The following is a 144,179-nucleotide window of genomic DNA, read 5'->3' on the forward strand; positions in this document are numbered from 1 at the left end:
GTGTTGAGGGCAGTTAGCAGTGCGTGAGGTTGAGAATTCCCAATAAAAAGTGGAGAGAGAGAGAGAGGCAAGGGGTTTTACTTGTGTTGTTGAGGGCAGTTAGCAGATCAGAGAGCTCCAGGTTAAAGATAAGTCCACATGCTTATTAGTGTTTCAACCAAAATGTTAGAACCATTTCTGAGCAAATTTCAACCTAAAAAAGATACCAAACAACTATTTTTGGGTTCAAAACAGTTTATCGGCTGAAAATAGATGGATCCGGCTCCTCTCCTACGAGCCCAGCGCCCAGGGAGTGCCCAGTGAGGCATTCAACGGCTGGGCTGCTGGGCATGCGCCGGGATGCATGGCAGGCCCAATCAGGCACACATCCCCGCACACACTCAAAAGCCCAGATGCTCACTGGGCGCTAACTTTGGGGGGGGGGGGGTCACTGACTCACTGGAGAGGAACCCAATCCAAAATAGAAACTTAAAATGTATGCCAAAGACAGTCTAATTTCCAAGTCTTGAAGCCTTTTATCTCCACATGGAGCACTCCAATTGGCTTGAGAATTACTAGACTGATAGATGATGACATGGACAATAAATCAACCAAATTTGAGCACATAAAGAAATGCTACACAGCAAACTTTGAGGTCCTAAGAGGCTTCTCATGAGATCTCCATGTGAAGTTTGCAAAATGACTGATCAATGCCGCTCACATGATTTATATCTTATTAAGAAAAATTAGTGAATGTCACTGGATTAGGTTTAGTTGATTTAGGAGCATAAATCTAAAGGAAAGGCGAGGCTAGAACATAAAATTATTTCTCATAAGCCCTGAATAAGAAGCCCTCGACTACTCTTACAACAAACAATCACAAAAAATATTATCTGAAACATTCCAAATTGAAAGGTTAACTGTTCTCCAACATTTCCTCATAAGAATCAAACTAAAATATCATCCATCCATGTGGTGGTCCATTAGAAGCTAATCCATCAGCTACATCCTATTCTAAGGAAAGGGCCGATCAGAGAAAAGACACTCTTCACAACCCCTACCTGCCATCACATATACATATGCATATACTAATATACATAGTATATACAAAGAAAAAAAAACCAATAAAAATTTACCTTCTGACTTGCAACCACCAATTTGTCATAAAAAGGACACTTTGGTACCAAATTTGCAGGGCCAGGGACCCTACTAGGTCCTCTGCTGGAAATCCTGTTGGGGCTGTCCCCTTAGAGTCGGGCCATTGGGAGATGACTGAGTGCGAAGCTGCTGCTGCTGCTGCTGTGTTTGATGGTTGCCAAAATGGTTCAAAGTCTGGGATGGAGTGAAGAATGGGGGTGGCAATCCTCGAGTGAAGGAGTTGCCATTGACAACAGGGCCTTGGCCAGTAGCTATCCGGAGCCGTTGTACTTCTTCCCTCAAGGTTTCATTCAGAGCTAAAACACAGCAAACAAATATGTTTCAGTTTCAACCCTCAGCATTACAGCCAGTACATTTATTTGCTATAAAGAAAACATAGACGAACTGGAAAGAGTCCTGGACAAAAAAAGAACCTCAGCAAATAAAAGAGCACATTGTTCTTCACCATACATACCATCTCTTAGCTGCGCTTGTTGCTCCATAGCCTGCAACCTCAGTTTGAGTTCTTTGTTCTCAGAAGTCAATCCAGTGGTGTCTCTCTGCATTAAACGAATGCAAGTTCAGATTCTCCCCAGAGTAACCCATGGACCCGAAGTTTCATATAAAGCACTATTAAGTACCTCGATCATGATGTGTGTTTTTCTGTTTACTATTTTATAAAGGGCGTACCCAGTGCACGAGGCTCCCGCCACTGCAGGGTCTGGGGAGGGTCATAATGTACGCAGCCTTACCCCTGCTTCGCAGAGAGGCTGTTTCCCGACTCAAACAGTCAAACCCGTGACCACTAGGTTGCAATGGAGCCCACAGTGGTGACCACTAAGTCATAATGTATGCAGCCTTACTATTTTATGAATAACAATTCTAGTACAACAAAAACAACAAGAGAAAGGCCATATGCCAACAACCTGAACAGACAGTTAGAGAATGGAATAATTTTTCAAATACAGATATCTAGCCAGTGCCCACTCCCACCTTAGCTAATTCATAAGCCAAAGCATTTACTGACTTTATCCTCTGATTAAATGAGAAAGCCTCAGCCTGTGTGTGCTAGACTTCACATTGTTAAATTGTGACAGGTAAATAGGTGAACTAATAAAAGAGTGGACCAAAAAGAATCAGATTTATGTGCTTGCCGAGTCATAAATCATACAAGAACTTAATTGTTCATGCTGAGCAGCAACCTGTCAAGGGTTGTATTGTCGACATGGAAATGGAGACAAGCTCATTAAAAGACACTAGCTAGCTGCACTATCACTGCCATGTTCTCTTCTTCAGTTTCCTTGTCCACCACTGCCTTCAACCAGGTTGGACTTGTTTCTGTAGTTACTTTTTAGACCAACCCCACCGAAGGAAACTAAGAAATGGCTAATTTTATTTGAAACTATGGTAGGATTCTATCATTTCAACTATGAAAGGTGACCAATCATCACACAAGGTAGTCCTTCCTTGGGTCACCAAGGAAGTGAGGAACATACAAAGGTCTGAAAACCACATTCCGAATGACAGTCCACAATTCATATGGGAAGTGGGAACATCTCATCAATTATACTCTATTTTCTGTTTCTTGATACTAAAAATCAGTCCAATAACTGAACCAATTAAGGTCCATATTCTAATCCAAAATATATACATTTTTTTTTTATATTATTGGACTTGTGATGAAGTGTTAACCTCCTCTATAATAGGCAACAACAGAACTACATTAAAAAGCAAGGACTCAGAAGAAAACATAACTGCAGTAAAAAATAAACACAGGAACACTCCTCAACCCTCCATCAAACACCTGAAGCTAACTCTAACCATGTCAGGATTCAAACAACAGACATCTAGTGTCCCCTTACATCTTCCCTCATTAAAAAAAAAAAAGGGGGGAGGAAGAAGCAATGAAAAGAAAAGAAAAAACTTCATAGTGAAGTATTTAGTCATTAGGTCTCATTTGAATCTTCGAATATAGAAGCCATTGACAACATTCTGTTTCTTGATTTTGACTCTACATTTTGGAATGTGTACTCTTTAAGACAGAAAAACAAGCCTAATTACCCACCCTTGATATTAGTTGGGTCCATTACCTGCTGGGTTTGATATTGTTCAGAACCAATGGTTGTGTCCTCACCAAGATTATCATTTACACCACCTCTGATGGCACATTTGGAAATAACCAACCAAAAAGAGGATATCATATGTCATCAATCTCAAACTTATGACAGTAAAAATATTCACTCAATCATGTCCAGTTCCGACTCCTTAGCAACTCTTTCAGATTGGTCCCAACTTCCAATTTGTCTAATTCACAACCACCTGCCATTTTAGACGTCCGGTGCCCCATGAGTTTTAGCAACGTATGTATTAATACTCTTGCATTTCTAGGACTAAGCTTTATGTTTCCCAGCTAAAACTTCATACACTCTCAATGAACAGTCTTTGCGCATACAGTCCCCCTCTCTACTCCCTCCCCCCTTCCCCGAAATCCTTTAGATACCTAATCATCATGACCTCAAATCAACCATGAATCTTTGATTCTGTAAGTTACTTCCTTGGTCCACCGAAGATCACACAATTTACATGGAAGAGATCAAGGTTCCCTAGTTAAACAGTTCAATGAGAATATTTAAAAAAAAAATTCCCCTAAAATTTGTGCACAGAAAATTCCAATGAAAGAATTCACCGTGTCAAACCACAAGAAAACAAATGCACACTTTACACATCCGGTATGCTAACTTCATCATGTAAAATATCTAATCTGATGATTGAGCATGGAAATATATAAAATTGATAAAATGATGAATGTTCAATCAGATGGCTTGAAATGAGGATGGTCCTTCATATGGGTGAAGCAACACAGTAGCATTCTCTGGTAGAGAGGGTGCTGATGCCATTGCCTATAAATACAATATCATCAACTATGGCCATTCCATCAGACTGCTCAAAGTGTCTATTCTGTTTGATAATTGGTCCATTCTGTTATAATAATTGGACAATGTGATATTCAAGATGTGACCCACTGGAAACAATGCAGTGGAAGAATTGGTAATGGCAATGTCATGCATCTGCCATTAGGTTATTTATATGCGTACCTCTTTGATACATGTCCGAATTAACACAGTGTCAAAGGTAAACACATACCTCTTTGATAAATGGCTGAATTGACACACTGTCAAAGGGTGTTTACATCATTTCACAATGGAGGTTGGTAAGGAGAGGATAGCAACTGGCTTATTAATTCTCATGTTTGACAAAATGAATTTGGTTAATTGATTCTTAGAGACAAAGTCTTTCAGGTTTCATCTCTATTTCATATTTTTGGATGTCTTCAGTGTACCATTTATACTTTTATCTCATGGAATTGTTGTGCATTTACTTTTAATAGTACTTTTTTTTGGCCATATTCACTTGGCTTCACATATAACCAAAACAGAGCCTAAAATAAAAACCCAATGGTCACCTTGATTCTGAATAAAGATCAGTTCAAGGGTCCCAGGGTGGTGCCAAAAGATCAGGGTTGTCTCCTTGGCATTTCTTAAAGAAAAATTTCTAGATAACCTCCCTAATAACTCCTAAAAATGATCCAAACTATAACTATTCTAAACCCATTACTAAAATTTAAAATATTTACCTAAACAAATTGTTAAACTATGATCATGGAGACATGGGCTTGAAATTTGGCAAGCCAACATAATATTATAAATTGTATTATATCATGGAAACCCCAAGTCAGACAACACTAGATTTAGGTAGCAAAGTTCATCTTGCCTCCTCCTCCCAGCCTCCACAAATTATACACAAAATGTACCATTATATCGATATTACAAATCTAAAAGCTAGATTGATTTCACAACTTCTTTAATAAAATAGTTAGCAGCCGGAAAGTAAACTGCTTAAAACATAAATCCTTGCCTTATAACTGTACACTTGCTAAAGGGAAGAAATCAGCGTTTTCCAAACCTGATACTAATGCGATGACTTGGGTTAACTTGATGACATCATGAGAGAAAGAGAGAGAGAGATGGACACTTTTCTTCCTTGCTTTCTATCTTTATTTTCCCCCCTTTCCCCCACCCTTTTGGTACAACAACTGATTTGCTATATTTCATCATGATAATTACTTACCACTTACATGTCATTAACTGCAGATTTACTTTCCTTGAAAAGAGGTTGCATTGGTGGAATATCAAAATTAGTAAAAAATTATAATCCATTTAAGCAAGGTAAGTTTTTGAAACTTTGAAAATGTTTTCAATACGGGATAAACTCAAAATTTTCAATACAGGAATTTCCATCTATTTTTAAATAAGACAAGATTGAGGCCCCAAAATTTTGCAACTATTCAAGAGGATATTAAGCTAAGTAGTACTTCTCTCATCTTCTCAGGTGTTCAGAATCCAAGAAATAATTTCCTTTCTGTTCAGTGGACTCTCCAAGTCTCATGGTTACTCAAGTCCCAAAAGGATTGTTCTTGGACTTTTCCTCCGGAGGGAACTGTTGCTCTTCCTTGTGACAGTTCTCTTGTCCATGATAGAGCTTCTTATGGGGGGTTGGTCCATGATGAGATTGGTGCTCCAATCTTTGCTTATGTTGGAGTTGGGACCGAGTCTTCTGTGCTATATATGGAGATGATGGCCATTTATAGAGGGCTGATCTTGTGTGTGGAGAAGAATATACAGAGGATTGCTATTAGATCTGATTCCAAGTAAGCTATTGACATTTTAAGGAGAAGAGTGCAAGGCCCTTGGGGCAGTGTAGCATCTGAAAAGTGTAATTTTACATTTGGTGGACAGATTGTCATGGAGTCAGCATGTTTGACAAGAGACGAATCAACTGGCTGACTTCATAGCTTCTATGGATTTGAGACTGGATGAAACTGTTTTTTATTCTTCAGAGTCCCCAGAGGAACTGTGTGCTATTGTAAAAAAGGATGCTGATCAGTGTATTTTCTACAGATTGTAATTTACCTTTTTCTTTAATAATTTTTTTTTTAACTATCAAAAAATAATAATTATCAATACAGGGACTAATTAGTGGCCCATGAATCAATGAACAAGAAATACAATCCTTTATTATGAAACATTCCAAATCATATATTTAAATAATTATCATGATCTAACCATGACTGAACAGTTCTAACATTTGATTTGATTGGTCCAACCAAAAAACTCTATTGCTTGGACGGTTCTGTCCAGTTCTTGATACACATCGGGTCAACAGGCAGTCAAGCAAGGCAACTTCTGAGAACGACGGATTGATAGTCTGCTGGTCCAGCCCCATCTGCATTTAGTACACTGGAATTGCTAGCGATTGATGCTGGTTTATCATCTAAATCATATTTCCCCACCTTTCAACCTGTTCCTCAATGGGATCATTTCCATTAGTTCTCATGGAGTTCCATTCAATGGGAAGGGGGGATTTGAAGAGCCCTGTGACTGCTAGTAACAATCTAAAAACCTGCGATATGCCATGTAGGGTCCCTAGAAATGTGCTCTACCAGTGGAGAATTGATCAGCCACATCTTCCATTGCCAAATTGCAAATGCAATGGAAATGTTGAGCTGTTTTGAGGCTCTTTCATTTGCTTTGGTTTCCCTTAAAGACAGCATCAACAGGATGAGATGTTGGAAATTTAGATTTTAATGGAAAAAGAGGTGAGCTCATATCGACATGGATAGTTGAATTACGGATCATTAAGGAGAGTAAAAAGGATAGGATATTCATTAATAAAAGATAATTCACCTAGCACATTATCATAGACTAGATCCATGATCTTGGCTTCTCATTCCACAATGGTTCTAGAGCATGAGGTCCTTCAAAACTTCATTTCCCTCAGATTGCACAACAATAATTCCCCCTTGGACCTCGCCCCTATGAGGGATACCATTAAACTCAAATTTAATCACTACTCCTTGAGCGCCTCCCGGAAATGCATGGATGCCTTTTATAGATATTTTTAGGCCTATGGTGCAAGAAATCTCTTTCTTTCATCCTGTGGAGAGTGATTATGATAGCATTATTGGATGGATATTTCCTAGTTAAGGAAGACTGATGGCAAATGTCTGTTGGGTTGGCCCAGCCTCTAGCATCTTTACTAGAGAGGTCAATTTCCTAGCAGATGAGCTCGCCAAACAGGGGCAGCTAAGAATTTGCGATCTTAGGACCTTTATTTTTCAGGATGACCCTCCAACTCGTCTATTCATAATTTTAGAGTTTTCTCACATCTTAATTTGCTCTTCAAGCCATCTAAGGAAACCAGTCCTATCAGTGATGGACACTCAAAAATTCAAGTCCAAGATAAAGAAAATGACACTAACCTCAACAGAAACCAATTCAACCACATACAAGACAACCATTATATGATAAACCACAAGAATATCACCAATAACAACTAACCAAAGGGGTCAATTTAAACCTAGGCATTCACTGATTGTCACAAATTTCAGGCAATATACCAGGGAGCATATATCCAATTTTTAGAACATACTATTTATGCTTTTATCTTTCTTTCTTTCTCTTTATAATATAATGGTAAAAGAGTAAACCCAGGCAGTAGACAGGTGATACCTGCAGCATCGTGACCTGTGCTGATAGGGTGGTTGCTTCAGTCTGAAGTGTCTGCACCTTTCTCTCCAGTTCGCTAGTATATCGAATCTTCCTCTCTTTCGACCTCGCTGCAGATTGTCGATTTGCAAGAATCCTACAGAGGACATAACGGCAAAACAATTCAGACAAAGAAACTTCAAAATTTTTACAAAACTATCTCCTCACCACTCAGTTCAATCTGAATTTAACAAAATCCGAGGCTCTGGGAAAAAATAAGGCTTCCATCTAAGAATACTTGGTCAACATCTCTATCTAACTAACACAAACGGAACATCAATAACGGATTAGAACTATAAATTGAAAAAGAATACATAAAACCAAGTACAGAGCTCTAACAGAGTACTCACAAACAGTCATTCAATCAAAGATTTTCTTTACATTTTACAGACGCAAAAGTAATTTTGAACATCTTTTACGAAGCAACCAATGGAAAAGAACAAAAAATTTCAGTAAGCCAATATCCAAGTCTCCAAATTCGATCAAACTTCAAACAAGTTTATAAGGGGAAAAGCCAAACCTCTTGGCTCTCTTGGGATCAATCAAAGCCAACTCCGCAAGCTTATCGGGTCCCAAAGCTTTCTTAGTACTATCAAGCGTCTCCACCTCGAAAGAAGACGATGACCCATCCATGGAACTGCTATGCCTATGCATCCTCTTCTCGGAGACTCCATTTCTCCCACCAAACTTATCAGCTTCGCCCCCACCATCACCACCGACAGGGGACGGTTGAAACCCTAAGCCGTCAAAGAAATCGGAGTCGACGGACAAGCTCCTGAAATGGGTCCCAACTGCCAGCCTCCCCTTACCCTTGTCTCCGGTGGTGGAATCAACGGTCATGGGGACACCAACGTCGTTGTTGTCGTTAGTGGTAGTAGTGGTGGTGGTGTTGTCTTCGGAGAGAGAAGGAAGGTCTAGGGCAGAGAGGTTGAAGTCGACATCAGGGTCGAAGAGGATGTCGTCGGTGAAACGGAAGAAGATCTCTGACTGAGCCCGGCGATGGTGGGATCCACGATGTGGGGTCTCCGGCATCTGATCTATGTCTAATCGGCCGGGGAAGGAAGCTCCGGTGGCTCTACCGGTGAACTGAGCTTCCATGCTTTAGCTTTTTGGGTTGAGAACTGAGAATCCTCCTCGCGAGTTGTTGGGTTTGTTCTGAGGGGGGAGTTGTTGGCCTTGTTAATCAACGACGGCATTGAAAGCTTGAGATACAGAGAGAGACGTTGAATTTCTTTCCTTAATTTTTCCTTTCTTTCTCTTTTTTCTCACTGCTCTGTAGGAAATAACGGTAAAATGGGAAGGTCAGTTAAGTTAAGTTAAGTGAGTGGGTGACTCATGGGTCATGAGTCATGACCAGGTGAGGTTGTGGGACCCACTGACACAACTTCCAAGAAAGTCAAAACCCCATTTATGTGACATATATATTTATGGGTTTGGATTTTGGAAGGCCCAAAGATGGGATGAGTGTCTCTGATTGACACGTTTTGCTTTGACGAAAGGATATGAAAGGGGGTGGGTCCCACAGATTCTCCGTATATAGGCCTATATAGACTCTATAGATGATCTCCCATGTGACCACGTGCGTATGTTCCGCAGGGCAGTTAAGACTTGGAGAGGACACAGTGACGTAAGGATCTCTCTATCGTAGAAAGAGAAAGATAGGTGGCAGGTAGACCATTGAATCACTGACCTTCTTTGGGTTCGTTCTCACTAGTCCAGTACTAGTCCGAATCCGGGTCGGACCCGGGTCGAACTTTCTATTTCTTCTCGATTCCTTTTTAAGGGTGTTAATTGGTTAGATATAAACAATTTAATAGTTCAGTTCGATTTATATTGTCATTGACAAAATTCAAAACCAAACCAATTATTAATTAATATTTCTCAAATCAAAACCAATTACTAATTGGTTTCGGTTTAACGTTTTTTAAAAGGTTGATTCAATTTCGATAAATGGTTTCGATTAATTCCTTTCTTCTTTTCTTTAGAGTTTAGACTCTTAGGTTGTATTTATTGTGCATTTTTGGAGAAGATTTTAAGTCTAGAATACATTCTGAAAATTATTTTTTATTTTTTATTTTACAATACATTTTAGACATACAATCTATTTTAAGAATCCAAATAAATCCGAATCCAGACTCCAGAATCCCAGCTCCCTAACCTCGGGGCATGCAAAGATCCCATTACCCCTACTTGAACGTCTTGCCCGAATCAGGGTAAGATGGTCTTTACGCGTGTTTAGAGCGCATATGGAAGTAGGCCAAGCGAAAATAGAGGATGATTCCTTCCACTTTTCCTTGATTCTTTCCTTGTGACTTCAAAAAACAGCACGACTCGGCCTTTGCAAAGTATTACAAAGTCTTCTTCCCAATGTATTTCACGGTTTTCCAGATGACCTCCCCTAACCACATTTCATTTCATGATTTCAAGGCTGTGTATTTTCTCATTCCGTGACGCAACCATATGGAATTACATTAGAAACAGAGACTTTCCCTTTCGAATCGGAGACTCTCTACTTAGGAACCCGGCCTATTATCACTAGTACCCAATAGTGCTTGGGTGGTCCCCAACTTCCAAGCATACTAGTTTGGCAGTTTCTCTGATCTTTTCCATCCCCAGTGTTGTGTAAACACAAAATGATTCGTCTCTAGCTAATAAGTAAATTTGTTAAACATAAAGATTAAACAGTCGGTTTCGTTCAATTTTGATCTGTTTCATTCAATTTAATGCATGTTTTAATTCAAATCGAAACCAAACCAGTCAGATGATAATCGGTTTCAGAGTTTTTAACATAGTAATACCTGTTTTCTTGCTCAATCTCAGTCTATATAATGTTAGCAATGCTTATTAGTTGTGCTTACTCTGGCAATTGTGTAGACTAAGAAACAGACAAGATCATTAAAGGAAAATTCAACAATTGTGAAGGATTCTTCGTGAAACGTTTTTTATCCGTAAATGTCTAAATCGAAACATACATTATTATTCATGTCTTGTTCAATAATTTAGCATATTGATCCTGTGAATTATTTCTATCACTGTCTACTTTTGTTTTATTTTTAACAAGGAAAGGGGACTTTTTAGTATTGACCTCTTGCTTCTTGGGTTCCATTTGAGGTAAAATATGAGTTCTGATCTGCTACCCATATGGGGACGGGTGGAGACAGATCTGAACCCTCCATAAGGGTGTGGGATCCGTCTTTAAGATATGGAACCCACACCCCATGGAGGTGTCAGATCTGTCCCCACCCGTCCCCATGTGGATAGTTGATCCAGATTCGTAAAATATTTTATAGCTTTAGTTGTTGATTTTTTCCTTCAAACTTTATTCAAAATAAAAAGGACAATAGGAAGCAGCCACCAAATCAACAAGAATCACCTGGCTTATGGTCATTAATCAGCAAAATTTTCTCTTGAAACGACTCAAACCTAATAAAGTAATAATTGCATGCACTAATCAATTTTCATCTTTAATTTTCAGGTAATTGACAATTTAATCGTCAAAACCCAGTGTCCCCATTTTTTTCTTTTATGTTAAAACGTTAACATCTCTCAACTTTAGAGAGAGGAAGAAATTAGATGCAATGTCATTCTCAAACACCAAAAAGTTTTGAGCAAATTCTGGTGGATTAAAGTTCTTTTATCACCATTGTCTCTCACAAATGTTGACGTGAAAGAGCGAGAAAAGACTCCTATTATGTATCTTATTGACCCTAAATTTAGGTGTATTAACATTATTTGCCCTCAAAATGTTTCTAATCTTTTGTGGAACTACACAAAAACCCAATGTATATTACGTATACCATGACTATGATAGTCATATGGTTGTTTTCTACATCAAACTATTGATTGATCATGGCTATATATAGTGTTTATCACAAGGCCATGGACAAAAAACTTAATTTCTTCACTTGGCTTTCTTCCAAACTTTGTGGATATATTATATATGTGGCAATAAGAATACATGCTTTTTTTTTCCTGTTGTTTGATCATATATTTTGGTAGTTTAAAGAATATTAATTATGGGAGAGGGCTCTCTGAGCAAGCGACATAGAGTAGCGCACCAATGAGATGCAGCACAACGGGATATATCATACATTAAGGGCAGTTTGTTGTAGAGTCATTTCACATGAGGAGGAAAGAGATAGACACAGTGGTGCTAGTGTAACCTAGCGCAGCAGCTCAAAAACCTTTTCCTTAATTTAATATAACCATTCTACCAAAAATAAATAAATTTTTAATATAACCATTTCCCCTTCTCTCTTATACTAGTTCACTTATTGTTGCTTAATCACCAATCTCTCTCTCCCCCTTTTGGTGATATTTTTTGTTTTAATACCTTTTTTTTTTTTTTTTTTTTGTGTGGAAAAGACCTCTTTTTTAGTGAATGATAAATTTATTTAGGATAATTACAGTTACTTGGTTGCATTGAGCCCATAATCGTATTCGAATTTCCCTCCTTCGTACATTAGGGAGTGGTATTTTTGTCTTGTACGGAAGGTAGAAATGGTATTATAAATCTAGTTAAAATGTTCCGTATAATAAATGTCTTTTGTTTTATTTGGTCCATGTTAGATGGTAAAATTTTAATTTCAATGTAGCCATGCATGGTTACACTAAGAACATCTAAGCATGAAAACGGGAGAATGCACATCAAGAAGTCACAACGTGGAATTCGGCCAAATAGTCTTACCCTCTATAGACACGGCAGTGGAAAACAATACAAACGGGCTCCAATTCACTCAACTTTTGGGAGATTGGACTAATGGAAATGGGTCATTGTCCCTCTTTAGTATAAGACCATCATAATGAAAGGCCATGAAATCTGATCCCTCTTCGAAACTAACATGCACAATCTTAAACTTAAAAGGTTTAATAGCATTGACAAGGCGAGAAATTAGGAAGGATTCATGATTCACCAACCTATGAATGAAGGAATCTGGCTTTGTCAAGAATCAAATCCTTTCTTAGTGAGTTACCCATTTGGTAAGTAGAGTACTAATCCCACAAAAGGGTTATAATTAAACCCATTATCGGATTTGATCAGTGGGTATTGGGAAGGAGTGGCTGAGACAGCACGGAAAAACTTGGGTTGGAATTAGATAGTTTGAGGTGGTGGAATTTTTGTGGAATCCACACTCCTCCCATCTAACAAACACTTTCTATCGTTTTCTCATTCACCTTCAAGTGCTCTCCCATTAGGCAATCCATCTTCCATAGTTATTCAATTGGTTCAATTAATAATCTATAATTAAAAATAGTAGACCCCATCCATGGATTAAGTTTTCCTTCACCAACGGGGAAGAGAGTCTCTTCTTCAGTGGTGATTTGACCTTGTGATTGAACTTTGTAAACCCCTTATTCTATGAGAAAACAACTTTTCTTGTCTAGTCTTAGGGTTAGATCCAAGATTATTAAACTCAAAATCAGGATCTAGACGAGGCCATCCTGTGGAATTCAAGGGGCTTGATCAATTCTGATCTGAATGGGTTGATTCAATCAATTCGATTCTAATTCTTGAAACCTTTATCAGATCCCATAATTCTTACATCCTTGATACGCTAGGGCTTCTTTTTTCTTTTGGGTGGAAAGATAATCTTACGTTAGGGTTTATGACTTGGAACTAGAAAAATATAAATAAATAAAGGACAATTACCTAGATCGATCCATTAGAGAAAAAGTAATACAAAACAAGTAGGTTTGATTTTATTTTATATTTACTTTTCTTGTAAACCTACTTATTTTGTAAGAATTTTTCTTATCTAATAGATCAAGGAAATTGTCCCAAACATAAAACCTAAACACTACTGGTAATTCAAAAAAATAGAAAAGGCCCTCCTGCTTAATCATTTTACGTTATACTTTATTTTTTCAGTTGTTATATTTTTAGAGATTCTAAAATTAGGTCATGCTTTGGTGGTGAAGCGTCCAACTGCCTTATAGCATCTCTACTTTTTCGTATTCCATCTAATCTTTTTCCTCACTCTAATAAGATCGAGAATCAGAAATATTTACCAGAATACTCTTAACAACGAAGAATCTCGTGTTAAGAAATTTCTCATTCTTCAAAATAAGAGCCTCTTCTTATATCGGTTGAGGGGTAATAATTAAGAATCATTTTGTGGCTTTAGGGTAAAGAGGTTTTCCTTTCTTTCTTTCTTTTTGGTTTAACCCAAAGAAATTTGATGAGATCATCCCTAGCTAGTAAAGGAACAAAACACGCATAACATAATAGGGCCAACTAGAGGGTGGGTTAGATATGTTTCAAAGGAACAAAATGAAATAAGAGCTAGAATCCTTTTTTGTTTGGGTGCCAAGTGGGCTCACCACTATGGTGGTTTGGAGAGGGAGTGGGCGCCTAGTGGGCCTGAGGGGTAGGGATAACTAGATAGTAAAGCATGGCAAGCACCAGTGCACTTGTGAGGATTTGATCAATTAAGTGACCAAACCTTGGGCATGCCTTCAACCAGGCAATAACAAACCGCTAGGTCAAACATATGAAATAAAAGAATCACTAGTTATATGATATGTTTTAGGAGCAAGAGATCTCTACTTGGTCGCATGGTCTCTACACAAACATCTGGGCCAATGGGTGAACATACTTGGGTATCTACCCAAGGACAGAGACGTTATCTCACGGTGCCTTGTGAAAGGGAGTAGGAATCACCACCAAGCAGAGATCTTTTTCCCATATTTTATTTTGCCCCATTTGATTCGATCCATAGGTTCGATTTTAAAAGTTACAAATGAGATAAAGCCATGCAGATAACTGAGACACACACCCGACCATATTGCGGTATTGCACGCAAGAATACATCCGAGTCATTCTTGAAAATCATCCACTATCCAATTTGTGCGGTTCACTGTTATTACACTTGCAAGCTCAAAAAAAAATCCACTATAAATACCCAGTTCAGGGCGTGTGCCCTCCACAAGCCTTCATCTCTCTTCTTCATCAACTCTCTTTGTTTCCTTCGCTCCATGGCACACGCCCAACCTGCAACTCTCTCTGAGGCTAAAGTTCTAGCAATCTCCATAAACCATGTTCATGAGAGACAGATGAGGGAAGAGCCCAAGGAGGATTTCGATTTCTCACAAAGGGCACAATGGCTCCGTGCTGCTATCCTTGGAGCCAATGATGGGTTAGTCTCCACTGCATCATTGATGATGGGAGTAGGAGCTGTTAGACAAGACGTAAGGGCCATGATCATCACTGGATTCGCAGGGCTTGTCGCCGGTGCCTGTAGTATGGCGATCGGAGAGTTCGTATCTGTTTACTCTCAGCTTGACATTGAGATGGCTCAAGTCAAGAGGGAGAGGCAAAGGGTAAGTGCAGGAGATCACAGCATTAGTACTAATGAAGTAGAGAGTGGAAAAGAGAATGAAGAGAATCTTCCAAACCCAATCCAGGCAGCTATAGCATCTGCACTTGCGTTCTCCATTGGAGCCATGATGCCTCTTCTATCAGCTTCGTTTATAAGGGAGCATAAGGTGAGGTTGGGTATGGTAGCAGGAGTTTCAAGCTTTGCTTTGGTGGTGTTTGGAGGGTTAGGGGCTGTGTTGGGAAAGGCCCCTGTGGGTAAGTCTTGTGTGAGGGTATTGGTTGGTGGGTGGCTAGCCATGGCTATAACCTTTGGCCTCACCAAGTTGATTGGTTCAAGTGGATTGTAGGAATTTGAATATTGGAGAATATATATATATATATGCGTACGTGTTGTTGTAGTAGTTGTTGTTCGTCTCTTTTTTTTTTTATGTACTTTTAATTGTTACTTTGCTAGCTTTTGTGCACGTAGAACGCATACCATTACCATGTAATAAGAGGAAAGAGAAAAGCTCCATTCAGTAGAAACAGAAAGGCAAAACGTTGATGATTTGCTTGCGTTTGTGTGAAGATTTCAATCTTCTTTATCTTTATAAAAGGGTATATACAGACAAAAAACAGTAAGGGGGGAAAGTAACTGGATCACCAATATGACATGTATTCTTTTGCTTGTGTAATATTCTTCTATTATATATATGGGTAATTGTGGAAGCAAAAAGACACATGTCAACTAATTATATGTACGTGAATTGTACATGCACGGTAGGTGAATAGGGTTCAATGTGAATGGCGTTTGGTAGGTGTCATGGGTACCGATCTTCTTATTGAGCATGTCCTCTTCTTAACACATAGCATGATTCTATGGGAATGAGTTGGGTTTAGGAACGGATTGGATTTAAGGTGGGTAGGCACATAAATAACAAAACCCAAGCGAGAATGGATCATCTTGCAATACGTATAGGTGAATGTACATGTGCGAGGTAACCACTTGTTTTTTTTATTTTCAATAATACCCCTCTTCCCCTTATAAATAACAAAAATGAGATAGGTGGTTACTTCTCACACATACGTACGTGCAAAGGAACTAGACACAACCCAAGCAACCAACTCCATTGGTATTTTGTCAATCCTAACATGCTTCATCCTAAAGCTTGCAATTAAGTTTTGAGTAGCCAAAGGTAAAATATTCATGAGAGTTGTTCGATAACTGCTTGTAGACCAGTCCCTCTACGGTTGGATTGGATTGGATTCTCAAGTGTGGTGTGGTGCATGCACTGCACTTGAGAGTATAAAAATCCCACTAGATAGATAGTAATTTAAAAATCAATTCTCACTGTCTTCCCGGAAATCCTGTGGCACAATTACTTTTGCCATTCTTCATGAATCATGACAGCTTAGACTTGGACCTCATCATTTAAATAAAGGAGCAGGCCAGATTAAATTACTTGCACATTTTTGTTAAGAGTTGCCAGCTTAATGGTCATTGTGAAGGGAAAGGCTAGATTTTTTTATTTTTTATTTGGATAAATAAAGGCCTCGATCGATCGATCAGATCAATACGAGCATTTGCATCAGGGTGTTCCAACGGAGGCAACCGATTCAGTCAAACATGCAACAATTAAAAAAGTATGAAATTAAAAACAATTACCAAATCATTGGTACGTCAGGTTGTTCCTCACGGTGACAGTTAAACTAATATTTTAAATTTCGTTTTTCAAAATATCAATAAAATTTTTTCCAAATTTTATTCTCATCCAAATTAGCAGATGGGAATTTTCTTTTTCTTTTTATTTTTTTGATGAAAAAGAAAAATTTTCAATTTCTTCACATCGGCCTTTATGAAACAAAGTCATCTCCTTCTCGCTTCTACTTACTTTCAGCCCAAACAAAATGATGTGGCGAATATATAGACCTTGGGCAGGTAGGGTGTTGACATCTTTTTTTGGAGGGTGGGGGTGTTGAGTTTATTAACCATATCACATAGGGTACATTGGGATCGCAAGTTACATCAAATACATGGGGTAGGAAATTAAGGAATAAAGTTGACTTCGAATCATAGAGTTCAGACCTTGACAGCACAATGCCCTCAATAATATATAGTTTGCATTAGTAACTATAGAACCTTTAAAAAATGGTTCAAAACGTCAAAACTAGAAAGACTAGGCATACTCATATAATTATTATTATTATTATTTATTTTTAGAGGAGAGGGGTGAAGGAAGAGGATAAATAGAGTATGATAGAGTTGGACCACCAAATTTGACACTATCAAATGCGAAGTAACTTATTTCTCTTGTGGTTGGAATGACCAAATTAATTACCCACATGGAAAAGATAGATCATAATCTAGCCAAGCTTGATGACATGGACTACACATACAAGCCCAATATTTTTGCCAATGTAAGTATAACTGTAGCCATTCCTCATGCGCTAGTTTGGCTAGAACCATATGATAAATTTGGGATTTATCTAAACTGTATGGTCCATCATGTATTAGACTTCCAAATTTTCTTTTTGTTCGTTATTAACTTCACATGTTGCGCAAATAGAAGATAACCTTTTAAAAAATCAAATACTTAAGAGGATAAAAAGACTCCACCATCCATGTTTTTACGATTGAATTCTTAAATGTGGTAGAGTGGGCAGTGCACCACCCCCTACACCTATTTAATTGCACTACCAACCATAATTACTATGGAATGCAAGGGTAAGGAATTTTTTACTTTATAAGGAATTGGGGAGAACAAGAGTAGGCATTTCTTTTTCTTTTTTTTTGTCTATTTAAAGCAGAAGGATAAGGACGTCCAATACTCTGATCCTACCAATTTACCCATCTACCCTCTAGCTAAGGTTATATATGTCTGGCCCAACTTATTTCCAATAATAACCAGGCCCGGCCCATTGAAATGCGCATAGCCTGTAGCCTAATTAAGGTCCATAAATGAATCCCATATCCTGAAAGACCCAGTTAAAAATTTCCAATTTAAATCAGAAATTACAATTTGACCTTTGATATTTGTATCCTATAAGGGTTGAGACCTTCCATACGACTTAGAGGATTAAGGTCAAGGCAATGACCATTTGCCCATCTCCATTCTTGTTCATTAATTAGGCATGTTTAATTGAAATATCAAATTTCCACACTGCATGATTCACAAGACAATACATAGCCCCAATCTTTTATTTATTTATTATTATCCTTTTCATTGTTACTATTTAGATTTTGGGGATCATATACAAACAAAAGTTTTAGTTTGTCCAGAGTCGATCATCTTCAGACTATAATTAAGATAAATCTATACATGTTCGAACCCTTTCTTTTTGGCCTTCTGCAACTTCACCTGAAGTCATTTTCTGAAAGTATATGTATCCAAAAGTGCCAAAGTCTCCTCTGGAAAATCAAAAATACAAAATAATATACAACAACAAAAACAAGATAATAGGAGAGAGACGAAGAAGAAGAAGAAGAAGAAGAAGGAAAACATAGATTTAATTAGAGTCCAGCAAGGCCAATCAACCTGGATAATCCATAGGTAATAGCCATGGCCAACAAACCACCAATCAACACCCTCAAACAAGACCTCTTCACAGGTGCCTTCCCCAAGACTGCACCAACCCATCCAAAAACCACCAACGCCAAGCTCGACAATGCAATCAACACCCCTAACCGCACCCCATAAACCTGTATAAAGGATGCGGATAATAGCGGCACCGCCGCTCCGATCATGAACGAAAGCGCTGATACACCGGCCGCCTGAAGTGGGTTCGGCAATTTATCTTTGTTGCTCTCATCCTCATCAGATAAATCTCCATTTTTAATTCTATTTTCACTGTTTCTTTTCTTCTGAGACACCTCTATATCCCTCTGAGAATATACAGAAACAAACTCTCCAATTGCCATACTACAAGCTCCAGCAACCATCCCTGCAAACCCTGAAATGATCATGGATGTTACGTCTGTCCTCACGGCTCCCACTCCCATCATCAATGATGCAGTGGAGACCAACCCATCGCTGGCTCCAAGGACAGCTGCTCTAAGCCACTGTGCCCTTTGCAAGTAATCGATTTCCTCTTTGGGTTCTTGCCCTATTTGTCCCTCAACATCATTATGGTTATTTCTTGGGATCTGATCAGGATTGGTGTTTTCCTTCATTGAAGGTTGGTTGCCATACTCGGTTATTGATGCCATGATAGGGAAGAATTAAAAAAGAAGCTAAAGAAAGGCTAGCGAAAAAATGATAAAAGTGGAAATGAAAGCTTGTGGTAGCCACACGCCTCCTCCAAGGTGGTATTTATGGTGGCAGAATCCACTGTTTTCCTGATGGTGACTCATGAAGAATATCTCTCATTCTACATTGTGTATTATTACCTTCACCAAGTTTAGATCCCTTGGCCCAAGTTGTGGAGAAGATGCTGAGCCTTTTACATCTAAACTCTATTATAAAGAAGAGAATGCATGCAGATGCCCTATGGTTTACATCAGTAATGAGATAGAGAAGCTTGCCTTCTTTTTTTTTAATTAAAAAAAAAGATTAGGGTAAAGTTTTTCTGCACCCATAGAAGACGGTTCACTTACCATCTTAGGGTTCACAAATTCCTTTTAGGGTTTTAGTATGTTTCAAGATACCCTTTTGATATCCATTCCCGCCCTCTCCTGCCATCCCATTCACCATGGGTGGAGGGAAATTCGGTCCGAAAGATTATATCTATCTCTCTTGGTTAATTAGGCACATGGTTTTTTTGGGGGGCGGGGTGGGATTCTGGTGGCGGCTTAATTATATGGTTACTCCCAGTGGTTTAATGTAATCTACAGTGATACCATATTGATTCAAAGAATTTGAGTATTTTGAAGCCATGACCACTTCTGGATCTTTATCACTTCTAGTTTCTTGTCCGGTCTAGTTCCCCGTTTCTTTTAATAAGGGGGATTGGAATGACCATCCTACCCCTGCCCGAACTCTCTGCCCGATGGGATCCACCACCACGTACCCTATTAGAGGAACTGAGGAACTGAGCCAGACAGAGAACTGGAGGAGATAATTTTCCGACCATTTCTTGTCCATGGAGTTTCTTAGAGTACAAGCGAGCTATTTTCTGTAATTTGTATACAAATAACCATGATGATATTATATCGTGCAACTGCAAGAAAGAAAATACTGATTATGTAAGGGATGAAAGAGGATGGAGAATGGGAAGGAAAAGGGGCAGAGAAGGCATGGACTAGCGACAGTTTTCGAAGGGACGTTTTATGCCTCTTCAATCAAATATATTCTATGCATAAGGGTGTCAAATGGTTGGTTTGATCCGGTTTTAATTGGTTCGAATCAGTTTTTGGCATGGGATCCTAATGCTAAACCTTAAGGTTAGAATCGGATTTCGGTCAGTTGCAATTTCAATCCGGTTCGTATCTATATGGGCATGGGCTAGGGCTAATGCATGGCCATGACTACGCACATATAATTTTATGCTAAAGAGGTACTAAACGAACGGTGTGAGTGACTAGATTCCATATTGGTGTGAACGGAAAACAAATTAGCGTGATTCTATGTGCGTTGCTTTCTCAACTGTCTATTCCAACTTCCAAAAGAATGATCCACAAAATCCCACATCCATCAGGTCAGTACGTGCTGCCTCGCTTTTAATCGAACGAATCATGAGTGTTCATACCTACATCGAATCTCACATGCGTATACTATAAAGTGCCACAAATACGTTTTGGATTGAGATCCGTATGATTTTAAAACGCGTCAAATCAAGTAAAGAGGTAATAACACATATGTGCATTTCATCACACATCCCTAGCTAGGCGATGTGGAACTATTACGTGGTTCTACATATGATGATAAGGTTAAAGGAAACAAACATACCTTACGGTGTTTCTTACCTACAATACAATATAAAGTATACTTGTCTAGCAAGACAAGTGGAGACAGAATGATGCTAATAAAACTCCATGGTTTCTCATGTTTCAATGGCAAAAATTTTGAGTGTTTAGATATCTCTGGTTCCATAGTAGGAGAAGACTATTTGCATGAACGTTCTGTTTTTTATGACGACCATTGGTCTTGTTTACCCTCTTCTCTTTTCTCAACTGTAGAATTTTTCAGTCATGCATCTAGTGGGGTAATGCTAATAATATACAGATTGAGGGTAGGTACAAATCCTGCAAGAAAACAAATATTTCATTTCCCATTAAAAGATGTTAGAATCAAGTCCACACATATATAAAATATTCATATTAATTAAGATATGTCAAATAAAGCCCAAATCCCAATATATGAGCAAATTCCACTATTGGACTTTATTGACTTAATTCAAAAGTAATCAACATTGTACTAATCTGGTTTTATAAAAACAAATCAAGGACTATGCTACCCCACCAAAGAAAGGAAATCTTACAATTTACCATTCGGGCAGCATACATCATTAAATAAAAGTGATTTTCCAGATTAAACAAATAGAAATTGACAAAAAAACGAAAAGTGTTGAATGATGTATACACCTTAATTAAGCAAATGTCTTGGTCCAAATGTGACTACAAATACCCAACTGTGTGGATCTCCACATTTCAAATGATATAGGGTCAAACACGTCAAAGCTTAAGAGATTATCCCTCAACAGCTTTGGTTGTATAATATGAAAGTGTGGTATAGAAAATACATGTAATAGTGGTCAATATACCAATTTCCAAATTGGTTAAAGCTTAAAACAAAATAAGCCATGTGAGACAAGTATAAAAGGTCTCAACAACAATAGACGCCTTCCCAAACACACTTTCACCCAAAGAAACAAATTGGGACTGAATCAAAATGCCCCAAATCACTTGCAAAATCAAAAGAAGGTTCTACTATAGTAAACAAATGCTCTTGTTTTTGTGGTTTTGTTGAATATATTTGCTATTAACAAAAAAAAACACAAACATGTGTGTATTTTATTTTTAGTTAAAAGATCTTATTACCTCAATTATCAAAAGGAGGCAAATAACCAAATATGCACACATACTAAACAAATTAAATGACTATAACAAGAATGATGCATATTATTAATTAAAATTTTTTTGAAATAGATCACCAATTGAGGTATAGTTGTAACCCTATGCACTAGTTATTTGGCGCCTCTAATAGCTAGATGGGGGATGACTTGGATAGCCATATATTAATTTTGGGAGTTTTAGTCTTCCAATTTGTCTTTATGTTCATAACTAACTTCACTTATTGTTCAAAAAAATTGGTAGCAGGCACCAAGGATTTAAGAATCGAAATCATATCAACCGTTCCAAAACAGAATGAGTTGCGTCCGATCTTGATTCTGGTCAATCTAGAATAGTGTTAGGTTTTTTGTGGTAATTAGAATAGTGTTTGGTGGATTGGGTCTTCTCGGCCGATCCAATCTGAATTTGCTTATCTCGCCAAACATGCAACAGCATGATGGACACATGTCAATATCTTTTGATTTAATTAAAAAAAAAAAAAAAAAAAAAAAAAAAAAAGGGGAATCGGGGCAACTCAGAGAAGGAGGACAAATCATGTTAATATATATATTTAAGGTGTATCTTGTTGTCACCAAGTAGGTGAACTAAGAAATTGTAATTTTATTTTTTTACCACTTGTGTTAATCTCAGAAGTTATTTAATGCATAGGTAATTTTTTTCATTTCACATGCACATGGACAATGAGAGTTTTTTAAAATGACATAATGATGTCATTTCCAACTTGCCCTTTTTACTAAGGATTAAAATAATTTTTCAGAATAAGACAAAGGCTAAAAAAGTAAAATTATAATCTTATTATAACAAACTATGATTACAACAAGATTTTCCGATATATATAACGATTGATTCATATCCCGATCCCCGATCGATCCAAAATAAAATAGTTGATCCATGCTGATTCAAATTGATCCAAATTTCGTTGATTCTATTATTTAAACCCTGGTGGGCACCCATGTAATTAATTGCGCTACCAACCCTTACTTTGGAGGGTAGAAGCTAGGAATTTTCACCCAACAAGCAATTGGGGAGGGCAAGAATACGCATTTCTTGTTTGCCTATTTAAACCACAAGGATAAGGACGTCCAACTCTTACCTTACCATTTTACCCATCTACCCCCTAAGGTTATATATGTCTAGCCCACTTCATTTCCAAAAACAAACAGAACCGTACCCATTGATATGCACATAGCATGCAGCCTAGTTAAGGTCCATAACAATTCCCTTAAAGACCCAGTTAAAATTATTTCAATCAAAGTCAGAAAAATTACATTTTCAAATGCCATTGATATTTGTATCTTGATTATAATTGTTGAGACCTTCTAGACGCCACCTCCATTAATCTTGTTCCTTAGGCATGTTTAATTAATTAAAGAAGTGTGGCGGTCTTTTCATGCCAAGCTGTGTCTAAGTGCAAGTATACACGCCCGCACATAGCATTCATTTTTCCTTAATATCAAATTTGCATGCACACTGCATGATTCACATGACAACACAGCCCCAATGTATTAAAAATCTATCATTTTATTTAATTATTATTATGTTACTATTAAGATTTTTGAGTATATGTACAAACAAAATATAAAGTTGATCCACAGTCATCTTCTGACTTTAAGATGGATCTACAAATGTTGAAACCTTCTTTTTGGCCTTCTGCAACTTCTCCCCAAGTCATCTGTACTTCTGAAAGTGTATCCAAATGTTGCTGAAATCTCCTTTGGTAAATCAAAATTACAAAATATACACTGGATAATCCATAGCTAGGTAATAGCCATGGCCAACCAAATCTATGAAAATTAAGTGAGAATAAATCATTGAGAGAAAAAAAAAAAAAAAAAAAAATTTAAGGAAAACGCATATTAATTAGAGTCCAGTAAGGCCAATCAGCATGGATAATCCATAGGTAATAGCCATGGCCAACCAACCACCAATCAACACCCTCAAACAAGACCTCTTCACAGGTGCCTTCCCTAAGACTGCACCAACCCATCCAAAAATCACCAACGCCAAGCTTGACAATGCAATCACCACTCCTAACCGCACCCCATAAACTTGTATAAAGGATGCGGATAGTAGCGGCACCGCCGCTCCGATCATAAACGAAAGCGCCGATACACCGGCCGCCTGAAGTGGGTTGGGCAATTTCTCTTTGTTCCTCTCATCCTCATCAGATAAATCTCCATTTTTTATTCTATTTTCATTCTCTCTCTTCATCTGAGATACCTCTATATCCCTTTGAGAATATACAGAGACAAACTCACCGATGGCCATACTACAAGCTCCAGCAACCATCCCTGCAAACCCTGAAATGATCATGGATTTTACGTCTGAACTCACGGCTCCCACTCCTATCATCAATGATGCAGTAGAGACCAACCCATCACTTGCTCCAAGAACAGCTGCTCTAAGCCACTGTGCCCTTTGCAAGTAATCGATTTCCACTTTGGGTTTTTGCCCTATTTGTCCCTCAATATCGTTATGGTTATTGCTTGGGATCTGATCAGGATTAGTGTTTTCCTTCATTGAAGGTTGGTTGCCAGCTTCAATTGCTGCCATGATAGGGAAGAAAATAAGCAAAAGAAAGGCTGTGTTATGTTTGATGGGATTCTATGAAGGATTTAGGCAAAAACAAGAAGAAAATTAAAGAGGGAAATGAAGGCTTATGGAAGCCACACGCCCCTCCCATGTAGTATTTATAGTGGTAGAATCCACTATTTTCCCTGATAATGACTCATGAAGGGTATCTGTCAATCTACATTGGAGAAGAAGCAAATTAGATTTTTAGAAGAAGAGAATGCGTGCAGAAGGCCTACATATTACATCAGTGCATGAGATACTGAGATAGAGAAGCTTGCTTTGTCCTTTTTTTTTTTTTTTTTTTTCTCTCTCTCTCTCTAGCGTTTGGTTATAGATTTTTCTCTTGGTCAATTAGTATTGATGGTTCTTAATTAATTAAAATATTAAAACAAATAAATTAGGCACATTAACAATGGTAATTATGGTATCATCTTCTTTGGATTGGATTCTGGAGTCGGTTTACATGGTTAATTACCTCCCTTTTATTTTAATGTAAAGTAGAGTACTTTGAAGCCATATATGGAATTCCTTGGTGAGCAAGCGAGGTAATGGGAAGGGAAGGCATGAACTAGCAAAAGTTTCAGGGAAGCGTTATGCTTGTTGCCTGTTCGACCAAATCCATTTTTGAGCACGACATACATAAATGGAAGCATTTCTTACGCAAAAGATCGAGGTAGATGTATAGTATTATTTGTAGATTGTTAAATCAATTATAATTTGTTTTGAAAATTAATTAATAAGTTAACTTAATCATTTGAATAAATTAACCATTTTCCAATTTTAATTTTATCCTAAGCTCGATTTTTTTTTGCTAACGAGGAAACCATTGAACCTGCCCGATTTTTACCTCAGTTTGGTTCCAAGGAAAATACAAATATGTCCTTGAAGTCAAATATATTTTACGAAAACGTAGATATTTCACTTCCTTTGCAATCAAACGGAACCTTAGATCTAAACACGCAACAATGCATTTTGTATACAAATTTACTAATCATACGCAATTTGTTTTTGCTCATGCCAATTGGGAAAGGGTTGAGGGTGCCATTTACCAAAATTATTCCATGGTTGAAGTTGAATAATTCAAGAGAATCGTCCAATATTTTAATTGGGCAGAGGTTTCCCCACGTTAAAGTGCAAAACCATCCACATATTTATTTACGAGAGAATGTGTCAACGTGAGCCCATGGATCTTTATGTGAGAGGGCGTGTGGATTACTTTGCCATTCGATGTCCATCATCTGCTTCTTTTTCCCATTTTAATTTTATAGATTTGTATATGATTATAAGGAGATAAGGGATCGGCACACGCCCACGTGCGGTAAGCTAATGGGCGCCAGGCCAAACACTAATGAAGATGTTGACATCAAGTAATTAAGAGGGGCAAAAGAGTCATTACAACGAAAGAAAGAGATAGATATGTATATACACAATCATTGCTAGGTTACGGTATACCGGGGGTGTGGCAGGCCTTTTTGAGTTTGTATCTATGGGCATGGACTAATACATGTCCATGTCTATTATGTGCATAATTTTCATGCTATAAGAGATAAAAGAACGGTGTGAGAAATTAGATTCCATATTAATGTGAGGACTCGGCTCTTGTCCAGCACCCTGCTCGGGTTGCATGTGCAGCATCGGACACAGTGAGGCTTGAAAAGACCATCTCACCCCTATACTTCTTGTGGTCTTTTCACGCCTCACTGTGTCTGATGCTACACATGAAGCCCAAGCAGGGTGCTGGACAGGAGCCGAATCGTTAGTGTGAACTCAAAACGAAGTAACGTGATTCTATATATATATATATATATATATATGCTTGAATTGCATTCTTAATTAGTGTCTATTCCAACTTCCAAAAGAACAATCCCCAAAATACCCCATCCATTAGAATTAGAGTTATACCTGCTCATGCCTGCTTTTAATTCATTGAAAGAATCATGAGTGTTCATACCTATATATTTATATTTATATCCATGATTAAGCAATTTAAGCATAAATATATTCTAATTAAGAGCAATCTCACATATACCGTCATCAGAATCCGCTGATGTAATGGGCATTGAATTGTTATTATTATCTTGGAATGTCCCACATTTTATTTTACTGGTGGCATGGAAACCTGATTTTATAGTAAACTGGTCGGAAAGTTTGAAGACAGAATTAATGATGTGGTAATAAACCTCCTTGATTTCTTCCCCCCACCCCCCATTTCTAGTGAAAAGACCCTCCTACCATCCCTAGTCCTCCCTCCTATGTGCCTGCCACATGCCTGCTAGCTTACCTGGAACGGGCGGCATGCCGGCGTGTCTATCCCTCACCTTATAAATCTAATTGGAGTGAACAGTAGAGTTAAGTTTTATTTTATTTATTTATGAGAAGATGAGGTTTGAGTTGATTTAAATAGCAAAATAGGATCCGTGTAGCTGATCCCATTTAGTTGGATAAGACTTTGTTGAATTGAATTGTCAATAACCCACATTACCTCCAATATACTTGTCAAATTTCAATCCAATTAGAGTTATAAATATAGTGAGAAAAGAAAAAAAAAAAAAAAAAAAAAATCAGAACTATTTTTAAAGTTGAAGAAGTAGCAAAATTGCACAAGGAAAAATACAATTTAAGATGGCCATGCATGTTGTTGAGTTAGACCACCAAATTTGATAAATAATTAATCCACAAGGGTCTCATCCTATCCAATTACGAGAAATTATCACATGCATATTGTAAATTAAAGAGAATTCCTTATTTTATCATTAGATTCGCAATATAAGTTCTTTAAAAAGTTCACATTCAGATATACTATATATGAATTTCCTATCTATGCCCTACACTTTTAAGTGGTTTGGTACGATTTTGAATCGTGAAACCGATATTTCAAACTGTATAAAAACCATTACACCAAATATGTTGTGAATCAAATCAAACCATTTATGAATCTATTACCTCTTCCTTCCACCTTCATGTCGGTTCTTCGAGTTCTAGAGTCACAAAACCAATACCAAAATCATCTAAGGACAGTCTATGAATCTATTACCTCAAACTGGTAACAAAATCGAGATTGAAACCATTTAAAAGTATGAAACCAAACCGTTTACAAACTGGAATACCGAAATTGTTTAATAAATGGTTTTGATTTCACAAATTATAATTACTTAATAAACAATTCGATTTCGGTTTCTACTTATTACACTCTAAACTAATCAAACCAAACCGTTTAACACCCTAAGATGGGACCAAGAAAAAAGTTCATTCTTGATAGACCTTTATAGATAAATATAATCATATACTATTTTTCAGTACTTAATTTTAAGTATTTTATACATTTTAAAGGGATTTTCTTATTCATACTCCTCAAGGTATCAAATACCTAACTTTTTGCCCTTTTAGTATGACATACAATTTTTTTTTCAATGAGAGTATAATTTGATTTCACATGTGAATTCAAAAAATGTTCATGACAGTCACACCTTTTTTAATGACATAATAATAATATATCATTTTCAAATTATTTCTGAAGGGCCTTATACCCCTAACTTAAAGAACATTTTTTATGGATTATCTTAAAACTTTTAGGAAGACAAATGACAATTAAAAACAAGTGTTAAGTACTAAATACCCTTAAAGATGTCATTTAGACACTCCCCTTTTTAAAGGACATGCCCATTATCCAAGTGGCACAAGCCTTGCATGTAATCGCTCGCGTCTTACTTGTGTTGGATTGAAATTTTGTTTGTATAAACGTTTCTTTCCTTTCCAAATTTCAGTCTTATGAATAACTAATGGGAAAAAGGCAAGCACACACATGTGTAATATACTTCTCTTTACGGTTTTTCCTTTCTTTCTCATCATTTAATGATGTGAATCTTTCAATAGATGAATCGACACCCATCGGTTCTCTTTTTCTCTCTCAAAAAGATATGATGTCGATCAAGGTAAACGGGTTGCATGCCCATCCCTCTCCCTAATATGTACTACCAAAAGAGAATACCATACAAACGCATGGAGTATAATACATATTTTTTTTAAAAAAATTATTCCCAAGACCCTCTTTTTAAGGATAGCATTCACAAGGCCTTTTCAAAACGTTTTCTACAATATACATAAATTTATCATTTAATAAAGAGCGTATCTAGTGCACGAGGTTCCCATCATTGCGGGGTATGGGGAGGGCCATAAATTTATCATTTAATGAGCATTAAAATTTTCTTTTATGTGATTTTTATTTGAAAACAAAGGGAGACTAACCTAGAAAGAAATTATTATGAACGAAAACTAATTCTGTCGTTACATGCCCCCTCAGTACTTCGCTTTTGGCCCTTAACTAATTTTGCCTTGGGGATATCAAAATTTCCTTGAGAGTTGAAGGAAGGTTGAATGTTTATATCCAATATTTTTTATTTATTTTTAATGAAAGTATAATCACATAAACCACTCACCAATCCCAAAAAGATTAACCGTCTATATCCAAGATTGTTGACCTCTATGTAAGAATTATTTTTGTTAGTGCTAGTAATTTAGTAGGTCGGTCAAATGCATACATCTTATTATTTTGGCAAACAAAGATAGTAACTAATTGTAGAAAATGAAACCTATAACGATGGAGAAAAGAATGGAAATCACAAACACACAAGCACACAATGCACACAAGGATTTATGCGATTCAGCAAAATTGCTTATAGTCACGGTGAGATGAGATTTGATTCACTATCAATGGAGAATAGGGTTACAATTGATTGTCCTCATACCTCTCTCGATCATATTGCATTATAGAAAAAGAATCTTCGCTACAAGCCTACAAATTTATAGCGAAACCCTGTACAATAATTTTTTTAAAAAAATCTCCTATATATTTCCATTAAAAAAAAAAAAAAAAAATCTCAATTGTAATTGACCAGACTGTCCTTATCCGATTCTAGGCGACTCCATAAGACAAAAGCAACTCAAATGATTCAATCTAGGCATCTTGGGTGTCAATTGGCTGTGTTTTTCAAAACCCCAGCCCAACCATAAGGTCTCTTAACTCAGCCCAGGCCTAGCACAGCCCTAGGTCTGGTTGGGATATCTTAGCATAGGCCCAACATAACCCGCTCTTGATTGACCTTGATTGGGTCGAGCTGGACCGGTTTGGACTTATAGTATACCAATAACATGTAAACACAAACATCAAAATGAAAAATAGTTCATATTTCATGAAAAAACTTCATAGTTCAACCCCACCCAAAAAAAAAATAATTTTTTTGATGAATAATCATGAATATGTTGAAATTTTCATTTTGATACACATAGATTGAGATTCACATGGTGTACATAGGGTCGGTTTGGGCCCAGTTCTTCAACCCAAGCTCGATCCGGCTCAGGGTAGGTTCAGGTTGGCTAGGCTTTTTTCACACCCCTAGATTCTAGATTGGTGGAGTGTAGAACATGCCAAAAGAATGCTAGAATTTTAGATTTTCAATTAATTTTTAGCAAAAATTTTCCTTTCCCCGGTAGAGAAGGAAGTTCTTTATAGTAATGTGACCCTATAATTGGATTTTGGGTTCAACATTAACTCCCATGTATTTCAATCAGGCAATTCAGATATCCATGGGGAAGGAATTCTTTCTTCACCCACCGTGGGTGAACGAACTGAAATTGGCCAATTCCAGCTGATTCGGAATGGGATCGGATCGGACTGACAGAACCGATTCCGTTCCCGATTGGTTTTAAAACCTTGGCCGGACCGGTTAAGGATCCCCATTTTATGGTTTCCAAATTAGTCAGAAGTTTCAAGTTATTTACTTCGTAGACGAGGAGGCAGGGTAGCAGGGAGCCCTAATTCCTTCACAGTTCAGATGAGAGTGATAAAGAGGCCCGAAGTACGAACCAGTCGAACGCTTTTGGCGCCATTTTTCGTCGCATAGAGAGCAGAAACCCCCTCGTCTCACTGTAAGTTCTTGCAACCTCACGGCAAATGTTAGGGATTCCTTCCCACCTTTTGGTTTTTTTTTGGTTGGGGGGGGCGCATGTTTTGTTCTTTTTCACTATATTTACAAAAACGAAGGCGTTATATGGTCGCTCTGTCGTAACTATCAATGGGGATTTGAGATCTAGTTCGTTATTCTCTTTTTAGTTATATTCTGTGCTTCAGTCTCCTTAGCTTTGCGTTGTTCTAATCCTGAATCCTTTAATTTTAGTTTGCTTTCTCTCTGGTTTTCATCTACTTTTGGGGTCTGCGTTATTTATTTTGGAACCAGAATCTGCGATAGCATCTAGTTTATCAGTTTATCCTAACGCTCAAAAATGGAAAATAAAAAAGAAACACTCAAAACCCTAAATCGATTCACATTTCACTCACCCTTTCACGATTCTCGTTCCCTTCTCGAACAAGAGAACCCTAAAGGCCCAAACCCCATCTCTTTCCCTTCATGCGCCGTTTGCTGCAAATCTTCTCCAAATCCAAATGAAAATGAGAATCGAACCCTAAACAGCCTAAACCCCTTGTCTTTCCCTTCGGCCTTCCGCCTTCCCACTCTGCGATTTCTGCAAATTATCCCCACATTGAAAAACAATAGGAAAGAATCGTTGAACCTGAAGGAGTTTTGAAGTCTGAAGTCTGAACTCGTTGAACATCTGCAGCTTTGAAGGCGATTCTTGAAGGTAAGTTGTAACAGAACCCTCTGCGATAGCACTCCCAAATCCGTCTCCCTTCTGTAAGACTAGCATTGTCTCTGTTTTTTTTAAATATATATAATTTTCTTTTCAATTTTGAAGGAGTTTTCAGGTGCACAGCCACCTTTTGCTGCATCTATTTGTTATGTAAACATAGTTTTATATCAATGAAAGACTAGGTCACTCTTCGGGTGTAATGTCTACTATCAGCTGCTGGATTTTCATGAAGGATTCTCTCATTCAAAATTGATTTCGATCCATAGTAGGGCATCAACCCCTGTTTCTGTGGTTGCTCATTGTGGCAGCAAGGTTTGTCATCTATGCATTGCATCAAGCCAGCCTTCAACCCATACTCTTTTGGGGATTCATTCATATTATTGGCAATGGGAACTTGACTATGCTTTGAGTTTATCAGAGGTCTGGATTATCAGCAATTAGATTTCTCCACACATATGGCAATACTCTGTTTTTCAGGTTTTGTCATCATCTATTTTTGCTATGGGTTCTGATCTGACAAGCAGATCAGATTAAGGTTTTGGGGGATTGTTAACCCTCTTAAATAGAAGACTTGATTCTGGTTTGGGGTCTGTTTGACCTCCAGATTGTGTGCTATTGAAAATCTTCCAATTTCTGGAATTTTCACTTAAGATTTGAAGTAGTGTGCTGTGGTCTGTCTGAAATCGATATATATCAGTGTTATTCTGTGGGGTTTGTATTCCCTACTACTATTCTTCATATCTCCAGGCTTGGAGATTCATCTGGAGTTGAATTGCTGTCCTTTTGAAGATTGTTTGTGCTAGGCAGAATTTTATTTTTGTGTTGATTTCTTTAGTACGTAATGACTAAACCCAAGTTATCCCGTCTACCTTTTGTAAGCCTATTTGTATTTTGTTTCTTCTTCTTTCCAATTCCAAGAGCTCTGTTTAATTTCTCCAAATCCGAGAGCTCTGTTAGAAACTTTCTATGAATTGAATAGGTTGAATTCGGTTTGTGATGTGTGTTGGTATGATCAGGTGACAGATGTTGGTTCAGTAGGATATTTAGGGATTTATTTGTTTAGTCAGGGTAATCTTGTAATCTTTATTTTTATGGGAAGTTGAATAACATAGGAGATTGGTTCCCCTCTTTCCCTACAATACCCCTTCTTTTCATGTAAATATGTCTTATTTATTGTTAAAGCCGTAGGATGACAATGAAATACGTACAAACAAAAATCAGGGCCAAGGCAGGGTCAATCAGGGCCAACCCGACCCTGCCCAACCCAACCAGGGTCAATCAGGGCCGGGTTGGGATAGGGAAAACCCCGGCAGGGTCGGATTGGGTTGAGGGCATCTTAGGCCCTGATAGGGTTGGGTTGGGCTTGGGGTTAGGTTAAGGCCCCTAGGGTTGGTTAGGGTTTAGGGCAGGCTCGGCCCAACCTGACCCATTGACACCCCTATATAACGATGGTGGGTTGGGGTGGGGTTTGTGACAATGGGGTTTGTGTTAGGTTTTGACACACGACGAACAGAAATGCAACCACGAGGAAGAAAAGATAATACAAAGAAAACAACACAGAAGAATTTACATGGTTCGGCAAAACCTGCCTACATCCACGGAGAGATCTCTCGTTCTTCACTAAGAGAAAAATACAGTACAAGAATGGCTTAATTTTAATCCCAAAAACCCAAACCCAAATCCTCTGTACACCCTCTCTCAATAAACCCAAGAACAATCCACTTTCTCACACCTCACATCTTGCATGTCCCTTGCTTGTCTCTCTACCCAGTTTGGGCCCCCCTTAAAATATATAGAGATAGAAGGCTTGGTGTGCAAGCATTCTTTCCTTGCACTCCACTCAACCCGGCTTGACCTTCAAGCTACTCATGTGAGTCCCAATACAATAAATGCGAGCCAAAACTCAACAAATCTCCACTTGGCGAGCATCCTGCCACTTTAGAGAAGTGTTGTAACTCCACCTGCTTGTAATCATCACAAACAGAAAAAGCATTGGCCTTCAAAACAACCAACCCGAATCAAGCTTGGTTGTGTAAGATTTGGTCAAAAAATCAGCATTTGGGAGGGGGGGGGGGAGTTGTGCATTCACAGTTGAGACCCACCGACACTGTTTGGATTTCAACTAAGTCTCGTTGAATTGAGGCTTTTATTTCAAGTGGATGGTAACAGATTTGTCCGATACGAGATTTGGGACTGAAATCTCAGCGAGATGCTGAAATTTCGACCAAAACCTTTGTTGATTCCCCAACTCTCCTATAGTTTGGACTCGGTAACACAAAAAAACTAGATAAAAACCAAGATCCCGTGAGATCTCGGCGAGACCTCAAACCATGGAGGGATATCAGAAACAGTGAGAGACACCATTTAGGCTTTGCTTAGTTAACCATTAAAGAAGAAGAAAGAGAGGAGGAAAAAACAAATCAATTACTCACTACTTTGTTACGGAGGAATGGAGAAAAAAAAAACAGTACGTCACAGGAAGAAGAAGAAAGAAAGAAAAAAAGTACAGGAGGAAGAGGAGGAGGAGAAGAAAGAAGAAGGAAAAAAACAAATCAATAATCGATTAATCCGGAGAAATGGAGGGGGGAAAAGGAAAACAGTGCGTGATGGAGGAGAAGGAAAAAAAAATTTAAAAACAAATCGATAATCACAGCAATAAGTGGAAAAAATGCAAACGCGGACTTACATGTGTTGAAGCTGAAGATGCTCTTGCAGAATAGAGGACTCAGCTGATATTGTCTCACCTCACGATCACGGGGAAGGGAAGGTTGACCTGTTGAAGACATTACACTCTTTCAAGGGTTCAGTTGCCGAGTTGCAGAGTGTTGATGCGAGTTGTGACTTATGAGAGAAGGTGAATTGTTATAAAATAAATCCTTTTTACATCATTTGATCTTATATAGTGCCACTACATGGTGTCTTGTACATATGCAGATTAGACACTAGAAGCGGAATAAAAAAATACATTTAAAAAAAACCATGACATAAAGGCAAGCACTTAGCCTCCCAAACAAGCCAAGGTGTCCTAGGCATCGGCTAGGTGATGCCCAGAGCACCAAGGTGGGGTGCCTTTTGCGTAACCCGTAAGGTGAGGACTGCCCAGCCAACCCCAAATCCGCCCGGACGGCTAGGTGAAGCTTTAACAACTATGGCGTTCAGGTGCCTTCTTGGGTCCAAGGTGACAACACTTCTTGTTTGATGCAAGAAAGGCAACTTGCCTTGGACGTCTAGGCATTGCCTATGCTTTATTATATCTAAGTTTTCTCATATTAGGTCATTAATATTATTAGTATTACCTTGGTTGCCTTGACAACTTTGTCGGATATTGTTTCCTTGTTATTCTGATTTATATACTTCACAGATGTGTGGACATCTGGATATTGGTTCTTTTTAAACTGATAGAAGTTGTACCCAATTTAATTTTTTCTCAATTGAGGCCAAAATGATAGATCAGCACATACGTGTTTCTTTTCCTGCTTTTCTTCCATTTGTCACACTCCCTTTAATTGAACTAGTTCTTCTCATGTTCTATATCAGTTCTCCTTGGGGTCTACTTTTTTCCTGTTGATTTGCTTTCAACTGCTTGGGCTTTCTTACATAAGGTGGTCTATTAGGACCCTTGGTTGAAGCTGTTCTGTTTTCTTTTCCACTGCATCTTTCATTACTGCTGCATTGGTTAGTTTCTCAAACGCCAAGGGAAAGGGAAAACAGAGGAAAAATATGCATAGAGTCCTCTTGGTTACATAAGAGGAAAAATATTGGGAGGGGAAATTTTTGCTTTTGGGAAAGCATTGGCCCATTTCTTTGTCTCGCAACTCTCACCTGTCTTGTGGGAAAGAGGGTTGAAGAGAGAGTTGGTGGACATCAACTCCCAGTACAGTTCTTTAGTCTTGGTTCTAGTGTAGGTTCTCCACCTTATAACATCTCCAAATTTTGACTTCTTCTGGTGGTTTGATCTGGCCCAACTAATATAACACTTACAGCCCATCAATCATTTAATCAAATTGATTAAATTTGGTTCAGTTCTGTCACTTTTTCTGAGTTGATGGCATTGAATTCAGTTCTGCAAAATTGGAAATTTTGTTTTCTTTATTTTGCTGTTGAATCCCATGGAATTAAGCAGCATTATTCCATGTCCACAGCATGTGGAAATAAAAGCATTATTTCCTATTGTTGTCGTTGTTGTATCAAGCTATTTGGAGTGCTGATGTGATCCATCTGAACTGTTAGTAGAAGGATTTCACTGGATTGGCCAGATGTCAAATTTGGTTGGCCATCATATTTTCTTTAAGTAATCCCACAGTTCTTGAAAAATACCAACTTTTCAGTAACTGTTCGAAGTTCTGTTTCACCAAATGGAACAATATATTTTGGCCTGAACTTTATACATAAATAGTGGAGGGGATGACCAAGGTTTGTGGCTGTCTAAGCCACTACATGGCATTTATGTTGCCAATTCCACTAGGCACAGCACATTCTTGTACCTTTATCTATATTTTTATTATTGTGATATTAATGTAGTTTAAACTATTTTTCTTGGAGTGTGAAATGATAATGTTGACCACCGCAAGTGAACTTGGCCGCAACTAATGTTCACCATAGGCATAAGCACATGTTGCTTCGTTAATTCAATTGTTGCAACATCAGATCTTTGCTTCAACTGGATGAGATGTTTAAGGTGCAGACATTCTGTACAATTGGGTTTCCCATTATCCTTGTTATTATAAGTGATAATGAATAATCTCTCGGACATCAAATACTCAGAATACACCTAGTTGGGCAAACAAAGGACCAATGTTCTCTCTGTGCAATGAGATTTGATCCACATGATTGGACTTAAACTATGTGCTAAACGGACCTTAGATTCCCCGATTAGCAAACTATCAAAGTTAAGATTGATAAAATTCTACACTATCCGAATGGTGGAAAAAGAATTTTGAAGCCCAATTCCTTCTCTGCCTCAAAAGTTTTCCTGCACAAAGTCACACTGCAGCCTAAAAGCTACAGATGGGTTATACAACAACAATTTAGCCTTATCCCAACTAAATGGGGTCAGCTAAATGGATCCTTACCCTTTGATCAGCTTTATTTAAGGGCATATTTGATACAAGGCCCAAGCTATGCATGTCTTTCCCACTTCCCCCAGAGTGATTTTAGGTCTGCCCTGACTCTTTTAGCTCCTTCAATATTGAATCAAATCAGTCCTACATATTGGAGCATCTAATAAAGACCTCCGTTGAACATGGCTATGCGACATCAAGTGACTTTTTTGTAGTTTATCATATATTGGAGCTATTCCCAAATCAGCTCTAATTTGATCGTTTCTTACTTTATACTTCTTAGTTTTTGCCACAGTTCCTGATGCAGCACCAAGTGGCCACACCCGAAGGAAGAAGAAGAAGAAGAAGAAACAACCCTGAATTTAGGGCTTAGATTGGAGCCATAGTTTAGGTTTACATTTAGTAGGTTCTATACTTAGTTTATTTTTCATGATTTAGTGTTTTATTGAAATGAACCGGTTGAACCACTAGTTCAAGTTAAGTGATTTTATTTAAGTCTTTTATTTTAAGTTGTTAGGGACAATTAGGTCATTTTATTGCTTTTTAAATTATTAGCTTTTGATTTTTTATTCATTCCCTTCCATGATTTATGAAAGAAGAGTTTAGTTTGTAATAGGATTTGGCCTTTGGTCTATTATTATAAGAATTGAAATCGTGGGAGGCTCCCCCACAGTTTATGAAGTTAAAAAAAGTCGTTTGCTGCCTAGTTGCTGCTGCTGCTCCTTGTGAGTGTTCATCCTTGTGGTTCTATCAAGGTGGAAAGGGTAGGTGGATAGCCAACGACTCCTTCTATCCTTCTCCAGTGCTCAAACCAGTAAGTTGGTTTAATTTTTATGCAATTATCCTTCTCTCCTAATCCTCTACAGCCTACCCTAATCACCCCCAATCGATCTCCAAAAAAAAAAAAAGAGGTCGTACCCAGTGCACAAGGCTCCCGTATTTAGCAGGGTCTGGGGAAGGTCAAATGTACGCAGCCTTACCCCCAATTGATCTCCATTAAACCCTAAATTCTCTGTTCAGCCCAATTCCCTCATTAGTTTGCATTCAAATTTTAACCATAGATCCACTGAACCATCCCCTCCACTCGATCCAGCTTTGAGTCCCTTCCATCCCTTATAACTCTAAAATCTGTCATCTCCCACAAAACCCCAAAACCCTAGAAATTCCATCCAGCAACATCTAGCCATCAAAACTCCATCATATCACAGCCGAACCATCATCTCATTGGCCCTAACACTCGATCCAAGCCCCTTGACAGAATTCTCATCTTAAACCCTAAAACTCATCTCTTCCATCTTCCCCAAAACCCGAAACCCTAATGTCTGAAAATTCAAATCCTCATCTAAACCTAACCTAACCTAGCTCATTAGGTTCCCTAAAACCTGCCTATCGTTACCATATAAGAGTTATCTCATTACTCACCATAACCCTATAATTGTCCTAATTTACATCAATTCTACCCATTCAAACCGGCAGCCCCTTTTGATCCTGTTGCTTGGCCTCTAGTAGGATCCTTCTCCTATTTAGAGCTACATTACTTCCATCTCAACATTGTCATCTCAGCTAGTCTGAGGCTATGTTTGGTATGCATTCCCATTCTGAAAATATGCATTCTCATTCTCTAATCATAGAATACATTTTCAACTGAGAATGCGTACAATGTTTGGTTAAAATGCATTTTTTTTTTCAAAATAGCCAGACATTTCATCAAACACTTCATGGGCTACCAAAAAATTGAAAATTAAAATCACCTCAGTCAAGAATGAAACAGAGAGTAATAGAAATAGAGCCCATTGCACTGGAACAAAAAAAGAAGGAAATTTTCCATTGCAACTCAATAAGAAGATAGTATTCGTGAGTCCTCACCTAATTCAAGTATTCTAAGGCTCAAATGCGTAAAGAAAAGAAAGGATCAGAGGATCTGAAACTCTAATAGAAGTTAAAAAGAGCTGTTAGAGCTACCGCATGTGAATTTTGAAAGGAATCCTTCGAGGATCTGAGGAAGACTTGTGTCTGATTTTGGCTTTGGAAGCTTGGTGTAGCATTCACCGAAAAAAAGAAAAAAGACTTGGAGTTGGAGCGTAGAGGTGCCCAAACCAAAAGCCTTCCGAAAAAGGAACTCAAGAAGCATCTGTATTCTCCAGACTCTACAGTCTTTTACATTTCTACTTCAAAAGTCTACATCAGAAAATTAATACAAAAGAAAAAGAAGGTTTACGAAGACAGAGACGGTACGCATCATTCGTAGGAAGAAAATAAGAGCATTCTATTTCATTCCCGTTCTCTGTGTCTGTGGCTGAAGATTTGCTTTAGATCTGTGCGAGTTTCTTGGCTGATCTCGTTTTGCTCTTTATTCTTGTGTCTCCTCAATTGGATCTGCAGTTTACTTCGCAGTACAAAGCACTCTGTCTCCCTTTCTTGGCTCAGCTTCTCCACTGGTGGATGAATATGCAAGCATACGTTTCATGCTTGTTTGAGTAATAGCAATGAGATTCCTCAATATCATGCTAAGAATAGCTAGGATTTCCAGAAGAAGATGCCATTCGTTTGATGAGAAATAAAAGGAATATCGAAAATTCGAGTGGCTGAAGCTGAAGCAGCTACTTTCGAAGTACAGAAAGAAAAGCAACGACTGGAGTGGGAGAGTCAGAGTCGAAAAGAGGATTCCTCACTTTTTCTCTCATTCAAAACCGTGCATGAGACTTTCATCTCGCACGGCTCCTAAGGCAGACCAAGAAGGCGGAGGAAAGGCATAATTTTTTTTTGAGCTGCAAAGAGTGTTTGAACGTCGAAGTTGGTAGCCGAAACTAGAAGGAAAAAATAACGAGAATGTGGAATGGGTTTTTTTCCCATTCCAGAACGAGGTCAATTCTTCATTCCATTCTAGGAATTTAGAACGTGAATGTGTACTAAACAACAATTCTGTCATTTTAGAATGCATTCTAAGAATGCATACCAAACACTGCCTGAGTTTTATCTATATGTTGGTTCTTAGCAGCTAAACATTCCGCACCATACATCATAGCCGGTCGAATGACACTCCTATACAATTTTCCTTTTAAGTTTTGAAGGAATACGTTGATCACACAACACACCGAACACACCTCTCCAGGTCATCCGTCTTAATTTATTTCTCTGTGAAACATCACCCTCTATATCACCTTCTTTATTTATGATTGAATACATAAAATAATCACTTTGCGAAATCTCCCTCCCACCAATTTCCACTGCCTTGTTGTTCATCCTAGTGTAACTAAGGTACACATCGTATATACTCTGTTTTCATTCTACATATCTTAAAACCTTTTGATTCCTAGGTTTATCTCCATAATTCCTACTTGATGTTAATCCATGCTTTTGTCTCATCCACCAAAATAGTATCATCAACAAAAAGCATAACACCAAGGAACCTAGTCTGGAATGTCTCTGATTAAATCATCCAAGATTTGCAAACAAATGAGGGCTTGAAGGTGATCCTTAATGTAACCAATTGTAATTGGGAATTCACTACCTTGACCCCCCCTCCAACAGTTCTTACACTAGTCACCACACCATTATACATATCTTTAATTATGTCCACATATTACATGACACACTTCTCCTCTAGAACTTGCCAGATTAAATCTCTTGAGACTCTGTCATAAGCTTTGTCTAGGTCAATAAAGACCATTTGGAGATCCTTCTTCCTATCTCTAAATCTTTCCACGAGTCTCCTAAGTAGGTAAATAGCTTATGTCGTAGATCTTCCTGGCATAAAACCAAATTGTTTCTCCTAAATAGTAGTTTCTTGTCTCAAATGAGTTTCAATAACTCTCTCCCATAATTTCATGGTATCTTATTAGTTTTATGCCTATATAGTTATTGCAGCTTTGAATATCACTTTTATTTTTATAAATCGGAACTACAATCCTGTCATCTGACATTTTTCTTGTGCTCATGATCTTATTAAACAATTTGGTTTGCGAAGATAAACCATAGATGCCTAAGCTTGTCCACACTAGTGTTGGGATACCATGTGGACCTAGTGCCTTGCCTACTTTCTTCCTCCTTTGAGCTTCTTTTACTTTAGGCACCCTAATTTTTTATATGTATCTACGAAATGTGTCATGATGATGCAGTCTTGCGGGAAACTATTACTCAAAATGTCTTCATTTAGTAGGTTGTAGAAATAATCTTTCCATCTCTCCTTAATGTCTTCATCCCTTGTTAGTACGTTACAATAGCAAGTTTTAATACATCTAAACATGGTCGAAATCTCTACTCTTCCTTTCCCTCAGCTTAGCTGTCTTATAGATAGCTTTTCCCGACTACGATGGTTATAAAGATCTTCATATTTTTTTTTCACCCTTGCTTTTTCCACAATCTTCTTGACTTCATCTTTGGCAAATTTATTCTTTTTTAGACCATCTACATCCTTACTCCTTTGTCAAGTCTTAAAACTGGCTTTCTTAGCCTTAATGGTTGCGTGAACCTCGTCACCCCACCATCAAGCCTCCCTAGAGAAATGGTGTTTTCCTTTTGATTTGCCTAGGACATCTTTAGCAGCCTTCTTAATGCAAGCATCTATATCATTCCACATCGTAGTAGTGTCTCCATCAAAGTCCCACCTTGTTTGTTGGACCAGCTTATCAGTAAATGATTTCAAGATTTCTCCTTTTAAACTCAACCACTTTATCCTAGGGAAAATAGGCTCACCTTTCTTGTCCTTTGTGGTCCATCAAAGTCCCACCTTACTTGTTTAACCAGCTTTCTATATATATGAAAGTTGTATGGTCAGCTGACCAGGTAATTGACATTGTGGTCTTGAGTGCCAGACCACGGAGATAGAATAAAACCCGCCCCCTATTTGTCGAATTGTTGATAATACCCTCCCTTTTATTTTTCTTTTCCTGAAGTACGCGGTAAAGATATTCAGGTGCTCCTTGTAGCGATTGATTAATTTATACTCTTGTGTTTTGTTTATCCCAACTTAGTGTAGCTGAAATGAGGATGTTGAGATGGTTGAGTGGTAAAACTGGAAAAGATTAAACAAGGAATGAACAAATTAGAGCTACTTTAGGAATAGCTTCGATACATGATAAGTTGCGAGAAAGTTGTTTGAGGTGCCATAGACATGTGCAACGGATGCCTTTGAATGCTCCAGTCTGGAGGGGTGATTTGATTCAAGATTGAAGGAGGTAAAAGAGCCAGGATGAGGAAAGACTTGCATAGCTTTGTGTCATGGTCTCGCACTCCCCTCCCCAAATCCTAGATCACCCACCTTGGGGAAAAGTCTTGGGCTTATAAAGTAGGATGGTTCATCCTCTTAACAGACGCATCTTTTGGGGTGGTTGGGCCTGACCATGACATTAGGATTAGTAACAAGTATGACTTTGAAAAGAGCTGAATGGAGAAAAAGGATTCATCTAGCTAACCCCACTTAGTTGTGATAAGGCTGAGTTGAGTTGAGTTGCTAATCGTCTAATCACCGTCTTGTATTGAACATGGAAGCATGGATTTAGTAATTTGACCACCATCAGCTTCCTATTTGCTTCTCATCCTGAACTTTTTTTCATGTACCTCTGACAGTTATGAAATTATTTGAGTACAATGGTGATTCTGTAAGTCTTGCTTTTTTATTTTCCTAATTATGACTCAAGATTACATAAATTTATGTTTTGGCAGGTTGGGAGTTGCACTTGAGTAACGCTATATATGGGAGACTCTTTCACAATTCAGATAAGCTCCGACTTAGTCAACCGACTTGTTGCTGATGGAGACAAGGTGAAAAAGAAAACCAAAAAACCTAAACATAAAATACCACATGGCCATGACCAGTCACAGAACAAGGAACATCAGAAGCAGACTCCCGGTATTTCTGGGACACAAAGGGGTGCAGGTGCTGCTGGATGGCCACTCCAGCCCCCTGTGTTCATTCCTGTAGGCCCTCCACCCACAGTTGCAAATGCAGAGGTGGTTGCAATCCAATCAATCCTTAAAGAGAGTGAGAGAGTGGTGGAAAGGTTGCAGAAGCAGGAGGAAAACATGGTGCAAGAAGTAACACAAAGAGCCAAAGAACTCCATGATAAAGAGTTCAAGCTTCCCTACCAGAAGCCTATGCCTTGTTTAGCTGAGAAAGATGCTTGCTTGGAATGTTACAAGGAAAACGCAAAGGATCCTCTCAAATGTGCCACTGTTGTGAAAACGTTTGTAGACTGTGCTCGCAGAGAGAGACAGCAGGTGAGCTCAGCACTTGATTGATGGCCTTTTGGAATTTTAATTTTACTGGAAGCTATATGCATTTACTTCCCCAAGTGTTATCCACTACCAGTTTGATGAAGGCTAAGAGTTGCCTCATGCTAATAATGTTAATATTACTCGATTCTTCCCATTTTTGTGCTTAATCATGTATCCTCACATTATCATTTGAAAAGGACATGAAAACTTGGTTTATCTTATTGGCTTTATTTCTCCATAGGACAATTTTTCCATGTGCCTTGTAAATATTATGATTAATTTGGTCTCTCACAATTGTTTATCACCCCCGGCCTCTCCTTATTCTACACTTGACCTTGTCCAGCATGTCCATGGTCTAGTGGTGATAAACAATTGCCCTCTTACTCAAAATGGTCTAACCAAAAAGGGCAGAAGCAATTTATTGTTCTGCCTAGTATTTAATTTATTTCCAGCAAATGGACTCTCATCTTAATAGCAGCCCTTGGTAGAGTTTCCAGGAATTTATGAGTTGGGGAGCCATAAAGGTTCTGCTCCTCTTTATGAATGATGATCTCTAACATTCTGTACTAATGTCATCACAGAAAACATTCAGGAAGCTAGATGATTGATATGGCTGAGAAAGCTTCCATGGCAATAGCCAGACATTAGTTCAAAGCAAGAAGGCAATGGTTAAACTTGGTTTTTTGGCGCCTTAATTGGTCTCCTTCAAAAGTTCTTTGCTAGTATTTCTTGGTTACCATCAAGAATCAGAGAAAGAGTAGACTCGAGATAAAGAATGCAGAGCCCTTGCTCAACTGTCCAGGAGATAAAGGCTGTAAGAAAATTATATGCTACTTGGTGGCTTCTATAGTGCCCAGTAAAATAACTAAGGATCTGGTGGCTTATTCTTGCTGGAAGTACGACATTAATGAAATATGAGAGGTTTTTGTTGTGGCATGATATCATGCATGCCTCTTCCGTCTCTGCTTTTCCACAATCATTCGGCAGCAGTCACAGCCGTCCATGTACTAGCATCCTCTAACCCTTATAGACGTTCACTTGATGCTTCATTTTCCCTCTCAATGCAGAGTGGATGGTGCGAGTTAAGCCAGGCCTGGGGTGGATGGTAGTGGAAGTGGTCACTGATCTGTATCCGATATATATATGGACATATGGTTAGGGTAGAATATGATCGATTCCAGCTGATCTGGAATGGAATCGGATCAGAATCGACTTGACCCAATTTGGATCCCTATTCTTGTTTTTAAAACCTTGGTAGTGGTAAGACCCAAATCGTTTTAGCTTAGGTTTTGGTGGGGGGTTGTGGGTTACTCCTATGGTTTTAGGTATCGGTGTCGACTGATGCCTAATTAATACCGTATCAATGGTTACAGAATAGAGGAGGTTAAAATGGCCCAAAAAAGCCTGTATCGGTATTTTGAGGGTTAGAACGTTCTAATTCTACCTGATATGTGTTGATATCGGTGTCGGAAGTGACCAGTATCGACACCATGCACTAAAACCATGGTTGCTCCAGTTGAGGTGTCTATGGTTCCAATAAAAAAGACACAATTGCCAGTGTTCAAGGCGCCAAACACTGAACAATGCCATTGTTGGGGGTGGGGGGGAGGAGAGAAGGGTCAGTTCACGTATCAACTCTGGAGAAGACGTAAACGAGGAGAGCTTATAATATTATGATGGTCTAGTGGGAGTTTTGATCCCTATTTCTCTACTGTGGTTCAGTTTTGAGGAAGATTTTTTTATTTCATTTCAAACCTCATCTGGGTGCTCCATAAATGCAATGAATTTTGAGATCAATCATATAGACCTCCCAAAAGTTTTAATGGAAATATGGGATTCTATTTCTTAATGGGGACATCGCAGCAAGGAGCTTAAAGAATTTCTCAGATTGCTTTCCTTAAAAAGAAAATTCATGAATCTATTGTAACAAACCCTTCTCCAACAGCCCAAACCACACCCCCGCTCCCAACAAAAAGAAAAAGGTTTTAAACTTTGAGACTTGTGAATGAATCTTGATTGTACACCAAAAAAAAAAAAAAAAAACCACTCGGCCTTGTCGTTTTCCGAAAAAACATGGTGGATTATCATAAGGTTATGCCAGTCCAGATTCACCCATAAGTGAACCTTCATGTTTCTATATACATCATTACCTGCCAGACAGTCATTTACGAGATAAGTGCCCTATATACATAATAGGAGGTGAACTGAAACAAGAACCAATCCAGCTATGAACTCTACTATGCTTGCATATACATTTTCTTACAAATCAGTTGAACGGAAATTTGTGGGATGCCATTATGCCAAACAAACCTCATTCCTATACGAATAAAAAACTGGCATTGTCTCGGCATCCCTGTGGAACAGAATCGGACTACAGAAGCTGCTGCTGGTTTCGATGATGAAGCACACACTAGACATGTGCAATGAAGGATCCATGCCTACAAGAGCTCAAAGTCCCTTTGTGCCTTTGTTCACGGTTTCTGCTGCAGGAACATCACCAGCTAACGCCTGTGACCCACTACCTTGGCTAAGCAACAAATCCTTCATTTCTCTGTAACTCCGGAGCTCTTCCAAAGCATCTGCCGTTGTCTTCAACATGAGAAGTCCAGAGGACGTGAGACTTGCATAGGACGAAGCATTCTGAACTGCTCCTGCCTCCGAGTTGGAGGGCTTCTCAGGTTCTTGGACATTTTTGCTCTGGGTTTCAGGCTTTGAGACTTGCGATGATCTGATTGAGTTGGAGAAGTCATGGCGGAGAGGAGCAGCTGTCTTTAGAATCTGTACAAGAACACCAACAGCAGCATCTTGGGATTTTTTGGCAGGCAATAGTCCTCCAGATTCAAACGGTTCATTGAGATTTCCTTTTCCATCAAAAGATTCAGTTCTGGAAGAAGATATTATAAATCAGCTCAAATGTGTTTGGACTTGAACATCATGAAGTTGCACAAACTTGCATCATAGCAAAATAGAACTTTCAGTGAACCAAATACTGAACTAACAAACTCTGTAAATATCCATACGTTTATGATTATGATACCATTAAACATAGTATCCCAGAGAGACATGCTAGAAAATGTCAGGATGGTTCCTGAATCAACTGATAGGACTCAACCAAACACAAACCAGCAGCCCACTTGAACATGTTTCAATGTGGTTTCAACAATTTCAAGATGCAAAAGGACTTACCGTGTAATGCTCACTACAACCCTAGGTGGCTAGGTGTGAAGTCTGAAGTAACAAAGTATGCAAAATCTCTATGCCTTATTTCTTATACCATTTAACCTAGGATAAAGAGAATGCTAGAATGTGAGGATGTGATTCCTGAAATCAACTGAATGATATAACCTGACATAAAACAACAGCATAACAGTTTAGACATGTCAAGTCCATTTGCATCACAAACTAGAAAGATAGTGATGCAGAAATAGCAAAAAGGAACCTCATGTTCTTTAAATGGAGACTGTTTATGGTGAAAGAAAAAGGAAGCACATTAAAAGGCTCATCAGAATTTTTTAGCTTTCAGATTTGTCTAATGTGAGCAGTTAATAAGAATGGTGCCTCGATATTTCACCTTTAAAGGACCTTTTGGAGGAGCCAATTTATTGGAAATCAATCCCATGTCGACTCAACAATGCTTACCAGTTACCTGGGTTCAACTACAGGAATCCCGTTCCACCACTGCAAACCAATAGGAGCTTTGTCTTCTAAAAGCACTATCATTGTTTTAGCATCCACAAGAGTAAACCTAAATTATACAAAATCCCAACTAATCTATGTATGACTTTAATTTCCTTTACACTTAAATACATATATTCTAAATTATTTGGAAGGATATAATTATTTAATCGTCCTAAGAATAGGAAACCATGGCTTAATACATGTATGGTTGTATTGGCCCATAAAACTGGATGAAGAAAACTGAGGATTTTAGCATTGTACAGAGCCTTTTCTTAGCTCATAGTGAAGCTAAAGGTTTTAAGGGTATATATTTGCTAAAAGCCATTCTATACTGGAAAATGAGCTCAGTTTCAATGGTATATACTAAAATCAATTCTATACTGGCAAATAAGCTCAGTTTCACTTGTTTAATATCCTCACATCTTTGTGACTAGTCCAGAAACAAAGCTTCAACTTTTTCTAGTGCAGAAGTATAAAAATTTTATGGAAAAAGCCAACATCTCCTATCGGAGACAGGTGGGGTGGGGGGAGGGGGGGGGGAGGACCAACCATTGCCATCATTCTTCTCCACAGTAGAGATCTGCTTTCCACTTCACCAAGTCCTCCCATTGGACATCAGGACCTCTGAACTTGCTTCTGCCAAAACCTGTTTACCATCAAGCTTAATGTGATTAGAGAACCTTCCAAACCCTTTGAATCCCCCCGTCGTTATTTGTCTCCATTCCGTTCTTAACCTTTGGAAACTCCCTTGTCTCAAAATTTTGAAACACAAGCCACAAAATGAGATGATGTGGCCAAGTTACATCCACCCATTAGACATGGCTTTGGATTTGGACCTGGCTGTTGGGAGTGGAGATGCATCTAGAAGTCCAAACTGTCAGACACCAATGCTGAAACTAACATTTTCTATATAAACTTGGAATCCCTTTAATATAGGTGCCATTTCAGATGACTGTAATGGTCTCAACATACTTGTTAAGCAGAGCCATCTGCCAACTGGGTGCCAACAAATGATAGATAACCAAAAAAGGGTGTACCCAGTGCATGGGGCTCCTGCTACTGCAGGGTCGGGGGAGGGGCATATATATGCGGCCGTACCCCCACTTTTTGTGCAGATGCATTCATGAAGTGGGTTTGGTTGAAACTGATCAGTAATTGTTACAACAAAAAAAAAAAGAGCAAACCAGCATTTCGTAATAATACCATTTAAGACATCTATCCAAAAAAATAAGGGTTCATCTGTTTGTAACCCAGAAGGTTAAAAATAGAAACCACACCTTATTTTTTTGCCCCTAAACTCAAGGTTAAAACCCCGTTCGACCCCTTTGTGTTTTTCCCCCCTTCTTCCTCCTTTAATGTCAAAGACGACTGCAGATGTTTTAGTTGTTAGAGAAAGAGAATAAGAAGGAAGAGCAGAGGGAAGGGTGTAGGAGAGGACAGAGGCAATGGTGAAAAAAGAGAAACAGTACATGAGTTCTCTTTAGAATTTTATTTATAACAAGTTCTTGTACCATCCTGGACTTTTTGGAGGCTGTGTGGAGATTTTCAGGGTTGATAATTTCAGGATTGGGGAAGGGATTTAATTCAGGCAGTACTTGTAGAGTAGAGTTCGAGCAGTATTTCATAAGCTGTTGGCTTTAGATCTGGTATAGCAAGACATTGAGTGGAAAATTGTTTGATGCGGCTTCTGGGCTTTAGTTCAAAACTTCAGATTATATGTGTTTGAACTGTTTGAACAACAAGGTTCTGGAGATTCTTAGAGGAGCTTGTTTGGCAAGATATGAGGTGGCAGTACCACAACAACAGTCGGGGAGGAGAACTCTTGGCAATTGGGAGGGAGAGGGAGAGTTTTGGGGCTGGGTGAATTAAGAGTTTGTGTTCCAGAACGAGAAAGAGAGAGAGAGAGCGACCATGTGGGTAGAGAATATGCAGTGAAATTGCTGATTATGCCCCCACTTTTAACATGCATGAAACAATGACGTGATGGATGAAAAGAGAGGTTAGTAAGTTACAAATGTAGTAGTAACCAGTTTGGTTGGTTACAAACAGATTTAGCAAAAAAAATACGAATTAATAGTTACGCTGGTTGAGTATTCAATCCACAAAATTAAAAAAGTAATGGGTACAGATTCATATCTAACACTGGGTATTTTTGCCAAACTAGAGGGTCCATGTTCTGGTCTTCTATTCTACTGAATGAAGCATATTTCATTCCACGTTTCACAAATAAATAGCGTCATTTAATGGACTTCATATACTTGTCCTTTATTTAATTCCATGTCTACAAAGAGCCAAAATGTGAGAGTTCAGAATAAAGTTTAGAGTTAGATTTAGTTGGGGTTAGGATATGTTGAAGAAAGTTTTGAATCTAATGTTTCTTTTCACCTGAAACCTTATAAGTCAATAATTAGAAAATAAATATTAGTGCCAAAGGAGTAACTGGAAAATTAGAGGACTCGTTCAGTAGTAATTTGAAGGACAAAAGAGAGGAACAGGATTATGTTCCTTCTCTATACTTTTCTGAGAGCAATATGGCAAAAGTTGGTTGGGTGACCTGCCCACCTAAGCTTGGCTGTGTGGCTCACCAAATTCTGCCACATAGAAAGATAATGTAGCTATTCTGACCGTTGAATATGCATAGTTGTCACAGCGCCTAGGCGTTGGAGAGGGCATCAACAAGCCGCCTAGGTGGACACCAGCGACATCAACAAGGTGTCCGCCTAGGTGACACCTTGATACTATGTGGATATGTTGGGAACGGTCTAGATGGGCCAAATGTCAAATTTCAGCCTCAAATTCAATCATTTACCTCACATGTAATGGCATACCTTCCATGCATGTCCATACACCCTCTCTATGGTTCATGCACCCTTTCGATAGTCCTAGATTTTTCAATGCTTTGTTTTGCCACTTGGCAAACTCAGTTTGGGCTGAAACTTGACATGTGAGCAGCCACGTGGCACAATTAGGGTGAGCCACCCAGCCAACCTTTGCCAGATGTTTTCAAGGAACTTTTTTTTTTATTGGCGGGGGTGGAGTGGGGGTTGGAGACACATGTAGGCATAGAAGGGAGAGAAATTTGGCCATGATAACAGAAAATTTTCATTTGGCTCTGTTGTTACGTTAGAGCTTAGAAGTTCTACTTTATCAGTAACTTCTTGAAGCATGCTGGGCCAATCAAAATGGACAGGACATTGGTAATCAAAAGAAAGCGCGATAAAGGTCCAGTAGGGACAATAAAACCTTCCATTGGCAACATTCTTTTCTCGATCACCACCTCAATCTTAGGGTATAAACAACCTTTTAAATACCAAGAGTCCTAGATGCATGGAACACTTAATTGCCAGCAACCTCAGTATATTCACTCACACTTCAGAAACTTCCCACAGCATATATGCCTAAACAAAAAACTTTGTAGGTGATCAATGTATCCTAACTTTGCTTTTTTATTTTGTATATCACTTCCCCTACATTTAATATAATCTTATCACTTACCATTGCCAATATAAGCCCAAGAAAGCATGAACTGGAAGAATAAAAGAAAATGGATGTACGTTAATATGATCTATGAATCAAAATGGCAGCACAAGTAAACTTGATGAAATATGATCTATGAATCAAAATTGCAGCACAAGTTAACCCAAAGGTGAGCACGAATGAAATATGTTCCGATAATGTACCTGGTATGTGGATCCGCTATATCATCGTCATCGACTGCAAATGGACAAAAATCAGAATCATCGAAATCATCCTGGAAAGACAATCTACTGGAGCTCCTGGAAAATGAAATCCGAGGTGAACTATTCGATGATATCTTTGCTCCAGACAGATACCCAGCCTCTTCTTTTCCGAAAGAGGACATCTACATAATATAGAAGGCATGTTTCACTAAAGCCAAAAAGCTAAGAAAGCAAGCCAATAGTTTTTCTGATAATCTTTTTTTGAGCTCAACATCATCAATAGTAGTAGTAAAAAGAATGATCAATACAATACCTTATGAACGGTACTGCTGCCTTGAACCTCTCCGAACCTCATTGGAGCTCTAGTATTGTCAGTCTGAGAAGAACCAGGTCTTGTGTTTTTAGAGGAAGGAGATGGAGGGAGGATGTGACTGTTGGGTACTCCTGGGCTCCTACCAAGCTTAGCTGAAGGTATGCTGACCGGAGCACTTTCAGAGCGTAGAAGAACCTTGGACAAATGACTACCAGGATAGGTCGGCGGGGATGGGGAAGGAGATGGAGACATTGTAGGTGACGGCCAATACTCATCAAAACTAGCATTCTTATGAGAAATAGGAGTTTCAGGTGGCTGGCGAGGTAAGCTCAAAGGTGGGAGCCGATTGGAACTCACGTTAGAAGGTAATCCATGAGGTTCTGAGTAAGTGGGTGAAGGTAAAGGAGATCCTGAAGGTGCATAAGCTTTAAAAAGATCAAAACTCCAACTATGCCGTCGTCCAAATGCAGCAGAACCATGCGGTGTCAATCCAATTAGAGGAGAAGGGAACCTTTTAAGAGGATCAGTTGTTGGGCTCCCGACATAGTCTGGTATGAACTGAGGGGACAATGGCGTTGAAGGTTCCAAGCCTACAGTTGAAAGCGTTGGATAGTACGAAACAGAAAGGGAAAGCCTTCCACAAGAAATATCCACGGGCACAAACACGAACTTCTGCATTTCTGCTTCCTCTCCACGCGTGAAGGGTTCAACAAAGGAACACACTCTATGTGCAAGGCTAAATGAGCGGATTTGGCCGGAGGAATTGAGCTCTCTGAAGAGCTTATAAGCAGGTAAGAGCCTAACAGTCAGATACAAAGACCTTAACAGTATAAGTGATTTCTTATACAACGAGTGGGAAATGGTACCGCCTGTTCTCTTGCTCCCTGAGCTTGAAGAATCCCTACTTCTTCGACTCTCATATTGCACAACCCATCTCTCTATAATCTTTTCACTCTTCATCTCCTGCAGATAGTCAGAATTCCAACAATTCGTCGGAAATCGCTCTTTCGCAGAGAGGTTCGTCACAAGATCCCGTTTTGGAGAACTGCGGTGAGCATCCCAATCCGTCTGTCTCTGGATCAAAATCACATCGATCACCATCGGTTCGAGGTTGCTCTGCCGCCAGAGATCAACGTTCTCCAATGCCTCTGGGCAATCGCGAAGAGCTAAGTTGAACCATTTATCCCTCGGCCTGACACTCGATGAAGAAGACAAGGACGACGACGGAGATGACAAGGTCTGTTCTCCGCTGTAATTCCGGGAAGACACACATGGAGACCTCGACTCGATTATAATGTGCAGACTCTTGGCAAAGAACTCAGTAATTATCTGCTCGATTTTCGCAGGTTCAAGATGCAAATTGCTTTGAGAAGAAGCCATAATTCTCACTAGAAAGACACTTTCATCACTGCAAACCCAGAAAAAATATTGAAGCTTTCAAACGACCAGAAAGTAAAAACCCTAGAGATTAACAAACTACGCACAACAAATTTGAACATTTAAAAAAAAAAAAAAAAAGAAACAAAAGCAAAAGAATTCAAGCTGAAGAGGAAAGCAAATTTCACAAAAACAAACTTAAATTCTCCACTATAAGTAACACAGCAAACGATAAATATCAGTATAAAAAACAGAGGAAAAAGATGGAAATCAGACCATGCACTCAAGGTTCTACTGTTCCTGCTATTGTTTTGCAATCGCCAATCCGGAAGAGGAAAAAGGACAGATTTTTCTTCTTTTCACTTCATTATTATTACTTCTTTCCCCCTTTTTTTGGGTTGAAATCGACGAAAGTCGCGAAACATATTCAGTAGGGTTTAGAGTTGAGAGCAGAAAGATGATTAAAATCGAAGGTAAAATTTACGGATGCATCGCGATTATTGCGTAACTTCCGCACGCCACACAAAGAGAAAGACTGAAGAAGACAGAGGAAGCGTAAACAGACTTGCGTTCTACAGTGTCACAGGAAGCAGGAAAAAAAAAAGAGATCACTTTCCTTGTCCAATTTGGATTAAGTTTTCCTTGTGGGTTGTTGCGTACGGGTGTCAAAATCCAATCCAAACCGGTTGGACCGATTGGAAAAAATTGGATCAAATCTAATCCGAATCTTTGAAAAGCAATTTTTGGATTAGGTTTTTATAAATCCGTACAAAATTGAAACTGATTTTGAAAATCAGACTGAACAGATTTATTAAAAAAAAACACAGAGAAAACCTGTTTTGTCCACAATATATATGAATGGAAAACCAAAAACAAATTAAGTACCAATCCGATGATGGACCGCTGAGAACCCGTTAAGCCAACTGGAGAAAAATCTGAAATCGAAACTCACAAAATCTAGCCCAAATTAGTTGGATCGACCAAAACTGATTGAAAATTGGTCCAAGTCCAGACCCAAACTGGTTGGGTTTGGTTTTTGGAAATCCGTACAAAATCGAAACTAACCAAAACCGTAACCAATTGATAAAAAAATGTTGAGAAAAAAACCTTATTTTTCAAGATATATTTATATATTAAATATGGTCCCACTAAACCAATCCGACAAAAAATGAAACAAAATTAAAACCGAATCTCACTTTCATGGTTCAGTTTTGATTTAAATTGATTCGAACCTACCTAAATCGGACTAAACCAACCATTTGACACCCTAGGGTTGTGCATGGACTAGTTAATTAATTAAATTGGGTTCAACTGACCCAGCCCAAGCTTAGGAATGGATCAAGATCAGCCACCCATTACCACGTAGCTCATCTCATCTCATCTCTTTAATAGAGAGGTGAACCATCATTGAATGGGCCCTCCTAATTTGGACTTTTGGACCCAGATTAATCAAACTCTTCCCCAGATCATAGCCGTACAAGGGAATTTTGGTAATATGGTTTACTGCCAGGTAGCAAGTTTATGGTAAAGCAACGAAGGTTCAAACCTTAAAAATCCGGGTGCACAGAGGCAGCTTTAAACCTTAAAACTCTAAGAACTTGATGGGTTTACACGAGTACGGCTCAGGTTCATGTACCCCTGAGCCGACCTGATTGAATCCACAAAGTGAGGTCCATAAAGTGGATAAAATAAGGTCGGCTCATGGGCATACAAGATGGGAATCGAGATCCTCAACTTCCGCCTGCCCATACTGTTGTGTGCGCCCCAGACACAGCAGGATGGTGAAAATACCGCCTTACCCTTGCTCAAGCGCCTTGCCCGAGCAGGGGTAAGACGGTCTTTATTGTCTTACTATGTGTAGGATGCACGGCAGTACCAGACAGGCAAAAGTAGAAGATATGGATCCTACGAGATGGTCGAACTGCACTTGATTTACGCATCAGACTTGTCAATAAAAATTGGGGAAGATTTTCTTGTATATGAAAAGACATGAGCCTCTTAGGGAAGAAAAACATTACATAAGAGAAATTGACTACAATTCAGAGCCTCATGAGTTTGACCATGTACAATGCATATGTCTTATGTCTCCCATCATAAATGTGAAAATTTAATTGAGTTATTTAAGAAAGGGAAAAAAATATTATGGTTTTTTTTTCATACTTTGAATATATGGCTCCCATATAAATGATACTTTTTTTCAAGACAACCATTGGTGTTTGTGCAAATTCCTCATAAAATTGGCATTGTAAATAATTCATTCCGTTTAAGAAATTTCAAGGATAAAGGACTTGGGAAATGTCATGAAGTGGTTACCAGATCAGTGTAAAATATCTTTTGATTTAAGAATTTTACTACGAAAAATGTTTCAAAATGCATTCTAAATCCAAAATATATTCAGAGAATACATATCAAACACACCTTAAGACTCTCCTAGTCACCTGATATGGGAAGAATAACAAGAATAATTATGAACACACACATACACAAAACCTATGAAACACCCCAACTTCCTTCTTGAATGTTCTAGTCAAAATTCCGTTATTAAGAAAGAAAATCAAAAGAACTTCCAAATCCAGCTAAATTGTAATTGTAACTTAAAAATAAATAATTGTTATAGAAGTTCCTTTCACAATATAAGTGAAAGGAAGGTGCATGATGCGTGAATTGATTTCTTTTTCTTTAACTTCTTTGTTCTTTAAAATCAAAACTTCACAAAGTTCAATTATGTGATAAGTATCTTTGATGCTATATATTTTCTTTAATTTCATTTGGTGGAAGTTTGTATTTTTTTTTTCCCCTTTCTTTTTTGAACTTCACTTTTGTTTTTTGTTTTTTGTTTTTTTTTTTTTTTGATAAGGATACTTAACTAAACAACATATATTATATTCTCCAAAATGTATTAATACTTAAATAACAAATAGGATGAGTACCACAAGGGGGAACAACCTAAGAAGATTCTAAATTGACAAATAAATAATATGGAACAATGATATGAAAATTTGAAAACTTATAAATACACAAAAATATAGTAACATTAATTGAACAAGCCCATACTTAGGAATGGATAAGATCAACCACGTGTCGCCACGTAGCTCATCTCATTAATAAGAGGTGAACCATCATTAAATGGGTCCCTTCTAATTTTAACTTTTGGACACAAGAGTAATCAAACTCTTCTCTAGATCGTAGTTGTTCAAGGAAATTTTGGAAAATATGATTTAACTAGCTTATGGTAAAGCAATGAAGGGTGACAAGAGGCAGCTTCAGACCTTAAACCTAAGAACTTTAATGAGTTTAGATATCAGGGTTTGTCAAGATAGATTGGAGAGATTTTCTTGTATATGAAAAAGACATGAGTCTTTTGGGAAAGAAAAAAAAAATGAATATAAGAGAATTGACTACAGTTCAGAGCCTCTTGACTGTTGACCATGTGCAATGCATATGTTTGGATCAGCTTCAGAGAAACATTTTTTTTTTTTTTTCATGTCTTATATCTCCTCTCAAAATTGTGAAAAAATTATTGAGTTGTTTAAGGAAGGGGGAAAAAAGCTTCTCCACCAAGCTACATCTGAGTCTCTTACTCAAAAATTTTATTATTAAGAAAAGAAAATCAAAATAACTTCCAAGCTAAACCATAATTCTATCTTTGCTTTAAGAAACTAAAAAAGAAATTAATGTGGTTATTATATAGAAAATAAAATTTTTATCATAAGATTGTTATAGAAGTTTCCTTCACAATATAAGTGAAAGGAAGGTGCATGAGGCATGACTTGATTTCTTTTTCTTTAACTTTTTTGTTCCTTAAAATCAAAACTTCACAAGACTCAATTTATATGATAAGTTTCTTTTATGAACTTTTCTTTAACTTCATCTGGTGGAGGTTTGCATTTTTTGTTTTCCTTTTTGAACTTCACATTTGGGCTTTTTTTTAATTTTTTGACAACGATGTGTAAAAATAGATAGTCAGCATATATTATATTCTCCAAAATGTATTCATACTTCTATAATAAATAGTAGAGAACAATGACATGATAAAATAAAAACCACTAACATTCACCATTATTCGAGTTTTCTACATTGCAAATACTATGAGGTATTCATTTTTTTTAATTTTGAGGGGGAAATTTTTCAGAATCTCCCATATATTATTATACTGATATTTATTAATACTCCCATCTAAAAAATTCTAAACAATTATACTCAAATTCTTAAACTTACACAATGATTTTTCACTTGCTTTTTAAAATCCTCCAACTTTAATTTGCTGTTAGAATACTACATTATTTGTCATTGTTTTTGACTTAATTAGAAAAGATATAATGTAACAGCTACTTTTAAAAGAATACATGAATTATCGAAGTCAAATTTGAAGGGTAGGTCCACAATAACAATTCTCATTGGGTTGGATATGGAAATTAAGACTTTCCTATCTTATAGCTCTAACTAGCCATTGACTTTAGAGTGATGATTATTTGTTGCTTTAATTTTCTAAGGTTTTTTAGCCAGGTCAAAATGCTCTTGGTAGGAATTGGGTATGATCTACCCATCTTGGGCCAACTTAAACTAATTTAAACCCTAGCCCATAATTGTAAAAGGACAATTTAAGATTTTTAAAAGAACATAGGGGGAGGGGAGGGGAGTGTAGTGTGTGAAGTTTTGAGTACTAATTTTTTCATTTTCATTTTGGACATAGTTTTCTTTCACCCAAGATGAAGGGAGAATCTCCTAATCTACAGGTTATTGTGGTTAGATGGAACTCAGAAAGGGTATTTCAAATATTCAACAATAAAGGAAAATAATATTAACATCACGGCTCTCCAATTCCTAAAGTGTGGCAATGCGGCAGTGCTAGGTGGAGATGTCGACACCTAGCAGTTGCTGCATCTAACGGTCCATATCAATGAGTAAGGACTGTTGGATGCAACAGCTGCCAGGTGTCGACATCTTCACCTAGCACTGCCGCACTGTCACACTTTAAGGAATTGGAGAGGATAATTTTCCTAAGATCACAAGGGGTGGATCACTTATTCTAGGGGTCTCTTGCGTTGCGTGGTGAATGAAAACTTTCGCCTTTTTTTTTCTACCTCCTGGGTTTTCTAATGACCAGATTGAGTCAATTTTAGTCCAGCCCATCTGGGTTTTCTCAAGATTGGGAAACTGAATCAGTGTTTGTAATATGCAAGGCCTCAACCCTCCCCCAGCCCAGCCCAACCAACGGTTGGCATTGCCTAACCCTAATCCAGCCTACTGACTCGAGAACCAGTCCAGCCCAAACAAAAAAGGTGTTAGGCCTGATAGTGTCTGTGTTAGCCAGCCCAAGGATTTCTTAGGATTCTCCTGATCTGAGTGTAAAGGATTGGTATATTGGATTAGTGAAACCATTACAGAAAATATCAACTTAATTTATAGACTGGTTTTTTATTTTAAGCCCTAAATTTGCCAAAGGATTAAGCAAAGTACGAAGTTGTTCTATTTAGGCCCGGTTTGTTTAGTTGTAGAATTTTATATGCAAATGATATTTTATACTTTCTTGCATCCTAAAATTTTCCAATTTTTTTCAGTTTTTTTTTTATTTATAAATATTTACGTTAACACAAACAGTGAGAAATATTATTTTATAAGAAAAATATTTTTCCATCATTTTACATGAAAACAAACGGAGCCTTTAAGCTATTAATACACTGAGGAATCATGCTACATTAGGACCCCAAGTGGTTTAAGGGCCTAATTTGATGCATTTACACAAGTCCTATGGCTTTTGCGGTATTGGTTAGGTTCTTAGCAGTTTTACTACCAAAAAAAAAATTTGGGTTATGTTTCATCCAAGGTTATTGATATTGGCGTTCAGGCTCGGCCCATATCAATATTGATACGAATCGGCTGGAATTGTTTCATCCAAGGTTATTGATATTGGCGTTCAGGCTCGGCCCATATCAATATCGATACGAAACAGCTGGAATTGAGCCATATCGGGCCTATATTGTTCATAATTTCAAAACTGAAACACTTTTTGCCTGACTCACTTGATCCATATCAATATGAAGTTATATCATATCGAGATTGTACTCAGCCGATTCTACTATAGATATCTCTATCATTTGTACATCTATATATAAATACCCTTCCCTGCACTATTAATAGGATTCCGGATCACCCACTCGTACGCTGCTAGGTGACGATATATATCCCTTTACTTTCATAAATGCCCTGTCAAATTGTCATTAAGAGCGTATAGAGGGGATTTTTTTTTGTAGGGTAAATGTATGGAGGGATTTATGGAAGCACAAAAGACACATATCATCACTTACCTGTCCATGAAGCATACACACATGGGTACGTGATCCAGTCTCATGACTCTCACCCAATGCAAAGTGAGTGTTTTTCTTCTGTTTGGATAATATATATATATAGGAAAATGTTCTATGGAGAGGAGGCACAAGCCACACCCAGACACAATGGGGGGCGAAATGACCATCTCACCCCCATAAAAGGCAGAAATTTCTACCCCCTTAGGGCCAAATCATCTTAAATGGCTGCATTCTTCTTCTTCTTGTTTCATGATTTTTGTATTTTAAGATTCAACATGTTTAATGGTAGTACAGTATAGTCCAAGTAATGTTGCAAGCCAAACGATGGCAACAAAAGTCTTAATTAATTAGTATTACTAATTATGTATTAAAAAAAATTAGTATTACTAGTGTTAAATCTACCATGATTAGCCGCAACTTGTTAATACGATATCTCCATTTCATTTATTTTCTTTGTAGATTTGGTGCTTGTACTGCTGTACCTAATTAACGTACTTTTACAGACAGAATCAGGCTGGCTTCATATTCTGTGACCAACTTGCTAAGAAAGACCAAATTAAGAATCAAAGATGGCCATCTTCATTAAAATAATAAGAGCCTCTTTAAAAGTATCAACTAAACTGATTCGAATCCATAATCTCTAATTCCGTACAAAAGCACCTAATAGCTTCTTCTTTTTTGTGTGGTTTACCAAATTGAGGTTTTATTATTCGCAAAAGGTAATAGAAAAGCCACGTTGTTGGGCTTCGCAACACATTTCATCAAAATCAATTTTGGCCATGTGGCATATGACGTTAAAATTTTCCAACCGTGTGGATAGGAAGGATCCATCTTGTATTAATTACAAATTTGGCGGTTAAACTTAGTCATATAGTCAACTTGTAAATATTGTTTCTCTTTATATTTTGGGAGAAGTTCTCTACGGGGGACTGTGTTTTGTACTTAAAAAAAAAAAGGGGGGGTAAAATGATTGACCCACCCCTCTGAAAAGGTAATAATGATCATCTTGTTGATGTCGTCGTGCGTGCTCCCATTGGTCTTTGTGTTCACACAAAGGTCACACTCTTTTGTACAAAGTTCAAGCTGAAAACACACTTCAATTGTAGATTTATAATGAGTTGTTCTTCTTCACTGGCTGCAAAGTGCAGGTCTATTTTACTAAAAGAGGAATAATTTTAAGACTTTCTGCTGGGTAGACTGTGCAATCACATTGAAAAGAATCAAAAGATGTAAATAGATGAGCCAAGAACTTAAGTCAACAATTGCACAGGCAATGAAAATTGATATCCGATTCAAATTCAAATTTGAATACAAGCAACGGGATTGCATGCCGATTTATTCCATGCAAACTCATGCACGTTTTTAACCGTCTCTTCTTTATCTCTTCTTCCTATTATTTTTCTTCATATTGACGTCGTATCGAGTGGTTTAGATATACTCAAATTCTCTCTCTCTTTTTCTGAATTTTAAATATTTTATGTAAATTTCAAATACAATATAATTAAACATAAGTCCCGATGTCACAATGATATGCGGGTGAATTCTTATCCAACTTCATTATTTACAAAAAAAATGAAGGGCACCGTCCTCTTATTATTAATAACACTCAACTCCTTACATAAGGTGTTAATAAAGATTGTGTCTTGTAGATCTTAGTTAGAAAACAATTTTCCTTTGTCTTTTGTTCTTTTCTTATAACACCACTTGACCATTAATTTGGAAATGGATTGGGTCACTCAGATAAACATGGAAGGCTGAAATGGATGAGTATAGGTTAGTGCCCTTGAATGTATTAATCCACTTGCTTTGACATGCAAATCAAGAATCCAAAGATCTAAGCTGCTCGAATTTGGAAAAAAAAAAAAAAAGGTTCCAACAATTGTTGCAATGGTTTATTTTTTTAAATAATTGTTCAGAAAATTTTTTCCATAATGTCTGAATATTATTGTCCTTTTATATGGGGTTTTTTAATCGTCATCTCTTTTCTGTTGACACAAGTTTCTTTCAAAGATTAAGAATGATCGTTAATTTTAATCCAATTCGCGATATGTAAATAGGGAAGGAGGGCATAGACTGTCAAGAAGATGAATGATAATAAAGAATCTGGTCTTAGTGCATGTACATGTATATATACATTATACGTACGACCTATGTTCAACCCTTGTTCTTTTTGTTTCCAGAAAATATCATTTTTTGTACTCTAAAATCTAAATGACAATGAATGAGATAAATGTTGAGCAATACCCATAAATGCAGCGTTATCGACCTCAATAATGAATAGGAGTAAACATTACTGAATTTAAATATTAAAATTTGCAAATCATCAATCTAAACCATTCTGTAAAAATATCCAATGGTCAGAATTACTATATGAACGATCCATATGAAAAAACTAAGTGGGTCACCATATATACTTTATGGACGGTCCATAAGACCTTTAACCTCCTCTTAGAAGCTTGTGAACGTTGATGATATTCCATGTTGGAACAAACCACCATGGATGATGGGGCTTCAGCCTTTTGCACCTTATTAAAGATCGTCCTTTATTATGACTACAAATACTCTTATGTAATGGACGGCTCAAACTAATAGATGCTTCCATCAACAGCTGTGTAAAGGAGTGAAGCTCCATCAACCATAATGAGGCGTTGCTGCAGCTTAAATTTTTCTACTTGGAGCTTTATCTCATCCCACTTAGCAGCAGATTATTTTGTAGGGAAATCCAACCCATCAGAGGATATGGACGGAATGGTAAGTGGGACCCCGGGAAAAAACTTCTTGTCGCCAACTGTTGTGACCAATTCATTGTAATTATGGCTCCTATTTTGCCATGTGGCAAAATGATATGTTTAGGGAATAGTTATGATTAACCATACTCATCCTTAAATTTAATATTTGATCGATTATCATGTGGTTTAGTGGTAACTCTAATTGGACTTACATGGGATTATTATTTTCTCTCATGATCTGATCATGTGGATCTCATGTGAATGATACTGTTTTCTGTATCGTTATCGGTGTGCATGTAGTTTCTTTTCCACGTTACCAATGTCGATCGCCAACAATACTAATATTGATATTGATGCATATTGGCTGAATCAGGCCGATATTTGATCAAAATGATATTTTTACCAAAAATAGATGTTTGTATCAATATCAATCATGACCAATATCGATACAAATCGATGGTCCAATACCAATATTTCTAATTACAAAAATCAAATGTCACCAAATGTGTGATGACAAGTTAAACTTTGAAAGGAAAATAAGAATAAAAATTTCATATATCTAAAGCCCCAGTTATAACTATTTATGCTACAAAAGAAGAAATAATCCACACACACGTTCCCTTGCCCACTACTTCTTGTGGACCAATTTTGTACATAATTAATGATATCTACATCTTATCAATATGTTCTTACAATATGCTTTGGGAGCCGTTTCTGTTCAGTGATTGGTATTAAGATATGACTCATTCTTTCACTGTTCACTATTTTTTTCATATTTAGAGATTTTTTTTTCAATCTTAGACTTTCGCTCAGATTAAAAGCCACTCAAAAGGCCTGAGGGTTATGTTCTAGATTTATGAACTAATAAAGAACTTTGATTACCCTTTGGGGGTGGGAATGAGATATGTTGGACCAATCTCTCTCTCTCTCTCTCTCTGCAGTAGAGATTTAGAGTCCACCCCCAAAAAAATTGATATTGATTAGACAGATAAGATTAAATTTATTATTAATTAAGGACACTTTTTTTTTTTGAGTAGATTGATTAAGGACACGTTAGAGGAAGGCAAAAGGCAGTTTTGTGTGGATCAGGATCGTCTCTGAGGAGCAGGGAACGTCTAGGGCGCTGCCACCCATTGGGTTGTGCCGTACACATCTTTAGACGTGTGCCGAGAGGTGTGCAATACAGCTCAACCGCTGGATGCCCCTTGACAGCACCCTGGGCGCACATCTTCCTAGAGACGAGCTAAATTCGTTTTATGTAGGGATGTTCCATAAAGGTGGACGTATATTCCAGATCAGTGGTAACTGAGTTGTGCTTACTTTTGTTTTAGAGGACCAAAGACACAGCATGACTCTGGTCAATGCAGCAAACCCTTAACATGTTGACTCAGTATGCATAGTATTCTTTACATTGGCTCTGTTTGATTTGCATTTTTGAAATAGATTTTGGGTGTAAAATGCATTCTGAATCAAAAAATAAAGAAGAAGCGGGTTTAGTCTTTACAATCCATTCCTAAAATGCATACCAAACACAGTCCAATACTCTTTTTCACCAAGTTGGATTGCACAGGAGATCACCAAGATTATATATCAAAAGATTAGGTTGTGTTTGATATTTTGGAACGTATTCTGAAACCTGATTCTTTCCTATTTTCCCGTTTCAGAATGCATATCAAACACAACTTCCAATTTAGCAATGCTTGGAAAAAGACCATAATCATCCAAATTTGCTAGTTAAGGGTCAACTAATACAAATACTGTTTTTCCAATGGTTACAATGCACCATAAAATTAAGAGCTAATCTTAGATTATGTTTGATTTGCATTCTTAGAATAGATTTTGGGTCTAGAACTCAGTTTGAAATCCGATTCTTCGCTATTTTTGTGCAACACAACCATAACTGTTCATGATCATAAAAGCTACTCAAACCCTCATGGTGTCAAGCTCGGTTGGTTCCAACCATGGTTATACCAAGCACAACCCATTAAGTTAAAACACTTAATGTATTAATACAAGTCCACTAGATTGTAGGACCTCTTGCCTGATTAGCCTAGTATTGCCCCAATTTTTTGACCCTTTGAAACAATGGCTGGTATTTATATCCATTAATGTTGTGGTCCTTACTTAACTTTAACCCTTGCTCTCTCGAACAAACACAAGACGAAGTAGCTTCACTTTTAATCAATAATGAAGACGTATTGTGGTTGGGTTCAAAGATCTTTTAATGGTTAAAAAAGGGCATACCTAGTGCATGAAGTTCCTGCCATTGCGGGATTTGTCTGGGGAAGGGCAGATATGTATGCAACCTTTCCCCTGCTTTGTGGAAGGGCTTCAATGGTTGTGTATTGCGAACCAGGTTTGGACCACAGTCTTGGTCAAATAAAGCATAAATCCCCCATATTTTAGCAAGAGAATCAATTAAGAGACTTGAGACTTGAGACAACAGTTATTTGTTAATGTTGTATAGTAGTTAGTGTGAACGAGTCACTAATGCAACTCATTGACCCAAAATCCCTTGTTAGCTCACATCTATTACAAACTCGTTACCATCCCTAAGTTAACTCACATAAATAGAAGTGACTACTTCGGATAAGTGCTGGTTTGGGTATGGTTTTATAAATTTGGGTGAACCGGCCAATTCGAATAGGAATTGATTGGTCTTAATTACGATTCCATCTGATTCTTGCAACCCTCTTTTGAACCGTTCATACTCTCTCTTTCTCTTTGGTATTTTAATTTTTCCTTGGTCGAGGTCCTCGAGGAGAGCTTTTCCTTTCACTTGATTAGGCATGAAGGCTACAGTACTAGACCTTCACTGCACAACCGAGTTGCAAGGATCATCAGCAGGGTTTAAAAACCTAGAATCAGTTTATTCTAAATAAGGGTATAAATCGGTTTGGAACTGGGTATCGGTTCAGTTCCATTGAGAGTTACTGTGATCCGAAACTGGATCGAGTCCCACCTCGTTCTGAAAAGCGGTATCTATTCGGTTTTAGTTCCTATTCATTTCCGATCAGTTCCTATGCTGGTTCAAACCAGATCCAGAGCTCGATTCTTACATCCCAGTCCAGATGGTAACTAAATTCCATTTGGTTCAGTTCCAAATAATTGGTATTGATACGGATTCAGATTTTGATTCCGATTCTAATTTGACACCCTTAATTCTAGGCATCAAATCAACAGGAATCGAGATCGATCTTGGCTGAGCCGATTCGATTTTTAAAAACCCTGATCAGCACTTAAACTCAGCTCAATCCAAATGAGATAAGCAAAGACTCCAAACGATTTGAGTTGGAGAATGACAATATTTTGACGTGTAACTCACTCAGATCCAAAGCTAGGGACACACAAATACGTCTCCTTCCAATGGGACAAAAAGCCCACCTTTTGTTTTTTTATATAAATACACACAAGCCCACTAGGCTTAGCCACTAATACAAGCCTTCCCAGGTCATCAATGACGAGACTAATTTTTTAACCCAAAACACCCCCTCTTCATGGAAGACTGGGTCCCCGATCAGTGTCTTTGGGCCACGTGTCACTTCCGGCAGCATAGAAAATGGCATGGGCCATGGCTGATTAGAAAAGCCCTTAGAAACTACAAGAGCTTAGTGGGAGATCCAAATGATGGAAATTTAATACAAGAGAAAAAGTTTCCTACGCAGCCAAGCCAAAGTAAATTGATGTGGCGTTGGAAGATTCTCCTACACTGGCAGCATGAGTAGCCGTCCCACTTAATTTGACACTTCATTTAATAGAATAAAACTAAGCCAAAGATTGGATGAAATATTTTATATAGAAAAACAAAATCTTGTAATGCCTTGAATATTCTCAAAGTATAATACTCCCAATGTTTTGAGATCTTGCTTCTGTATTAAAACTCAAAAAAGCTAAATCAACCCTTTTCCTTTCTTTTCCTTTCCTTTCCCACTCTATATAAATCCCCCCATTACAACCACCTGGGAATTCCATCCATAACTCAAAACCCACACAGGCTCTCAAAAACTTCATTTTTTTAGTTCAAAATTGATGTCTCCTCCTATTTCTTCTTCTTCCTCTTCCTTTCCATTGTTGTTTCAAGATCTTCAAAGAAATGTTCATCACTCAAGGAAATTGTTACTACACACTCCTCTATATCAACCTTCACAAGAAACTGCAACTCCACCAAGCCAAGGGCATAATTGGTCATCATCCGAACCCTATCCCGGCCAAAGTAGCTTTGATGCAAATGTAGTGATGATCCTTTCAGTTCTCTTGTGTGCTCTAATTTGTGCACTTGGGCTTAATTCTATCATTAGATGTGCACTAAGGTGCCCAACCCAAGTGAGTTTTGAATCAGGTAACAACAACAACAACAGATCAAATAATAGGGAAACCAACACTGGAGTAAAGAAAAAAGCCCTCAAGTTGTTCCCTGTAGTAGCTTACTCAGCTGAGCTAAAGCTACCTGGATTGGACACTGAGTGTGTCATATGCCTCTCCGAGTTCGCACCGGGTGAGCGGGTTAGGGTCCTGCCCAACTGTAACCATGGATTCCATACTCGGTGTATCGACAAATGGCTCTTGGAACACTCCTCATGTCCTACTTGTCGCCACTGCCTGATTGACACTTGTCAGAAAATTGTAGGCTGCAGCCAAACAAGTTCGTCGCCACCACCACCACCGCCGCCGCCACAAGAAGTCATTGTACCTCTAGAACCAGAAGGTTTGATACGTAGTTACCATAGTAGTATCTAAATATAGTGTACTTCTCAACTGATGTTAGAGGTTTGATCCCAGCTTTCCCACAGGGGGAGGGGGGAAAAGTGTACAAATTGTACAAATTTCATACTTCAAAAAAGATGTACAAATTTCAAATGTAAAGTGCAGACTTCCTTAACATTTATTTTTGTCTTTGCTTTCTTTTGGGGCAAATAATTTTTTAGGAGAAATAATTTGTTATGGTTCACTAACAAGGAAAAGGTGTGTGTGTGTGAGAGAGAGAGAGAGAGAGGTGGGTGTTGTTCCTATCCAATGAATATCATCTCAAGAATGGTTTTTACCCCAAAAAAATTCTGAAGAATGGTTTGATAAAATAAAATGAAAAGAGGAGCTCAAGAGTGGATGGAAGCTGAGAGGGAAAAGCACGAGGGGGGGGGGGGGGGGAGCAATAATAGTCTCCAAGTATCGTTACTTTAGGTGGGCCCTCTGTAAGAATCTAAAGATTCTAAGATCACCAAGTCACCTCATTACATTTTGACATGTGAAGTGGCCAATGTCTTCTTTTCATGAGAACTTAGATGGGCTGATGAAGCATACACCAATAAAAGGCTGAGCAGGATGGCATATTGAAATGGACCCACTTTTGTTTTCCTCCCTGGTGATTAGAGAATCTCCTTGCCATGGAGATCTGACCTTTTAAAGATACTCTTGATTATATACAATATGGAATGAGAGGTAATGATGACATGAATCCAATCACAAGGTCACGTTACTAGTGATGAAAGAATTCTTCCTTCTCTACTTAACCTATTGATATTAACAATAGATCAAGAAGACAACAGATAGATTAAACTCTCTCTCTCTCTCTCTCTTTCTCTCTCTCATGAAATAAACTCTCTATCCCATATATATAAACCATTTTATTGCTCTTCATTGGTGCACTCCCTATGCTGTTTGCTGAGAAAACCCTCTCCTTATCATTTATCATCATCTATCCATTTCCATACACCATTTAACTTTAAAGTTTTTACCAGCAACAGCTTGAGTCTAGCCATTTCCATGCACTATTTAACTCAAAGTGTTTACCAGCAACAGCTTGAGTCTGGAGGAAAATAAGTCATATCAAGAATTCCAGTACCTTTATACCAAACTACCAACTACCAACCATGGCAGAAAGATGGCTTTGGGAGGAAAAAGGTACCAGAAAGAATGCTCCTGATAAGGTCATTTTGGTGAACATGGTGAGTTCCATAAGAGATAATAACATAACATAAGGAGAAAAAGAAGCATCACAGGCATAATTAGGAGGTCGTGAGTTCAACTCCCCTTGAAACTTGCATGTCAAAAGAAAATTGTATCACAGGTATAGACATAGGCAAGGCATTTTTTGCCACACGGTTTTCACCATGTGGCATCTCAAGTTGACAAGAGTCCAGTAGTCCACACCTTTGGACGGGTTTAACAGCAAGGGCTGCATGAATTGTTCCCTGATCATATCCATAATTTCCAATCCAAGAGATATGTTCATTGCATCTTTCTGCTCTGAGTGCTCTCTGAATTGATTTGCTAAGGTTACAGTCTCTACTAGGCGTGGGAAGTTTCACATTAAATGGTCGGACACCAGAAAGCAACTCTTTTCATCAGATGCCAATATGATCATGATATGGGGGAAAGAAACACATTCAAAAGTGAAAAAGTATATTAGATTAGATTAGATTACAAGAAAAAGAACCAATGACAAGACCGGCACTGCTGGTTTTCAATTATCAACTCCCAACCCCCTCCCCCCCCCCCTCCCTCAAAAGGCAGTGGCAGAAGACAGCTATCAGTGAGCAATGTCACAGATTTTCTCATGTATGATTTTGTATGAGTTTCCAGTCATGCCGAGTCCGGGGACCACTTGCAATGCCTTCATAGTATTGGGATTCAAGCTTTTGGCTGTTCCAATCCTTGACAAAGTGTTGAAATAGTTCACGTGCAGCATCAGACGAAAGATCAGAGAAAAATAATCCCCTCTCTTCTTTCAACCATGTTGCAAACTCGTTATTCTTGGAGAAATAGTCATCGTTGGAAAGCTCTTGAAACTTACATTTTAAACAGAAGACAATCGTCAGGACATATTAGCTATCCCAACAACGGAAAAAGACATTGCATGAGAGAGAGAGAGAGAGAGAGAGAGATTTAATTTGTCTCACAGATTAATTACTGATAATTTGCAAATAACATCAATTACTGAATATGAAGATTAACCATGAACCACTTATTCATGGGCAAATACAAGAATTACCAGCTTAGAGTGCAAGACAAGCATGAATGTGAACGACAGTTGCAGAAAAAGACTGCTGGATAACAAATCAATATTAACAAGTCCGTGGACAACACTACAGGAGTTCTTTTTTGTACTACAACAGAAAGGGTAAATCATCATATGAGAGCATAAACTTCTTACCCAATTGAAATTGATACAGATCAAGCAATACTTACAATACCAAGTCAATATGATTCAAGAAAAGTACACAAATTAAAACTATAAAATCAAGGAAATAATATCTAATACCATTGTAAAATTGATGTACCATAGGCCAATAAAGGAAAGAAGAAATAGCTTGTGGGGAGTTGTTGGCTTATGGGTCCCAGAGAAAGGAACCTTTCCAGAATTTGTCTCATAAGTTAGGTCTTCGTAGGTAATATATTAAATAGGTTAAGTAGTTTTAAAGTTAAGCTCAGTCAAATTCGTTCTTGTATAGTGTAATTAATTAGGTAAATGCTTTTTTTTTTTTTTTTTTTGGGGTGTGTGTATGTGTGTGGTAACTACCAATCTCCTACACACCCATGGTAGGAAACCTTCCTACAGGGGTGTGGTAACTACCAATTTGTCTCATTAGTTAGGTCTTCATATAGGTTTTGAATAGGTTAAGTAGTTTTAAAGTTAAGCTCAGTCAAATTCGTTCTTGTATAGCAGTGGCAGAAATGTAATTAATTAGGTAAATGGCTTCTTCTTTTTTTGGGGGGGGGGGTGGTAACTACCAGCCTCCTACACACCCTTGGTAGGAAACCTTCCTACCTGCCCACTTTAAATGCAAGAACTCTGGCATACCGGATCAGATGGGCCCAAATTTTGCCCCTAGGTCCCCTGCTCACACTTCAAGTTTAAGCCCTATCGGAGTGTACCATGTGGCAAAACAAAGCTTAAAAAATCCAAGGCTATGGGAGAATGCACATTGCACAGTAATGGTCGGAGTACATAGGTATGCACAGACATACATAAGGATGCATGCCACTACACAGGAGGGTATTTAATTGAATTAGGATCTGAAATTTAACACATGGCTAATCCAGACCATAACCTCTCAATCCAATGGTCAGAATATCCAAATGATCTGTCCATGTGGTAACATTCAAAGTAGGCATGAAGGAACCATTTTCCTGCATTAGGTAGGGCATTGTAATTGTTCTTTAGTTTTTATAATTTGGGATATTTAGTGAGGCTGTATAGGCTTGCCCCACCACCATGGTTGGTTTCAAGTTAGTGTTTAAGAATGGGGGTTGATCCCTAATTATTCTTCCTCTTCACCCTCCTAAAGTGGTTTCCAATTTTGAGGGTTCTCCTAATAGTCCATTTAAGATCCCAAGCAACCTCTCCACCCAAAAAAAACACAAAAAAAAAAGAAAAAAAAAAAAAAAAAAAACCTATTCTACACATCAATGAGGAGCTAGCTCCAATTACTTGTGGATTTATTGCTAAGGTGGATCACTAGAAATTTTTTGTACATTTCGTCTTCTCTTCTTCATTCCTACTTCCCACTTTTGGTTTTACTGTTTAAAGAAACCCACAACATCCACATAACCAACCTTATTTATTCGTCATAATCTCAACCAGGATTTCAAGCATCGGGATTGGATTGGCCGATCCTTGTACGGAAAAACCCTAAATGGCATTAAAACACTGATTCAGGGGCCAATCCAGGCCGTTCCGATCCGATCCGGATCCCAATTCCGTGTTTTTAAACCCTGATCTCAACTCCAACCCATAATCCACTCATTTCAACCTCCACGCTCACCATGAAAAAATCTACCTCATGTACCCAACTAGGTATCGTTTCCATAATTTCTAGTTTCTGTTAGCACACAACACAACCCATTTTTTTGTAGGAACATAAAACAATCCAATACACCCCTTTTATGTCACCTTTCCTCCTCTCTCTTTTTCCTCTCAATCTCACCTTCAACTACACAAAATCTTACCTTTTCATAAATCTAGTCTATCCCTCCCATCAACTATCAACCCACCAAAATCTGCCCAACAAATTCTCTATACAGCAGAACTCAAAAGTGATATTCATTTGATCTTCGTCAAAGTTGTCATTTAAATCTAGGAATGAAATTCATTCTCATTTCCCACAATATAATGGTTTTAAAATGGACCAAAATTACACCACCAATAATATATATCTCCATAAGGAAGACTAATCACAATTTTGATAAAACGTGTAAATGTTGCAATTTATTTTGAGAGCCTTGAACGCTTGTTTCTCAATAATAATCTCGGTTCAGCTATTTGGTATCAGATTGCTACTTTGATGGTGTGGCTATCATCATGAATTGTATTCAAAATAAATATAGCGGTGGGTTTTTCCTCTTGCCTCTCCCTTACCCGCCGGTAAATCTGGAAATGAAGAAACCTCAAGTCCTTAACACTTTGAGAAAATAAAAGTTTTTTTCAGGCAACACTACTATAGTGCATGCCTTAGGTGCAAGGCCCACCCATTGCCACCTGGTATTATTACTTGGCTAGGTCATGTGCCTTTGTAGATGGGTTGGTCTAAGCAAGCAGACAACCATAAGCTATGTTTGTTCAACCATTGCAGCCCCAAAGGCTTGCTCTAGCACGGAGCGGTAACTCAAGTGGGAGAATCGTGTTATGGGTGACCTTATGGCACGGTTCAGAGAGCACTTGTCCAGATGTGGTAAACCTGGCAATAGTGGTGGCAGACTACTGTTCAAGAAGTGAAAGAGTCTCCAGAAGCCCCAGATTCTATTGCTGTGATGCAATAAGGATCGTGGAGAAGGAAGACTAAAGCTAAATAATAGTGATTCCCGAAATGGTAAACCTGGCAATGGCAGACTACTGTTCAAGAAGTGTGTGTGTGTGTGTGGAAAGAGGCACCAGAAGCCCCAGATTCTATTGCTGTGATGCTAGAAGGAACGTGGAGAAGGAAGAATAAAGCTAAATAATAGTGATTCCAGAAGTGGTAAACCTAACAATGGCAGACTACTGTTCAAGAAGTGTGTGTGTGTGTGTGTGAAGGATCATGGAGAAGGAAGACTAAAGCTAAATAATAGTGATTCCAGAAGTGCCAAACCTGGCAAATGTGGTGGCACACTACTGTCCAAGAAGTGTGTGTGTGTGCATTTATTGTTAATTTTTTTAATTTGTGCATTTATTTCCCTCACTGTCTGGCCAAGTTGCCAAGCAAACTGATAGAAGCAAGTGGCAATTTTTCTTCCTTATTTTTCTCCTTTTCCACCTTTTCCTTTCTTATCCTATTCCATCTTTTATTTTCTTGCACTTTCAAGATAACTGAAAATAGCCTAAAGTGAAGCTGTGGCTCAATGAGATCTAGAGTTCAAACAAGAGACAGAGAGAAAAACCACCTAAAAAGGGCATACCCAGTACACGAGGTTCCGGCCATTGAGGGGTCTGGGGAGGGCCAAAATGTACGCGGACTTACACCTCCGTATCCTAAAATATCTCACACTTGAAGGAAGTTAGCATGCATGCGCACAAGTAACCACCCACAGTTAGCTGCAGCACGAGTTATGTTCAGACATTTGTTCTCTCCTTGCACTCCAAAATACATATACTTAACATTCATTATCTCTTCAAAAGCTATCACTGTGACCATTACAAAATACAAATGGATACATGGAATTTATCTTGATTCTGTCTTTCTCCTATTTTAGAAAATTTTCAATTTGATAAATCCAGTACAAGGACTTGGGTTTAGTTTCTTTTTCTTTTTCTTTTGCAAGGGGGGGGGGGGGGGGATGGGGGGCGGGCTGGGGGGAAGGACTACTCTTAAATCATAACATGCACTACAAAAAGTGTTTACACCTAGTAAGGGTAAAAAAGTAGATCTGAATACCTTCCCATCCAGCAGCAACCCCCACCCCCAAAAAAAAAAAAAAAAATTCCCATCCTTCAACTTCCCCTATTCATTCCTAGTTGTCGATGTTTTATACTGAATAATGAAGTGTCATGGTGCACATTGCTTGCTAGTAATATAGTTTTAATGGGTAAGAGTAGATAAGGGGAGGTGCCAAGTTAGAATCATAGAGTATGTTTAGAATTAAAAGTCTTCACTGGATATGTCAAAGTAAAACAGAACACATAAGTGCAATTATAGTGAAAATTGGTAATGGAGGGATAGATTGACAACCAAGAGATACCCCAGATTCCAGAATGATCCTCCTTGATATCATGGTTAAATCATAAATAAGGCAGGAGCAATTCAAGAAGAGTGGAGGAAGTGGAGATGAGCTTCTAGAATGTTTTATGGTCTATGACCACTAAAACTAAAGTGTAAATTTTATAAGGTGACTACAAGACAATGTATGCCATATGGTGCTGATTTTGGACAATGAAAACAAAAATATACAAAAATGAGCATAATGGAGATGAAGTTGTTGCAAATTAAAGGTGGCTCACGCCATAGATGGGAAGGATTAGAAAAGAAAATGGCAAAACTTAAAGAGCGTTTATGCATGCCACCGACCTTGTCCACTACTTCTTTAAGAAGGGATATCAAGGCAATTCCCTTTGTTTTTCTTCCATTATATGCATAGGCATGGTCTCATCAATTTAAAAAGTATCCACTCTGGTGAGCACCATCTAAAAGAATTGTCAAAGAAACATTAGCTCACAGGTTTACACTAGGGCTACCAAATATCGTAAACTAGTACAAATGAGTTGGTACATGGGCTTGCATCTAAATCTAAAATTAATCCTACCCTTTCACAACCCTAACATATGAAAAGCCAATGCACCGAGTCCAATCAAGACCAACTCCATCAGGGGTTAAGCTCTCTAAGTTCAGCCCAGCCCAGTCCTTACATGCAAGTTCTCTTAGTAAATCTATGTTTCACATGAGTTTTTCTAGAGAGGCCAGGCCTTGGTGCAACAGTAAAGGTTGCTCCATTGTGACCAACTGGTCACAGGTTCGAGTCTGGAAACAGTCTCTCTATGAAAGCAGGGATAAGGCTGCGTACATTATGACCCTTTCCAGACCCCACAGTGGCGGGAACCTTATGCACTGGGTACGAGTTTGTCTAGAGTTGATCTACATTTCGATAGCAATGCTGTCAAATTAAGATTTGCCACATCTTTGAACAGTCCTCTCTATACAGCAGTTATGTTAGTAATTGGTATTTAATCTGCATGAGAATAACTGCTAATTTCAATTTTACAAAGCTTGCAGCAGGTCATGTCAGAAGGTTTTCACTCGTAGACTCCCACAATATGTCTTTTAAATATTTCTGTTATCATTTGGATAGTTTAGGAGACACTGTCAGTCAAAGTTTATGTAGTTTACGTTTTAATATTTTCTGTCATCAGAATATTGGAGACTTTTCAATGTTTTTCGGTTTGTCTGTAATTATGATAGTTAGGAGGAATTTCAAGGCTGACCAGATGCTTTGTGAGAGTTTTCCTACTTTCGGATTGACTTCTTAGTAGGTCATTAGTTGGGAAAAGCAATTAGACTCCTAATTGTAATAGGACACGAGATGGGAAGCCCCACAGATTTGAGAATGAAGAAGGGTTTCTTTTCTCACAAATATGTCATTGGTGCAGGCCCGTTCAAGATCTCGGTTGAAGATATCTCGGTTTCCCAAGTCGACCAGGTTTCGACAATATTTCGGAAATTTCAATAATTTCGACTAAAAAATACCAGGTCAACTAATTTTAACCAATTTCAACCAGTCCAGTTTCATCCAGTTTTGACCAGCCCATGACATGTCGAGTTTTGCCCAAAATTTACTAGGTTTCAACAAGGTTTCGACCGAAACCTGGGAAATCTTGCTTTCCTGGCTGGTTGAAACCGGCCTTGAAACCGAGATTTAGAAGTTCAGAACCTTGGTGCAGGCATTTGCAAGTCCCCTGAAGGTGGATTTACACATCTCCCCCTTCTCTCCTCCTCTTCTTCATTTTACTTTCTGTTACTGATACAGCAGCCTTGTTCCTCCCACACAACCAGCCATAGTTTACTTCTTTTCCCATCAAACCATCACCAACTTGCTTTCACAGTGGATTAGAACACTAATCCAGCCCCTCCATAAATGCCAAAACTCTAGCCCATTGAATTATCCACCCTCTCTACTGTCCTCTTACAGCCTCTATAACCCCATCCAACTTCACCAAGGGGCCCCATGAACTAAATCATTTACATATAGACAAGGCTGTATAGAAGCTGTTTAAAGGAGAAAGTAGAACACATAATATGTGCTTTCTACCACCAAAAAAAAAAACACATAATATGTACTAAAATGTAGGGATGTTGTACTATTTGGTTCAAGTGTTGGCGACCTTTTCAGATGAGCTACTAGAATAATTAAATTTACTTATTCAAGATTAATTCGAGTCAGGAACTCCAACAAAGAAGGCTTATGCTTTAGCATATGCTGCTACCAGCAGGACATTTCATTTTCCAAAGTTGTAGTAAAGGTGGACCATTGTAATGCTATAATTTGGAGCAACCACAGGCACTTTGAAACTTCCATATCAGGAGCTCTGGAAATGGCCTGTACATCACTGCATCTCTTATTCTCCTCCTGCGTGTTTCAGTGCAATCAATGCCTTTTTTTTTCCTTAGGAGGTGTAAAATGTTCATAATTTTCCATTGTGATTCACTGAATCTACAGCCCCTTTTTCTTTCCCTTCTTTTCCTCTTATTGTTCTCATACCCTTCTCTACCATATCTTTGTTTTTCGCTTTCTGTAAATTCGAGTCAATAAATTTTTTGTTATCAATCAATCCAAGAAAAAATCCCAAATTAAAACAACTGACAAAAACATTGACCCTATTGGAACGTCAAAATTTTATATTTCTTAAAAGCTTCGTTAGTGCCCCAACCATTCAGAAGACTCCACACACACTCACAGAGTAGCATTTTATATAACAAGACAATGGGGTCAATTAAATCGATGATAAGTCTGCATCAAATGGCTAAAAATTGAAGTTAACAAACATTTTCCAAATAGACATGGTTGATAAGAGAACTCACTGACTGTCGGTCCCGTTTGTGATGTTTCCTGTCATGCTTCTCCTTAGACTTCTTTCCTGAGAGCAACTTTCCCGAGTCAATATGGCCAAAAATTCACAGAGAGACTCTCATCTCCACAGACGGTAATGACAAGTGATCATTCAGTAATCTGATAATTTAGCACAAATTGATAGAAATTGTTGGTACTTCATATATAGACAAAGTCAAAACCATTGAATCCAAATTGAAAGATTGTGCATTGTATATGCAACAACTTTAGCCTTAAAGAGATAGTTCCAGGAAACAACAATGAACTAAGCTAGAATCCGTGCTTGAAAAGAAAGAAACAAAAGAAGGAAACTGAAATTAAGGTTTCTGGCCCTAAAGAAGATAATTAAGTGACATAAATAACTAGAAACTCCAAATGAAATAAAACGTAATCAACAAATAGATACATATATTGATCCCAAAAAAAAAAAAACAGATAAATACATATTGCAGCCTGTGAGAAGTCTATCTCAAACAAATATAAGAAGAGATAGAAGGCATGAGAGAAATGAGGGCGGGCGACTACAACACTACTCAAACCTTTATCAGAGTGGCGTTTGGAGTGCTTGTGAGATTTCTCGCTCTTAATCTTTTCTTTCTTGTCGCTTTTGACCTTCTTTCTCTCCCTATCGTCTCTGGTTCTGTACTTTTTCCTCCTGCCTTCTTCTGCAGGAACCCCAAAAACTACGACTCTCTTATTGAGAAAACCCAAACCGAACAGATATGAAGTAGAACAGTAATATAGCTTTAAATCACAAAGGAATAGATTGTATTGAAGGGAATATGAAGACCTTCGGAGATTGAAGACGAGCGCCTCTTCTTCGATTTCCCGTCGCTCCCCATTTTTATGATTTTTCTGCTTTTCTGAACCCTGCTTCTTCAATTACAGATGCAGAGGTCTCTTACATACTCTCGTGGTCCTTACGCGAGTCACGACTCACGAGTTGCCATTGTTGATAGACCGAAAAAGCCATCTATTATAATTATCCTCATCCGGCCGGCCCATATAGGCTCACAGAAAAACCAGATGGAGCGGACCCATTCGGAACCCCACTGCACCAGCTTCTTCGGAGGATACATTCTGGGCTAGGGGTGGCCGAACTTAAAAAACCCAAATCATAACCGCTCATAAAATTTAACCCGAAATCCATCGACCTTCTGGTTATTGGTCAGATTTTTTTTTTTAAGAAAAATTCAACTTTCGTTTGGATTTCTGGGATAAATTAATCAATATCGATACTTGTTGTGTTAAGTGACACTAGGGGTGTCAACGGGCTGTTTTCGGTTCGGGCTTTTTGGTTTCAGTGTGACTTTTATAGAAATCGAAACCAAACCATTAAGAAATATTCGGTTTCGGTGCGGTTTGGTTTCGTGTCGGTTTCGGTTTATGATAACTGGTTGATATCGGTTTGGATTCGGTTTGGTACCGGTTTTATATAACTAGTAAGGTCCGGTTAGTGCTAATTTTTCTTCTCTTTCTCTTTTAAGTACATAAAATATTTCAAATACAATGCATCTTTGTATCCTATGTCCTATGGCCTATGGATACAATTGATTGGGTAATCACTAACAAGGGATATGAGATAAAGTGAGAAACTATCACAACACATTTAGGGGGCAATAGGGCATTAGGCATTTATTGATTTACTCATTTATCGGGTTAGGTCGGTTCGGTTTGGGTTCGGGCCTAACGGTTCGGGCTACCGGTGCACCGTCGGGCTAGCCCAAACCAAACCAAACCGTTTGCCTTTATGGATCCACAAATCGAACCGAACCATTAAGAATTCGGCCCGGTGTGGTCCGGGCTCGTTTGGGCTGGTTCGGGCCGCTTTCACCGGTTCGGGTTGGGTATTGACACCCCTAAATGACACCTTCAAAACAATGCATAAAAGATTAGCGATTAACTGCAATATTGTGATAATGACAAAAGAAGGCTATTAGAAGCTAATAATTTTGGAATGAGATTAACCTCCTTTCTTTGAGCACCTTCGAGCCTGATAAAATCGACGCAAATCTTGGGATTGGGCTCCTCTCCTTGTAGGACATTGCCCAATGAGGCATCCAACGGTTGAGTTATGCCGCGCACATCTCAATGGCTGACTGAATATGCACCGGGATGTATACAGCACAATCCAGCCGTTGGATGCCTCATTGGGCACTCATTGGGCAATGCCCTCCAAAGAAAGGAGTTGAATCCAAAATCTTGAGCATCCTTGATGTTATGGGCGTAGTTCATTAATATGTAGGAACCAATATCGATCACCAATAATGTCGATATCAATACTGATATGTATTGGCCGAATCATAGATATTAGATCAAAAGGTCATTTTTTCTCTTTTTATTTTTTATTTTATTTTACTTTTTTTCGAGTGGAAAAAAATATTTTGGTGGTTTTTTGGGGTGCTCTTTGTATTTGGATAGTGGTGTGACAATGTTCTCTTTGTCAAGAAAAATAGGGAAAATACTGTTGTTTCTCCCGTATTTGTCACATTGGGTTTTGAGTTGAAGATTGTATAATCTTGTGAATCCACTTATTTTGGTGAGTTGAAGATTGTATAATCTTGTGAATCCACTTATTTTGGTGAATTACTTTGTAATCTAACAAGGGCTTTTTCTCTTGATTATGAGCAACGATATGAGTTAGAGAACAAGTAAAGGAGCCAGATAGAGAGGGAAGAGTGAAGGTTGATGAAAGGTTAAAGAGTGAAGATGCTTTTAACTCATCATGTCATTTCATTCCAATGTCCAGCTATACAGTTTTTGACGGTTCTATTAAATTATCAAAAGAGAATGGGCATTATGTGACAAGTAGAAGATTTATCTGGACCAAGTCCTGTGATTATTTCCCTTTCACTTTCAAGGGTTTTCCACATTAAAATTGATACGTTTGTTTTGTGACTTGGTTGATTTAATTATTTACATAGCTAGTATTGCGTATACTTGTTCATTATACTTATCATAACTTACACACAGATGAAAAAATATTTATTTATCTCAACAAGTGGTATCAAAGCCAAGTTCTTACGATTATGTGTAATGACAGAGAGAAACACTTCAACACATAATAGGGTTCGAAGGCCACAATACGGTTCATAGGTATAGAAATAAAAGGTTTGTACACACCCATAGTAGGAACCTTTCTTACATGCCCTACCAAGTGTATAGCCATTCTGGCAATTAGATAATAAAAAATTCATGATTTGGTCTAGACAGGCATCAAAATAGGGTGTACCCAGTGCACAAGACTCCCACCACTCCATGGTCTGGGGAGGATCATAAATCATAAAGTACGCAGCCTTAACCCTTCTTAAACAGAGAAGTTGTTTTTCCGGCACGAACCCATGACCACTTGGTCACAATGGAGCAACCTTTACCATTGCACCAAGGCTGCCCTTTAGACATGCATCACATTGACCTAATTCAATCAATAATTGTCCCATGTATTCGCATGAGATTCATGTTTATCCATGCACGCTGATAGCATCCAATAGTAATCTAAGAATCAAAGCCAAACTGTCATTTTTGGTGTGCCTTTCTTTTTAAAAATCTATTGGCTTGAATATATGTAATCATAGTTAAATAGGCTTGCCCTGAAGCTTCACAACAAAACTCCACTGTTAGGCCACCAAAATACATAATTTAGTTTTTTGGCTGAGGTGTACAATATTTCCATCAAAATTTCGCTTTCATATCAAAATCAACACAAAAATCAAAATTCTTGATCAATGGAGGAACAATATCACCATTTTTGTTCAATAAGATACCAAAGTGGATGATTGACCCATTTCATACTACAAATAATCGCAGGCAAATGAAATTTGATAGCACTGATTCCTTTTTAAACCTTGGCTATGAACCATTGACTGGTGAAACAGGAGCAAGATATAAGATTTATAAATTTATTCACTTAAGTCTATCATTACCTACCACTTCACAGTTCATGACCCTTGCAAAGTTCACCAACTATAGTGAATGTTATATTGACCTTGTTTATCATGCACTTCCTTGGCCTAACCAACTACATATAAAACATTCAAAAAAGAGACAAAGTGCATGATACCAACATCAAACTAGCTGACGAAGTCAACTCTCAACATCATCTTTTATTTGTCTAACCCGAGATTATATTGTTCAAAAAATTTGTAACCAGTACCATTTGAGGTACATAAGAGCCAATCAGAAGTTTGGAAACAGTTATTAGTGGACAATGAAATAGAGTGGACAACAACGTGCATGCCCCCCATGGAACCGCCTCTTTATTTCAGTTTTGAAAAGAGTTTTGGTGCAACCTGTGTTTCAAAAAAGCAGTTTCAGCTGAAGATTCTGGAAAATTTACTTAACCAACTATATCGACAATGAAGTGAGGGCTTACACATTTGTCAACACAAGACCAGTAATCGAAGTATTGCCCTGTACAGTGTTTGTGACCAGATTCATCACCTTGGATTCTCTTAACACATGCCTGTAATTTAAAAAATAAAAAGTTCAAGACAATGTAACTGCAATCAACAGAGACATTTCACATAATACCCAATTATTCAAGGACCAAATGGTAAGTAATGGATTTTTTCAACTGTCATTCCATACATGAAAATAGAGCCAACAAAATCACAAGCAAAGAAATAGCAGACACTGTTCCAGGCATAAAACCACCTCACTTTCATACAAATTAAATTGCAACCACATCTAAGAACTAACTCGACTAATGTCAGTCATGAGCCCAGCACCTATGACCCTTTCCCCAGGACACAAAATTTTACAACACAAAGCATCCCAAATGCTGATTAAACATTCAGAAGAATAGTTAGTCAAAAATTAAGACAGTGCCTTGCCAGTTATTATGAAATAGCATAGAAGATCTAGTATAAGATTTAAAACGAGAAAGTAGACAAACTCTAGAAGGAATATTATCCACAAAATCTTCATATCCTTAACTGGTACTATTCCTTGTGGTTTCAAATGACCCTTTTCTATGCAATTTCTGAAAAAGAACATTCAATGAACATATGCAAGCGCCAAGACCCCAAAACAAGTGCTGGCAGTTTCAGTCACTTTGCTAAGGTATGCTTTCACTCACTACTCTGATAAGTACCTTTTGTGGAATAGAATGCAATGCATGTTCAGATGTCCATTACATGGGAGGGGAATAGAAATTACTTTATTGCCAGTAGTACATCTTCAAAACTGAGAAAAGTAGAACACAATGCTGATATTAAGAGATGAGCAATGGATAAGAAAAGTGAACATTCTTGTGGCCAATCCAATAGAAATTCAATAGATGAGAGATAATTTCATACTCTTGACTTTCAGGTAGAAATTAACAATCTGTCAACCAATACTAGTCAGCAAAAGTTCAATACAAAATCTTAACAAATTTTTTAATCAGATTCATTTAAGGTAAAAAGGAAAATTACCTTCATAACACAAAATAATGTTTGACCTATCCTACATACGCATCCATGTTTCAAAGCCACCTAATTACCCAGACTGAATTTGGATATTACCAAACCACTCAAAACAGTGCCAAGCTTACGTGTACAACCTTTTGCCCTATGTTGCATCTGCTGGAATAGTCATTATACAAGCATAGGACAAAATTCAGCCAATGCCTTCTCCCACAGAACCTCTCCGAAAGAAGCACAAGGAGGCAAATCCTGAATCACTGCTTAGCAAGTCCTGAATCACAGCCTATATATATATATATGTGTGTGTGTGTGTGTGTGTGTGTGTGTGTAAAAAAGGCTCAGCCATTTTTTATTTAATGGGAAAAATAAGGGGACCAGATCTTGGGGTATTCCTCAGCCAAAATATCAAAATCCATCAGCCCTAGCAACTTGGAAGACCCAAAATCATGCAACACATTGATTTAAGGACCCTAATTTTGCATAGCTCCAGCAGAAGGAGAACATCTTCTGAAACCCTAAACTGGAAATGGAAACCAATCTCTCTTTAAGAAATTTCTCCCAATTTGACTAATCACTATCTTTGCATGAAATTTTTTTCAAAACGCTGTTATATCGAGCCGACAAATGGGAGGTTTTTGGAGTTGGGTGCACCACCATTGCTGTTATTCTCTCGTGTTGCAGCAACAGAGAAGACATGAGAGAAGAGACCATGTTAGGTGAGATCCAAATAGCTAAAAAATCCATTGCATTTGGGCATCTCTTTATAGAAGAACACTTCGTGGAGACATTTTGGATCATTTTCGACAAATAAAAAGAGACAACACATGCTAAAGATTCACATACATAGGCCAGCTACTGTTTTGTGTGCAAAATAGAAATACCAATCTTTGGTTTGGCCTTATGGTAAGCCAAAGCTTCCACCGGGTAGATAGGTAATTCAAAACCCAATTTCGAGTAGTCAACTAGTCATGTAGCTTTCCCAAAAAAAATTATATATATTCCATACTATTTCATCTATTACAGAAGTGGAGAAGTCACTGAGGCCATATACGCTGCACTTCTGAAGTCTGATACAAGTCTTCTTGGCCATAAAACATCCCAACCCCAAAATAAGTAAATAAATAGAAAAAATATTTCTTTACCAATCTGCAAATAGTCATAGAAACCTATAGGAAGCAGCAATAAAATCCAATTTCCCTCAATTGTAAGCTATTCCTGTTTTCTTCCTTCAGCAGATTCAAGATAATGCATCTCATTCTTCCCCCCAAAAACATTTCCAGCTTTTCTTCTCCCACTTTTTAAATTTACCATTATCAATAATTTTCCTACCAATCAGTTGTTCTTATAAACAAATTCAAAGTTCTTCTCTAACACGACCGGCATTCAACGAAGAACAAATACAACACATTATAAATGAAACTATCCATAAACAGAAAGACTCAGAACCATCATAGTCAATCCTGGCATCACCATATAAATCAATAACTAATCAGGCAATTGGAGAGCTAGATCCAAAAGTTGAACTGCAATATGCATCCAATTAAATGATTTTACAGCTTCAAAGAGTTAATAAATAAATATTTTATGTTTCTATGTTACAGTAAGGTGATGCTCAGTCATATTGAAGTACAGGCAACCACCCCCACCTCCTCCCACCCAAAAAAAAAAAAAAACACACACACACAAAACACCCAAATTAAATGTTTTCCCCTATACTTGCACAGTTGTTACTTATATTTGTCAACAAGACAATAAATAAATGAACTTTCAATCATCTAATCTACCTCAACCTACATCATAAATCAATAAAATGATAGTCATGATAAGTCAGATTTCCGGCAAAAAGGAAAGCAAACAATCTGAGACTCAACCAAAACATAGAATAAGTTTCACAACACGTTATTAATGATAAGTATAAGTTCACCAAAATTTTAAAATAAAATATACTTCTACCACAAAATGATATTTAGCATTTTATGCAAGATGATCATTCCATATTGATAAATCCATGTTATACAAAAAATTTGGTACAGTTACAGAGCAGGAGCTGCCATTTTAAATGGTATTGCAGGTTGTACCAACAACCATTCCACGGTAGATTGCATAGGTTATCCATAGTTAGCATATATATATCGGTTGTTTGAAACTACAAAATTGAAAGACCATGGACTATAGTCTCTACAATATTAGATGCTGCAAAAGCACATTCAAGGCCAGGTACTTGACCAGTGTGATACATAGCAATACCATCTTTGATGCTCTAATCACACAGTTCAAACACCATGAAATGGAGAAACAGTGGTATTAGAATATGCATGAGATTGCCATAGCTTCTGACCTATGGGATGATAATGAATTCCAACTTACAAAGACAAATACCAATAAATAATGGTCCAGAGATAACAGCAAACAGTTTAAGTACCCAAAAAAAAATAGTCCAAAGGGAAGAAATTCGCCAAGTCTTTGAGCTCCAAATATTTAAAGATTCAAAAGTTGGAAGATACCTGATATTCAAGAAGAGGTTTAACACACTTTGGCTTGCAAGTCTCTTCAAGATATTTCTTTGGATCAACAGGTTCTTCATCCGCCCTAGATTGAGAAAACAAAGATAAGCTACAAATTCATAGATAAGTGAAATAAATAGACAATTTCCATAAAGGAGCTTGAGAAATGATATCAATAGAGTCCAAAAATTTTATTTCAAGGAAAAGGAATAAATATTTGGAGCTCATGCAATTTTCCAACCAAATAAAATTTCCTAATTTTGAATTGAAACAGAAGATTAGGATATCAAAGAGAATAAACAGTTACACTGTTACAGAGGATGTTCATTACATAGGGGAAATTTAACCAAAACTCAAATATAATTTAGAAGAGATTGACTTGACCTTCTTAAAATGGAGTGTCTAAATGACACCTCTATAGGTGTCTTTAGAATTTGACACCTTCATTTAATTGCCCCTTTGGTGGAGGGCCAGATGGGAGAAAGGAAAAGTTGCAAGGGAAGGGGAAAAGAGATCACACAATCACACACTCTCACAAAGTAAACTCAACAAACTTCTATTCAATTCACTATTCCCATTGTTGGGTTACATGAAAATATTTAAAGGAAAAATAACAAGACTCCTAGGTAGACTATGAAACTGAAAATAACAACTTGCAATTCAAACTGTAACTCTATCTAACTCCTACGTAGGTAACCTAAAACAAATATAAGACTTAAATAAATAACCTACTAAATAAATTCGAACCCTTGTTGGACCAAAAACCATTGGACCAGTTCTGTTTTGGTTTGGGTCTCCAAATCCTATCATGCTGGTCCAACCAGCCAAGTGGTACTGCATTAAGCTCGCTTCTACTTTCAACACAAGTCTATTCACATAAGGAGCCACCCCAAATGAATGACTTTGTTACCTAGATCTTAGCCAAACTTATATTCACAAGCACCCTTTTCTACATTTGAAAACAAAGCATACTTCTATTTTCAAAACAGTGCTGGGCTTTTGTGTGAAAACGAGCCTTTTGATTGAAGAAAGTAATTCACCATGGCTGTTATGAGCATGAGCTGTTTGCACACTATATGGACCACAGAAAGCTGAGATAAAAATTCATATTAGCCTCTTAGGAATACATAACTAACAAGGACATGCCCATCTTTCATTATCTAGTTGTGTACACATGTTGAACACCAAGCTACACACATTAACATGGCTTGATACTCTTGTTATTTCCTAGCATATTAGCATTGCTATGTTAGAAGTAAGAGACATGTCTGGCTGTCTTCTCACTTATTAAATGGCCATACACGTTGAGATGAAGGTATAAAGTATAAACATCAAGCAAAGAAGTCGGTTCTAGTTTACTCTAATCTTGTTAATACTAAGTCACGTTGTAATTGTCCTGTAATAGTGGTTCTCCTGTATTTGCTTCCCCTTGCAAACTAGGTGCCATGTGAGTATGTGATAGCCAATCAAGATGCTAAAACCAGATGCTTCTCACTTAATTTCCATAAAATAAAGTTGAAAATTCGTATAACAATCTGATAGGTCACCCAAAAGATGAAAGAGAATCAGAAACCATGCAGACCCAAACAGAACCACAAAATAGTTAACACTATAGAAGACCATAGTAAGCCAGAAAATATGAAGTCTGTTAGTGTTTCTAAAAAGTCACAATACAAAAGCATTACTCCATCAACTTCAAAATATAATTATAACTATGAAAGACATAAGGCAGCTAAATAATGCATTTGAAAAATGTAATCCAACCTGTTTAACCAAAAAAAAAGCCCATCCAACCGGGTACTATCAAATATATTTTTTCTCTTTCAAGGAGTATATAATATGCATCAGAAGAGAGAGAACAGCATTAAGTAGCCTGCACATCACAGGTCACCAATAAAGGAAAAACAAAGCACATCCGAAGAATTTAAATGGGAAAAAAAAATACGCACATTGTGAACGATGATAGAATATCAAACCAAACCAACGGTCTTGCTAGTCTCGCCTGCATTAGAGAGAAAAGAAAATTTATATAATAAAAATTTCGCAGACCATAAAATGCATTAAGTGCTACGCTAAAACGACAATCAAAATACTTCCAGCTACAGAACAAAAGTTTGTATTCTACACAGTGGTAGTAATCCACTGCTTTTCCAGCTTCAAGTTGATCAGATAGGAACAAAAATAAAAGAAATAACTCATGGCCCCAAATTAACGCGATATAATTTGCATAAACTACGATTAATAGCTTATCAAAGTAGGAATGGATTAAACATGTCATCTTGAGCTAGTTTCCTGTTAACATTAGCAGAATGTAATGTCTTTATAAACAAATTCAGAAGTTGAAAACTTTAAATATTAAATCCTCTCCATACATTGTCTTCTTCTAGAAAACTAGATTTCAATCAATTCCTACATCAACAGAGTCCATTAAAATGGCGTTGACATTTTATATTACAAAAAATAAAAATCGAGGGAAAGAGAGACATCATCCCGGGTATCGGAGCCCTAATTCACGGATCGATATCGTTACAAGAACTTACACAGAGATTTACTACTAAACGAAACGAATTCGTTTGCTTATAATTTTAGATCTAATAAAAATGATACAGAAACAAGAGATTGAACGAATCAGACAACGCTCCTACCTTCTGATCGGAAACAGATTTCGGCGGCTTCGGAGATTACGCTAAGGACTTCACAGGGAACGGTAATGAAACAATGAGCAGTGGAAATGTTCTTTCATTTACCAGTATCAGTGATTTTTAGAGTCCATTCGCTAACGTACGCCTCCTAGGTTAAGGTAAAACGCGTACGCCCGAATGAGCGAGATCTTCTTTCCACGACCTGAACCAATAAAGGAACGGGATAAAGCATCTTCATAGTTAAATAATGTAAAAGAATAGTCATAGATAGCATTCTTACCCTTGAGATGCTGTCTTCCGCCCATCCTGAAGCCACAACAGATTCGATTGGAATTTTTGCATCTGGACTTGGAATATTCATTGGGACTATACGAGGGTGAGGATATCCCATCGTACCAACCATTAGATTGGCACATTTTGTACCTATTCTATAGATTGCAACATGTCAGTAGAGCCTCGATCAATCTGAAGATATGAGGCTCCAATCATGTGGTTCTGATAGGTCAACCTTCCTATGCGTTTTACTCTTCTTTTTTTTAACCGAAAAAATTGTAAATTTACGATCAAATAAAACAGGGAACAGTAAAAAACGAAAACCAGGTTTTAAACATTTATATTTCAAAAAATAAAACCAAAATTACAGCACTCTTCTCATATAAATTGAGGAATTTTATTTAAAAGGGGGAAGTGGCTTGAGCCAACTAAGGTTTTCACAATAGCCACAACCTTAGCGAAGGTCTGCCTCCATGCTCCATTCGAGAGAACTCTATCAAGTTTGATGCTTCTGTTAACCATGAGAGCCAATATCCATCAAATGGCATGAAATCACATAATTGAACATCTTAGTCTCCTTTGTATGTGTCTTCTCTCTTTTCATGTCAAGCTATAAATGAGTTAAAATCGCCAAAACAAATCCAATTTTCTTCTTTGAACACCCAAGAAAATAATTTTATCTCAGACAACCTGTCTAGAAACTCTAACAAGGTCTCCATAGAAGCAAGTATGGAAAAAGGGGGGGGGGGGAGTTTTTTTTATGTTACCTTTGCAACAATGACTTTGTGATTTGCATACAAAATGTCCACTATCGCATCGTCATCCCACATTAAGCAAAGCCCCCTCCAATGTTGATAGGATCAATTGAGAACTGAGAGCATAGCTGCAACCGACGTCCTACGCGTTCCAACTTCTTATTACTCCTTATTTCCATTAAAAAAATAAGGTCAGGGTGAACACTATGGGAAAGGTGTTGAAGAGATCAAGCAGTCAGGGGCTTTCCTAAACCTTGACAATTCCAAGATATAATCTTTATAGCTTCTCCTGGGGATGATTTCCCCCAACTGTTGGGGGGCTACCCGTTAAAAAATGACCAAGAGTGGGTGGTAGCTCTGAGACTTCACTATCAGATGTATCATCCTGCATATTCTTTGCCCACTTCCTTGGCTAGCTTATTGAATTTTGTGGAGGTCGGGGTGTGAGGTGGTGGTATCGTGAGTATTGGAGAAACCAATGTAGAAAATGGGACAAAACTTTGGTTCAGCGGTTGGTTCTCAGTAGAAGGTGGGGTGAGAGAGGGTTAAATTGGTTGGGGGTAATAGGTGAGTAATGGTGTTGGGCTAAGGTCTGAGATAGATGGGCATGGATGGGGAGAGGAATTACTGGGTCAGTGATGGGCTAGGCCTTGAGGTTTCATGGAGTTAATAGAAGGTGGTGGGCTCGGGCTTGATATACTAATTCCTGATAAAAGAGGTAGGATGTGTAACAACGAATTGGAGGCTTCAGGAAGATTCCTGAGGTGGGCTTGCACGATTGACAAAAGTTGATGGGGGGTTTCCTCAATGGATCCGGATGTGATGTGGGGAATTGTATTGGTGTAAAATTAGGTAACGCATGATCTGATGCATAAATCATTGTACCGTTTGAGGGCACGGTCATATCAGGGAATGTGAGGGACATGGTATGTTTGTATTGGTGATGGGTATAGGCTGGTAGAGATACGAGTAGGAAACCAGCCTGTAAGGAAGAGCCACGTGGAGATATTGTAGCAGAAAATTGCAGATGCATGTGTCTCATGCTCTGGGGTGAGGTGTGCCGATGATCCTCTCTGGTCTAACCATTTCGGGGAGGAGGAGATGGTGCCGGAGAAGAAAATGATGTTCATGGAAGACTGCGCTCGACCTGTGTTGTTTTGCAAGAGAGTTGTGATGTAGATATTGAAGGGGCCGATTCAATCAGATTTGGTTCTGATGTTGGAGATCTGAGAGACATGCCAAATAGAGATTTCAGTGCTTCAGGGCACTCTTCAAAGTATAGTAACCATGGCTCTGGCGGAGTTTTTGATGAGCCTCAAACCTGCTTTCACACTTCTTTTCTTCATTATCAAAATGTTCGCTAAAGTAACAATATAATGGCAATCTCTCATACTTGATCTACATTGGGAATTGAATCCCATTTCGCCATTGGATATTGATGGACGCTTTGAGAGGTCGTCGACTATCTAAAAGTACTCTACATCGAAGAAAAGATTGAAATCCAGCAGTCCTCGTCCCATGGATGATCATCGACCGTATAGGTTGCCCCAGTTTGGAACTCAAGTGAAGTCCCAGTTCAACAGTGAGCAACTGGTGAGGAATACTGTGAAGTTGGGTCCAGAACTCTGCAGAGTTAAATGACCAATCTCCAACCTCGTTCCATTTTTCTAACACTAAGAGGCTGTCAGAGACTGACCATGGGTTGCCATCCATGATATTTTGCACATCAAGAAGATGACTAGAATGGAAGATAAAGCAATGTGATGCAAACTTCTTGGAGTAGATGCTAGATCGAGACTAGGACCTCTGTCACTGCTTGTTGTCTGTATGGCTTCCCATCTAATATCTTCCCAACTGGAACTAGATTTGCTTGAGAATCTAATAACTCTTTCGTTTCACCATATAGGAGAAAAACGTCATCGTTAAAATTGAAGGCTTGGTTTCGGTCTAATTTGGACTCAGTTATTTTGGTTTTCTTTTATCCATTTGAAACCAAGTTCGATCTGGTTGGGTTTTGTTGCGTGTGGAAACCTCCGTCACCCTGTTCGCCCAAGGATGAGCCTGCAAAAAATCGAGTGAGCACAAGAGAGCCGGTGTGGCTCCGGCCAAGGACTCTCCGATGTCAAAGTCAGGTCTCTGGTGCAACAACGTTTCAACTTAGTGAAAAAGTGAGATAAGCGTTTGAGTTCAATACCTGGGTATTTATAGGATGAAGTTGAGGCGGCGGGGATGAGTCCTTATTGGGTAAGAGTCCTTTTTTAGTTGGGCTCTTCCATGTGGAGCAGAGATGAGAGTTATTCTCGGAGTCGGACTCTTAATAAGGTAAGAGTCCTTATTGGAGCGTAATTCGATTCTGTAGCGGGGTTGCATCCGATTCGTGTCCCGTGATTGTCGGGGTACGATAACGTGGTCCCGTGATTTTAGGCGAGTCGTAGTTATTGCCTTTAGAGGGTCTTCGGCCTCGGAAGGATGAGCCTGAGGTGCTCTGCTCCGTTGTTAGCGTAGGTGGGGTACGGTGTATCGGAATGCTCATCCAGAGTGCCTCGGCACAGGGGTCGGCTCGGTAGGTTCTCTATGCGTGACCGATCTCCTGGTTGCTCGTCCCGGTATTTGTCCTCTGGGGTTTAGCCGTTGGGATGACCCCAACTGGCACGATCGACTGCTCGGCCATCAGGGTGCTCAACCATTTGTGCTCGACCGTGTCGTTGAACAGGATACTCTCCGGGCCAGGGCCTCATTTTCTCCTCTGGTGTTCGGTTTGGTGCGGCTCGGTACTCGGGTTCAGCATGAGTACATCCACGCGTCACCCTCTGAGTGGAGGACATTTCTATGACTCATCAGGTTTGGTTTACCATTTATCCATGTACATAATTATTAGGAGGGTGAATTTATGATTTTTTGATTGGTATCGGTTTCTTGTCCTTTTGGTATTGTTTTGTGTTCGTTTATGGTCCCATTTTTCATGATTGTTGTGGTTTCAATGTGGTCTGGTTTTCAGTCATTTCCACAATACCTCAATCCGAAACCAAACAATAAGGGTTAGGTTCAATTTGGGCTTTTCCGGTCGATTCAGTGGGGTTTCGCTTGTTCAGTCTAGGGTTTGACACCCCTAGATATTGGTGTAACCGTTGGTAGTAAGTGTATATTTGTTCAAAAAATTGAATTTGTTTTAATAAAAATAAGAGTAAAAACGGTCAATCTCCATACCAATTTTTAAAACCATGATGCCAATGGCTCATCGGCCCAATGCTAACAACAACCAAAAGAAACAAATCAGAAAAGTCTGGGCTTATTTCACTTAAGTAGTGGTGGGCACTTGTGCAGGATTTACCTGGACCGACCAAGCCCAACCCAGAGCCCAACCCAGAAACACCTTGAAGCTGGACTGTTGGGACTTGAATTCTTGGGCCACGGGTGGGCTTTAGCTGAAAAAATAAAAATTGGTGGTCAGTTTGGTTTGGGCTTGGGTTGATGCCTCAGGTAACGCGAAACCCACCCAAACATTACCCTGAAAGATGACATATATACAGATACTTAAAATAATGTAAATTGAAATGAAAATGCAATTTAGATTATCATCGCGAGTTTTATTTGGTTAATTAAATTGGTAGTTATTCTGAAAGGAAATTATCTAAATTGGCCTTGGGCACAATGTTATCAGAGTTTGATCAAGTAGAGACTCTCCCAAGTACTGAAGGGCATTAACCTTCTTTGCCCAATTTGTAAGAGTTCTGAAGAGACCATTTGGCATGCCTGAAGTGTTGATCGGTCGGTTGGGTTCGATTTCAGTCAGTTTGAATCGATTTCAGTTTGGTACTAGGCCACTCCAAAATCAAATCGAAAGTTTTCAGTTTCAGTCCGGTTTTTTATTGGTTTTTTGTTATTGTTTGTAATCGGGCTAATGTCGTATTCAATCTGGTCAAGTTTCCAGTTTACATGTATACATAAAGAAATTGATGGGAAAATCATTTTTGAAACTTGGGTTGTGTTTGGCATGCATTCTAGGTAGATTTTGCATTATCAGGCAATAAAAACAAGGGTAAATTACACGTCACCCTTTGGTTTTCAAATGAAACTCAGATCACCTCTTGGTTTTTGAAAAAAGTCAAATCACCCCCTGATTTAGACCCTAATATGACAAATTAGTTCATACTGTTAGTTTTATGCTGTTAAGTGATTATGTCAACCAGTTAAATAATTTTAAATCCCTAAACTACCCTTGACCAATGTGGCGATGTTGAAGATGAAGGAAGGGTAGTATTATAAATTTAATTATAATGTTTTAGTACAAGGGTAAAATAGTCCTTTCACACCAATAACTAACAACAGAATAACACCGTTACTATAGAGGGGGTAATTTGAATTTTTTTCAAAAAATAGGGGGTGATATGAGTTTCGTTTGAAAACCAGGGGGTGATGTATAATTTACCCTAAAAACAATTATTTTTATCATCCAAGAATGCGAAATTGACCTAAAATGCATTCCAAGAATGCACACCAAACGCTGCCTTGATTCTTTTCTATTTTCTTGCTTCTCAATGCATTCTAGAACCAAAAACCATGTCAGCTAACAATGTCCCGGACAGCAAAAAAACTGGTGATGGTTTCAATCTGGAGAACAACATTGAAAAGTTGGGACTTTGCTTAGGTTTTACCCTTGTTCCTCCCAACGTCATCTTAATGGAAACTGGGATACTTGTGAATGAAGAATTTAGTTTATTCGCTTAGACTCTACTCTACTTACTCACCAAAACTTAATAATTTCGGTCAAGATAAGCAATTCTACTCTGGTCATTGAAGGCTGCTTGAAACATGAGTAAGACCCTCTATTATTATTAACTAAACAAAGTCTATGAAGGAACAGAAGAACGTGAATAGAACATTAGCACATTGTGTAGAGCACGATTCAGACAAGCTCATTCCCAAAGATTTATTAAAAACATTCCCTGACTCTCTTTACTTGTGATTCTGAACCATTCTTTTAAGGAGGCACCCACTTCTGTATGAAATAGCATTAGTGAGGTCTGGATGGTTGTGTTGACACTCTTGGTCATCATGGTTCGATGAAGCGGAATTGGTCTCCATGGATTTCGATTCAATCAGAATCGTTTGTGATGTGAATTGACTGAAATCAATTGAGAATTGATTGAATTGGTCTGAACCCTAGAAATAAATAATGAATCGCCCATAATCAGAGGCCAATTTTGATCTGATTTGGTCAAAATCGGCAATCTGATTCTGATTATTCAAACCAAGTAACTTACAAAAGCGTTGCATCATCCTTATAAAAAAAAAAAAACCCTTCTTCCATGATGATTATACTTATTGATTTTTTTTGGGGGGGGGGGGGTAAGAAAGTCTACCGATTGAATTAACCGGTAAAGATTCAAAGTATTAATTTGTCAATTTCTAATTCAATCATTTATCCTCTTTGTATTGGCATGCCCAATTCCCCCCTGTAATATAAGTCGTTGCATAGTATTTGGGGTATCTCTCACACCACACCAATTTGGGGTCCGTGAATTGGTTTCATTGATAAGAGATCTACATTGTTAGGGACAGAGAATGTCAGGAGTGTAAGATGGTGTGAGAATGCATGCGTCTTTTTTTTTGGAAAAAAAGAAGGGAGTTAAACTATATAACTTCACAGTATAACCATGTGAAGTGCACGGGTAGTCAATCAGCATGCACGCATCTACTTTAGTTGACGGTGTACAAACAAAAAAAAAAGACAATTGTTTTTCTCATCCAATTAACTCAACAATAGACGAGGGATAATCTAAGTCCATGTTTGGAAACCAAGAAAATAAAAGAAAACATAATAAGATGAAAATCATGATAAGGTAATAATTGATTTATGTGTTGTTCTCTCCCTTCAAATTTTTTTTTTTTTTTGAATTTTTTCTTTTCTTCCCTTCCAAACACAGCCTTAAGGTGGGGGGGGGGTTCATGATAATGCTTACTCATTCTATATTTACATAAGGAAGAGTGTTCTCTAAGCAAACGGCATAGGAAACATATCAATGAAGAGCGATTAAGTAGTTTCATACATAAAGGGTAGAGAAGTCATTTCATATGAAGAGAGAGAAAGAAAGAGAACAGTAGTGTACCCTTGATAGTCAGCTCACCCAACCTTTTCTCTTTACATAAACACCTCATGTACTTGCTCTCCTCTGTTTTAATATATGATCAGGTAAGCCAGATAGCAATCACTAAGATCCATGACAAAGCAATCCATCTTTTGGTGTGTTGCTTTTTGGCTTGATGATTCTGTAGATCATCTCTCTCTCTCTCTCATATTTGTATGTACCATATAATATTAGATTGTCACACAACTAACTACATAATTCTCAAGGTAGAGACAGTTTAGCACATGCAAGCACATGCAATGACTTGAAAAAGAGGAAATAAATGAAACATTTAGTAACAACCAGTTTGTACTTCAATTTGAATCCAAAGCTACAGTACATTAAAAAATTTTCACTATTTTGTTTGGTAGTGATGGATTACTTCTTCCAGACAGAGTCGCATAATATAGAGACTTAGGTGTATCAATAATCTTCTTACATTATTTCACAAACTATCAAATCATATTCCATTAGCAATACTTTAAACTAACAATCAAGTGGTGTGATACATAATTTTGAAACTTCATTCAATTCAGTGCTTGACGGGTAAGAGGGGAAAAACTCAAATGAGTCAATATCAATAATCTATATCAATTTCATTGCTAGTGTGGAGGAAGATTTATTTTTCTAAAATATTAGAAGTTTCATGATGTAAAGTGTAACAAATCTTTAAAAGAGTAATGACATTAGTCAAACTACCAAACCGCTTCCTTAAACTTTACTTATTCATTTTTCATTTCCCTAATTTTTTTTTTTTATAAGCAGTGATTGCGGTTAAATTTTTTTTAGGGTACACATTAATTTTACCAAGTGAACGTATTGGCTCTTCAGCTTTACATGTTCCTTGCCATCTATCCTGTTTACCTTTTGAGGGAGATAGTAGGTCAACTATTTCTCATTATTATACCTTGTAGCCATTCAATCACAAATCATTGGTGTTGAAAATTTTCTACCTAGTCGAAGTGTAACTTCCACTCTTTATTGAGCAATCAATTCATGACTTAACTTTTAAGAAAAACAAATAAATAAATATTAAATAAGGTAAAAAAATAAAAATATGTATACAAAGATAATACTGGGAGTCTGTGCACTCAATTTTCTTGGAATTGAATTGTTGCAAGACACATGTCTTTATTGACTTCTCAAGGTTAGGTTCCTAAGACATTGACTTATTTAGGGTTTAAGCAAGTTGATAAAAATAATAATTTATATGCATATATATGAGATTTTCTTATTGATAGTATTTTTCTAGTTATTTTACAAATTTTTTTTTTACTAAAGGTCACCAAATATATATTGAAAATAAGATGAAAATTACAAAAATAAATGAACTGAACAGCTGCTGTGGCTTGAGAGCACAATCAGTCAATTACAAGTACAATCAAGATCGTAGCAGCCTCACTACAGGTTTGGAGAGGCGGTAGTACGGCCTGCCCAAAGCTTCCCACGTAGTAGTATGAGCAATGAAGTTAGGGGATCCGTTCCAGTTCTCATAAGTTTTGGAATTTGCTGCACGATTGGCAAGGGCATCTGCTGTGGCATTACCCTCTCTGTAACAATGGGTGATTCGCCACTGTATTGATTTTAGGTAATCTTCAGCAGTCCACCAGCGTTGAAGGAAGTCCCACGGGATCTTAGAGGAAAGAATGCCAGTAACCACCGTGGCTGAATCACACTCCACCCAAAGGCGCTCGACCTCTAGATCTTTCGCCTCATTTATGCCAATAAAAAAGACTACCATCTCAGCTTGGAAGTTCGTTCCAATTCCTTGGAAAATAGAGAAGCATCTTCTTGTTACACCAAGGTGATTCCTGAAAATCCCCCCTGCACCTGTATAGCCGGGATTGCCAATGGAAGAGCCGTCAATATTCAGTTTCCACCACCCCACAGGGGGCGCCTTCCATTGAATTTCAAGATTTTGCTTCAATTTGGGCGTTGCAGTGTCTACCTTGAATAATTTTGCTAGCATTAGATCATTTACTGATTTAATTTGGATTCCTTTGGCTATAGAGCAATCTGCAATCTCAGCGATACAACGTTGCATGACCTGCATTGGAGTGTTGCACTGGTTGTCATACCTTCGTCTATTTCTTTCCACCCAAATTTGTTGGCATACAATTATAAGGAGTGCCTTCCAGATATCAACCACCAAAACTATCTTTGCTTTTCTCTGCCACCATGAGAAAAGGAGCTCCATGGAGGGGAAACCGTTCCAGTGCTCATTGAAAAGACCTAAAACCTCGACCCAAATCTGGTTCGAGAAAATGCAATTGAGGAAGATGTGATTCCTTGAATCCTCTTCAGCCCAACAAAGCTCACATCTGGACACCAGTGGAACCGCTCTACGACGGACATTCTCATCAGTAGGGAGTGATTTGTGAACTAGTCTCCAGCCAAACATGGAACTGCGGGGGTGGAGATGTTGAAGCCAAACTGCCCAAGTCCACTCCGGATTTGCTGCTCTTTGCCTCAACCCTTCCCAGGCTGAGTGCACCGAGAAGGATCCAGACTTGGTGTTCGCCCAAACCCGAACGTCCTCCCTCCCTAAAGGCACAATATTCAGGTTGTGTATCTTGGAGAAAATGCCTTGAAGCACCTGATCCTCCACCCGTGGGAACACCCATTTACCTTCTTCAATAAAATCTGAGACGGTGGCTGTGAGGTTGTTGGGAATACAGCCTTGCAGCAATTGGTCTATCAATTTCATTTAAGATAAGTTGACACTTTTCATGCCCAAGCAAACATGATAATTCTATCACACATCACTTGATATAGAACCATTTGTGTGAAGGAACCAAACTTTGCGATGAAAATGAAGAATGAATAACATTGAACCACCATAACAAGAGTGTAGTCATCTAGGTTATATTATCTACACAATCAACCATTGTCGTCATATGCATAAACCACTCTCTTATTACAACATTTCAAAGAAGAGAAAAGTTTTGCTAAATTCTCCATACCAATGCCAACCCAACTTGTTAATACACGATTTAGGTTTTGGGGACGTTTACTTGCTGACCAACGTCAAATTTGGCTCGGTTGGATTTGACAATTTCTTTTTCTTTATTTATACATGTATTTTAGAAGAATATGGTTTTGATATTTTTTATTTAAATCATATCTTAATCACTATTCATCTTTGGCTCATTATAAACTAATTGAGTTGTCAATAAGTAGATTCCTCACTAATATCAAATGGGAAAAAACAATCCACAATCCAGATTTGCAATTGATATAAATACATACAGCTTTTTCCCATGATTAAGTTAAAAAGTCCTTGTTGATAGGCTCATGAGCCAACAAGAAATGCATGGCACTCAAAATGAAATATTTGTTTGAATAAAATGACTATGGTTTCTATAATAGGTTCCGTGTGAAAAGACGAAAACGCAAAGTTTCGTATAAAATAGAAATTCCATTGTTTTTAAATGTAAAAAAAAATTAAAAGTATTCAAATAAAAAAATCATGTAAAATATCCTTTCTATGAAAAAATTTATAGCAAAACAAACAAAGCCATGAAAAACTAACTATTTCTTTTGGTCAAACCCCAAACTTATAATTATACCCTTCGTCAAAAGGGAAGGAGATTAAGATCCTAAATTGAAATTCAAATCTATGTTTATTAATACATGAAGATTTTATATGAATACATGGACTCATCAAGACAGATTAAAATATTAAAGTCAATTTTCAAGAGAGTGAAAGAGAGAAGGAACTCCAGAGAACTCCATATTTATTTACAAACTAACCAAGTGCAAACTTATCGAGTAAGCACATCTTAGTATGAGAGAATAAGATAAAATTTGTGCTTGTACTTCTCTCAATGTTGCTCTTGTTTGTTTAGTATCTAGAGTCAAGAACTCAATACTTGTTTACAAATTAATCAACTGCACATCTTGGTTTAAGAGAATGACGCTACATTTATCTCAGCCTTGTTCTTGTTTGTTTAGGATCTTGAGTCGAAATTCAAATTAACAATAAATATGTACATGCATTTATAAAAATACTTTGACTTTTTGAGACAAATTACAATATTAAAGTATCTTTTTCAAGCAGAAGAAGAGAGAGAGAGAGATTTACAAACTAATCAAGTGGAACCTTATGGAGGAAGCACATATTAGAACGAGTGAATGAGAAAAAAACACCACACTTCTCTCAAAGTTGTTCATTTTGATTAGGAATGTAATGGACTTCACAATTTGGAGCAAAGAACCAAACAAAAACAAACACTATCAAAGCTATTACTCAATAAACTAATGTCATCAACTAAAATACTAGATGCCCAATCTGAAGGCTCAACAAACCTATTTATACAAGAGACGAGCCCTAAAGAATTTGAAACAAAATATCATTTGAAAAGATGAACTCTTAGATAACAAAATGTCATCCCTTAATGCTTCAGCTTCCATAGACGATAGAAAAACTCCGACCGACTCTTTATTTAGTTGCAACAAAAGATCTTCTATAATCACAGATTATACACCCCTGCCACTACAAGAGTTATTAGAATTTCGAACTCCATCGGAATGTATAATAAAATGATCAGCAGTTAATGAAGGGTGGCTTGAGGAGAAAAAAGGATGATCAATTTGATATGTATACTGATTCCAAATTTTAATAATTTGAATGGTGATAGAAAAGAGTTGTAGTTGGCAAATTACAAATCAATACTCTTAGAAGATGGTTTAAACATAATTGTGAATACTTTTCATACACTGTTCAAGATTTTAACAACCAACGTCATTAAGATTCCAACTCACTTCCATGGTAGATGGAACAATTATTGTGGATTAGGGAATTAAACACGTGGCCAAGCCAAAAAATTCCCAATTAGATCTACTTGACATAATCAATTGATATATTTATGTGATTTAAATTAATTATGCATAATAGATTGATGCAAAGAAGAGGAAGAGGTAGGAAACACATGTCCTCTGCATTCCAGCCTCATCCAAACAATTACGTGGCTCAACTAAGTGTTCCATCTAGACAACCAAGGTGCCCTTCAATGAAATATACAAATGCGTTAATTAATTTAACTTGACATGGCATTAGATGCTTCATGGATGCATAAAGAAAAATTGGTTTCACTTCTACTTACCAACCAACTATAAATTAACAATAGTAGAAAGATAGTTTTACTCTTTATAAACTTGAATTGACTATAGGTTTGAGTTTCCTTCATCTACGGTGAAGAGAGAACCTCTTGAGAATTGCATTGGATCGAGATGGGATATTTTTGATTACGTACAAGGAAGTAGGAGTTTGATGATGAAGCTGTGTTATACCCGCACCCCAGGAGTATAATTAATTATTAATTCTTCCCCGTGACGTGTAGTTATCACTGCCACGTATGCCGGTGAGTTGTTCTCACCGGTGGTCAAACCCAGCTATATTGACCATAGTACGAGGTTGCCTATGGAAACTAGTCGGGACCATGGAGGTTGCCCCTTGACGTGTCGGGGTAAGTAGTTGACCAAATTTTATTGTGTGCTTACCGCCCTCTCAAAGCCCTCAAGTGTGGTCCAAAGGCCCCGACCTCTTATGGTGGGAACCACCTTCCTACTCGACGGAGGCAAGGTTATTGGTCGCCTCCGACCCCGCATCCAATGCGCTAATAAGGACCCTTGTGGGTGAGACCCTATGGCTAAGGTACTATTGGTGCCCGTCATGTTTGACCCTACCCTTACCCCTTTTATTAACTTGACCTTATGTGGGCCTTGGGGCCCAAATTAGGATTTTAAAGCTTGTGTAGGGATGAATGGTTGTTTGACCCTATCCAAACAGATCCTAGCCTACACTTATGAGGCCTTATCCAAATAGGCCAATAAAAGTGTTTTTCTATATGAGAGAGAGGGGTAAGACTATTCCTTAGTCTTTCTTTTTCTTTTCTTTCCTAACCTAATCGTGAAAAGGAGAGGAGAGCTTTGAAGAGAGGAGGCGGCAAGGAGGAGAAGAAGGAGAAGGAAGGGAAGAAGAAGAAGGAAACGTCTGGTTTGGAGCTTTAAAGAGGGCACATCGTGTGTACCTCAAACCAGGTAAGCCAAGTGCCCTTTTCCCCCATTTTTCTCTCTTCCCCTTGCTCGCTTGAGCTTGGGTGGTTCGTTGGTTGCAGCCCCAAGATGGGGATTTCTTTTGAAACCCAAAGGGTTAGCTCGAGTCATGTGTAGTTTCCCTTGTAGGATGCTTTCCTATTTTCATTACAATCCTATAAAGACCTCTATTTTGACCTCTTGTGAATCTATTTGATTCTAAAGCTTCAACCACCAAAGAAAACCCCAAATCTGGATTTTTGAGCTTTTGATCCTTTAAACCCCTTAAATCTTTGAATGTTGGGTGTTTCTAAGACCCAAATAGACTCCAAGACACCCCTCCCTTGTCCCTTGAGGCTTAGAGAACCAAATGGGACAACCCCGGGCTTTTAAAGACCTTGAAATCACACTTGGGTTGCATCGAGGCAAGATCACGTGAGTCCAATGTTTGCCTCCGATGTGTCCCGAGCCTCGCAGGAAGGTCGGAGGCAAGGCTCGAGGCAAGCCTCGCCGAGTCCGACGTTGCCTCCGATGCGCTTTTAAGGCTTATAACTTATGTAAACTGTGGGGTTTCTCTATGAGGCCTCCCCTACACTCTCTCACACTCTTATTCACTTCTATAGGCGCCAACATATGTGCAATGGAGTGATTTTGAGCGGAATCGTTGCGTTTATACAAATTCTATTTGAAGTAATTGGTGAGTGGGTTTGGGTGACTGTTGAGCTTGTTTACTATTGCTTATTCATGCATTTATGAATTATATTGTGACATTATCATTCAAGCATGATTGCATATTTGCATTTATTCTTATTCGATGATGATGATTTGGATGATATGGATTTGTGTTGGTTACGGTGTCGGAAGTATCGGCACCGAACCCCTTTGCACGTGGAATTGTATATTGCATCTCATTCTTGCTGATGCGCCGCGTGTTGTGCCGGGTACCCGGTGTTAGATGGAATGGGACGTTGACACACCCGGATGTACCTCTCAACACGATAGGATTCATGTAGTATATCCGTGGTTAGGCTCGCCTCCCTATGCTACGACCCTTACCAACAGGGGTTTAGGTGTTGGGCAGCCGCAGCACCGCCGCTCGTGGAGAGTTAGAGAGGCCAGGCCGGGGTAGTAATGGTTATCGGGGTCCGCTCCTGGGTGGTGATGACTACGACCGGCGCGGGCTCCATAGTAATAATTGAGGTTGCATTGTGGTGAGAATGGAAGGATCCACAATGTCTTCCCGAGTTATTCGTAGCATATACCCATTGACTTAGCATTGTGTGTTAGGTGGTAAATGAATTAATAATAGCATGCACCATGGACTATTTGTGATTGTGTGATTGTGCATCCCCTTTTCTCTCTCACTAGCTCTGGAGCTAACCCCGTGTACACATTCTTTTTAGTTTTGGATGCGATGATAATCGTGGAGCTAGAGACAGTGACTAAGGATCATGGCGATGGTTGCCCATGATGATTGTGCCTACGGCTATATCTGCATTACTTGGGATCGTCCCCGTTTTATTATTTTTGAGCATTGTGTTTTGTACAAACTTTTATGTTTTACCTTTTTGGTAGCTACTGATGGTCATAGAATTTTGTAACTATGTTACTTATTATCATTAGCCAATGAACATCTTATAGCTTATTTCTTTTACGCCCGCAAACTCGACCTATCTCTAATGTAATATTCCTTTGTCTTTCGACTCTAATATTATATTGTAATATTGGTTAGATGAGTTGCCATCGATCGAGATCCTGGGGTGGGTGGATGACGCGTCATCTCAATCATACCGATATTGTATTCTATCCCTTGTCGGATAGGGTGTGACAATGACTCTCTAGAGTCCAAGCCGACTCTTCATCACGATGAATGAAGAGATTTGCTCTTCTTTCTTTGTGGTGAGAAACTTCGTCCTTAACTTTATTTCACATTTTAGATGTGATACATGAAACTTAAACTAATTCCATTTTCAAGCATGTTATACAGACAAATTAAAAGATGTTTTACCTAGTCATGGGGAAGGGATCTATCTTTACATTGAGAGCCATGAGATAGGTCTTAGGGCTTCAAGAATTAGAATGGGTCAATTTAGATTGGATTAGGAAGAGCCTGATCCAAAGCGACCGATCCATAATTCCATATTGGGGTTCTAGGGTTTAGGCTGGCCGATTCTTGATTAATTCTGACCGATTTCGATCTAAAGCAATCGATCTATATTGAGTTGATGAATCTTCTAGATTCTCAACTAGTTCCGGCTAATTTTCATCGGAATTCGATTCAAGTTTACTGACCTTTAGTAGGTCTGGAGATTCTAGAAGATTCATCATATACAAATCCTTCGCTAATCTTTTTGTTTTTGTGCTTTTCTCCGTGTAACGTGAAAGCCATTTTAAGTTTTGGATATTCAGCTCCAAAGGGTAGGCGTAGTAGTAGCGAGCTTTCGTAGTCTACCGTCTACGACTCTTCTAGAGCTTCTCATTCAAAGAAGGAGACTATAACGTGAATGTTACCCCACCTCCATTGAATAAGTGCTACCCATCTATCACCGTCAATATGGCATCCATCTAAAACATTTCGTTTAGATATTGATTGAGCAGTTGGTGGAAATGATCGCAGCTTTAAAGAATGTGTTTAAATAAATTAAATGGGTAATAGATAATGGGAGAGATAAGATGCTTCACTATTACCCACCATACAACTGAGTCATCAAAGAATCAGAATCATTTATTCCCCATCGGTCCATTCCTTTCGTGGACCCCATCACATGATGCGTGCATTTACCATTTAAGAGAAAATGACAGTTGATGGAGAATCACTTTTATTTTCCCATCGGTCCATTTCTTATGTATTTACGTTAATGCCATTGGTTCTCAATCCAACGGTTAACAGCGCGTTTGCACATACAAACGGGCTTCCACAAATACTTTTATCGAAAAAACTATTCCTATCGGAATCCTGTGTTTGGCTGGCAAAGGACAGATCACAATGGCTTTACTGGAGAGCCGAGCCGAGCCGACCCCAACTTAGCTAAGCTGTGGAAAATGATATCCCCGGCTCTTGCCGGCGACTAGTGGATGGGCAGCACACCAATCGCACGCCGACCGCACGTCCCGTTTTGCCGCCCAACTGACGTGGCCAAGGTCTTAGGGGACCGAAAGTCAGATCGGACGGTTGAGGTCCCGTAAAAGAGATGGATCGGACGGTTAAAGTACTGGGAAGGCTGTCAGCCAGGTCAGCTATCTTTTCTCGTGGTGGAAATGATTCCTCGACTTCATTTAATTTGGTTTCATTTCATTTGCATTTCACCTCCGATTTCTCAGGTTAGTATTTATGGCTTCCTTACACTCTCTTCTTCCCCATTTTTAGCGTATCTGAGCGAGCGAGAGGTAGAGGGAGATTGAGAACCTCCCTTTGTGATCTCCGTCTCGAAAGCAAAAGAGAAAGACATAGGTGCTCTCATCTCTTTTCCGTCTTCTCTGTGATCTTCGTCTTCGTCGCGATATCTCTTCACACTAGGTAAACAGAGAGCTCTTGTCTTACTATCTGCTTTTGCGATATCTACTTTGTTCAAGGTTTTCCTTGCTAAAATTATGTAGAGAGTGGGAAAATGAACTTCCTCATGTATCTATATTCTCGATCTCATGGTAAAAATATATATTTAGGTTGTTGCATGTTCCCGATCTAAGTTTTTTGCTTCATTTTCTTCTTTGATTACATGTCTGAAAGTGCGATCTAAACAACGATCAGTCAAGTATTTCTCCGTTTGCTGATTTTCATATTAAAACTCCGACATTCCGTAATCTCTTTCTCCGATTGTCATCTTTGCTTGCGTATCCGTGAATTTTCAGTTTTCTTAGCTAGTTTTTTATCTGAGTGAGTAATCTTATATTTTTTCAATTTTTTTTTAAAGTATTTTATCAGAGATATGTTTATTCATGTGGTCTTGCCTTCTTGTACTAGTGCTTGTGTCTGGAATCCTGAATCTTCTGTTAAATTATTATTATTATTTTTATTTGGCTTTCGAGTTTGATCGATGTGCTTTTTACCGATATTGTTTGCATCGATAAGCTTTGCTAATTTGAACTCTACTGAGTATTTCACTGGCTTTCCTTGTTATAGAATCCTCCTCCGCTAAGCAATTGATACTTAGAATTATCTGGGGTAAATTTTGGTTGAGATTTCACAGTAGCAAAAATCTTATCATCTATTGTGTTCTGATGCTGTCTGATTTATCTTTGATTGAAGAATGTTGTTGGTTCTGTAACAAACATGTGTTGAAGCGGCTTAAATTTTCTAATTTGCGCTAGGGTTAGAAATTTCGTCCTCTACGGTAATCAAGGGTTAAAGATCTGGAACTGGAAGTGGATATATGTTGGTGCGTAAAGTACTGAGCCTTTAAAAAAAATATTTTTCAAGGAATGAATGTATTGACTATTGGCAGATAAATAATTAATAACATTTGTGGTTACTGGCAGCTGAATAATTAATAAAATTTGAGGTCAGATTTCGGAGAAGATGCGATATTGTCACAAGTATCAAGGATTGCTGATTGTTAGTGTTTTGTTTGTGCTTCTGCCTGAACGTCTTCTTCTTGTTATTCTGCAGGTCTATAAAAGATGGCTGATGCCGAGGATATTCAACCTCTCGTCTGCGACAATGGAACTGGAATGGTCAAGGTTAGTCAATATTTGCAGTCCTTGTAACTGCTCAGGCTGATGCCAGTTAATTTATTGCATATTTTACAGCTGCGCTCTCCTATTAATTCTTATGTTTTTTTTCTCTTTAAATTGCAGGCTGGATTTGCAGGTGACGATGCTCCCAGGGCAGTGTTTCCCAGTATTGTTGGCCGACCACGACACACTGGTGTCATGGTTGGGATGGGCCAAAAGGATGCTTACGTAGGAGATGAAGCCCAGTCTAAAAGAGGTATTCTCACTTTGAAATACCCCATTGAGCATGGTATTGTCAGCAACTGGGATGACATGGAGAAGATTTGGCATCATACCTTCTACAATGAACTCCGTGTTGCCCCTGAAGAGCACCCAGTGCTTCTAACAGAAGCACCCCTTAACCCTAAGGCCAACAGGGAAAAGATGACTCAGATTATGTTTGAGACCTTCAACGTGCCCGCTATGTATGTGGCTATCCAGGCCGTTCTGTCTCTCTATGCTAGTGGTCGTACAACAGGTATGCACTTTCGCAACCAAGATTTAAAATTTCTATTGTTTCTAACTTGTTTATTTACTTTTCTAAATTGCATATTTTTCTCTTATCAGGTATTGTGCTGGATTCTGGTGATGGTGTTAGTCACACTGTGCCAATCTATGAAGGGTATGCCCTTCCCCATGCAATCCTTAGGTTGGACCTTGCTGGTCGTGATCTCACGGATGCCCTCATGAAGATCCTCACAGAGAGGGGCTACTCTTTCACCACAACTGCTGAACGGGAAATTGTCCGGGACATGAAGGAGAAACTTGCTTATGTTGCCCTTGATTACGAGCAGGAGCTGGAGACTGCCAAGAGCAGCTCCTCCGTGGAGAAGAGTTATGAGCTTCCTGATGGACAGGTCATCACAATTGGAGCTGAGAGGTTCCGTTGCCCAGAAGTCCTCTTCCAGCCATCACTAATTGGAATGGAGGCTGCCGGAATTCATGAAACTACCTACAACTCCATCATGAAATGTGATGTCGACATCAGGAAGGATCTCTATGGAAACATTGTGCTCAGTGGTGGGTCAACAATGTTCCCTGGTATCGCTGACCGTATGAGCAAAGAGATCACAGCACTTGCTCCCAGCAGCATGAAGATCAAGGTGGTTGCACCTCCCGAAAGAAAGTACAGTGTCTGGATTGGGGGATCCATCCTTGCTTCCCTCAGCACTTTCCAGCAGGTGAATGTCAGATTGTTGAGGCTTCGTATTTCATTGTCCTAGTTTGGGTCTGGAATTTGTGCTAATTTTCTGTTTGTATCAATGCAGATGTGGATCTCCAAGGCTGAGTACGATGAGTCTGGTCCATCAATTGTTCACCGGAAGTGCTTCTAAGTTTAATGAAGGGCATTCAGTGGTGAGTACTTTTATTTTTGCAGTTGGCTTTCCGTGTCGTGTCAAGTGAACTCAATTTGGTTGAGCCGAGGTGGGAGGAGAGATCTGCCATAATATTTGCTCTGCTTCATGGTGGGGTTGATAATCCAAGTACTTGTATGTGGTGGCTGATTGGTTGTGGAGCACAGATTATACCTTTTGGTATCTTTGGCTTCTCTTTGTTATCTCTGATACAGCCATTGTAGTAGTAGGAGAGAGACTGTGATGTTTGCTAATCCTTCAGGATTTTTGTTTTTTAATTTTTCTTTTGGGAAAGGGTTTTGGGGACAGGTCTGTTAATATTTATTGTATGAGAAAATTTGATTTTAGTGTCAGCTTGCGGTTATGAACTATTTTTAAAAGTTAATATATATATGGTGTTGTAAGCATCTCTACCCGCCGCTGTGGGCATTGGCATAGTATTTTTCTTGTGAACGTAATTTACTTGCATCTTTTCATTTTTTTTAAACTTCAAGCAACTTCATTAAGTAAACAGAGGAATAGATACGGAATTGCCCAATCACTTCAGCTGCTAAGCGAAAAAAAAAAACTCTAATAGAGTTCACAAACCACAAGCAGGGGGAAAATCCTAGCAATGTTGTGTTTGAACCCGGATGGAATGGCCTATTAGAAATCGATTTACCATGAAAAATGTGGTGGAATTGAATTGGTAAAGACACTGCTTTTGAGTATTGAACGTTTGATCGAAAATCTACCAGGAGGGGTGAATACAGTCTGATGATGTATGCTGGCTTTGCTCTTTTATGGCACAAAATGGATGCAACTGCAGGGCAGCAGGATGCCTTGATTGAATGGATTAGATGTGCATATTTGCACCGTAATTGAACTCTCTTCCTTAATATCAATTCAAGCAAGCATGAGACTACCAATTCCACAGTTTAGAAGTTTCAAAGAATTTAAAGTCTTGGCCTGTGTTTGATATGCATTTGCATTATGAAGCATGCGAGTAGTCGAGAGAGTAGTGAAGAATTGGATTTCAGAATGTGTTTTAGATTTTAGAATGTTTCTTCGATGGTGCATAACAAACACAGCCTGAGATAGTTTGTATAGCTAAGATGATTTAGTAATGAAACTTGGTGTTTAGATAGAATTTAGATGGGAATGAAAGCATCAAATGTGCTTGAAGGAATCCCCACATCCGGTAAGGAACCGACGTGGAGATATGTCAGACCATCTGTTGATGGCGAGAGCACATACCTCATTAAAAACAATGTGTAGTAACTAGTAACAGTCTTCTACCTACTTTTTTATTCTGTTGGTACAACCAGTAGACAATGAGTATATTCTTCATGCAACCATCCTGGTTATGCAGAGCTGTTACCACTATGGTGGCATGGTCGATTCGTATTTTGTATCAGCAAGTGTCTGGTTATGCAGACCTGTTATCACCATGTGGCATGGAGCAATGGTAAAAAAAAATACTTCTTAAATTGGTGAATTAGTATGGAGCAATGGTAAAATTTTATTTTATTTTTTAAATAAAACTAGAAATGAGCCGATCTGGATCGGTATTTATGGATTATTAGGTATGGACCATTTGATACACAGGTGAAATTACGAACTGTGATGGCATCGTACGGTACAAAAAAACTTTGACATTACTAATCGTCATGTATTTAGACACAAAATCTCTTCACCTCCATTGTGATTTCAAGGTCTGAAATTCTGAACTACCTTTTTTATTTTTTTAACTCTCCAAGAGTTTGATCCAATTGTCAAAATCCACGAATGAATAGATATTGGTGAAGGAAAACTTGGTCTTTATTATTTATGTAGTCCACAAGATTTTTAAAAAAAATGCTGTCTTCTTTTTGTACAGAAGAGAGAAAATTCAATCTGATGAAGATATACTCTCTTTATCATTGGTGAAGGAAAACTTCAGATTTTTATCATTTATGTGACTACAATGCTAAAAAATACTGTTTTCTATAGTACAAAAGAGGATTAATTAATTATGACGACAGTCAGCTTAGACTATGTTTGATATGCACTCTAGGTTGATTGTGCATTCTCGGGTAATAAAAATAGTTGTTTTTATCATCTAAGAATGTAAAATTGACCTAAAATGTATTTCAAGAATACATATCAAACACAACATTAGTGTATCTAACCATCGATGCATAGAGCACGATCCTAAATAAGAAACTTACCATTTTAAAAGCTCACTTTATAGTAACTTTACGTCTTTACATTACATCAACCCTCCTGATCCCCTTAGATTTAGAGTCTTAGGAATCGAGTATCCAACCAATTTAAATAGGTATCGGTCGGCTGATACCTAACCAATACATACAATTTTTGATAAATTTAAATCTGATATAACCCGATCTGTATCAATATTCGCCACAATCGTTACCAACTCTAATACCGTGCACTAAAACCATAGCCATGCTCGAATTAGATTGTGCTTGAAAATGCTCAACAACACAACAATCTTGCACGTGGCCCGAATCTTTTAAAGAAGAATAATCTGGATTATGTATATAGGTACAGTACTTTTGACAGGGTGTAGCACTTATAATCCCCACATGCCCATGTTTAACCCATAAGGGCTTAAAGCTTGTGCAATTAGAAAAGGGGTGGGGTTCCCCTCTCAATCTGTCATATTTAATTTAATTTTAAATTTCTATGTATTCACAAATAAGTAGGAAGATTCCTGCAAAGCTGTTGTGCCGAAGCAGGCAACATGGGCAATGGTTCTTAAGTATTACAAGGAGGAGGAGGGCTACATTGGCACACACTCCTTTTTTAATCACATGGGCTCATGTAGATCCTAGGGAAAATTACATGATTAGCAACTTTTGGGTTTTCATTTACAAAATTGTCCACCCTATGTTTGAGTTAACAAAAATAGACAAAAACAAATTTAGTTTTATAAAACTAGACAAAACAGTGACTCTCCTTCCTTCCTCGGCAGTTCTCCTCTGTTACTTGGGGTAGCAGAGAATGGCGATGACTAGGACAAGGGTAGGGTTGCAGGAAATGGAGGATGTCTAGGCGAGAAGGCAATGATAGGGGTAAAATTGTCTAAAAAAGTAAGTGTGGGAGGGAGAGATACTATTTTGTCTAGTTTTGTAAACCTTAACTTGTTTTTGTCTATTTTTGTTAACTCAAACATAAGGTGGACAGTTTTGTAAATGAAAACCCAAGAGTAGCTAATCATGTAATTTTCCCTAGATTCTATATAGATGATACTATTCTCCAAACCTCATTGATGTAGCGTGTAGATTTCTTTTTACATTGTTGTCATGAGAAATCCTCCTCCCTTTGGTTATTTGAACTTTTTTCACTGAGCTTTCCTTCTTCCACCATGCAGTGAGGGTATTATCACAATTAATAAATAGGAGGCAGATATTGAAAGCCATTGATGGTTATACGCTTCTTTTACTGCACAGATGCAAAAAAATTCTCCCCACCCCTCCCCTTTTTTCTTTGGTGGGGAGGAGGGGGGGGGTGGAGAGTTAATTTTCCTGCATTGTATTGTTCTTTTGGGGGGAAAAATGTGAAAAAAAACATGTTTTATTGTGATGTCTGTTGTTATAATATGGTAAGGAGAAAAAGAAAGCTACTTAGTCACGCCCTCTCCACCCAAAGACATGGCTGGCAAAATGATCATCTCGCCCCCATATTGGATGTTTGGGTGTGCGCTCCCATGCTGTGGCAAGGGCCACATGACCAAATAGCTTTTTCTCTCCCTATTGTATTATGGAATTTTTTTTTTGGTAAACATTAATTATGGAATTTTTTTTAGTAAAATTAACAAAACATTATGACCCTCCTTAAACCCCTTTGTGACGGGAGCCTCGTGCATTGGGTATGCCTTTTATTTTAAGTTAAAGTTGGTGACAAATCATAAGAAAGTACTTGTTAGTTTTCAGCACCAAATGAACATCATCTAATTCAGAAGATTTTTTTTTTGGTAGAAAGAGAATTCAGAAGATTTCTTGAGTGGTGCCACACCCTCATCTTATCTTAAAAGGTAATATAATACCCTTGGAATACGATTCTATAGTTCTGAAAAAAGAAAAAGATAAATACTAAGTGGCCCTAAAGGCAATAAAGGTTAAGAGATCAGGGATTTCTAAATTGGAATCGGATCGAGTGAATTCACCGAGTCCGATAATGTGATTTCTATGGCTCAGGAATCTGGTCGATTCCTACCAAAGTAGTGAAAGTACCAATCAACAAAGCAGTCGGATCAGAGTTGGCTGGACCTGATTCCTTGTTTTAAAACCCTGTGAGAGATGGCCTTAGCCTTACGCTTGTTAAAAGCATAGATCTAAAATTGGTTGGGAAAAGTCTTCGTAGGCTTTGTTCCTCTCGACTCTTGAGTACTAAGGTTATAGGTATCGCTATCGGTGGCCGTATAGTCCACTGCTGGTACTGATATGATATTGGTATGTATTGACATGTACCAAGTAAAACTTCAAAAAATAGTCAAATTTTTTTTTTGGTGATACTCACGATCCGTATTAGTATCATATTGGTAAGAGGTACCGATAATACTGATGTGGTCACCACCACTATGATATCGATATGTATTACCCTGGCACAATTGAAACTTAAAAAACCAGTCACTTTTTGGTGATACTCTTAATCCGAATTAGTATCGTATTAGGTATCAATGATACTAATATGCACCAATATTGCTGGTACTTGATACTGATACGATATCCTATACATATTGGGTATTGTACTTGCCACGATTCAAGGTATCAGTATTGTATCGGTGGATACATATCAATATAGCTAGTGATACATACCTGACCGATATGGTACGGTGTATCGATTCATACCAAAGGTAAAATGGTCTAAAATTTATTTAAAAAAAGAGGCAAAAATGTTGGATACGATCCGTATCAGTTCAATCTTGATATCGGTTGAGATTAATATCCAACTGTAGAAGTGGTCTAATTTCATCGCATGACTTATCGTAAGACGGTGTAGTAAAGGGAGGGAAATTCAAATTCTAATTCCAGGATTAAATGTCAAGACAAGATTGCCACGGATCGCGATCCGTGTGCTCCATATAAAAATAATCTTGACCGCTCATTTCAAAACATATCCAACGACTACAATTAATTCCCGCCATATTGAATGAAACTCCAAATCTGAAATACAAATCCACCGCCTTGTGCCTGGTGCCTACAAATACCCTCCTTCCCCTTAGAAGCTTCTGATACGCTCTCTAATCTCTGATTTTCTTCCGTTCTTGTACATTTACAAATCCAAAGTTTTCTTTGCAATTCCATTTTAAGCCTCTTGGAGATGGCGAGAACCAAGCAAACAGCGAGGAAGTCCACTGGCGGCAAGGCTCCGAGGAAGCAGCTTGCAACCAAAGCCGCTCGGAAATCTGCTCCGGCAACCGGTGGAGTGAAGAAACCCCACAGGTTCAGGCCAGGAACAGTGGCGCTTAGAGAAATCAGGAAGTACCAGAAGAGTACAGAGCTTTTGATCAGAAAGCTCCCTTTCCAGAGGCTTGTCCGTGAGATCGCCCAGGACTTTAAGACTGATCTGAGATTCCAAAGCAGTGCCGTTTCCGCTTTGCAGGAGGCAGCAGAGGCTTATCTTGTTGGATTGTTCGAGGATACGAATCTCTGTGCTATTCATGCTAAGAGAGTCACCATTATGCCCAAGGACATTCAGTTGGCCCGGAGGATCAGGGGAGAGAGGGCTTGATCTGATTTCACTATCAGTGTTCAAATCGAAAATTTCAGTTTCGTAGCATCTCCCCCCTTTTTTTTCATTTTAATCTTCTCTTGTATCATTTTCTCGGATTCGTTCATGTTGAAGAAATCTATTGTGTCTAGTCAATGAAAGATCATCATTTTGTTCGATATTTTTTGTTCTCTCATGTTCCCCGCTACATTCAGAAATTCCAATCGATCATTATTTTGTTCTATATTTTCATGATTCAAAGATCACAAGACAATATGATAATTTCATTCAGTATAGCTGGAAAAGCTTAGGAAAAACATGTTCCTAGTTTCAAAATCATACTGATAGCTTTGTTGCTTAAGTATCTTCATCTTTTCTGTTGAACAATCGATTAGTAAATCCTTTGTCTGTGCAAAGTAAAATTAATCTGGAACCCTAATCGCTGATGTCTCATATCAAAGTAAAATGGAATTGGGGTTTGAAATGGCAAATTCACAGATCCTTGGCTTTCCATATAAACTGGTTCATCCTCACGGCCAATGGAGCTTTCCCTCCAGACAGTTCTAATTAAAACAGATTTACATGCTAGGGATAACAGCAGAATCTTTTATCATCTTAACTAGCTCTAAGTCTACTGTCAACAAGTGTCCGTGCTTTTTTGTTGGTTTATTCTACTCAAGGGCTCATAGGTGATAGACCAACTACAAGCTAAGGGTACAACTAGGGGGAGGAGAGAAAGGGAAGCCTTTTTGGCTTAATATGTGGCAAGAGGTTCCATACTTCCATGCCTTAGACTTGCACCTAGGGAAAGAGGAAGGAACGGATTAAGCTCTTCTCCATGGAGCCCAACATGCCCAGACCATAAGACTCATAAGAGCAGCCAAAGTAATAAACACTATTTTTCTAATTATCATCCTCAAACAAAAGATGGATGATTTTAGAACCTCTCTTATGTAATTGTAACTGAAAACCCTTAAATAAAGACATCATCATAAACAATATAACCATTACTTCATCTTGATAACCTTTTCATGGCAACAATAAACAAATATGGATTGTGAGGACAAACCTATTTTAACTCTCTAGAAGGCTCAATAAAATATAAGGTAGCAGATCATATAAACTACTTTTGACTAATCCCCAAACTAAAAAATAGTCCTAATATACCCCCACTCATTCTTATGATAGGCTTTGGACATATCTAACAGTTTGCCTAGTAGGCTAGTACTAACAAAAGCAATCTAATAAACTGAAATAAAACGATCCAACAAAGGCTTTATTCCATTAACCAAAAGTTCCGCAATATTACCACTGATAGCCCATAAACTAATAGGTTTGTAGTCTTTCTTATATATTCTACCAAAAAAAGAAAGTCTCTCACATAAAGCTTTATCTTTTTTTGAAACTACAGAAATAAACGTATGATTAGTCCCAAAAGGAAAGGTTAGAGAGTCTTAAAAAAATAAAATCCAACGCAAACTTGGCCACATCATTTTTTATAGACTCCAACATTTTGATAAAAAATCATAGGAATACTATCATGACCAGGGTCTATTGTTTAATGTTTTAAGGTCTGAGGTTTAATGGTTTAGGATATTAGGTATAACCTAAAGTACAAAAAATACAAAATTTTATAGAAATAATCAATACATAGCAGTTGTTTATTGGTTGATTCAATCACGATTGTATGTATTTGTATCAATAGTCGTATTAGTCATCACCAATATTGACACCGATACGAAATGGATCAGGCTGTATCAACCCATATTGGCTGTAATTAAAAAGAAAGTCACTTTGGCTGATACTAGCGATACCAAGTATTAGCCGATATGATACCTGTTGCGTCAAGAACTGTGCTGGAGCGACCTGTTCCTGCAATACAGAATTAGCAAGAGAGGGCCGGGCTGTGCCGATTTGTCCACTCCGATGCCTAAGTCAGATCTCTTAACAACAGATAAAAATAATTGTGGAAGGAATTTACCTAGCTACTAGTCCTGATAAGGTCGTTCCCCTCCTCACATAGGGTGGTCAAGGTTCTGGTCTGGTTGTGCTCTAAGGAAGGTTTGATCGACGACCCCTCGCTACTTGACGATGCCTGGCCTTGCGAGTACGTCCTTTGGGATCGGGTGTGCGCCCGGGTCTCGTTCTTTATGGATTGAGACGGCTTGTACCCGTCCTGTGCAGCTTTAGCTCGTCCTTAATATACGAAATCAATTCTTCACTGGCTGACATCTTATGACCTATCAATATCGATACTTAGAAACATGGATAGGATACCAATACTTTTCTCGATACAATCCAAAAAACCGATCCGATTGATACTAACTAATACTTTGAACTGTTATAGCGCCGGTCACCGGGACTTTAACGGATCCAGATCCTACACTACTGAGCTGCCCGACAGGACCGTGCTGCCCAGACACGGTGCTGCATGCAAAGACCGCCTTACCTCCACTTGGGCAAAGCGTTTGGGCAGGGGTAAGGCGGACATTGCGCACAACACTGTGTCTAGGCAGTACGGTCCTGTCGGGCAGCTCGGCAGTAGAGGATCCAAATTGGACTTTAACCAGCCTTCTCTTATAAAATGACATTAGATTATCAGAATTCCTCGGATCGACCTGTATTTAGTGTTTTAAAAATTGGGAATCAGATTGGTAAATTGGCCTATTTGAATTAGAATTGGCCATGACCGATCATGATATCCACCAATCCAACACGTTCAATTCACACCCAAAATCCCTATAAACTTCCTAGTTTTGGATTTGAAGACCAATTCTAGGGTTCTTAAATAGTGATTCGGCCGATTTCGATCCAATCTGGATTGAGAATGCCAAATGACCTATTCAGTCCCCCATACCAAGTTTTAAAACCCGGCCTGTACTGTTGGTCTGACCGACCCAACGAATAAGAATGGACTTGATGGATAGTACAGTTAAGGGTGTCAAACGGTGCGGTTTTGATTATACAGTGCGGTTCCGGTTCGGTGCACATTTTGCAAGGTAGAAATCAAAACCGCACCGGATAAGAATCACCCAAAATCAAAATCGTTTTATATGAGGTGCGGTTTTCACGGTTTCTATTCGGTTTTTATTATACGGCTAACAACCGATTTACATGCGGTTTGTCATACCAGTTCACATCTGGTTTCAACTTTGTATCCTTTAATTCTATCATCTATTTCCTTGTTATATAGGAGAAATTATATATTTCATAAACAAATTAAAATATAATTAACAAATCAGAATATCACTAACAAAATCTTATAATTAATACTCAACCTTCCACCTTTGTACCATTTAATTCAATTAACCCATTTCATAAATAAATCAGAATATAAGCAATCAACATAGAACCCTATAAAAATTTAACACCAAGCATTAAATAAAAGATCTTGTTCTTGTTCAAAAGATGATTCCATAAGGTTTTCAACACCACCAAAATCAAGCAAACAAGAGAAGTTCTAATCATCAAAATTATCCCCAAGGAAAAATGACTGAATAATCTAATATTATGTAATGTTATGCTTCCAAGCTCCATTCTCAATCCAACAGTCCCAAATGCCTCATCATGCGTTAGATGGGTATGGGAAAATAAAAAGCGGTATTATTTTCGGTATGGCCCTCATGTGAGAGAGATGTTATCAAAAAAATCATGCGAGAGAAACACTAAAAGACATAACCCACCCATGGTAGAGAGAAGCTCAAGAACCGAGACAATAATCAATAAACTACTGAAAAAAATGATTGCTAACAATATTGAGATTTACCTCTTTTTGAGTAAAGAATAAAAATTTACTATGGAACTCCACTGCAACTTTGAAACCACTCTAAGAGATGAGACCGTGAAGAAGACAAAGTGAAGTGAACGACTCAATGTTGAGGAGAGGTGGCCGACGACGTAAAGACGATTTCGCAGCCGTGTTAATTGGTAGTATGTAACTAACTACTAAAACCTAAAGGGTAAAAGGATTAGTCAATTAAGGTAAAACGTAAAAGGGAAGAGGATTAGACAGTTATGAACTCTTGGATTCTATCTGGTTCTATTCGGTTCAATACTGACGGTTAACCGACAGTTATCCGGTTCTGAACCGAATCAAACCGGATAAAGAACATGTGAAATCAGAAGCGCAACATTTTTTTGTGGTCTGATTCAATTCGATCGTAAACAATCGATTCCGATTTCAATATTCGATTTTGGTTTCATTTTGACACCCTTAAGTACAGTCAGTGCGTGAAATTTTACAAGGCAAACCCGAAATTCAAAAAGGGCCGCGCGCCCGGCCTAAAAACAACCCAGCGGAAAGGCACTAAAAGTTCTTATAAAAATAAAAAGAAAGGCGCTAAAAGTCATGAATCGCGATCCGTGTGTTCCGAGGAGGTCGAATCCAAACCGTCCAATGAACTTAAATCCAACGCTTCACATCCCCTCGCAACCACACGAACCAGATTAGATTTTCAAATCTGCCGCTAAAAAAAATTTACTTCCCACCTTTCTCTTCCCTTTAAAAACTGAAATCCAGGACAGAAATGGCAGTACCCCAAGGATAACAGCTTACTCTTTTCGTCTTCTATAAGCCCTAGTTTCTATTCTCAGCAGTTCATCCTTTTTTGCGTTTACTAGAGAAATGGCGAGAACGAAGCAAACCGCCAGAAAGTCCACTGGAGGCAAGGCCCCAAGGAAGCAACTGGCCACGAAAGCCGCCAGAAAATCGGCGCCGGCAACCGGAGGCGTGAAGAAGCCTCACAGGTTTAGGCCTGGAACGGTGGCGCTCAGAGAAATCAGGAAGTACCAGAAGAGTACTGAGCTCTTGATCCGAAAGCTTCCATTCCAGAGGCTGGTCCGTGAGATCGCGCAGGATTTCAAGACGGATCTGAGGTTCCAAAGCAGTGCTGTTTCGGCCTTGCAGGAGGCAGCGGAGGCATACCTTGTTGGTTTGTTTGAGGACACGAACTTGTGTGCTATTCACGCTAAGAGAGTTACTATAATGCCTAAGGACATTCAGCTTGCTCGAAGGATCAGAGGGGAGAGAGCTTGATTACATACTCGGTTTCACTCTTCTCTCTCTCTCTCTGATATACCTCTCTGTTTTCTATGTTTAGTTAGATGTTCTCTCTTCATCTTCTTCTTCCATTCCCTCCGTCCCCCTTACCTAGGTCTTTCAGTAGTAGTTGTAGCTCATCCGTTTCTTTTCTCTTTCCCCGGAGCACTGTTGTAGTTCATCCCTACTGTAATGAAGAAAAATATATGAATATTTACTTTGTCAATTTCTGATTAGACTCTCTCTCATTCCTATGGTTTATTTCTGTTATGTGGCCTCAATCCACTCAAACTATATAGACTTGCAAAGATATTTACATCAATTAAAAACTACTAACTAGCATGGTAATGATTCCAAGCCGAACTTGAATACCATATCCCAATACAGGAAGAAATTCCTAATATTTAACAAAGTTGGTAGATGATGGTTAATTAAGAGAGTTGGATTATTGGATGTGAAACTAGTCGAAGCATGCATATTAAACTGGACTTGTAAATAAGTTGCAGGAATTACATATACAATTTGTTGCCCATCTCTTTTAATCAATAATCATCAGACTCAATTCATGAAAAACATTTTTTTGCCACTTGGTCTGTGTTTTTTTGCCACAAAATGTTTTATGGAGTTTGCTGAGGCCAATAAAAAATTACTTATGGAATAGGAAGGGGGTACATGGCCTACTAAAATGCAATACCAAAAGTTGAAAAACAAGATCGAATTCAGAGATTTTTCATACCATGGTCATCATTGTGTTTACACAGATTTTCTTTGTTTTTAATAAATGCCCTGTATTTTAGAAACATATTGGCAGAACCAAGCAATGATTCTTGATTTCTTATAACCTATATTGTTAGCAGTATAAATGTACAGCAACTAAGAACAAACCACAGTATAGTTTTGACATTTGGAGATTACCTAGCTCGTCCAGCAGTAGTCTTCGACAGGGTTCTAGGTGACAGTAATGTATGGGAGTTGCCTGAGACTGACACCAATACGAATATTGGCCAATATATATATTAAAATTTTAAAAGCCAGAAGTAACTTTATGATCTCAAACTGGCCAAAAACAGCCCATCTGTACTGAAATTGGTATTGGCAGTAACTGATATGGTACCTGATACTGTATTTCATAGCCTTGGTCATTCAATGACCAGTCTTTTTCAGAACACCTTTTTCACAGAGTTGAACACTGGTAGATGGTTACTCGCATAATCTATCTGATCTTGGTACTGTGTTGGAGTTGTGAGAACTTCACTTCAGATTGGTATAGAGAAAGGAGTGCCACAGATCTCTGAGCCACTCTATCTGATTAAGAGGTATACAAAGTCCTGGTCTGCATGCATATTAGCACACTTAAATCCAATGGTCCAGATCTGTCCTGCACATGCAATAACCCATAATTCTTTGTAGAAAGGAGGAAGGTGAAAGGGGAGAAACAAGAATAGGGCAAAAGGAAAATGTTTAATAGTACAACATCTCAACAATAACAGGACCAATGATATTAAGCAACTCACCTATGACCTACAGAAACTTCCCTAAAACACGCAAAGGCCATAATCCTATAAACTATTACAAATCTAATTAAAAAATAAAATATGGAATTCATTCATTCCCAATTGACACTCACAAGGGAATGGGAATATAATGAAATGGAAGTTGCAACAATAAACGATACACTGGAAACAACATTGCATGTCTCCACCCAGAGCGGTGATACTCTGACGGCAAATTAATGAAAACACACATCTGCAACTTGTTCTTTCTTCTTGCCTTTTGACTTGTGTCTTGTAATGCATCTCTTCACAGGCTCGCAGCCTGATATAAGACAGCATTAACTAACCATTCAGACTATACTGGGTGGATCACCAACCCAATTGCAAACGGCTCGAGGCCAGCGGGTTCTGATGCAGTCCACTAATGGAGCATGCTGCGGAGGATCAACGCGAGTTACTTCAACCACTGTCTCTTTACCAGTGGATTCTTCACTTCCTGTATTAGAGGGTGCTGCCACATCTGCCATAAATTCCTCAGGTGTCCACCGTGGAGGAACTGAAACTCTCAACTTTGAGAGCCTTGGTCTCTGAAGTGGAATGTCACCTCCGGAGGTTGCTTGACTGCCATTCGAAACAGACTTGGCAATTCCATTAAAATGGTAAAGATCAAACATTTTCTTGCCCATCAGTCCTGATGAATCCTTCAGACCTCCTAGGCTCTTATCCAATTCAAGCAAAATCTGCCAGAATTCACTCCATACGATAAAGCCTGAGCTACACAGGTGATCAAGCTTCTCGGTTGGAAGATTTATATTAGTTTCCCTAAGGACTTGATGGAGCCCTTCCACACTAATGAAGCCGCCTCCACCACTTTGGTCTTGGGCATCAAATGCTTTCCGAATCTGTGATTCCCGTTCTTCCAGTTCATTCTCATCCTGAACACGAGTATCAAGAGCAAAAAGCAGAGTGTAATGGGATTCACTTCCAACTACCCATATTGGCCATTTTGGGCGTTTGAGATGCTGGCCAACCTTGCAGAAATTAAGAGATTCCAGAAGAGTGAGGAACCCAACATCCACGTTTGCAGGTATGCCCTTTAGAAACATGCCGCCTCCAAGATCCATCCTTCCATCAAACACATTAGGAACAGCCTGTCCGCAAAGCAGGAGATTTACGATTTCCTGTTACATGATAATCTGGAGTTTCAGAGGAGTCCAAAATCTGTAATTGGAAGTGTAAATCACACAAACAAGAGTCACAATGAACTGCACATACCTGTGAGGCATGTCCAAATGGAGCAGTGACTAATGGTAGGGAAGGATCATCTCTGTCTGCTTGGACAGACTCCTGCAACCGGAAAAGGTTCTTAGTGCTTCAACAACTAATTCAAAAGCAGGAGAACAAAGAAAAAAAAATTAGTGGCCTAAGAAGAACTATTCCAAGGGATACAACAACCAACAGAAGAAAGATAGCAGACATGTTGCTAAACCATAATAATGAATTTGGAATCCTATACACAACAATCTTCCGTACAGATAAGTCAAAAGTGGTGGAAGAGAAGCAAAATGAGTTGAAAATTTGATTAGCTTCCAGATGGTCCAGAAATTCCAATAATTGATTGTGGAGATAGAAATATTAGCACAGCAGTAACACTCACTATTTCATAAAATAAATTCCTTGATCCATCACTTTTACAATGCTGCCTGTTAAGGGTGGGTGGCGGTGAAGAGGTGATACTTAACTAGGTTCCTTATTTTACTATTTTCAATCAAACAAACATCAGTCTCCACCATTCAATTGTAAAGACTTATATGTCAGAACTGCACTCCAGTTTGTACTTCCTAATTTGCCACACCATGAGATAGGGAACATATCCCGATTAATTAACCACATCAGAAAGCATAAAAAAGACAAAATTGAAGAATACTGGTACCATGAAAGAATCAAACTCTAATTCAACTGTATCCAGGCATGTTAATCATTTTGCGGATATGGATCTGGAACCACCATTGTGCTGCTGGGGTGAGCTTATACACCATTCAAAATCATTAACCTGACCCCTACAAAACGTATTTCATTTTTCCCCCCTCCTCCCCCCCCCCCCCCCAAAGAAAAAGGGTGAAATTCCAGTCCCACCTTCAGTTATGGCTTTTAAACATACCTATTTCATTATGCATCGACTGCCAGAAACAAATTTACCTGTAGCAATAGGAAAAAGGCTAAAAATTAATATATGAGAAGACATTCACAATGTCTGTCCTTCGGGTAATTGCTTTTCATTAGGGGTGTCAATGGGTCGGGTTGGGCCAGGCCGGGCCTAAACCCTAACCCAACCCTAGAGGCCTTAACCTAAACCCTAACCCTAACCCAACCCTGGCAGGGCCAAGAAAACCTCAACCCAGTCCCAACCCTGCCAGGGTTTTTCCTAACCCAACCCGACCCTGATTGACCCTGTCCCTGAACTGACCTTGACTTTAATTTTTTTTTTTTGGAAATGGCTTTTCTTATGCCTGTAATTTTTACTATGCCAAAGTTGATCAGATTGTAAATTTTTAGAATTGTCAGCATTGCGACTGTCATATTCCACCTCTTGCAAGTAAAATATTTTAACTTAAATTTGAAGCAGTAAAAATGAACAGCTTATAAACAGTGCACTCAATGAATCTCGTTAGCTTGAGATCTGAAATTTCTCCCCATTCTGCTCTCCTTTCTAAGCTTAATTATGTACAAATGCAACAGGGAAAGAAAAAACTTGAAAGTCAAAAGATAGAAGATAGATTGCAAGAAGAAAAATAACAGCAGTACTACAAGTCCTCAGTAATAAAATCAAACATGTTCATACCATCACACTAACCCGAAGGTCGGGTTACTAAAACCCACACAAAATTTATTCAATAATCCAAAATAAATTTAAGAAAAAAAATTATCTAAGAAAAGACATGGATTTGGGTATGTATCTGTTTCCATCCATTAATTCAAAAGTTCAAGAGATCTCTGTTTTGCATTCTACACCCAGTTTTGTCATCCATGCCTTTGTCCTCTGCCACAGAGAACTGTAAAAAAAATCATCTACAGCAGGCCCATCTCCCCAATCCCCCCCTCCCGATTCCAACAGTAACAACCTATTCTCCTTTCATTACCCCCCTGTTGTAAGCCTGTAACAGCGAACAAACAAACAAGCAAACAAAAACCCTCGACTTCCACAGCAAAACACTCCGTTCGACTCTCATTCCCATCCAATTCCTTGACCCCAAACCAGATAACCTCTTCAATTTTCACTGAAAATCACCCCACCCATTTGACTTTAAAAAAAGAAAAAAAAGAAAAACACTGTCGATTCCCAGCGAAAACGCCCACCACCCCTTTTTTTCTCCTCTGAAACTTCGATTAACCCCTTCAAGGGTTCGACCCAGTGAAAAGAAAAAAAAAAGGAGAAAGAGCAAAGAGAAGACAGCGAGAGACAGAACCAAGAGAGAGATACGGAAGAAGAAGAACAATCGGACATACCTAATTGGTCCAAACTCGCCTTGCAGTTCTCCTCGTCAGCCTTCTCCAAAGTCCAAATGAGAACGATAGATGAGGCTAATCCAGACATCGCAGATGGAAAGAGATGGGGTTTGGAAGGGAAAGAGATGGGGTTTGGAGAAGATTTGAAGCAAACGGCGCATGAAGGGAAATGTGAATCGCTTTTAGGTTTTGAGGATTTTGAGTGCTTTTTATTATTTTTTGTTAGGATAAAGAAGATTATAATATATATAAATATCTATATATCTATATATTGTATATATAAAAGTATATAAATATATATATATATATATATACTTATAAACAATACAGGGTCGGGCAGGGCCAGGCCGGGCTCAACCCGATCCTGACCTGACCCTGCCAGGGTCAAGCTATTTCTAAACCCTAACCCGCCCTTCGGGCTGAAAAATCAGGGTCGGGTCCAGGCCGGGCTCAAGGTGGGTTCGGGCCGAGCGGGCTTTCTTGACACCCCTACTTTTCATTAACTTCAATAAGTATCAGTACACTTAGTGACCACAATTTACCATTTAATCACATGTAATTCCTCAAGTTTCTAGACATTCACTGAGTTAAAGGTCATCCATCAACCATGTTTTCATTCTTCTCAACCTTACGCTACTAAAGCTGCTTCTTAGTTGTCTGATGGAGTCTTAATAAGCAGACACTGGATATTTTTTTTTTAAGGGGAAAAAGAAAACCAAATAGATAAAATCATGGGGAAAGCTGAGGGCTGTTAAATAAATCCCAACAAAATACACACATGGACACAGAGACACATATATTACATGCAATCAGAGACCTTTGACCATCATCATCAATAATGAAGGCAGTGTAAAATATCACTGGACCAGCTAAAAAATCTCATCAGTCGTCACGGTGCAATGCTTCAATAAACTACACAATTCTAAAGTTCGATTCCATAAGCATAAATGTCTCCCTCAGTCTGGCTAAAATAAAAATTACCGAAGCAACAGGTAAGTGGTTAAATTCTTTAATTAATGCTTTTCAATTACTCATTTAGAGAGTAATTGCCCTTCAAAATTTCTAGGTGGACACTAAGAAAAGGATGTTGTGATCAGTTAATATCCAGGAATGTTCCCTTAGCAGAACTACATATTTGCACGTGCATTTCAAACCTAGCCTTGGAATTTTTAAGCCCACCACCATTTATCTCAATAATTATGAAGCAATACACGAAGATAGAGGACAATATTCTGAAAATGAAAGTAACCAGTAAATGCACAGGGATAAAAATACCAGAGAGAGATTCTAACAAAGTGGTATACCAGTCCACGAGAAAGTAATGCAGAAATTAGGAATAGCATTGCTCCCATACGACTTTGAAAAACAGGAAGCATTCTCTGGAGTGAATGTAAAGCATTCATCTCTGAAGTGAATGTGTTAACTCGTAATACTTTCTGCAAATCTAAAGCCGATTCAACTGGAAGACCTTCCAAGGTTTTTGCAATAATCTGCGGATAGGACAAGACATGTAACTATAAGCATACTAAGAAATATCGAACAGCCAACGTTCAAAGGAGCAGCAAACGAAAGCTCAAAATAATAGAAAAGAACTTAGCAGAACCCACCTCATCTTTCTGACCATATTCAAAACCCTCTTCAGTAGGCTGACTGAGAACACTCAAAGTAGCTATCACAGCCCTTTTCTTACTTCCGCATAAAAATAATATTTCTACCATACTTCGAACTAAAGCCCTGCAGAAACATTGCGAAAGAACATGATGCACTGTCCTAATGCAGCATCTCAATTACAAAATAACCATTACAAACTCCAAATGAAGTAATAACATAACAAGATCAATAATAAGAGAATCCAAGTAAAAGGTAAGTGAAGCATTTCCATTGAAGGTGCTAATCACACTGACTTCCCCCCCCCCCCCTCCTCCCCGAATAGTCAAGAAAAGCCCGAAGACTGCAACAATAAGTAAACTTCAATGGACACAAGAACCATAATCAATGAACAAGCACTTATTTTTTCTCTTTTCCCCTTCAAGCAGCAGGCATTCATTCACTAGCCAAAAAGATACAATAATCAAGTTGTCATAAACAGTAATATAGCCAACGGGGAACCCAAAATCCATGGCAGCTGAGTAGACAGGGGTCCCACATCCTTCACTATTCATGTGACAACTTCCAGGCTAATTTCACAAAGCAAATGAAAACTCACTTTTCAAAGCAGTTATTGATATCTACCATTACTAAGGAAAGAATCCAACTCCATGGCACAAAAAAGAGCTAGTATGGACAAGAACTGATGAAAGTCTGATCCATATGATCCACAACATGGTAACCTAAAAAACCTTCCCCTCCCCCCAACCACAAAAAAGGAAAAGTGTTATTTTGTAATGTCACAAGTGGGCATAAAAGCATACAGTGACAGGTTTTTAGCTTCATAAATTTTCTAGAAATGAAGGTAAGAAGATTGTGGGAAAACCAAGGGTGAAAAAATAATATGGAGATCTTCATAACAATCTGAGCACAAACGAAGGGAAAAAATTATCTTTAAGATAGCTAAAATGAAGGAAAGGAAGAGTAGAGATTTCAACCATGTTAGATGTATTAAAACTGAAGATGGTAATGTACTAAAAAGGGATGAAGACATTAAGGAGATGGAAAGATTCTTTCTACAGTGTACTATATAAAGACATTTCAAGTAATAGTGCCTCAGAGGGCTTCATTACCCATCATGACACATGTTGAAGATATATATGAAAATTTAGGAAGCCTGAAGTAAAAGAAACTTTAAGGAGGATGAACGTAGACAAGGTACTAGGTCCAGATGGGTCCCAATCATAGTTGCCATGGCGTCTAGGCGACACAAGGCGTTGGAGAGGGTCCAAAATCAAGACAACACCAACTAGCTGACCAAGACGTCCAAGGCGCCCGCCTAGGCGATCAAGGCCCCTGGACGCCAAGGAGATGCCTTGACAACTATGGTCCCGATAGAAGCGTGGAACAGCTTAGGCATCTGTGATTTATCTTGGCTAACCAAGTTGTTTAATAAGATTATGAGCACAAGGAAAATGTCAAATGAATGGAGAAGAAGCATTGTGGTTCCGATTTATAAAATAAAGGTGAAATTCAGAGCTGAAATAACTAATGAGTCATATTAAAATTATGGGAGAGAGTTATTTAATCTATTCTGAGATAAGAAACTACTATTTCGAAAACAAATTTGATTTTATGCCAGAAAGATCCATGACAGAAGCTAATTAGTTAAGAGACACATGGAAAGATTTACAGATTGTAAGAAGGATCTCCATATGGTCTTTATTGACCTAGAAAAAGCTTATGACAGAGTCCCTAGAGAGTTTATCTGGCAGGTACTAAAGAAGATAAGTGTTTCAAGTAAATATAATGATTATAATCACACTATAGAGTTTAGCCAGCCCTCTACCCTTTATATAGGCTACAATGCTTTGAGTAATAGAAAATAGGGACCATTTCTTGGAGCAATAGTAAAAGGTTCGTGCTGCCAAGGAAAATGCTCGGGTTCAAGTCTTGAGAGCAGCCACTTTGAGCAAAAAATGCCACCGTTTCCAAACTCACCCCTCCGCCCACCCAGGATCCCGCATAGGAGGGACCACAACTGGATAATTGATGTAAATAAGTCACTTAGAGGGCTTATTTTATTGGAAATAAGTTTTGGGTTGGGTTATGTAGGTGTGGGGCTTTTGATCCCATGGGTTTATTTTGTAATTGGCCAATTTAATGGGCCTAAAATATGGGTAGAAAATAGGAAAACGGGATTTACTTCCTTAGTTTAGTTAGAGTCCTATTTTGAGTTTGTTTTCTTTATTATTTCACTTTCCTAGTCAATTTAGGTTACTAATGTAATCCTAGATGGGGATAAAACCAACTAGAACCAGAACCAAGATTTACTAGGGTTTAATGGATTGGCTAGGGTGGAATTAGATACATAGTGAAGTTAGAGTTAGGGTTTGAGAAGGAGATTAATGTACGGATCTAGGGTTTATAATGAGTATTATGGCTAGGGGCTTGGATCGAGTTTCCCAAACAATGAGGGGGAGATTCGGTCCAAGTTTGGGCTGCATCTAATGGTGGAATCAGGCTGGGCAGGTTTTAGGTTATGGAAGTGATGTTTGGAGATGGAGGGATATTAGGGTTTGGTTTAGAGGGTTAGGAACAGAAAGGTTTGGGGATGGAGATTTACTTACTAGTTATTGGATAGATCCTTGAACTGGTAGCAGATCTGGATAACTGAGCCATGAACCTTCAAACAATCAATAGTAGCAAACTTGAACAAATCTGAATGCACACGAATGAGAGAGACAGTGAACTCGTGAAGGCTATCTCAGCCTCACCTTTACAGCCTATCTCAGAAAAGTGGAATGCAACAAAGCAAATTTCTTATTCATTAAATCGTGGGGGGCTCATTGGAGCTCTTACATTATATAGCCTTCAAGGCTGGACATGAAATATAAATCCTAACTAGGACTAGGACTCAAAATAAGAATAGGAATGCCAACTAGGACTAGGACTCAAAATAAGAATAGGAATGCCAACTAGGACTAGGACTCAAAACTAGGACTTCTAATTAGGATTCAGATTTGAACTAGGAATCCTAATTAGAATTACAACTCAGTAAAGAATAAAACATAATAAAAACAAATAAAACAAATACTAATCTAAATCCCCACGACTGCTGTTGGTGTAGGGAAGAATCCCTACACCTACCTGATGGCTAATTATGCAGGTGTAGGGAAGAATCCCTAACTATGCAGGCTGCCGACATAAAGAGTGAGATCGGCCACGTTGAAAACATTGTTAATCTTCATAGACGGAGGAAGCTCGAGCATATAGGCATTGGTCCCAATGCGTTGTTGCACCTTGAAAGGACCCATTTTGCGAGGGTGGAGCTTATAATTGGCTCCAGGAGGAAGTCGCTCAGGAGAAATACGGACCATCACCAAATCACCAGGTTGGAATTCCACGTATCGGTGATGACGATCAGCTGCTGCCTTGTAACCTTCATTGTTAATAGCAATGCGTTGGCGAACGTCGGTATGGACCTTGGTGATGTGGCGGAGGAACTCATCAGCGTCCACACTAACACGAACATGAGGAGGAAGAGGAAGCAAGTCCACGGGGCGCTTGGGTTGCAGACCCAAAACAATCTCAAATGGAGTACGGCCAGTGGTCCGATTGACAAAACTATTGTACGTGAACTCGGCAATATCAAGGACAGAAGGCCAATCTTTCGCATGATCACGAACAAGACATCGGAGGAGATTGCCTAAACTGCGATTAACCACTTGATCGCCCATCCGCTGAGGATGAAAGGCGGTGGAGAACTTGACTTGGTATTGGTCTTCATCCACAAGGCCTTCCAAAAATAGCTAGTGAATTTGACATCACGATCAGAAGCAATAGACTCGGGTAGCCCATGAATACGTACTACCTCTTTGAAGAAGAGCTTGGCGATGTGACTGGCATCAAATGTCTTCCGACGGGAATGAAATGAGCCATTTTCGAAAACCCGTCCACGACCACAAATATAGAGTCAGCGACGCTCCGTGTAGATGGGAGACCGAGAACGAAATCCATGCGATATGTAACCAGGGTGCATGAGGCCTGGAAGAAGGTGTGTAGAGGCCCGTGTTTTGCTTATCACCCTTGGCAAGCTGACAATCTCGACAACGCTGAATCACCTGTTGGACGTCACGCTGAAGATGTGGCCAATAATACAAATCAGCAACTGCAGCATATGTCTTGCTAATGCCAAAATGCCCTCCTATGCCACCGCCATGTAGTTCCCTAATGAGGTGCTACCGAAGGGATGTGTTAGGGATACATAGGCGTGTCCCGAAGAAGAAATATCCATCACGTAGGGAGTATTTGGCATCAGTTTCGCCTTGCTGTAATGTAGTATGAATGGGGGAAAAATCAACATCAGCCGTGTACTCATCTCTGATATGTTCGATGCCTGTGCTGTGAGTAGAAGAGGTGGATAGGGTGAGAACTTTCCGACTTAGCGCATCAGGGACCTGGTTCTCTTTGCCTGCCTTGTACTTCAGAACGAAATGAAACTCCTGGAGATAGGCGATCCATTTAGCATGGCGGTTGCTTATGGATCGCTGAGAATGGAGATACTTAAGGGCCTCATGGTCAAAGTATAGAATAAATTCTTTGCCCATAAGGTAGTGTCTCCAATGCTTTATAATCTGGATCACTGCATAAAGCTCCAAATCATAGGTAGAATAACGCCGCTTAGCATCGTTGAGTTTCTCACTATAGAAGGCAATGGGATGATTTGATTGCATGAGAACTCCTCCAATCCCAACATGGGATGCATCTGTAGCCACCTCAAATATGACATCAAAGTTTGGGAGCCGTAGAACAGGTGCCTCGGTCATCTTTTGCTTGATCAAGGAAAACGCTTTGGTAGCAGCCGGTGTCCACTGGAATTTGCCCTTACTTTCTCTCATGCACTCAGTAATGGGTGCCATGATGCCGCTGAAGTTCCGAATAAAACACCGATAAAAAGATGCTAGGCCGTGGAAACTCCTAACCTTTGTCAAGGTGTGTGGCACTGGCCAATCGAATATGCTTTGCACTTTCTCCGGATCAACTTCAACCCCGGCTGAAGATATAATAAACCCAAGGAAGATAACCTTAGGTAACATAAAAGAACACTTTTTGAGGTTGATGAAGAGTTTCTCTATACGTAACACTCTCATCACTTGCTTTAGATGATCGAGATGCTCCTTGGTGGTGTGGCTGTAGATAAGAATGTCATCAAAGTAAACCACAAGAAACTTACCGATGAATGGACGAAGTACTTGTGTCATTACACGCATGAAGGTGCTTGGAGCATTTGTGAGACCGAAACGCATCACCTTCCATTCATATAGACCATCCTTTGTCTTGAAAGCAGTCTTCCACTCATCTCCTGGGCGGACCCAAATCTAATGATATCCGCTCTTTAAGTCAATCTTCGAAAGATGGAAGCACCTGTGAGGATGTCTAACATGTCGTCAAGTCTTGGAATAGGAAACCTGTATTTGACGGTGATCTTGTTTATTGCCCTGCTATCAATACACATCCTCCATGTACCATCTTTCTTTGGAGTAAGTAATGCTGGAACAGCACATGGGCTCATGCTCTCAACAATAAACCCCTTGCGAATCAGGTCATCCATTTGTCTCTTGAGCTCGGCATGCTCAGTAGGGCTGAGACGATAAGTGGGCAGATTTGGTAGCACCGAACCTGGTACTAGATCAATGGCATGCTGAATATCCCTCATAGGAGGTAGCTCATCTGGAAGATCGTCTAGTACTAGATCTGAGAAATCATCAAGCAGATCTTTTATGGACTTGGGATGAATAGTGGTAGGGGTTGGTGACACTGCTCTCGTGACCAGGGCTTGTATCAACCCTGTCTCTTCACTTGTAGTAAGGAATTCTCGGTGAGGCAGGGACAAAATTCGTTGCTCCATGGGTTGTGCTTTAGTAGTACTAGTACTAGCATGTGGTGCCTTGCTGCTTGACCCTCCTTTCATTGGCTGTCTATTGTCAATAGTTTTCAAGACCTGTTGTCGCTTCAGCTGGGCAGCTCTAAGCCTTGGCTTCATCAATGGTACATTGAGGGGGGTGAGAACCAGTGGTTTCCCTTTGAAGTCAAAGAAACACTGATTTTTTGTACCTCCCGTCAATACATTGTTATCATACATCCATGGTCTCCCAAGTAAGACATCAGTCAGAATCATAGGAATTATATCACACCAGACATTCTCCTCGTAACCAGAAATCTTGAGTGGCACTGAGCATCGCTGATTAACCTCTAAAGTATCATTATTAAGTAAGGATACCTTGTATGGTTGTGGGTAAGGTTCAGCTTGAAGCTCCTCTTCAATGACAAAAGCTTTAGAAACCACGTTGACACAACTACCGCTGTCCACGATCACTTGTGCTGTTGCTGTCCCGCTATCCATCAGTGTATAAAAGATGCAATGTCGACGCCAGTCCTCTCCTTTAGATTCAGCAACCAGAATGCGAGTTACTACATTTACCTCATAAATAGTCTTCCAAAGTATCATCATAGTCTTCTCCCTCAAGAGCAGCATTAACGGCCCAATTGTCATTAAACTGCGGGTCACAAACTTGGACATCTGGACTAGTTTCCATGGCTGCAATCACTGAATTGGACTTCCCTCTTTGGGGGCAGTACCTTGCATAATGACCATCTTGTTAGCAATGGAAACACTTGTTAGGTGTTTGACTACCCATGGGGGCCTTACCCTTTTCCTTTGTAGTTAGTGGAGCTCGGGTAGGGAAACCACTAGATCTGTTAGGAGTAAGGTTCTCCAAATATCACCGGATTGCGGTGTGAATCTTCGCAGGGCAGCTTTGATTAAATCTTCAGCATCCATGGCCTTTTCAAAACAGTGATTCAAATTATATATTTCAACCACGCCTATCTTGTCTTTAATGTCAACCCTCAATCCCAACTTGAAACGGGATATAAGCTGGTCATCATTCTCATCTACACCCGTACGTAGGGCTGTCAATGGGTCGGGTTGGGCCGGGCCTGCCTAAACCCTGACCCTGACCCAACCCTGGCAGGGCCAAGAAACCCTCAACCCTGACCCGACCCTGCCAGGGTTTTCCCTAACCGGCCCGACCGACCCGACCCTCGATAGGGCGGGCAGGTCAGTTGCCGATTGACCCCTGTCCCTAACTCTGACCTTGACTTTATTTTATTTTTTTGTAAATAGTTTTTGCTATATAATCGAGTGAACAGTATCATTTTTTTTTTTTAAAAAGAACCATGAATCTTATCTAATTAGAAAATAAGAGTCAACCATTGAAGCTATGTGCCATGAATTCAAGCCACAGAATAATAGAATCAGACCAAAGAACCACAAATTACCCAAATCAAAAGATACATTGAAGGGTTTTACCTTGCCCATCAGTTTAGAATTCAAAGAAAAAATCCTCTGCAATGGAATTATATTGAATCTTAGATCTAGACAATCACAAAGATGAATCCTCAACATAAACCCAAAATTTAAGAGCCTAGCAAGCTCAAATCGATCCTCCAGAACTGAGAACAAAGAGCCAATAATCCGTGAACGATGGAGGACGATGAACTGCAGAAACAAACAGAGAAGGAGAGGAGACTCTCCAACGAGACACCACCAAAAACTGGTTTCAAAAAATGGCTGATTCCCTGTGTGGAAGAAGAATAGAAGGGAGCGGAGTGAAGTTCTTAACTATCAAATAAAGAAAAAAAAGGGAATTCAACTTCAGAGAAACAAAATTTCTCAAATTAAAGTAGAAATTGGAAAATAATAGAATACCAGAATCTTTCGATCCCTCCTTGCTCTCCTCCTTCACCGCCGGCGACGATTCCTTTGCATTCAGACCCAAGAAATCTCTCTCCATCTCAGATTTACGAACTTAAACAATTTTCCAAGCTTTTGAAGATCTAACGAAGCAGAGCTCTTCTCCTCTTCACATTCTCTTCCTCAAAGACAAACCCTAAAACTGATCTCTCCCTCTATGTGTCTATGTTGTAGACTCGCAACTCCCATTGAAAGGAAGAACGATGAGACTAGGTTCCGATGACCTTCTCCTCCAAAGGAGAAATCGAGAACAATAGATGAGGAGTTAAGAAATTTTAGGGTTTCTCATTTCTAACCAACAACTTAAATGCATCCAATTCAATCCTACGCTCCAAAATAGATCCCCAAAACCCCACCTATATTATAAATAAGTATAATTATTAATACAGGGTCGGGTCGGTCCGGGCCGGGCTGAGCCCGAGGCCTAAACCCGATCCCGACCCGACCCTGCCAGGGTCAGGGTATTAATAAACCCTAACCCGCCCTTCGGGCTGAAAATACAGGGTCAGTTCGGGTCCGGGCTCAGGGCGGGTTAGGGCGGGTTAGGGTCGGCCGGGCTTTTTTGACAGCCCTACCCGTACGTGAGAGTAAGTCATTGAATTTATCAATATACTCCTCAACTGTTAAGGTACCTTGTCGTATAGTGTTCAGTTGATCATGCAAACGCCTCTGATAAGAAGGAGGTAAGTACTTCTCTTTGAGAATCTCTTTCATAGCTGCCCAAGTAATTGGTTCCATGTGACGACGGATCAACCTGTCTTCATGTGTACGCCACCAATCTCTGGCTCCTCCTGTTAACTTAGTTGTGGCCAGCTGCATCTTTCAGTCTTCAGACAACCGAAACCACTTGAAGTAGTCATCTAGAGCACTCAACCAGTCATGGAATGCAATAGGGTCATGTTTTCCGTTATATTCCTTCAGATCCAGTTTTACCTTATGCTTATCATCACGGTAATATTGATTTCCATCGTGATCTTCATCTTCTTCATAGGCAGAATTGTTGTTGATCCTGTGTATGTAGTGTGGGAACCCTCGTGGTAACCTACGTGGATGTCGGTTGTTAGTGTATGAAGCAACGGCTTGATTTGTGATATTTCTTTGTGGAGGTGCGGTAGGACCTTGTTGTGACAGTACATCAACCTGTTGCTTGATGGTCTTCACATCTTCAGATAAAACCTTGACTATCTCAGCCAGTTGCTGTAGAGTGGTTGGATCACTTGATTTTGGAGAACCCATAGCTAGGCTTTGATACCAAATAATGTAATCCTAGATGGGGATAAAGCCAACTAGAACCAGAACCAGGATTTACTAGGGTTTAATGGGTTGGCTAGGGTGGAATTAGATAGATAGTGAAGTTAGGGTTAGGGTTTGAGAAGGAGATTAATGTACGGATCTAGGGTTTATAATGAGTATCATAGTTCAAGAACTCGTTTCGTTTCGGTATTTCGAGCTGACCGAAATATCCGAAATATTCGAAATTTCGGATATTTCGGTCGAAATATTGTATTTTTTCTGGTATGTTTCGATAGGTCATTTCGGTGGGTTTTAGGCCAAGTTAAGGCCTGAAACTTCATGGAAACCCTATTTTAGGCTATATAAACACATTTAAATGTTCAAATTGCAAAAACAGTCACCCAAAATGGTGTTTTGGATGTGCACCATTGATTGGCAATGTACGGTCGAACCTTAATGCATAAGTGTATAACTTAGTTAATTACACATTTACACATACACATTGTACATTAAACAAGTAAATTGACTTGGAACTAAGTTGGAAACATAATGACTCATAAGTTAAGTCATAAATCATAATATTAAGTACATAAGACATCAAGTCAATAACAAGTTAACAAATAACAACTTAAGAGTTAAGATTTAAGAAGATGATATCAAACATTCCAAATCACAATATGTCAATATCCCCAATTGTCCCCTATAAGGCTACAAGTCAAGTAGTCAACTAGTCATCATTCATCTCAAATGTTTACAAATTTGCTAATAATAACTACTCCGCCGTCCAGGATCAACCCCACTCATGGTCCGCTGGAGCCGACGTGTATTGCTCTCCGACTGTAGGACAAAAGCATGCCACGTCATAGTCTAGGAGAAGAAGCGAGTGTAGTCATCCACAGTGGCCATGTAAACTGCATCATCAACATGCTGAAGGTAACCTATCCTAGGATATAGGTCACCAAACTGTGAAGAAGTATTACCCACGATCCACTATGATATGAGTCATATAATGGTGGGAGCATGTACGGGTGTACGCGTGCTGGTGGGTTGGGTAGCGATGATAGGAAAAGAAGTCATGCACAAAAGACGATCCACTATATCCTTGTGAGTGGGAGTCATACTCAAAACGGGAATGGATGGAGAAGATATAGCTCTGCCCCCAAGGGTACGCCGAATGCCCTTCGCCACATGGATGTGAATGAGATGAACCATGCTCTGATTGTGCTGGAGATGGACTGCTGTCTACATGAAAAGATGGGGCACGGAAATGCCCACTCGATCTACTGTCTCTATCGCCAATACTCAGTCCACCAACAGAGCCAGATAGGGCATCAATGTCCATAAGCTCAGCCTGCCTACTAGTACCACTACCACGACCACCAGGACGGGCTGGCCACGCTGCTTTCTCGAGTAGGTCGAGGTGGACGATGTGGGACGTGTGGCTGGTTTGGGGCCGGTGGGGGCACGGATTGCCTCTTGCTGCTCTTGTACCACAAACGGGACTCGAGTTCCCTCATATGCTTGACCACCATCACCATCATCATCACGTCCATCATTACCTTCATCATCACCTCCATCATCACCATCTCCACCAGGACCACCACCACCATCTCCACCATCACCATCTCCACCAGATGACATAGACCAATCTTCATCCTCCTCATCAACACCACCAGTAGACTGGAACGGTATGGGTGACGCGTCCCATGCATGTACCTCACCCTGCAGCCATGAAGTCATCCACATCGGCTTGTATGTGTTCGGCTATCATGGGGTCGTCACCTCCAGGTGATCTAACACTCGGCTCACCTCTATCCCTCACCCAATCAACAATAGGATCTTCATCATCGACTCCACTTGGAAAATGTCGGCGAGATCGATATTTTCCCTGATACCCTCTTGTCCCATGCGTATGTGTTGCATCTTCAACCTCAAATTATAATGCACATACACTAAGTCGAGAGACGTTCGAACCCAATCTATTTCTCCTCTTGGAGTGGATGAGAGAAAATGTACTCAATTCCGTTCAGACCAGGATGTTGAACATGTCCGGGAGAGAACCTTGATTGCTATTTTTCTTAAATTGTTTCTTTGAACCCCATACAACACCCACCATTCAGCTGCATTACAACAAAAGAAACATGCCACCTTCATTTCAAAAGAATAAGATATTGAATTGAGTAATGACTAATGAAGTAATGACTAATGAGTACCGGCATCACCGCGTGTCCGACCTTCGTGCAACTTGGTTCCAAAACTTCCCAATGCATCCCTAAAAGTCTTCAACTATAATCATTTGGAAAATATTTAAAATTAGTAATGACTCGTTACTATTTAGTATTGAATTGAGTAATTCCAAATGAATTATAACTTCTAATACTTACCTCATTGTTGCATATCGCCTGTAATTTACTATTCGGCTCCAACTTGGCAACTACTTCTTTGACTGCGTCAATAAGACTATTATTCAACCCAAGCCTATGACTGTATTGGTACTTGGGGTTCAAATAATATGCTGAAATTGACATTATATATTCACTAATTAGTAATATATCCTTCAAATTAACTTTAAAAGATGTAATTGCATAAAAAACAAAGAGTGCACACTCACCAGCCTTATGCAGTAGATGCATAAGTTGATTTTCCCAGTGCTCCTTGATAATTTTGAGAAAGTGTTTGCTACCTCGTGGATTTGCATTGTAAACACCTTCATTCATCAAGTCTATGGCAGCATATAGATGTGGCATGGTTGGTCCCTTGATAGCAGAATCAACTATATGCAAAACCTTGACCACTGGGTCCAGAAGTTGTACCACTTTATGCAACTTAGACCAAAAGTCATATGATGAAATTGTAGCTTGTGCTTCCCTACCACCATGGGTATTGGACCCATTCCAGTTGAACCAGTCTTCAGAAGCAAACATTGATCTCAGTCCAGGCTTCTTGGTTTCTATACTCTTGAGTGCAATGTAGTTGGTGGCGAATCTAGTTATGTCTGGCCTCACTAAGTCACCCCCACACTTCTCCCTCAAAAGGTTTAGTGCAAACCCATGGTTGTAGACAAAGTTGGTCATTTGCCTTGCCTTTTCCACGACATGTTGTACCAATTTGATCTTTCCCATGTCCTTCAACATGAGGTCTATACAATGGGCAGCACATGGAGTCCAAAACAACCGGTACTTATTGTTTTGCATCAACCTCTCACCAGCACTCTTGTAGTTGCTTCCGTTGTCCGTTACAATTTGGACAACGTTCCCCACTCCTACATCTTCTACCACTTCCTTCAGCAATTTGTAGATATACTTTGCATCCTTTTTCTCCTTGGATGCATCAACAAACTTCAGAAAAACTGTCCTCCCATCACAATACACCATAAAGTTGGTGATGGACTTTCTTGTAGGACCAGTCCAACCATCACACATTATGGTCACCCCATAGTTCTCCCACAGCCCCCTCATTTCATTGATGTAGTCTTCAAGCTCTCTCTTCTGTTGGGGCAAATACACATTCATAATCTCATATGGGGTGGGCCCCTTATACCCTGGGCCAGCCTCAGCAATGGAATCTATCATAGTCTGATAAAAGGGGCCTTGTGCTGTGTTTGCTGGGATGGTATGGTATAACATCCACTTAGCTATAGATTCCTTCACCATCCCCTTCAGATTTTTCCATGCTCCCTTGATTTTTGGTTGTTTGTTGCCTTTCTTTCTATAAACACCAGGTGCTTGGTGAAGTCTTGGGTCATCTTGTGGTGGTGGAGGCGGAGGGGAGCGCCTCGTCCTCTGTGATCTCCTAAAGGGATTAGGCAACCCACCTGCTCCACTTGATCTGCTCCTCCACTACCACTAGCACCAGCTCTAGAGGTACTAGCTCCTCCACTACCACCTACTCTCTGTCTCTCGACTCTCTCCTGATCCTCATGATAACTGGCTCTGCTCATCATCTGTGCTCGTCTCCAATCCCTAGCCTCTTGCTCAGTCTCTATATCATCAGGAACATAGACATCATCACTGTCATCATCATCATCATCACGATGGCTTGATTGGCCTCCCGCTGTACACCTCACTGCTTCCTCAAGATCTACTTTTGCCTTCTCCCTCTGAGCCTTCCTCTTACTCCCTCCCTTCATGTAATCAATGATGACCCTAGATACCTCCACGGGACCATATGACATGCGACCACCAGGAGAATTCCCGACTAGATGTTGTTTGAGTCTAGTGGCACCACCTCCCAAAAGCGCATGTGACAATAGTTGTATTGGGATTTTCTTTTATCCCCATCAATTGGAGTGCCATGCAACCATGCAATGTCACCCTAGTGCGCTGGGTGTGCTCCCCTCCTCTGGGTCCGGCCTGCCTCTGCCCCTCTTGCCTCGGCTCTGCTGTTTACCACGGTTCGTCATAATCGACTAGTTTCATTGCATGAATAAAAGACAATTCATTAATAACGGAAGCACATCAATTCTTTTAGTTTAAAATTTTAAATGTTTAAGAATTAAGATTTAAGAGCACTAACACAAGTATAAAAGTATATAACTATTTAGTATTTTCCCCCTAAGTCCCTAACCCTCATATTTTTCTCATATTTAAAAACAATTTTTAAAAATATTTTTCAAATAAATATTGGCCTAGCACAACAAAATCGAAAAGATATGTAAATGGGCAGCAAATAAGAAGTATGTACAATTTACTTTTATATTTTTCAGTAATTTTAAAACAAAAACCTCATATTATTTCTTATTTTTTGCTATTTTTTTGAATTTTTTAAATATTTTTTATAATTTTTAAAAATTAAAATAATTAATTATTGGCAGAAAAATATTTTTGACACCATGAGGCCATAGATCGGCCAATGGTGTCTAACATATATTTAATTCATCACCATACAATATACATAACCCCTATTATTTTTTTATTTTTGTTGTAAATAAATCCAATTTTTGAAGTAGAAAAATAAATAAATAATATATATACCAAAAAAAAAATTTCTACACCGTGAAGTCGCAGATCGGCTTCCGGTGTCTAACATATATTTATTTCATTACAAACAAACATGTTGATCAAGCATTTCCCTAAAAAAAATCAATTTTGAGAATATGGTTTTACCTGAAATAGTGGAAAGGCTTCACAGATGTGCTAAGAAGTTTGTTCTCCAAGTGATTCCGACGTAGATGTGGCAAGGATTCAAGTGGGAAGTGGAAGATTGAAGAAGAAATAAGCAAAAACCTTCAAAAACCAAGCAAAAGAGGAAAAATGCTCTGTTTCTCAGTCTCGGTTGAAATTTCGACCGAGACTATCGAAACATGGTATTTTATATAAAGCATTTTCTCGAGATTTTCGAAATCTCGCGAGATTTTGAAAATGTCTCAAAATATCTCGAAATCTCGAGAATTTCGATCGAAATTTAGTATTTTTTTGATTCGAGGGGTCATTTCGTTTCGAGGGGGTCGAAATCTCGGAGATTTTGAACTATGATGAGTATTATGGCTAGGGGCTTTGATCGAGTTTCCCAAACAGTGAGGGGGAGATTCGGTCCAAGTTTGGGCTGCTTCTAATGGTGGAATCAGGCTGGGCAGGTTTTAGGTTATGGAAGTGATGTTGGGAGATGGAGGGATATTAGGGTTTGGCTTAGAGGGTTAGGAACAGAAGGGTTTGGGAATGGAGATTTACTTACTGGTTATTGGATGGATCCTTGAACTGGTAACAGATCTGGATAACTGAGCCATGAACCTTCAAACAATCAGCAGTAGCAAACTTGAACAAATCTGAATGCACACGAATGAGAGAGACAGTGAATTCGTGAAAGCTATCTCAGCCTCACCTTCACAACCTATCTCAGGACAGTGGAATGCAACAAAGCAAATTTCTTATTCATTAAATCGTGGGGGGCTCAATGGAGCTCTTACATTATATAGCCTTCAAGGCTGGACATGAAATATAAATCCTAACTAGGACTAGGACTCAAAATAGGAATAGGAATGCCAACTAGGACTAGGACTCAAAATTAGGACTTCTAATTAGGATTCAGATTTGAACTAGGAATCCTAATTAGAATTACAACTCAATAAAGAATAAAACATAATAAAAACAAATACTAATCTAAATCCCCACGACTGCTGTTGGTGTAGGGAAGAATCCCTACACCTACCCGATGGCTAATTATGCTGGTTCCCTACACCTGCGGCTGGTTTTAGACAGCCAGTTTACATCAGTTACCTTACTAGTTAAGGATAGGGTTAGGCCTTTCCTTTTTAATGTCCAAAGTCTATTTTTGAGTCTTCTATATAAGTTTGTAATGGAGGCCAGCATTACACACGAATTTGAATAATGAATTTAGCTTTAGACTTTCCAAAATCCTAAGATAGGTTAGGTGAGATGCCCATGCTGAGATAGCCATTCCCTTCCCCAACCCCATTCCATCGATCTCCACTGAAGTTCCATTCAAGCTCCAGTTCTGCCCTAGCTGATCTCTTGAAGAAACATATTCAGTTGCTGGAAATTCTCTGCAAAGTTCAAGATATTTTCAAACAATAAGTCTGAAATTGAAATTCTGCAATTATTTTTCTTCCCTTCCAGAATTCTGCCAAGCCAAATCTAACCGTTAGAACCTGCTGAAATTTTGATTGAATCTTCCTCAAACCCTAAGAGAGACTCGATCTAAATTTCATTACCATCCACCCAGGCAATTGTCTGAAATTACCCTTTTACCCCTCAATCCTATTTCTACTAGGAATCCTCAATAACTTCAGATCTAGTCATCCGATTTAACTATAACTTTCAGCATCTCTTCTCTCCATATAATCCACACTCTCCTAACTTAACCCTAATGTCAAACCCTAGGTCCCATCAAACCCTAACCCTAATTTCAGAATTTCACCTATTTTAACCTACCCGATTCCTCCAACCCTTGGCAGATCCTGGTTATTGGTTCTAGTTGGTATTCCAGCCATCTAGAATTACATTAGTAATGGCACCTTTAAAACCTTTGAGTAATAGAAAATCCATATCTTACTAGTTCTAAAAGAAATGTTGACTCCCACTTCGAACAAGATTGAAAACTTTTAAGGTATCTTAACTTGTAAATAACCCCAACCTATAAGAACACTTTCTAATATACTATTCTTTAATTTTGTGACCCATGACTCCAACTACAAATTTAGCAACTCCATTGAGTGCTCCCACATTTTTTTAAAGCTCTAAAATCTAAAGTGAACTAGAAACAACCTATGGAAGTAAACTTTCATAATAAAAATCCTGCTGATGCAATTAAGATTGTCCAATTGGTTCGATCGGGCCTTGGAAAACTTTATTTTGGCCAGTGTTGAGTTCTATGGACCTTGGGCTTCTTATTTTTAGGTTTATTGATGTAATGGGACCGCTTTTATAAGCCCATTTGGGACATTAATTATGTACATGGCAGTGTCAATTGAAAGATAAGATTGTGTGGTGGCACCTAAATAATGCCAAATAAACAAATTTTTACCTTCCAGAAGTAATCCTAATAATGAGTGAAAGAAACTAATGACTCAGAACCTTTGATGCACAAGATGCTGCATCTTTCCAACTTATGGACCTCTAGACTAGCTGTATATTTCTCCATGTCAGCCCCAAGTCCCATCTGGTATATTGTATCTTTGCACTATGAATCAGATACCAGTACCATATTATCGAAATTTTTGTTAAATAAACTAGGCCTAGAACTTGCTGCAAATGACGAGAAATAACATGAGAAACACAAACCATTTTGGCTCCCACCTGAACTTCCACTAGTCAGAATGCACATCAGTTATATGTATGACAAACTAGGATAACCTCATGATGTTGGCGGCAACACACACACCCCAAAATCCCAAACACACTGCAGACACACTAACACACACACACACAGAGGGAGGGGGGGAAGAGGGAGAGAGAAAGGTCAAGGGAGATATTTACAATTAAACAGGACACTTCAAACTAAAAAAGCAATTAGCACATTGATTTCAGAACATTTTCACAGCTGACTGGGCTAGCCAGGCAGAAAGATCTATGCTGGTCAATCCTATTTGCTAGCCCAGCCATTGGACATGGGTCATATGGTCCAACTGATCAGTCTGGAATGGATTTAAAAATTCACATACACACATAAACACCAAGACTTTTTCTATAGAGGCTTTAAAACTAATCAAACTTGATAATAAACAACAATACTCAATAAATGATAGTTTTTATACAACATTCATACAAGATTATATGATGCAGGAACAATCACATCTGACAGATCTGATTGGTCTACGAGTAATAAGCCCAAAGAGAGATTTTGCTGAGAACGAAAGTGGTGGCGATCCGGGAATGGAAAACCCTGTTGGATTCGCTTACGGGGCCCCCTCTCCTCCCCCCCCCCCCCAATTAACACATGGCTCAACAATTAAAAGGAATGGCAAAACTGTAAATATTTTAAAGTTAATAAGAGAATGGAATCTTAAAAGGCTATTCAGGTAGGAAAAAGAGAAAGGATACGATAGGGATTTTAATTAATGAGAAGGGGCAAACTAGGAAGAGGAGATAAAATAAGGACAAAAGGGGTTAACAGAAACAGGGAGGGGTAATCCTGGAAAATATATATATATATATATATATATATGAAGGGATTAGAAGCACAACCGTGAGGTTGTATTCAACCTCAAGTTGGCAGAAAGAAGACGGAAGAACTAGTCACGAACCAGGTAAGAGACCTCACCGATGGGACTTTCAATCGGGCAGGAACTCTCTCAACCAGGTCCGGCCCGGTCCAAGGAAGTGCTCCTGCATTAGAAAGGTAACAGATGTGGGATAATATGCTGGAGACATCCAGTCTTAAATCTAATGATCAGATCTGATTAGATATGATAATAGTAACTGATGAAGAAATTTCAGGGAGAAAATAGGGAACAAGGCTGTCGATTAGAGTAGATGAGAGAGATAAGGAAAAGAGAGAAGAAGTGGTGCTGTCATATGGGAGATAAAATAGATAAGATCTGAAAATCCAGATCTAAAGAAGAGTTGGTATAACAGGGTAATGTGTGTGTGAGAGAGTACGCCATACAAGGCAATTTTTCAAGCAAAACTAATCTATTCTAAAAATCATCAGAATCATGGTGGGCGGGTGGGTGGGGGGTTACATAGCTCATTTATAGGAACAGAAAAAATATCTTAAATTAACTCAACTACTAAACTTTCCTAATTAAACAGGGAAACTAAGGACTCTACATTTTGTAAACTAACTCAAAGACTAACAACTTACGAATCAAATATAGGAAAAATCCCTATCCAACTATCACCAACATGAGACCCACTAAAATGAGAAAATAATTTCATGTATCCCCTTACTCCCCCGCTTTTGGGCCTTATAATTCAACCCATTACAATAAACAAACCCAAAATGAATGCCCAACCCAACCCAGTACTAAATGCTGGCCCAAATTTAGACTAAGCCTTAAGCCGGGCCTGCATTATTATATTGATATAGTAGATCAGGAAACTAATACAGGATGAATAATCACCTTGCCTTTCCATCTTCAGTCAGAGAAGCAAAATTACCCGATGTGATGGAGTCACTTTGAGACAATCTCCTTGAGCCCAAATTTTGTTGTGGCATTTTGGGTGAATGCATACCTATTTCATCTGGGAAAAACAAAAGGTATTTGAGGACAAAGGCCTGCATATCCAAAGAAAAATGTAAGAAAATAAGGTCTTCAGAATCAATATATAAGTCCTGAAAATCATGGGGAGGTGGCTTAAAAGATAACTTATAAAAGAAGAAAAAAATGAAAAAGTAAAGAGGATTGACACATAGAATTGAGTTGAACAGCACAAACAAACACAGATACAATTAGAATATTTTTCCCATCAACCCAAACGCACATAGACAAATGATAAGGTATGTTTCCACCTTAGAGAGCACCATATTTAAATATTACCTTTTTTTTTCCCCATCCTTTATGTACATATGTTTGTACACATATCCATGGGTATGTGTATCCATTTCCATCTAGGGCATGTTAAGAAATACACTTCAGCTAAAATGAAAATTGTGGAGAATCAATTCTGGTTTGCAAACTGAGCTTTTGAACTGTACTAAATAATAGATGTTTAGGCATAGTTCTAAATCTCGGCGAGATCTCGAAAAACTTGAGAAACTTGAGCTTGTCGAGACGAGTTATAGTGCAAAATCTCAAACTGGCATTAATTCAAAAATCTCGACTTGAATTTCGGCGAGATTTCAATACTTTTGTACCGTCTCACCGAAATGGTACAAAGTGCCTTATAAAAAGGCACAAACTCAACCCAAACTTCGATATTTCAAAATAAACTCAACAAAGAAGAGGGGGGGGAAACCTTGGTTCTTGATTTTTGTGCCACATCACTATGAAGAGATCAATTGCTGCTTATTATGGAAGACTACTCTCGTTTCTTCTTTATGTCATGCAAACAGAGCACAATGCACGTCGTCTCCATCGGCCCATGAGTGGACTCGATCCTGCCCGTCATAGTTCATACCAGTAGGCAATCACATACTCATAGTATTGTATTGTTGGGAGTTGGGACATGGAAGACTAGGGTAGTTGGGTGTCTATGACTTATGTATTGTTCACTGTACTTGGGTTGGGTGTCTATGTAATATGCATTGTTCACACTTCACTGTACTTTATAGTTTGTAGTAGAAACTTTAAGTCTTTAACAATGTTTTAAATAATTATTCAATATTATGTGTCTTCATCCATTATTGTATAATTTACTCGTTTAACTTGCCAATTATGTCTCATAGCACTCAAACAATGTGTAGAATAGGCAATATTACATTAAGTATTACATTAATGGTTTGACTTTTACTGCCAACCAAGGGTGCAAATCCAAAACACCAAATTGGGTGTTTTTTTTTTTACAATTTGAAGATTTAAATATGTTTGTTAAGCCTAAAACAAGCTTCCCTTATAAGTTTCTGAGCCAAGTCTGGCTATTTGTCCACCGAAACACAAAAAAAAAAAGGGCGCATGTTCTCTGCCCAGGAGCACATTGGGGAACAGCCTGCACCCAAACACATGGGGCGGGGTTTGGGTCTCTTTTTTTTTTGGGGGGGGGGGGGTGGTCATTTCGCCACCCCCCATGTGTCTGGGTACACCCTGCGCCCCAAGTGCAGAGAACTTTAGCCCTCAAAAAAGATAGGTAACTATCAAATAATACAAAAGAATTCCACATCATTAAATTTGGAAAATCTATACACTCCTACCCAATAAAGACATGGAATCTGGTAGCAGAAGATACAACCACATAAGTAGGATAAGGAAAATCTTAGATATATGATTGGCAAGGAACCCATAACAATTAAGGAGCCAATTTCAGTCTGCCCGAGGGGTATCATAGTATATGATAGGCACCCAAGAAGTGAAATTCTGTAGGATCCAACCCCCCCCCTTTTTTTTTTGGAGTTTTTGCTTATGGGCCCATATGTGGGAGTGAATGGATCTTACTTCTGAATTGATTGATATTCTTAGAACAAGACTGGTTAAAGCAAAAGCAGGCACCAAAATTTTCTTGTTGGAGAAATTTATTTATTTATTTTATGATTCTTCAGGATAAAAGGTAAGCACAATAGTTGTTTTGGTGACCCTAGCGTGACAATCCCATGATTCTGAGCCACATGGAGGGATCATGTGGCCAATTTGATCTCTTGGATAGATAGGGTGCCCCCTTGGATTGGCAACATGTCATATTTGATGGTTTAACTCTGTAACTCAACCACAAGGCCCATCTTGAATAAGACTTTTCCCCTTCCTTTTTCAAACCATGAACCATCCTGCCAAATTTTTTTAAACTCTTTCTGCCACATGGCAGGCAAACTCTGTTCGGCTTGAAATTTGACATGTGGTAGTGGACATTGGGCACCAAATTTGATGCCAAGCAAACTACGTGATGCAGAATGATCACCAAATAGGGCTTATTTCTTTAGAAATAGGCCTAGGGTTGGGTTATATACATGTTGGGCCTTTGTTCCCAAGGGTTTTTTATGTATTAGGCCACTTTAATGAGCCTAAACTAGGGGCATATAGGTTGCATACGGGATTAGCCCAATACTTAGTTTATTTTCCTATTTTTAGATTGAACCGGTTTAGAATTGGTTGCATCCAATTGGTTCAATTGGTCTAATTTAAGTGAAGTGATCCTATTGGCTAAGAGGTTCTTATATCCTATTGGCTAGTAGGGAATCTTCTTTATTTTAAGTAGTTTAAGTTGTTTTTAAGTCATTAGGACTCTATTTTGAGTCTATTTTAGTTTCCTAATCAGTTTAAGTTATCTAATAGGTTAGGGATTGGGTTAGGCCTTTCCTTTTTAGAGTAGAAGTCTATTTTTGAGTCTTTTATATAAGGTTGTAAGGGGGCAAAGCCTGGAACACGAATTTGATGAATGAAAAGTTTTTTGTTTGCTGCCATAGTTGCTGCCCTGCTCTGTTGAGTGTTGCTCTGTTGAGTGTGCATCCTTGTGGTTCTATCAAGGTGGAAAGGGACTGGTGGAATCCGGTTGACTCCTTACGCCGTGACGGCTGGGAGGATCTTTCTTCGAAGGTGGCTTCATCCTTCAACCATTCAAACTGCTGTTAGAGGATTCGAGAGTGAGTTTGAATTTATTATTTTCTGTTTATCCTTTCTTCCCTTCCCCAATCAATTCCTTTTCTCTTCTGTCCTATTTTCATAAACCCTAGAAGACTCTAAACTCTGATTCAGATCTGCTCCTCCATTGGAATCTGATCAGATTTGGACCATAACTTCCCCTCATCACCATCTCTACTCGACCCTAGCTGCTGCCCATTCTGTCCATCCAAACCCTAAGATCCCTCTTCTCCATTGACCCTAAAAACCCTAATTTTCTGCTGGGACACATTCAGCCATCAGAAACCTTCCATATTGCAACCGAATCTTCCCCCTAGCCCCTCTAACAGTCGACCTTAACCCCTGCCCCTAAATCCTACTTTAAACCATAATTTTAGTTGTTTACCTTATTTACAAAACCCGAAACCTAACCCTAATTTCTGCAGGAAATTAAAACTTATTCAAATCCAGATATTTTTATACCATAATGACCCTCTAAACCTGCAGATTAAAACCCTATAAACCCCATTCCCAAATTCCCATCCTAAACCCTAATTTTGCCCTAAAATAGCCCCTAATCAGCCCTAAACAGCAGGCTTACCCTAAGCTTGGTTCTACTTGGTTCCTAGTGGGATTAATTCCTATTCTAGGACTACATTACTACGGCATGGCAGTTACAGAATGCTCAATTTGCTAGACCAACACTGGCTGTTGTGCCACCAATTCCCGGTTCTACTCACTGGACATATTTATTAAGCAAATGAGAAGCGGGTGTA

At 38.7% G+C, this 144,179-nt stretch overlaps 13 protein-coding genes and 1 long non-coding RNA gene across 16 annotated transcripts in view; 7 read left to right on the forward strand and 7 right to left on the reverse strand.

Moving 5' to 3' along the window:
• Window positions 1-933: 933 nt before the first annotated feature.
• Window positions 934-8,947, reverse strand: LOC122648756 (transcription factor VIP1-like). 2 transcript variants are annotated; one of them, XM_043841974.1, is made up of 5 exons: window positions 8,896-8,947; window positions 8,242-8,864; window positions 7,686-7,818; window positions 1,592-1,676; window positions 934-1,433 (listed from the first exon to the last, which is right to left on the reverse strand). In XM_043841974.1, exons 2-5 carry the CDS (start codon window positions 8,817-8,819, stop codon window positions 1,189-1,191), a joined length of 1,041 nt encoding a protein of 346 aa, XP_043697909.1. In that variant the 5' UTR covers window positions 8,820-8,864; window positions 8,896-8,947; the 3' UTR covers window positions 934-1,188. The 2 variants fall into 2 exon arrangements, with proteins under 2 accessions (XP_043697909.1, XP_043697911.1); XM_043841976.1 differs by lacking the exon at window positions 8,896-8,947 and having other exon boundaries at window positions 8,242-8,867.
• Window positions 8,948-14,623: 5,676 nt separating this feature from the next.
• Window positions 14,624-15,459, forward strand: LOC122648757 (vacuolar iron transporter homolog 4-like). The gene has a single exon (XM_043841977.1). It carries the CDS (start codon window positions 14,697-14,699, stop codon window positions 15,384-15,386), a length of 690 nt encoding a protein of 229 aa, XP_043697912.1. The 5' UTR covers window positions 14,624-14,696; the 3' UTR covers window positions 15,387-15,459.
• A 3,070-nt stretch (window positions 15,460-18,529) lies between these two features.
• LOC122641514 (vacuolar iron transporter homolog 4-like) lies at window positions 18,530-19,225 on the reverse strand. Its single transcript, XM_043834773.1, has one exon. The coding sequence runs from the start codon at window positions 19,223-19,225 to the stop codon at window positions 18,530-18,532; it is 696 nt and encodes a 231-aa protein (XP_043690708.1).
• A 4,662-nt stretch (window positions 19,226-23,887) lies between these two features.
• Window positions 23,888-24,580, reverse strand: LOC122641588 (vacuolar iron transporter homolog 4-like). Its single transcript, XM_043834874.1, has one exon. It carries the CDS (start codon window positions 24,578-24,580, stop codon window positions 23,888-23,890), a length of 693 nt encoding a protein of 230 aa, XP_043690809.1.
• LOC122664745 lies at window positions 24,475-42,754 on the forward strand. 2 transcript variants are annotated; one of them, XM_043860724.1, is made up of 2 exons: window positions 24,475-24,486; window positions 41,971-42,754. In XM_043860724.1, the coding sequence occupies exon 2, from the start codon at window positions 42,001-42,003 to the stop codon at window positions 42,544-42,546; it is 546 nt and encodes a 181-aa protein (XP_043716659.1). In that variant the 5' UTR covers window positions 24,475-24,486; window positions 41,971-42,000; the 3' UTR covers window positions 42,547-42,754. The 2 variants fall into 2 exon arrangements, with proteins under 2 accessions (XP_043716659.1, XP_043716650.1); XM_043860715.1 differs by lacking the exon at window positions 24,475-24,486 and adding an exon at window positions 30,413-30,526.
• Window positions 42,755-44,589: 1,835 nt separating this feature from the next.
• LOC122664735 (autophagy-related protein 13b) lies at window positions 44,590-52,127 on the reverse strand. The gene is made up of 5 exons (XM_043860704.1): window positions 51,852-52,127; window positions 50,194-51,577; window positions 49,881-50,062; window positions 44,923-45,406; window positions 44,590-44,858 (listed from the first exon to the last, which is right to left on the reverse strand). The coding sequence occupies exons 2-4, from the start codon at window positions 51,571-51,573 to the stop codon at window positions 44,971-44,973; spliced, it is 1,998 nt and encodes a 665-aa protein (XP_043716639.1). The 5' UTR covers window positions 51,574-51,577; window positions 51,852-52,127; the 3' UTR covers window positions 44,590-44,858; window positions 44,923-44,970.
• Window positions 52,128-64,633: 12,506 nt separating this feature from the next.
• On the forward strand, window positions 64,634-65,486 carry LOC122645833 (RING-H2 finger protein ATL78-like). The gene has a single exon (XM_043839218.1). It carries the CDS (start codon window positions 64,637-64,639, stop codon window positions 65,342-65,344), a length of 708 nt encoding a protein of 235 aa, XP_043695153.1. The 5' UTR covers window positions 64,634-64,636; the 3' UTR covers window positions 65,345-65,486.
• Window positions 65,487-67,100: 1,614 nt separating this feature from the next.
• LOC122656981 (style cell-cycle inhibitor 1-A) lies at window positions 67,101-75,604 on the reverse strand. The gene is made up of 5 exons (XM_043851706.1): window positions 75,531-75,604; window positions 75,408-75,500; window positions 75,157-75,282; window positions 74,590-74,645; window positions 67,101-67,392 (listed from the first exon to the last, which is right to left on the reverse strand). Exons 2-5 carry the CDS (start codon window positions 75,457-75,459, stop codon window positions 67,159-67,161), a joined length of 468 nt encoding a protein of 155 aa, XP_043707641.1. The 5' UTR covers window positions 75,460-75,500; window positions 75,531-75,604; the 3' UTR covers window positions 67,101-67,158.
• Window positions 70,427-72,382, forward strand: LOC122656989. The gene is made up of 3 exons (XR_006332201.1): window positions 70,427-70,461; window positions 70,900-70,905; window positions 72,208-72,382. It is a non-coding gene; the product is annotated as an uncharacterized LOC122656989 (long non-coding RNA).
• Window positions 75,605-78,688: 3,084 nt separating the features above from the next.
• Window positions 78,689-85,286, reverse strand: LOC122659595 (cytochrome b-c1 complex subunit 6-1, mitochondrial). Its single transcript, XM_043854698.1, has 5 exons — window positions 85,172-85,286; window positions 84,476-84,528; window positions 82,527-82,611; window positions 78,990-79,079; window positions 78,689-78,906 (listed from the first exon to the last, which is right to left on the reverse strand). Coding segments are annotated over exons 2-5 (210 nt in total). The 5' UTR covers window positions 84,478-84,528; window positions 85,172-85,286; the 3' UTR covers window positions 78,689-78,873.
• Window positions 85,287-101,713: 16,427 nt separating this feature from the next.
• On the forward strand, window positions 101,714-104,832 carry LOC122666631 (actin-7). The gene is made up of 5 exons (XM_043862669.1): window positions 101,714-101,877; window positions 102,967-103,037; window positions 103,155-103,548; window positions 103,638-104,251; window positions 104,339-104,832. The coding sequence occupies exons 2-5, from the start codon at window positions 102,978-102,980 to the stop codon at window positions 104,402-104,404; spliced, it is 1,134 nt and encodes a 377-aa protein (XP_043718604.1). The 5' UTR covers window positions 101,714-101,877; window positions 102,967-102,977; the 3' UTR covers window positions 104,405-104,832.
• A 4,840-nt stretch (window positions 104,833-109,672) lies between these two features.
• Window positions 109,673-110,189, forward strand: LOC122666639 (histone H3.2). Its single transcript, XM_043862680.1, has one exon. It carries the CDS (start codon window positions 109,733-109,735, stop codon window positions 110,141-110,143), a length of 411 nt encoding a protein of 136 aa, XP_043718615.1. The 5' UTR covers window positions 109,673-109,732; the 3' UTR covers window positions 110,144-110,189.
• A 4,487-nt stretch (window positions 110,190-114,676) lies between these two features.
• On the forward strand, window positions 114,677-115,370 carry LOC122666650 (histone H3.2). The gene has a single exon (XM_043862691.1). The coding sequence runs from the start codon at window positions 114,747-114,749 to the stop codon at window positions 115,155-115,157; it is 411 nt and encodes a 136-aa protein (XP_043718626.1). The 5' UTR covers window positions 114,677-114,746; the 3' UTR covers window positions 115,158-115,370.
• A 1,232-nt stretch (window positions 115,371-116,602) lies between these two features.
• The window catches only part of LOC122666623 (ubiquitin carboxyl-terminal hydrolase MINDY-3-like), a 31,676-nt gene continuing 4,099 nt past the window's right edge, over window positions 116,603-144,179 (reverse strand). Inside the window, exons 3-7 of the mRNA XM_043862658.1 lie at window positions 140,320-140,474; window positions 121,768-121,894; window positions 121,465-121,650; window positions 117,929-118,000; window positions 116,603-117,834 (exon numbers count right to left, since the gene is read on the reverse strand). Coding sequence (XP_043718593.1) covers window positions 117,004-117,834; window positions 117,929-118,000; window positions 121,465-121,650; window positions 121,768-121,894; window positions 140,320-140,474 — 1,371 coding nt within the window. The 3' untranslated portion in view covers window positions 116,603-117,003. The remainder of the gene's footprint in view (window positions 117,835-117,928; window positions 118,001-121,464; window positions 121,651-121,767; window positions 121,895-140,319; window positions 140,475-144,179) is intronic.

The sequence above is a fragment of the Telopea speciosissima genome, chromosome 1 (assembly GCF_018873765.1).
Source record: "Telopea speciosissima isolate NSW1024214 ecotype Mountain lineage chromosome 1, Tspe_v1, whole genome shotgun sequence".
In the NCBI taxonomy this organism is placed as follows: domain Eukaryota; kingdom Viridiplantae; phylum Streptophyta; class Magnoliopsida; order Proteales; family Proteaceae; genus Telopea; species Telopea speciosissima.

Bases quoted from the DNA above. Each gene is read 5' to 3' on its own strand.
- LOC122664745 (XM_043860724.1), top strand. From the start codon at position 42,001: ATGGGAGACTCTTTCACAATTCAGATAAGCTCCGACTTAGTCAACCGA.
- LOC122645833 (XM_043839218.1), top strand. From the start codon at position 64,637: ATGTCTCCTCCTATTTCTTCTTCTTCCTCTTCCTTTCCATTGTTGTTT.
- LOC122648757 (XM_043841977.1), top strand. From the start codon at position 14,697: ATGGCACACGCCCAACCTGCAACTCTCTCTGAGGCTAAAGTTCTAGCA.
- LOC122659595 (XM_043854698.1), bottom strand. The intron at 79,080-82,526 runs GTATCTTCCAAC...TTTAAATTACAG, and splicing joins AACCTCTTCTTGAATATCAG to GCATGTGTTAAGAGAATCCA. The intron at 78,907-78,989 runs GTAAGCCCTCAC...TTTGAAACACAG, and splicing joins GGTCTTGTGTTGACAAATGT to GTTGCACCAAAACTCTTTTC.
- LOC122641514 (XM_043834773.1), bottom strand. From the start codon at position 19,225: ATGGCATCAATAACCGAGTATGGCAACCAACCTTCAATGAAGGAAAAC.
- LOC122656981 (XM_043851706.1), bottom strand. From the start codon at position 75,459: ATGGGGAGCGACGGGAAATCGAAGAAGAGGCGCTCGTCTTCAATCTCC. The intron at 74,646-75,156 runs GTTTGAGTAGTG...AGTTGCTCTCAG, and splicing joins CAAACGCCACTCTGATAAAG to GAAAGAAGTCTAAGGAGAAG. The intron at 67,393-74,589 runs GTGAGTTCTCTT...TTAAAATGTAAG, and splicing joins ACAAACGGGACCGACAGTCA to TTTCAAGAGCTTTCCAACGA.
- LOC122666639 (XM_043862680.1), top strand. From the start codon at position 109,733: ATGGCGAGAACCAAGCAAACAGCGAGGAAGTCCACTGGCGGCAAGGCT.
- LOC122666631 (XM_043862669.1), top strand. From the start codon at position 102,978: ATGGCTGATGCCGAGGATATTCAACCTCTCGTCTGCGACAATGGAACT. The intron at 103,038-103,154 runs GTTAGTCAATAT...TTTAAATTGCAG, and splicing joins ATGGAACTGGAATGGTCAAG to GCTGGATTTGCAGGTGACGA. The intron at 104,252-104,338 runs GTGAATGTCAGA...GTATCAATGCAG, and splicing joins CCCTCAGCACTTTCCAGCAG to ATGTGGATCTCCAAGGCTGA.
- LOC122664735 (XM_043860704.1), bottom strand. From the start codon at position 51,573: ATGGCTTCTTCTCAAAGCAATTTGCATCTTGAACCTGCGAAAATCGAG. The intron at 50,063-50,193 runs GTATTGTATTGA...TATATTATGTAG, and splicing joins GCAGCAGTACCGTTCATAAG to ATGTCCTCTTTCGGAAAAGA. The intron at 45,407-49,880 runs GTACATTATCGG...ATCTTCTTCCAG, and splicing joins ATAGCGGATCCACATACCAG to AACTGAATCTTTTGATGGAA.
- LOC122648756 (XM_043841974.1), bottom strand. From the start codon at position 8,819: ATGGAAGCTCAGTTCACCGGTAGAGCCACCGGAGCTTCCTTCCCCGGC. The intron at 7,819-8,241 runs GTTTGGCTTTTC...TGTCCTCTGTAG, and splicing joins GATCCCAAGAGAGCCAAGAG to GATTCTTGCAAATCGACAAT. The intron at 1,677-7,685 runs GTATCACCTGTC...CGTTTAATGCAG, and splicing joins CACAGGTCACGATGCTGCAG to AGAGACACCACTGGATTGAC.
- LOC122666650 (XM_043862691.1), top strand. From the start codon at position 114,747: ATGGCGAGAACGAAGCAAACCGCCAGAAAGTCCACTGGAGGCAAGGCC.
- LOC122641588 (XM_043834874.1), bottom strand. From the start codon at position 24,580: ATGGCAGCAATTGAAGCTGGCAACCAACCTTCAATGAAGGAAAACACT.